At 34.4% G+C, this 144,179-nt stretch overlaps 1 pseudogene; it reads right to left on the bottom strand.

The window, feature by feature from the left end:
* Nucleotides 1-121,900: 121,900 nt before the first annotated feature.
* Nucleotides 121,901-122,923, bottom strand: LOC103224190 (large ribosomal subunit protein uL18 pseudogene; annotated as a pseudogene).
* Nucleotides 122,924-144,179: the final 21,256 nt, after the last annotated feature.

Raw genomic sequence — 144,179 nt, forward strand, 5'->3', positions numbered from 1 at the left:
CAGCAGGGTGAAAATGATCTAATACACTTCTTATACAGTTTAGAAAGAAAAAAACAGTTCTATTTGGTTATCATTGCTTTTTGAAGGAAAATCTTTCTGGAATAACCAAATTAATTTTTTTTTCTCATTGTCCTCAAATTGATCCCACCATCAAGCTTCATTTTATATTTGAACTAAACTACTAGAGTCTAGTGGTTCTCAACTGGGGTGATTTTGCACTTTAGGTATATTTTTGGTTGTCATATCAGGGGAGATGCTGCTGGCATCTGGTGAGTAGACGCTGTTGATAAATGCTGCTAAATATCCTGCAACACAGAACAGTTTCCAAGACAAAGAATCATCCAGTCCAAAATGTCAACAGTGCTGAAGTATAGAAACGTGCTAGACTGATTAAGGGCCAACAATTTAATTCCAAAAATAGAATCCCATTTTTCCTTTAGGTAAGTGGGCCTTGACACAGAGAACTCAATCTACATATAAAACAAAAGCCATATTTAATATTGAGTCCTGTCCTTAGAATACCCATAAAAGAAGTAAAATAAAGAAAAATAAGGGGAAAATATTGAACATTTTACTATTCCTGTTAGAATTTATAAAAAGTTAGCATCAGAGAAAAAGAATAGGATTTTCTAGAAGCCCCCTGGGTCTCCACAGAAACAAGAAACAAAGTTCTTCATTCTCTTCTCTGGGAGGAACTCCATTTTAGCAGTAACAAAAATAGCCACTGGAAACCAGTTTATTTTCTACTGCCACAGGTTGCCTTAGGAAGACAGTCAATAGGTCATTTTTATTTATGGGCCAACTGGGAGCTTTCAGTACCTTTTACTTCTCAAAAGATTTATGAAAGTAAATGGGGATGTCAGGGCAAGATGGCTGACTATATGCAGCCAGGTGGAACAGCTGCCATCACATGTTCTTATTTATAAGTGGGAGCTAAATGATGAGAACACATGGACACAGCAAGGGGAACAGCAGACACTGGGGTCTACAGAACAGCACAGGGTGGGAGGAGGGAGATCAGGAAAAATAACTAATGAGTACTAGGCTTACTACCTGGGTGACAAAAGAGTCTTTACAGCAAATCCCATGACATGAGTTTACCTGTACAACAATCCTGGCCATGTACCCCCGAACTTAAATTAATTTTTTAAAAAATGTATTGAAATGTATAAAGTGCACAGAATACTGCCTTACACATAGAAGCATGTAATAAAGTTTGCCAATTATTATTCCTTCTTGCCACCGCCTTCTTCTTCTTCTTCTTCTTCTTCTTCTTCTTCTTCTTCTTCTTCTTCTTCTTCTTCTTCTTCTTCTTCTTCTTCTTCTTCTTCTCCTTCTCCTTCTCCTTCTCTTTCTCCTTCTCCTTCTCCTTCTTCTTCTTCTTCTTCTTCTTACTATTATTATTATTCTTTCTTCTTCTTTGTAGAAGGGAATTCAGAAAGAGGCTAGGTTGTCTGTTCACAATACAGAGCTATGACATTCTTAAGTTTTTATTATGATATTAGCACTTAAATTTCCACTATTTTAGTCAAACTATGTTAGTCAACTTCCTGTTTAAGGCATATAGGTTTCAATTAATTAAGGGAGAATCAGGTGACTATTCAAAGACATCTTACTATATGTGTTGTTTGTTAGGAATTTCAAAACCAAGTTGCCCATTTTCAGATATATTACAGTATGTCTAATATGATCATATCATATCTATTAAGATTTCTCACTTAGGATTAAATGTGTTATTCTTTATATGTTTTTATTTGCATCAAAAATAATCCTAAAGGATGAATAATTATCTTATTTTCTGGAGTCTGGGAAACTGACTGAGGTTGTAATACAGATTCCAAATCAAACAACTAAACTATATATATTCTCTTGATTTCAAATCAAGAGTTCTTCCCACTATACAATAAAAACATTTTGTCAATTATCTACCAGCAACCTCAAAAAGAAAATTTTGCTGACCACTGTCTGAGACAGTGCATGAATACATCCACGTAATTTTGACCCAAAATCACAAAAATTACCTAAATTACACTAAAATATTAACTATTTTCAAATGTTAAAAATTATTTTAAGTATACATAAAATAATATGTCTATAAAAAAGACTTTCGTTGCCTAGCCATTATTCATTGTTCTCTTTATCCTTAATAACAAAATTTTTGATTTTTAACTCTGGTGGCAACATACCCCAATAATGTATTTTTTTTCAAAAAAGTTCCCTAGCTTCTTTAGAAACTATAGTTGCCTAATATGCCATAAGTCTAAATTGTTGGGTGAAGATTGAGAAGATTTTCTTAAAGAGGACTGGCTAAATTGAAAAGAAAACATTTTCATAATTATTCTGTTTCCATCATCCCTCCCCTTCTTGCCTAGAGTGTGGACATGCTAGCTGAAGCACCTGCAGCCTCTTTTGATTATGAGAGTCTTGAGTATGCAAGTAAAGCATTAAGGAATATAATTTAAAATGACTCGAATGAGCCTAAGTCCCTGATTAGCATGGAGCTGTCATATGACTTCTTCCTTTCTTGTCTCTAGACAAACTTTAACACGAGAGGCTTACATCTCTATCTTATTTAGCCTCTCTTCATTACCCTTAAATATAAACAGGGTAAGTGTCCTAATTAAAAAGCAGACTGACAAATAGGGAAAAGAATCAAGACCCGTCAGTGCGCTGTATTCAGGAGATCCATCTCATGAGCAAAGACACACATAGGTTCAAAATAAAGGGATGAATGAATATTTTCCAAGCAAACAGAAAGCAAAGAAAAGCTGGGATTGCAATCCTAGTCTCTGATAAAACAAACTTTAAACCAACCAAGATCAAAAAAGACAAAAAAGGGCATTACATAATGATAAAGGGATCAATGCAATAAGAAAAGCAAATTATCTTAAATATATACATACCAATACAGGAGCAACCAGATTCATAAAGCAAGTTCTTAGAGATCTATAAAGACACTTAGACTCCCACACAATAATAGTGGGAGACTTTAACACTCCACTGTCTATATTAGACAGATCAATGAGACAGCAAATTAACAATGATATTCAGGACTTGAACTCAGCTCTGGACCAAGCAGACCTAATAGACATCTACAGAACTCTCCACCCCAAATCAACAGAATATACATTCTTCTCAGCACCACATAGCACATACTCTAAAATTGACCACATAATTGGAAGTAAAACACTCCTCAGCAAATGCAAAGGAATGGAAATAATAACAAACAGCCTTTCAGACCACAGTGCATTCAAATTAGAACTCAAGATTAAGAAACACACTCAAGACTGCACAACTACATGGAAACTGAACAGCCTGCTCTTGAATGACTACTGGGTAAATAATGAAATTAAGGCATAAATAAATAAGTTTTTTTGAAACCAATGAGAACAAAGACACAACATAACAGAATCTCTAGGACACAGCTAAAGCAGTGTTTAGAGGGAAATTTATAGCACTAAATGCCCACAGGAGAAAGTGGGAAAGATCTAAAATCGACACCCTAATGTCATGATTAAAGAACTAGAGAAGTAAGAGCAAAAAAATTTAAAAGCTAGCAGAAGACAAGAAATAACTAGGATCAGAGTATAATTAAAAGAGATAGAGACATAAAAAAAAAAAAAAAACCCTTCAAAAATCAATGAAACCAGGAGCTTTTTTTTTTTGAAAAGATTAGCAGAATAGATAGACCACTAGCCAGAGTAATAAAGAAGAAAAGTGAGAAGAATCAGGTAGACACAATAAAAAATGATAAAGGGGATATCACCACTGATCCACAGAAGTACAAACTACCATCAGTGAATACTATAAACACCTCTACACAAATAAACTAGAAAATGTAGAAGAAATGGATAAATTCCTGGACACATATATCCTCCCAAGACTAAATCAGGAAGAAGCTGAATCCCTGAATAGACCAATAACAAGTTCTGAAATTGAGGAAGTAATTAACAGCCTACCGACCAAAGAGCCCAGGACCAGATGGATTCACAGCTTAATTCTACCAGATGTACAAGGAGAAGCTGGTACCATTCCTTCTGAAACTATTCCAAACAATAGAAAAAGAGGGACTCCTCCCTAACTCATTTTATGATGCCAACATCATCCTGACACCAAAACCTGGCAGAGACACACACATGAAAAGAAAATTTCAGGCCAGTATCCCTGGTGAACATTGATGTGAAATTCCTCAATAAAATACTAGCAAACCAAATCCAGCAGCATATCAAAAAGCTTATCCATCAGGATCAAGTCAGCTTCATCCCTGGGATGCAAGGCTGCTTCAACATATGCAAATCAATAAACATAATCCATCACATAAACAGAACCAATGACAAAAACCACACGATTATCTCAATAGATGCAGTGAAGGCCTTCAATAAAATTCAACACCCCTTTATGCTAAAAATCTCAATAAACTTGGTATTGATGGAATGTATCACAAAATAATAAGAGATATTTATGACAAACCCAAAGCCAATATCATTCTGAATGGGCAAAAACTAGAAGCATTCCCTTTGAAAACTGGCACAAGACACAGATGTCCTCTCTCACCACTCTATTCAACACACAGTATTGGAACTTCTGGCCAGGGCAATCAGTCAAGAGAAAGAATTAAAGTGTATTCAGATAGGAAGAGAGTAAATCAAATTGTCTCTGTTTTTAGATGACATGATTTTATATTTAGAAAACCCCATCATTTCAGCTCAAAAACTTCTCGAACTGATAAGCAAGTTCAGCAAAGTCTTAGGATACAAAATCAATGTGCAAAAATCACAAGCATTCCTATACACCAATAATAGACAAACAGAGAGGCAAATCATGAGAGAACTCCCATTCACTATTGCTGCAAAGAGAATAAAATACTTTGGAATACAATTTACAAGGACTGTGAAAGACTTCTTCAAGGAGAACTACAAACCACTGCTCAGAGAACTAAGGGAGGACACAAACAAATAGAAAAACCTTCCATGCTCATGGATAGGAAGAATCAATATCATAAAAATGGCCATACTGCCCAAAGTAATTATAGATTCAATGCTATTCCCATCAAGCTACCATTCACTTTCTTCACAGAATTAGAAAAAAAACTACTTTAAATTTCATATGGAACCAAAAAAGAGACCGTACAGCCAAGACAATCCAGAGCAAAAAGAACAAAGCTGGAGGCATCATGATACCTGACTTCAAACTATACTACAAAGTTACAATAACCAAAACAGCATGGTAGTCACACCAAAACAGATATATAGACCAATGGAACAGAACAGAGGCCTCAGAAATAACACCATATATCTACAACTATCTGATCTTTGACAAACCTAATGAAAACAAGCATGGGGAAAGGATTCCCTATTAATAAATGATGTTGGGAAAAACTGGCTATTCATATGCAAAAAACTGAAACTGGACCCCTTCCTTATACCTTATACAAAAATTAACTCAAGACCAATTAAAGACTTAAATGTAAGACCCAAAGCCATAAAAAACCTAGAAGAAAACCTAGGAAATACCATTCAGGACATAGTCATGGGCAAGTACTTCATGACAAAAATGATGAAAGCAATTGCAAAAAAAGTCCAAATTGACAAATGGGATCTAATTAAACTAAAGAGCTTCTGCACAGCAAAAGAAACTATCATCAGAGTGAACAGGCAACCTACAGAATAGGAGAAAATTTTTGCAATCTACCCACCTGACAAAGGGCTAATATCCAGATTCCACAAGGAACTTAAACAAATTTACAAGAAAAAATCAAACAACCCCATCAAAAAGTGGGCAAAGGCTATGAAGAGACACTTCTCAAAAGAAGACGTTTATGCAGCCAACAAACATATGAAAAGCTCATCATCACTAGTCATAAGATACATTCAAATCAAAACTACAATGAGATACCATCTCATGCCAGTTAGAACAGAGATCATTAAAAAGTCAGGAAACAACAGATGCTGGAGAAGATGTGGATGCTTTTACACTATTGGTGGGAGTCTAAATTCGTTCAACCATTATGGAAGACAGTGTGGCAATTTCTCAAGGATCTAGAATCAAAAATACCATTTGACTCAGCAATCCCATTACTGGGTATATACCCAAGGGATTGTAAATCATTCCACTGTAAAGACATATGCACACATATGTTTATTGCAGCACTATTCACAATACAAATTCACAATATCAAAGATTTGGAACCAACCCAAATGCCTATCGATGATAGACCGGATAAAGAAAATGTGGCATATATATGCCATGGAATACTATGCAGTCATAAAAAAGGATGAGTTCATGTCCTTTGCTTGGACATCGATGAAGCAGGAAACCATCATTCTCAGCAAACTAACACAGGAACAGAAAACCAAACACTGAATGTTCTCACTCATAAGTGAGAGCTGAATAATGAAAACATGTGGACACAGGTAGGGGAATGTCACACTCCAGGGCCTGTTGGGGGGTGGAGTGTAAGGGGAGGGATAGCATTAGGAGAAATACCTAATGTAGATGATGGCTTGATGGTGCAGCAAACCAACATGGCACATGTATACCTATGTAACAAACCTACATGTTCTTCACTTGTATCCCAGAACTTAAAGTATAATTTTAAAAAATGACTGAAATAAATAATTTTTAGACTACAAAAGACTTTTAATTTGAAAAAAAAGGAGGAAAGTGGGAATTTATATATTATTTGCAAAATGAAGAAAAAAGCTAGAAAGCTGCCAACATGTCTATAAAAATGATACATATGCATCTTCAATAGTACCCTATAATTCAATTTGTATTATTATCTCTATTTTACAAATAGGAAAATTATATCTTAGTGGAGTGTTAAGGCAGTCAATAAAGGGCAGAGCTAAGTTTTAACCATAGACAGTGGGACTCCAAAAAGATTTCCCTTAAGATGAAGTGACTTTAAGTCAGGGCCTTACAAACAAAGATATGTGATATGAGTAAATATTAAGACTAGCCAAAAGGGCAAGCAACTTTTAAAATGTTGCATACAATAAAATACACCTGCCATGATTGTTGGTTTCACAGATTTTATGTCCATGTGCATTCTATTTTAAAATTAAATAGGTAACTTTTATGAATTCACCCTTTAGTCTTTTAAGGATGAGTAGTGAAATGTGTACAGATTTTGTAGAATAAAACTAGCATTAGCTGAACTGCTTTCACTAGGTTCTTAGGCAGAATGAATTTGCTTAAATAATGATAAAGGTTACTGTGAATATATATCCAACACATTGAAATTTGGTGGTTTATTCAATCAGATTAATACAAATGGGCACAGGTGATGATATATTTGTAATGGTGTCTCTCTCTCTGAAAGAGAACAACAATTACGAATAAGGCTTTGCAGAAACAAGACATTTTCTGTCCTGAAGAAAAATATGTTGTCTTATACAAATATACCTTATTTCATGAGCTTTTATAAGGATGGGAAGAAATAACTTCCAGCCTACACAAGGCATGATTTATCTGGGAAAAAACCCTATTTATGTGAAGACAGGGCTTTCAGTGAATATCCACTTCAGGCTTACAGGGATTTTAAGAGGCTAAATTTGGCCCTGTCTCTAAATCCCAGGAAGGGGCAGATGGCCGATCCAGGTTTATGCCACCACGTAATCTACTCTCCCTAAGTGACTGTGAATGAAGTGGGAGTTGAAAACTCACTATATTAAATAGATCATTATAATGTATTCATTTGACCTAAGGTTTACTGGAGTTATAGAAGGTACTGTTTTTTCTTAGAAAACTATGCCTTTGTACTTCTCAGGAATAAGTGGCTTTCACAAGCTTAGTAATTTCTACATGCACAAGAGGACATTTATCCCTTCCACATAGTGTGAATGACAATTAAATATATGGTCCTTTTTAAGATAAGAAATTATTATTACTCCAATTGGAACTTCAAATAAAACTTAATAGTTTGCTATTTATATTTATATGTTTATATGTACACTAACCTCCATACAAGCTTAATATTTTGCATACACACACTTATTAAGCACACAGCTATCACTCAGGCACTTGACTTTACACATTCTTCCACACAAATGGACATAGTCTATGATATTTTGGCCCTATGCTTGCTATAATAGATGAGCTCAATTCATTTGTTGAATCCCTAACCCAAAATGTGATGATGATACATAAAGATGGAACCTTTAAGGAATTAATTAGTGTTAAGTGAGGTAATAAGGAGGGCCTAATTCAATATGATTGGTGTTCTTAGAAAGAGAAAAACATCAAAGATACTGTGCACAAAGGCCATGTAAAATCACAGTCAGAGGGGAGCTCTCTGTGAGTCAAAGAGCAAAGCCACAGGAAAGAAACCCACCCTGCTGGCATCTTGGTCTTGGACTTCAAGCCTTCAGAACTGTGGGAAAATAAACATCTATTGTTTGAGCCACCCAGTTGGTGGTATGTTGTTACGGTTGACTTAGTAGAATAATACAGTCATCTTTGGCTTTTGACTTGGGGATATGGTGAACACCACCAGACACTGAAAATGTAAAATGTATCATGAACAAGTTTTAGGAAACATGTCTCAAAACAGGGAACTTCCTGCCTAGTATTCTCCAAAAAGCTGTGATGCATCAAATGTGTTTATTATTTACAAAGATTCTTTGGTGGATAGTGCTATAGTCAATGACCCTGGCAAGGAAAAAGCAATCATCCCCTGTTAATGGTGACTTTCACTGAAGGAAGCAACGGAAACTCTTACTATCAATTGGCAGAATGATTTGCTAAATAGAGACTATGTTTGTGGGTAAAAACCAGTATGTAATATGGTTGAAAAATGCAATATTAGAAAATAAATCCCTAAGTGTTTAGGTATAATATATACTTTATATATTTTATTATACCTTCATTTACTAACCTTGTTATTTAAACATGGTAATAATATAAGTAATGCTTATTATTTATAATTCTTTTTATATCTATAGGGAAAAGAGTCACTGAATGTATTCTCCCATTAGGTATATTTAATTTAAAAAATATTTGAGTGCCCACTTTAATTATTTATGGCATACTTGGATTTTATCTTTGGAGGCTTAAAACTTAGTGGAGGTAACAACTTATGGGAAGGGGAAATTTTAATAACATTACAAGATTTAATAAAATCATAACAAAAATAATCACAAGACAGTGTATATCTATGACATGAATATAAAATTATCGTATATTACAAATTATGTCAACATTATGAAAACTTACAGAGTTTATTGTGGACTACACTGATAGGATCAGGTAGTGTTCTATGCAGGACCTAAAAAGGACATTTCCAACTTGTTAACCAAGTAAGAAACATATTAATTGTAACCGTAAATGAAAAAATAAAGAATAGAAGATACATTTCAGCAGTGTACGGTTAAAACTGGAGGACTGGGTTCTTATCATCAAAATGATAATAGAGCAAGGCATTTAGTAAACAAGAAGAAAAATAATAAATACTTGTCAAGCTAAAAAAAAAAAAGCTTACATCTAAATATCAGACTCTTTAAGGACTCTGAATTTCATAAGGTCAAAATAGAGTAATAATAGAAAAAAAAAAAACAGAAAATATTTTCCCACTAGCAATCACTTTCCAGAGAAAATCACAAAAATTTAGCAATATAGATCCTTTATCCAGAGAAGGAGTAGGGTTGAAAACAATAGAAATGGAAACCACTTCTTTAGCTAAACAGCAGTCTACAAGTCTCTAATATTTTTCTATTTAGAGAGTAAGGCTATAATTGCTGGAAATTTAGGAAATAAAATATTCAGAGAAATTTCAGTAGTACAGCCCATTTAAAATAATAGAAAAATATTTGTAGAATACTATTTAATGTTTGGCTACACTGGGGGAGAAGAAAAGTAAAGATATTCCTTGGAGATGAAAAACTTCAAATTAATGATGTATATAATTATAGGCACATACGCATATATAAACATACATGTATTTTCTAAGGAGAAACACAAGATCTCTGGAATAGACCTTTATGTAGTTGCAGGGCATCTTAGAAGTGCAAGTTCCTCACAAGCAAATTCCTCATGAGGTGACACAGTGAAGACCAAATACACTTTCATGTCCAGCCGGATTTGTCCCACAGGAGAGGAACTCAAAAATTATGAGACTGAGATTGAGACCCTATATTCGGTGACTGAAATATCTGTTCCACTTTCCATCTAGAGAGAGAGAGAGACCTTTATCTCCTAATGTAAATAAATACCCTTTACTATAGATCACTAACTGCTCCTTTCATCATCATCTTCTCTTTTGTAAATAAGAGCATTTATTGTGGTTAATAGCTTTCTGTTCATGATGATATTTTTGATATATAGGAGACATATAACTTGTTTTTATTTCGTAGTTCTCTATAACAAAAGAAGTCTTAGCTGGACTCAATGTCAGTCACAATATACTGAACCTTGAGTATTTTGTGACCATAAATGGATGAGAATTTTAGGAGCCTTTTTGTGTTACTAAGTGTATTTTGCATGCATGAAGGATATGAATATTAATGTATCCATGAACTATCATCAATAGTTCAGAATGAAGTCTGATAAATTTTATTGTTGTTTAGCAATTACTCTGTTTTTATGTCTCACATCTATTAAAACAGCATACTTCCTTTCCCTTTGATAGTAGGATTGGTGTACGACATGTTTTGGACATAGAATATTAGTAATTGAATTGTAAAATGAGACGTGAATGTGTTTGCACAATTGGCTTTGGCTCCTTGGACTTCTGCTAGTCCCATGAAGTAACATGTCCTAGTATCCCACTGGCTTGGAAGAATTAGACACTCAGAGCAGTCTGGAACTAATTCCATACTTGGTAGTCAAGCCAAGCTACATGCTGCCTAGAAACTCCAGATATTAGATGACTCACAGAGGCATAAGCAAAAAATACATGATTGTCAGTTTATTTTATTGGGTTTTGTTATTCAGCCTTATTTGGGTAAACTTGATTGATGGAACTACTGTCTATCATTATATAATATGCAGCAAGTTGACTATGATAGCATTCTCCAGAATATTACACTGTTCCACGATATTAATGACCTCATGTTAATGAGTCCTGGTGAACTGTTTATCAGAGGACAGAAGATAAATGTACATATATTCAGGAGCCAATTTCATTGATGAAGTCATTAAAGGGCCGGTTACTTGTAATAGGCTATGATATTCTTTCTAAAGTAAAGCAGAAGCAACTGTACTTTGGCATATCTACCACTAAAATATAGTAGTTTGTGTGTGTGTGTGTGTGTGTGTGTGTATGCCTTTTTGAATCTGGAAAAGAGAATATACAGCAGTTGATAATATTACTATAACCAATTTCTCAGTTTACTTTAATGGATTCTAGCTTTAAATGTGGTCCATAGCAAGCTAGATGTCTGTAACTAGACATGATAGATCAAAGAGAGCTAGAGGACAATTTGAAAAAATATGTTTTTTTTTTTAAGTTAACTTTGATATGTTTTTAATCACCATATAGATTTAAATATAATCCAATTAGTCACCAATATTTAAAATAAACAAGCAATTTTACATGAAAATGTAAATTATAGTTTGTCTCCCCAAATTTGGCATTCTGAGAATTGTTGCTATCTGATCCCATGTTTCATATGTCTAAAATAGGGTGGATCTATAGAATGACCAACCTTCTTTGACAAGACATTTACTATTTAGTTTCCTACAGTACATGTACAATGTGCTTAATCATCTAATACTGTCTTCATTAATTAAATCCTGAGACTAGTATTGATGCAAGTAGTATGCTGGGAAATGGTGGAATTAAAACACAGAAGAAAAGAGAAAAGATAAATAATAAACTCCAACTTGAAAACAGTTTACCATAGTGGATGACTAGAGAGCAATACTGTTGACGAGCTCTGGGAAGTCATGCATAAACACACTTCAGAAATACCCCATCTGTGGGATGAAAGATTTGGAGTAATTATACACCAAATGTGGTGGTTCATTGGTTGGGAAATTGTCTTAGCCCATTTTCCGTTGCTATAACAAAACGCCTAAGACTAGTTAATTTCTAATGAAGATAAATTTGTTTAGCTCATGGTACTAGGGACTAGGAAGTCCAAAAACATGCCACTAGCATCTGGTAAGGGTCATTATGTGGTGGAAAGAGCATGAGAATAAGAGAGAGGAAATCTAGCCCAATTCATCCTTTTTAACAGGAACCCAATCCTTTGCTAACAAATCTACTTTTACAATAATAGCATTAATCCATTCACGAAGAAAGAGCTCTCATAACACATCCACCTCTTAATACTGTTACAATGGAGATCAAGTTTTCAACACATGAAATTTGAGGACACACATTCCAACCACTGCAGAAATGTTCCTGGGGCCGGGCGCGGTGGCTCACGCCTGTAATCCCAGCACTTTGGGAGGCCGAGATTGGCGGGCGGATCACGAGGTCAGGAGATCGAGACCATCCTGTCGAACACGGTGAAACCCCGTCTCTACTAAAAATGGTGGTGGCGCCTGTAGTCCCAACTACTCGGAGGCTGAGGCAGGAGAATGGCATGAACCCAGGAGGAGGAACTTGCAGTGAGCCGAGATAGTGCCACTGCACTCCAGCCTGGGCGACAAAGCGAGACTCCGTCTCAAAAAAAAAAAAAAAAAAAAAAAAAAAGAAAAAGAAAAAGAAATGTTCCTGGGGATGGTTCATTGCCTGGCATGCTGGACTTGTCACATGTACATTTAGTGGGGCAGCATGGCTTTCCCTTAGTAAAGGAGGATAAAAAAAACCTCACGCACAGAGATGTGGGCGTTGACAGTTCAAAGTCAACTGGGTCATCAGGAAACATCTGAAAAATTAGGGTGTCATACTGACAGCCTTGTTTTTTTCCCTACTAAGTACCAATTGAAGCCTATTCCAGATCCACCTTGGAAATTTCTTTACTTAGATGTGTAAGCTTTACTCAAAGAAATATTCCGAAAAGAAGCATGAAACAGTATTTTTTCCCTCTGATGCTGTGGAAAGCATAATGATTTTTGCTTTGTTTTGTCTTGATTTTAGTAGTTAGAAAATGGTCTACAGAGATATGGTCCTCTCAGTTGAATATAGGAAAGGAAAAAGCATGCAAAATATCTTGAAGTGATGTGTCAAGGATCTTTTTATATAAATCATATGATTAATTATTTGGCTTATATTAATTAGACATATTTTTGATCTAAATATAACTCAATCTATCTCACATGACAATTTTATGAAAATGAAGAAAAATGGAACAGTGAGTCTGACATATATAATATAATCTTGAAAAGCTTGTTAGTAAAAAGTCAGAGTCACCCTTTGAGACATGTATACTTTGATGTATCATAAAGTCTTTCTCTAGATCAAACATATAGGCAGCAGAAAATAGAGGATGTAAGTCTATTTTACACAACACCTGTATTGGACCCTAAAGCATAATTCCACATAATGGCTGCCTGAGTTATATCTCTGGACATTTGGAACAAGACATTACCCTTCTCACATCCCATATCTTTCACAAGGTATGTTATGGAAAGATATTTGAGTCAAATGATCCTTAGAATTCATAGTCCATTTACTTTCACTGGCCAGTGTTGATTTTATTCTGATTACAATAAAAGAGTAGCAGGAATAATACTCTAATATTCATCCACATTATAATATTTTATTGCAGTCTGTTAATTCACAATAGCAAATTACTGTCTTTTTTCAAATATAAAATTATATGAAATTCTCTGTAATGGAGAAGACACAAACAAAACCATGGGACAAGAAAAACCATAATAGGCACTTTATAGACCTTCTAAAAATAATAAATAAGAGTGCAGATTTCTATTGAACCACATTAAGTATAAATATTATTAAAGATTTTCCACTAGTTGTTACCAGCACAGGAGCCCTAGCCAGTAGCTGTGACATTCGCAATGTCACCAGGGTTACATGGTGCCAAAAAGAGATAATTCTTAGAAAATTGTATAGCTTTATTGGTTTTGGCACACATACCAATTTCAAGGGAGTAAGAAGTATGCCTCAAATCTAATTATGAGGACTAATTTTCTACGAAATGTACTACCTGTAACTTTTAATATAGATCACAAAAATATTCTCTATTCTCTCCCAGTTTTGTTAATGTTGAATATCATAACAACACACATCCTATTGCACAAAAGTCATGAATGGTATCTAGAGAAGAATTAAGAGTGAATGATGATATTTATCATCAACGATCTCATCTGAAGATATTTTCCTCTTTTGGATGTTTGGTTGGCATAATAAGTAATAATTGTCAAATAGAAATTAAAAACCCTCCAGATGGATTAGGAAAATTATGGCATATTAGTACTAGAAATCCAGATAGCATTTAATTTTTTAGCATTGTTATGTTCAGCAATACTTATTAATGTCGAGATGCCTGAAATGATTAAATAGATGCAGGGTATAACAATGAATTTTAAAGATGTCTGATTATTATAGTAGATTAACAATCATATCATTAAAAGTGTAAAGCATTTTGGAAAGATTTGACTCACTTATTAAGCTATTGTTCAAAATGAGATATTCAGAACCTTCCAGTTTAACATTTTAAAAATACCTTCAAAATGACCATTAGTTATCTTTATTAAAAACATCTGACAGCATTTAAGAAATATAAGCCAATCATTCATTCTAAAACATGAAAGCTACCCAATTGGAAATAATTTTTGACACTCTTCTCTCCCTCTTCCTCTTATGACCCATAGTTATCTCTAATCACAACTCTTTCTCTTTGTTATAATAGGCAATAAAATACATTTGGAAACAGTGAGATCATGGTGAAATTAGAAGTATTGTTTGGGAAAAAGATTAAATAGCCTAACTCTGTGGACTTTAGGAACACACCTTAAAAAGTTTCAAAACTTTCAAGATTATCAGCTAATTTACATAGAGGGAAGGGTTGGGACACATGACACATTATTTCTGGACTAGCTTGTGATTGAACTGAGGATATCATAAAGACATAACATCAATATTAACTTTTGAAAGGAGAGCTATCTTGACATTTATTCACAATCATTGGTTGAATAAGGAAGATAAATTGTAGACATGCTTATTTCTTTCTCACTATGCCTGTGATTATCTTTGGACATCATAAGACATCCTTGATCTCACATTGATACAGAAAACGATATGAATTGGAAAATGTAACCTGAAGTATATATTCATGTATTATACATTTATCATGTTCTTGACTGGACAGGGTTTAACATCCTGTTTAGAATACCAAGATATATAGAAAGGAGAACCCAAACTTTATAGAAACCAAAATGCAGCAGATATTCTGCCATGATCATATGAACTAATGGTACACTCAAATTGAAATGACTCTGCTTAACTGTTGGAATCAGCAGGAAGTATCAAATAGGTGTAAAACTAAGTTATAGGATGTATAAAAAGGCTGTAGCAATTGTGAGACCCTGTGGCACAGTGACAAACATCTGCTGGTGACTGCACCAGAAACAGTGTCCTAAGCTTGCCATTCTCAGTGAGGGAATTGAACAAATCTTGTGTCATTTTCTCTTACTCTCAATAATTTCCCCTCCTTTCCTTTTTGATTCAATACATGAATTTGGTTTGAGTTTAACTGATAGTATTTATGATTCACAACAAAGAAACCTAGAAATTTTTGTACCAGAAGAGTTGAATACTAGCAACATTTCAGAGAAATAAATGAAACCTGAAATTGGCTACATGGCTTACTTGGAAGTAAAACAAATAGCTTACACTAAAGAAAGAAAAGCAAGTAAATCATGGAAATAAAAAAGAAATTATAAAGTAAACTACTGTCTCTGAAATTATAAAATAAAAAGCCTCTAAAAGTTAATAACTTAGGGGACAATAGTTTATGTTCTGTGCTAGTATGAACAACATGTGTAATTCCAAAACTGTGGGAAGTCTTATATAGCTTCTAATGTCACTGGAAAGACCAAATAAAGATAATGAAAAGATCAAATGTCTATGCTTTTGACTTGAGGCATAGACTGGAAACATTCTAGCATATAATCAAACGTTTCTATCTTTATGGCCTAATCACTTGAATTCAAATTTCAGATAGGTAGTTTGAGTCTGCAGTTTGCCAAATTACAAGCCTTCATCAGAAAGTTCTTATGTGAAGGTTTGGTCGCTGTCCTGGAATGAGTAGCAACTGGAGAATTTAAATGGGATTATATGAAGGCAGTCATATATGAGCACATCAAATACATAGCTTTCGTAAATTTTTCTTTGCCTGAAGAGCACCCCTCTAAAATTGCTTGTTGAAATGGTTTCTTGATTTGCCTGAAGACCCTATTACAGCCTCATTTGAGCATTACTTTGAAAGGCAAAATAAATTCCTTTCTTGCCTTTCCCCATCATGTTACATTGTCTCCAGCTCCACAGAGTCAGTATCCCCTGTGTTCCAATAAACAACTTCCAAGTAGAATTTGAAAAGGAAAAAAGATACTAAAAAATTAGAAAGACTCACATTTTCACATTTTATAAACATAATCGACTATATAATTTATTATATGAATGAATTTTGAACTCACTAGACAAAGGATAGAGAAGGATGCATCTAAATTAATTAATTTAATCTACAATAAAGTGAAATATGGGTAAGCTTTCAGAAATTCTGGATTCCATGTGATAATATTAATTCTGAGGATCTGAGATGCCTCAAAAGCTAATATGGTCCATTGGAGCTTGTGGCAGTATTAGGTGATAAATGACTCTAGTCTGTTTTATGATAGATTAAGTAAAAAACAGAATTTACCTTGTAGTTATTTACTGGTTATATAGTTGGAAAAATTATTCTTATCAACTGGAAAAATCTCTATTCAAGTTTGTGATAATATTAGCCGTTAAAATATTGACTAGAGTTAGTGAATGCAGCAGACAAAGCAACACAGAAGACTGGACTGATGTCAGTATTTTCAACAAAACTCCCCTATAGAAAGTGTAGGCTTCCAAGGGGATATTTGACCCTGACTACTCTAGGCCACTTTAGGGCAGCAACACCTTCACCTCTCCTCCACATTCCCATACAAAAATACCCAACCCTTTCTTGGTCTGCCTAATGGCTGCCAAAAGCCACCTGCATTCACTCTGGCTCTGCTTCTGGGCAACATTCATAAATATCATGTTTTCAAAAAGTAAAGAGTTTTCCTCACAAACTTTTATACTAATATTTTAATAACTATTATCATACAATTGTATACTGGCTAACAGACCTGGAAAATGATTACATGAATGAATTTGTTAAGATGGAGCCAAGAAAGAGGGTGTATTTTTGGCCTTGTGATTTGCTATTAAAAGACATCCCCTCTGAAGAGGTGGGTCTTTGCAAATAATTAGGTGTGCAGATTTTGACTTATTTTTTACATACAATTCACCTTTCTTATCCAGCTATCCCACTGTATTTATGAGAAATGTGGTCATGGTCACAGGAATGAAAATTATAACCTATCTCAATAGTAGGAGCATCCCATTTGCAAGTCTGGCCTGGCTACAACCCTGATATGTGCTCAGCAGGTGTTAGGAGCAATCAAAGAGCAAAACAACCTGAAATGATAGAGAAGGAAGGGAAAAATAAAGTTTAGAATGGAAATGAGTGAAACAGAAAACAGAAAAACTACAGAGAAAATCAATGCAATGAAAAGTTGGTTCTTTAAAAATAGCCACGAGTGTATAGATTTAAGAACAGCTACATTAACAAATAAAAATAGAAAACACATAATCATGAAACATACGCATGAAAGAAGAAACATTATCACTGATCCTCAGAAATCAAAAGAATTATAAAGGAATATTATGAATAACTTTATGATAACAAATGATTTAGCTTATATGAACTAGACAATTTCTTAGAAAGCCACCATTTAATAAAACTGACTCAATAATAAAATGAAAATCTGAATAGATTTAAGAGTGCAGAAATTGGATTAGTAATTTAAGATCTTTCAAGGAAAAAACCAAGGCCTAAATTTCTTTACTCTTGAATTTTATCAAACTTTAAAGAAGAAATAATACAAATTCTTCACACTCTTTCAGAAAGTAAAGGAGAATGAAACATCTGTAAATTTACTCTATAAGGCCAGTATCACCCTATACCAAAGCTAGATAAATATATCCTAAGAAAGAAAAACTACAGAACAACAGACCCTATTAATATGAATGCAAAAATCCTTGGCAAATATTAGCAAATAAAATCCAGTCACATATAAATGAGATTATACACCATCATTGCTAAATGAAATTTATCTGTTGAATACAAAGCCGGTTTGTCATCTGAAAGTCAGTTAATATAATGTTTGATATTAATAGAAAAAAGAAATAAAAAGTCATTTTAATAGACATAATAAAAGCACTTGACTATAATCATTCATGATAAAAACTCTTAACAAACTTGAAATAGAACTTTTTTAACCTGATGAAAGGCAACTATGAAAACTTATAGCTAATATACTTAATGGTGAAAGACTTAGGTAAAGATTTCTTAAATACAACATCAAAAGCATAGTACATAAAAGAAAATAATAATAAATTGGACATCATCAAAATTTGTACCTTTTACACGTCAAAAGACAATTGAGGGAAAAGAGCAACAGAGATAGTATTTGCAAAGCACCCAACAAAGGACTTTTGTTCAGATGGTATAAATAACTCTAAGAATTCAAGGATAAGAAACAAATAACCTAATTAAAAATGGACAGAAGATTTTGCCAAAGATGTACAAATGGCTAATAAACACAGGAGAAGACGTCCGAAATTGTTAGTCATTAAGGAAATGCAGACTAACACACAGTAAGATACGCACACCCATTAGAACGGCTTTAACAATCAGACAAATAGTAACAAATGTTGGCAAGGATGGGGAGAAAAGAATCTCTCGTTTATTGTCGGTGCAGCCATTTTGAAGGAACTTTGGCAGTTTCAATGAATGCGAAGGAATATTATTCAGCAATAAAAATTAGCGAACTACTGACACATGCTTATGTCATGGATGAACCTCCAAAGCCTTGTTATTAGTTTTCTATTGCTGCGTTAACATATTACCACAAAACAACACATATTTATTATATTAAATTATGTAGATATAATTCTGATGAAAGGTAGCTATGAAAAAAAACCTGTAGCTTTAGAGTTTTGATTCAGATCTCATTGAGTTAAAATCAAGGTGTAGGTAGGACTGATCAGTCCTGAAGGCTGTAATGGAAAATCTGTTTCCTTGCCTTTTCAACCTTCTAAAAGCAGCCAACATGTTAGTCCATGGCCTCCTTCTCCCTCTTCAAAGCCAGCCACACTGCATCTCTCTTACCATCCTTCAGAAGTCATATTCTCCCTCTTTTACAAAAGCATATAAACATTTTCCATTTTTAAGAGCCTAGATGTTTAGAATTTGTTCACCTGAACAATGCAGGATATTTCCCTTATTTAAAATGTCCATACTCTTAACCTTACCTGCAAATTTCCTTTTGCTATGTAAAATAACATGTTCACAGATTCCTGGGATGAAGGTGTGAGCATCTGTGAAACCATTATTCTGCCTACCAAAAACATTATGCTAAGTAAGAAAAGCCAGACACAAGAGACCACACTATTTTATTTATAAAGAATGTCTGAAAAAGACAAATATAGAGAGACTAAAAGTAGGTTAGTGGTTGCCTGAGGCTGGGGATAAGAATGGAGTTTTACTGAAGATAATTATGAGGGATCTTATTGGTGGAATGAAAATGCTCTAAAATTGATTCATGATGATGATTGCATCATTAGTAAAGTCACTAAAAATAACTCAACTGTAAATCTGAAATGATAAAATCTATTACAATAATATAAAAAGTGAAGAATTTCAGAAGGCTACATAGCCACTTAAGTGTGTTGACTGCATCTTTCATTAAAGAGATGTAAGCTGTATCTTCACCTTTAACGTTAAAATGTACCAATCTAGTTTCATAGTCAAGAGGTTTCTAGTTTGTTTGTTTGTTTACTTATTTGTTTTTCTAGTAGATTAAGTGCCTTAAGTCCAGGATACTGATATTTGAGTTGACTATTTTATGGAAAAGTGGGACATAATGCAACAAATTGAAAGTCAAAATGTTTCCATGATCTTAAATTCAGATAGAAATTTCAACAACAGCATGTCTAGTGTTTACTTGTATAATTTTTAAGTGGGTGATTTCATTAAACTTTGTGCTGAAAGACTGATGTAGTATTTAACTTCTTGAAATATTTTAAACGTATTTATATAATACATTTATAATATATATTTAATAATATGTAATATATTAAAATATATATTTAAATATGATGCATATATTTAAATAATACATCTGTATTTGTTACTCAAAACAATCTGATAAGGTGATATTATTTAGAAATTACTTTGTCTATATAAAGAAAACTCTCCAGGAAAAAGTAAAAATTTACTGTTTTAGGAGTAGAATTAATTCTCATGAACATTATGCATAATTTAAACCACAATCTACCATCATAAAAGAATAAATATTGTTCTCAAGAACAAACAGATACATGTGTACATATAATTTCAGGTTATTGTGATCCTTGGCAAAATGGTTTATTTTATTTTAAAATTCTGATATTTTAAAATACTAAAAATTTATAGGATAATATTTATACTGTCCTGTAATAGAAACTTTGTTTTTCCCTTTAGATAGTATCATGGATGAGATAGTGGTTTTTTTTTTTCATTTTCTATAATATAATTATTTTCATGTACATAGATTATTTCAAAAATAAAAATAATATTCAATAGTAAGATATGCAGAATTTAAATTGTAGAAATTCAAGAAAATGTATGAGTATATAAATACATATGTCAATAAGGGTTAGAAAAGACAAAAAGCAGTGATCGAGAGATATAGAAAGAGGGGAGAAATGTATATAATTGTAAGGAAGAGATAAAGAGACTGGAAGAGTTGAAAGTAAGAAGAAATTCATGTAACTCGCCACCCTCATTTAGAAAAAAATAAGACTTAGAGAAATGTAGGCAGCAAATGATATGAAGAACATATAGGTTTATGAGTTAGAAAAACTCTAGTTCAACTCATGCCTCTACCACTTACTTATGGTGTGATCTTGGAGAGTTAATGGATCTCAGTTTCTCACCTGTAACATTAGTATCACTTCTCTTTCATAAAACTACTATAAAATTCATAGCAGTTATAAAGCATCTTGTACATCATAAATGCATCATGAATAGTAGTTTCTTTAGCTGGGTCTCTTAGGTCACATAGCTGGTTGGTAGTAAACAAGGAAATTGGAGATTCTGGTGTCCAGTCTAGCAGTTGTTTCCTTTTATTTAAGCATCTAATGTTTTGAGTTCCTACAAACATTTAAGAAAATACTTACATCCCAAACTTATCCTTCCCTTGTATAGGTCTTTCAAAATAAATTTTATTTATTATAGAAAAAAATCACACTATGACAGTTTACTAGTCTTAGCAGTTATTTGCTTATTGGATCTATTGAAAAATAAATATGTAGAGGATATTATAACTAAAGTCTCTTTTTATTATTCTTATTCTCTTATAAAAGTTGCATCATCATATTTCCATTATAAACACATTACTGTAGGATCTTACACTTTTACCTTCAATATGCAATAAGACTAAGCTTTCTATAATTTCTAATTGAGAGATCAAATATTCATGTGCCTATTCTTGCTCTAAGACTGTTCCAAAAGTATGAAAACCCTGCTTAGTCTGGTCTATTTCTATTTCCTATTTAAATAGCACATTTGTGTCTTGCTCAAGGAAACAAACTTATTTGTAAATCATTTTTATAAAACCTAGCCAGAGCAATCTAAAAGCACACATAGAACTTCTATGTCTACCCAGACACCTGACAATAATTGGGATTGACATTGTTTTTATTCTTTCTATTTTTCTCTTTTTGGATTCTCATTTAAAAGGAAAGCACAGAGTTCTTGGTATATTTTCTTTCATATTGATGGAATAGGAGATTGACTGAATTTTTTATCTCTTGTTTCTTTCCTAGCGATTTTCTTATTATCCTAGTTTCTTCTTAAAAATGAAATTCGTGCTCTGTGGCTTCTAGGGAGTTCACACTGTCTTTCTGTGTAGAAACAGAATGTAATTTTGATATATTCAGGTTACAGTTGGCTTATATATCATGGGAACAGTTCACTGTAGGGCTTTTTGAAGTGAGTATTTGCATTTAAGGCTTCTACATACTTGTTATTTTTAACCTTCACTGACCTATAAAAAGAGACTGCAACTATACAATAGCAGGATTTGCAAGAAAATACAGATATTATTTTAGTTATTTTTTTGTTTGTTTTTCTCTGGAATAACCATGGGCAGTAGTCAAACAGCAGTAAGATAATGGCATCATGCTGTGCTTTCATTAAATAGCAAGATAAGAAAATTTTAATCTAGTTTTAAAGAACACCAGATTTACACACTGTCATTCACAACTGACCAGACTAATGAAGTTAAGGAGTGAGAATCTTAGCCCAGAGAAGCCAATGTTTTTGTTATTGTTTCTGTCGAAGATTTTTGTTTGGCCATGTGTTTTGTCTAGAGATAAAGTCAAATCTAGTAGGAGAAGAAACATCCCAGAAAATCCTGTTCTTTGAATTATTCAGGAAATAGTGTTGACATTTTAGGGATCCAAAAGGAATTATTTTTCTCAGAACAACTTTGGACAGCTGCACAGTTTGTGTACTTCACAATATCTGGGGGCAGCATACACACAGACCTGAAGTCAACACAATTTTTCTAAGGACCAGGATATGCGTGCGTATGTATATGTATATACATACATATGTGTGTGTGTGTATATATATATATGATTTTGCAGACTACATATTGTCTCTATCACATATTCTCTGTTTTTTTATTACAGCATTTAAAAATGAAAAAAAATTATTAGCTCTTAGGACACAGGCAAGTAGTCCACAGGCCAGATTTGGCATGTCAGCTCGTGTTCAGTGACTACTGTCATAGACTACACATTGCAGAACTGAGCATGGTAGACCTTATATTTTTAGGTCTGAATGGTTGTGCAGTGGAGAGTAGACAAGGAAAATTATTTATTTAACAATTATATATTGATTAGCATGTGTCAATGCCTATGTATCTATGCTACATATATTGTCCTAGGATCAGACCATAAACAAAATATTCATAGCTCTTTTCTTTATGAAACTTATGGTCCCGGACTATAAAAAGCATATAAAATGTGCTATGGCTTTAAGATCCTAGGATGCTAGGTGCTGCAAAATATTCCTCTTTAAGAAAATGAGACTGGTCTTGTTGGCTCATACCTGTAATCTGAGTACTTTGGGAGGCCAAAGCAACAGATCACTTTAAGCTCGTGAGTTCGAGACCAGCCTGGGCAACATTCTCTATAAAGAATACAAAAGTTTAGTTGGGAGCAGTCATATGTACCTGTAGTCTCAGATACTAAGGAGGTTGAGGTAGGAGGATGGCTTCAACCCAGGTGTTGGAGGCTGCAGTGAGCCATGATCATGCCACTGAACTCTAGCCTGGGCAACAGAGCAAGACCTTGTTTCCAAAAAGAAAAAAAAAAAAGTAAAGAAAAGAAAGAAAATAAAGTTTACATCGAAATTTGATGAACAAGACAGAGTTTGTTGGATGAAAGGGGAATCGGAAGAAAAGGCAATACATATCTGATATCAAAGTAAAAATATCCAGAAGATGGTAACTGTGAGTTTAGAGATCAAGGGAGTATTCTGAATTGGAAATATAGAAATAAAGATTTAGTTTTGTTGTTATTAAAATATATTTTTGTTTTTTGAAATCATGGGATTTGATAAGAGCACTGAGAGAGAGAGGGACAGAGAGAATTAGAGAGAGTATGTAGAAAGAAAAGAGGCCTTAGGGAATAGCATTGGGGTTATTTATTTAATGAGTTGAGGATGGTTAACTGCCCAGCAACTGAGAAAAAGTATCTAAAGAAGACAGAGGAAGAACAGTTAACTTGGGATGACAGAAGGTAAAGAAAATAATTGTTTAACAAAGAAAGAATGATGAGAACAGTTTAGTGTGGCAAAATGAGAGATGCAAATTTAGTAGACACAAAACCAGGATAATATGGAGTTATATAAACATGGTATGGATGAGGGATTATCTTCAAGACTTTGACAGGAACAAGAGTAGGACACTGAAGCAAGACACTTTCAAAAATTTTCCCTAGGGCTGTTTGTAATGGCTGCAATGACATCTACATTGAGGAGAGGAAGTGAGAAATTATAGCTGTTTCAAGGATGAGACCTGTGCTCTGATTTGGCATTGAATTTTGTTTGTTTCTTTCTGTTTATCTTCCCTTAGTTACCCTTCCTCTAACATTTGATTTTACAAATGCATAGTCATAGGTTAGGGTAAACCATTGGCATTAATCCTTTCTCACATTGCTATAAAGAAATACCTGACTGGGTTTAATTTATAAGAAAAAGAGGTTTAATTGGTTGATGATTCTGCAGATTTTACAGGAAGTTTAGCTGCCTCTGCTTCCAAGGAAGCTCAGGAAGCTTCCAATCGTAGTAGAAGGCAAAGTGAGAGCAGGCATCTTACGTGGCAGGAGAAGGAGCAAGAGAGAGGGTGGGAGATGCCACACACTTTTAAAGGACTAGATCTCACAAGAACTCACTATTCTGAGGACAGAACCAAGGGAATGGTACTAAGCTATTCATGAGAAACCATCCCCATAATCCAATTACCTCCCACCAGGCCCATCTCCAACATTAGGACCTATAAGTCAACATGACATTTGGGCAGGGAACAGATTCAAACTATGTCACCATGTATGAGGCTTTTTTCTGAGGAAGAATTATTTATATTAAGTCCCAAATAATGCTTCTCCACAGTCCATCAAAATCAAGCTGCTCAATTTCACTTTTAATGTTTCTTTCAACGTTCAATTTCCAACTTAACTTGGCCTTCTTGTATTCCATCTAATTTAACCTCAATATAAATACATGAATTCATTTTGGCTGCATGATAGACCTTTCCAATCTACGGTTCTCAGTATTCCCCATTCCTCATTTTGAAATGATTCAAGATCGTTCTCACAGATAAGTCATCATTATAAAATTTCAGCCCAACCATGCAGATGTGATGCCTGTTTTATATTCCCACATTTAATCAAATCAAGATTCAATCAGTTATAAGTTACACAACTATCTTGGCTTAGATGAATTTTTAAAATGCTCTATTTGGGTAGTCTACCAGGAGATAGACATATAAATATGAGACATCCTCAGAGTAAACATAACAAAGCATAAAGAAAGGCTCAGAAAACTTAAATGTCTTGAACTTGGAATTGTTTGTTGGACATAAAGTTAAAACAGATCTTTCCAAGATTAACATTAAAAGCATGATCTAAACTTTCTTAAGCAGAAATTTTAATTTAAAATTCACTCCCAGGTGGCCGGGCGTGGTTGCTCACACCTGTAATCCCAGCACTTTGGGAGGCCGAGGTGGGTGGATCATGAGGTCAAGAGATCAAGACCATTGTGGACAACTTGGTGAAATCCTGTCTCTACTAACAATACAAAAATTAGCTGGGCAGAGTGGCGTGCTCCTGTAGCCCCAGCTACTCAGGAGGCTGAGGCAGGAGAATCACTTGAACCTGGGAGGCAGAGGTTGCAGTGAGTCGAGATCACACCACTGCACTCCAGTCTGGTGACAGAGTGAGACTCCATCTTTTTTTTTTTTTTTTTTTTTAGACGGAGTCTCGCTCTGTCGCCCAGGCTGGAGTGCAGTGGCCGGATCTCAGCTCACTGCAAACTCCGCCTCCCGGGTTTATGCCATTCTCCTGCCTCAGCCTCCCGAGTAGCTGGGACTACGGGCGCCCGCCACCTCGCCTGGCTAGTTTTTTGTATTTTTTAGTGGAGACGGGGTTTCACCATGCTAGCCCATGTTGGGATGGTCTCGATCTCCTGACCTCGTGATCCGCCCGTCTCGGCCTCCCAAAGTGCTGGGATTACAGGCTTGAGCCACCGCGCCCGGCCGAGACTCCATCTTAACAAACAAACAACAACAAAAAATTACTCCCAGGTCACTCACAAAAACAAACAAACAAAAATCTTCCTGAAAGAAACTCTATTTCAGTTCAGGCCAACAGCAATTTTAGGCCTTCACGAATTTTATTGTGCATCCCAGTTTCTGAGATATTATCATGTAAAAAGCATACCTAGAAACTCAATGAAATATGATATATAACCTGGGAATAACACAGTTATATGACCTTGTTGTAAGAAACTGTTCCAAGAATCAGAGGATACAGATAAAATGACTACCTCAGAGCACTTTGTGAAACCATATAAGATAATTATATTGCCATTTCTTTATGCCATGGCTAGGAAAATGATGATGAAACCCAAATATTTAAATACTCTTTGTTCCTGTGAAAACTGGAAAAATCTCATCACCTTCTACTCAAATACCCTGGGAAGGACTCATAGAGAAGGGTATAGGAACTACATTCATCATATAATTCCTACTGAATGATGCCATATTTAATTTGCTAAAGATGTATTTTCCTTAAGCTCAATGCATTAAAATATGATATGCATATCATCTCAGTGATCATCGTTATAAATCTTCAAACCACTGTTTGGCTAGTTCATTTTGATTATGCAAAATATGACAAAATGGCATCTACTTGGAAGGAGTTGTTCAATATAGTTCAAGGAGGTCTAATAGTGTAATAATTCAAATCAACAATGGCCCTGATAATAACATACATTATAGAATTAATCTATGATATTTGGAAATGAAATTTCAATTAGATAAGAAATTTAGGCTTCTTATTAGTGCTGCAAATGAAGTAGAGTTATGTAATGTGCAGGATTAAACCTCTCCCTTCCCTCTCACTTCTGCCTACAAACCCTCTCAAAAGATAAAAACAAAAACAAGAGCCACATACAGTTTCAATGCTACTCTATTTTATTCTATTTGTCTAATGACAATCATTACCTGAGACTGGTGTTCAGTGCAGATCTGGGCTTTCCAACTTCTACATGGAAGGAAAGCAATCTTCTCTCAAATCACTCAGTGACTGAATTTGTTGCTCCTAGTTCCTGATAGAATAGGTAAAGAATGATAACCGATAATAGGAGAAAGCTATAGCATTCACTAAACTTTATGTAACTGATACTATTATAACAATATGTCTAAAACAAAAAAAAAGTGACAAAGTCCAGAAGATAATTATCTTGATTTTTATCTCTTTCCTATAAAATAGATATGAGGAATATTTTTTAAATGCATATGAAAATAAGATTTATAACTTTTCTCTAGGTTTCTGTTCTTACAGACATTTAAGTGAAAAATAACTAAATAAACTATATACATTTTCTTTCATGGGCACCTCAATCAAGAATAAGTGAAGGCCACAGACCCAAGCTCAAGCTTCAGCTACTATCGCTGTTTAAATTTTTTTCTTTATTTTATATTACAATATGGTTAATATTTCTGGCTATTCTATTTAGATACCATGCCAACTTCTAAATAATATAACTCACATACTTTCTTTTTTTCTGCTGGAATAAAATATAATTAAGTATCAAGACCTTATATTAAACATACAGTTGTTTGCAGTTTCTTTCACAGCACATACAAAATATTTAAATATTTTCTGCATATATTTGTCTAAAGTTAGTCTCACATAGTAAGTATTACATTGGTGAGGATACATAGATGTCAATATTTTTACTTTGCCATTATATCTCTACCGAGCATACCTCCTGAATATTGGTAGATAGAATAAATGATGGCTTATACCCCTTGATACCATTTAATTCTTAGTTTTTCTTTATTCTGCCATTATTATTATTATTAATGTTTTATTATACTTTTGTGATCTTAACACAATTTCTGTTACTTTCGGTATTTTCTGCTTTTTTTTCTTGTCTTTTTTACAGAGAAATATATTTGCATTGGTTTTGGTCATAATAATTTCTGTTTTCTAAAAAAATTAAACAGTTTTTTTTTTTGGTAGATGTTTTTGATTGTTCTTTAGTTTTCTTTCTGTTTTTGTGGGTGGCTATGCTGGTAATAGTAGTAATTAATATTTTCTTGATACTTCCTTTCATCAAGAAAGACAGCATAGCATAGTGTTTAAAAAATCAAATTGCATCACATTGTTGATTTCACCATATAATACAGGTACTACCATGGTCAAATTATTATCAGTTTTGCATTTGTTGCTTGACTTACAAAGAAGCAATGACAAAATAATGTATGTTGAAGATCAATTTAGTTTTTTTGATACATAATAGTTTTACATATTTACGGGATATGTGTAATATGTTGATACATGCTACAATGTATAATGGCCAAGTCGGGGTAATTGGGATATTTGTCACCTCAAACACTTACCATTTATTTGTGTTGGGAGTATCTCAAGTCTTTCCTTCCAGTCATTTTGAAATATACAATAATTTTTTTTCTTTATTTATTTTAAAAAATAAAATTAAAATGGGATACATATGCAGAATGTGCAGGTTTGTTACATAGGTATACGTGTGCCATGGTGGTTTTCTGCACCTATTGACCCGTCCTTTAAGTTCCCTTCCCTCACCTGCCACCCCCCAACAGGCCTTGGTGTGTGTTGTTCCCCTCTCTGTGTCCATGTGTTCTCAATGTTCAGATCCCACTTATGAGGGAGAGCATGTGACGTCTTGTTTTCTGTTCCTGTGTTAGATTGCTGAGAATGATTGCTTCCAGCTTCTTGCATGTCCCTTCAAAGGACATGACCTCATTCCTTTTTATGGCTGCATAGTATTCCATGGTGGATATATGTAACATTTTATCTATCCAGTCAATCACTGATGGGTATTTCGGTTGGTTCCATGTCTTTGCTATTGTAAATAGTGCTGCAGTAAACATACATGTGCATGCTTCTTTATAATAGAATGATTTATATTCCTTTGGGTATATACCCAGCAATGGAATTGCTGGGTCAAATGGTATGTTTGACTCTATGTCCTCGAGGAATCACCATACTGTCTTCCACAATGGTTGAACTAATTTACATTCCCACCAACATTGTAAAAGCATTTATATTTCTCCATAGCCTCACCAGCATCTATTGTTTCTTGACATTTCAATAATTGCCATTCTGACTGGTGTGAGATAGTATCTCATTGTGGTTTTGATTTGCATTTCTCTGATGATCAATTATGTTGAGCATGTTTGTTGGTCACGTAAATGTATTTTTTTCAGAAGTGTCTGTTCATATCCTTTGACCACTTTTTGATGGGGTTGTTTGATTTTTTCTTGTAAATTTGTTTTAGTTCTTTGTAGATTCTGGATATTAGTCCTTTGTCAGATGGGTAAATTGTAAAATTTTTCTCCCATTCTGTAGGTTGCCTGCTCACTCTGATGATAGTTTCTTTTGCTGTGCAGAAGCTCTTTATTTTAACCAGATTGTTTTTGTCAGTTTTGGCTTTTGTTGCAATTGCTTTTGCTGTTTTATTCATGAAGTTTTTGTACATGCCTATGTCCTGAATGGTATTGCCTAGGTTTTCTTCCACGGTTTTTATGATTTGGGGTTTTGCATTTAAGTCTGTAATCCATCTTGAGTTAATTTTTGTATAAGATATAAGGAAAGGGTCAATTTTCAGTTTTCTGCATATGGCTAGCCAGTGGGCAAAGTATATGAACAGACACTTCTGAAAAAAAAGACATTTACGTGGCCAAAAAACATGCTCAACGTAATTGATCATCAGAGAAATGCACCATTTATTGAATAGGAGATCCATTCCCCATTGCTTGTTTTCATCAGGTTTGTCAAAGATCAGATCGTTAGAAACGTGTGGTGTTATTTCTAAGGTCTCTGTTCTGCTACATTGGTCTATGTGTCTGTTTTGGTACCAGTACCATGCTGTTTTGGTTACTGTAGGCTTGTAGTATAGTTTGAAGTCAGGTAGTGTGATGCCTCTAGCTTTGTGCTTATGGCTTAGTATTGCCTTGGCTATACTGGTTCTTATTTGATTCCATGTAAAATTTAAAACAGTGTTTTTCTAATTCTGTGGAGAATTTCAATGGTAGTTTCATAGGAATAGCACTGAATCTATAAATTACTTTGGGAAGTATGGCCATTTTCACAATATTGATTCTTCCTATCCATGAGCATGAAATATCTTTACATTTGTTTGTTTCCTCTCTTATTTCCTTGAGCAGTGGTTTATAGTTCTCCTAGAAGAGGTCCTTCATGCCCCTTGTTAGCTGTATGGTATTTTATTCTCTTTGTAGCAATTGTGAATGGGAGTTCATGACTTGGCTTTCTGCTTGTGTATTATTGGTGCAAATGAATACTTGTGATTTTTGCACATTGATTTTTTTATCCTGAGACTTTGCTGAAGTTGTTTATTAGTTCGAGAAGATTTTGGGCTGAGATGATGGGGTTTTCTAAATATAAAATTATGTCATCTGCAAGTAGAGACAATTTGACTACCTCTCTTCCTATTTGAATACCGTTGATTTCTTTCTCTTGCCTGATTGCACTGGCCAGAACTTCCAGTACTATGCTGAATAGGAGTGGTGAGAAAGGGCATCCTTGTCTTGTGCCAGTTTTCAAAGGGGATGCTTCCAGCTTTTGCTTATTCAATATGATATTGGCTGTGAGTTTTTCACAAATAGCTCTTATTATTTTGGGATATGTTCTATCAATACCTAGTTTGTTGAGGGTTTTTAACATGAAAATATGTTGAAATTTATCAAAGGCATTTTCTGCATCTATTGACATATTTGTCAATAGGTGTTTTTTGTCTTTGTTTCTGTTTATGTGATGGATTACATTTATTGATTTGCATATGTTGAACCAGCCTCACATCCCAGGAGTGAAGTCAACTTGATTGCAGGGATAAGTTTTCTGATGTGCTGCTGGATGTGGTTTGCCAGTATTTTATTGAGGATTTTCGCATTGATATTCATCAGGGATATTGGCCTTAAGTTTTCTTTTTTTGTTGTGTCTCTTCCCGGTTTTGGTATCAGGATGATGCTGGCTTCATAAAATGAGTTGGGGGGATTCTCTCCTTTTCAATTGTTTGGAATAGTCTCAGAAGGAATGGTACCAGCTACTGTTTGTATTTCTGGTAGTATTCAGCTGTGAATTCATCTGGTCCAGGGCTTCTTTTGGTTGGTATGTTTTTAATTACTGCCTCAATTTCAGGGAGTGTTATTTGTGTATTCAGGTATTTGACTTCTTCCTGATTTAGTCTTGGTAGGGTGTATGCATCCAGGAATTTATCCTTTTTATTCCCTAGATTTTCTAGTTTATTTGCATAGAGGTGCTGATAGTATTCTGTGATGGTAGTTTCTGTATTTCTGTGGGGTCAGTGGTGATACCCTTTTATCATTTTTTATTGTGTCTGTTTGATTCTTCTCTCTCTTCTTCTTTATTAATCTAGCTAGCCGTATATCTATTTTGCTAATTTTTTCAAAAAACCAGCCCCTGGATTCATTGACTTTTTGGAGGGTTTTTCTTGTCTTTATTTCCTTCAATTCTTCTCTGATCTTAGTTCTTTCTTATCTTCTGCTAGCTTTTTTGTTAATTTGCTCTTGAATCTCTAGCTGTTTTAATTGTGATGTTAAGGTGTCAATTTGAGATCTTTCTAACTTTCTGATGTGGACATTTAGTACTATAAATTTCACTCTTAACACGGCTTTATCTTTTTCCCAGAGATTCTGGTACGTTGTCTGTTTTCATTGGTTTCAAAGAACTTCTTGAATTCTGCCTTAATTTCATTATTTACCCAGGAGTCATTCAGGAGCAGGTTGTTGAACTTCCACTAAATTGTGTGGTTTCAAGTGAGTTTCTTAATCCTGAGTTTTAAATTCATTGCACTGTGGTCTGAGAGACTGTTTTCAGTTATTTTTCATTTGCTAAGGAGTGTTTTACTTCCAATTATGTAGTTGATTTTAGAGTAACTGCCATGTGGCACTGAGAAGATTGTATATTCTGTTTATTTGGGTAGAGAGTTCTGTAGACATCTACGAGGTCCACTCTTGATCCAGAGCTGAGTTCAAGTCTTGAATATCCTTGCTAATTTTCTGTCTCGTTGATCTGTGTAATACTGACAATGGGGTGTTAAAGTCTCCACTTTTAACATGTGGGAGTCTAAGTCTCTTTGTAGGTGTCTAAAAAATTGTTTTATTAATCTGGGTGCTCCTGTATTGGATACATATATATTTAGAATAATTAGCTAGCTCTTCTTGTTGAATTGTTCCCTTTATCATCATGTAATGCCTTTCTTTGACTTTTTTGATATTTGTTGGTTTAAAGTCTGTTTTGCCAGAGACTAATATTGCAACCTCTGCTTTTTTTTTGCTTTCCATTGGCTGGCTAAATTTTCCTCCATCCCTTTATTTTGAGCCTGTGTGTGTCATTGCATATAAGATGGGTCTCCTGAATACAGCACACCAGTGTGTCTTGACTCCTTACCCAATCTGCCAGTCTGTGTCTTTTTATTAAGGGTATTTATCCCATTTACATTTAAGGTTAGTATTGTTATGTGTGAAATTGCTCCATAATCATGATGCTATTTGTTCATTTTGCACATTAGTTGATGCAGTTTCTTCATAATGTCATCAGTCTTTACATTTTGGTGTGTTTTTGCTGTGGCTGGTACCAGTTTTTCCTTTTCATATTTAGTGCTTCTTTCAGGAGCTCTCACAGGGCAGCCTTCGTGGTAATGAAATCACTCCGCATTTGCTTGTCTGGAAAGGATTTTATTTCTCCTTCACTTACGAAGCATAGTTTGGCTAGATATCAAATTCTGGATTGAAAATTCTTTTCTTTAAGAACATTGAATATTGGCTCCAAATCTCCTCTGGTTTGTTGAGTTTCTGCTGAGAGGTCCACTGTTACTCTGATGGACTTTCCTTTGTGGGTGACTTGGCTTTATTTATTTATTTATTTATTTATTTATTTATTGGCTTCCCTTAACCATTTTGCCTTCATTTTGACCTTGGAGAATCTGACTATTATGTGTCCTGGGGTTGATCTTCTCTTGGAGTATCTTAATGGTGTTTTCTGTATTTCCTGGATTTGCATGTTGGCCTATCTTTCTAGTTGGGGAAGGTCTCCTGGATAATATCCTGAAGTGGGTTTTCCAGTTTGTTTCCATTCTCCCCATCTGCTTCAGATACTCCAATCAATCATAGGTTTGGTCTTTTTATGAAGTCCTATATTTCTTGGATCATTTGTTCATTACTTTTTATTATTTTTTCTCTATTCTTATCTGCCTGTCTTATTTCTGTGAGATGGTCTTCAAACTCTGATGTCCTTTCTTCCACTTGGTGGATTAAGCTATTGATACTTGTGTATGATTCATAAAGTTTTTGTGCTGCATTTTTCACCTCCATCAGTTCATTTATGTTCCTTTCTAAAGTTGTTATTCTAGTAAGCAATTCCTCTAACCCTTTATCAAGGGTCTTAGCTGTTTTGCATTATCTTAGAACATGCTCCTTGAGCTCCGTGTAGTTTTTTATTACCCATCTTCTGAAGCCTATTTCTGTCAGTTCATCCATCTGATCCTCCATCCAGTTCTACACTCTTGATGGAGAGACATTGCAATGATTGGGATAAGAAGAGGCATTCTGGCCTTTTGGGTTTTCAGCATTTTTTCATTGATTCTTTCTCATCTTCATGAGTTTGTCTAGTTTTGGTCTTTGTGGCTGCTGATCCTTGGATGGGGTTTTTGTGGAGGCCCTTTTGTTGTTGTTGTTGATGCTGTTGTTGTTGCTTTCTGTTCTTTTTTTTTTTTTTTTTTTTTTTTTTTTTCCCCAATAGTCATGTCCCTCTTCTGCAGGGCTGCTGCAGCTTGCTGGGGGTTCACTTCAGGCCCTATTTATCTGAGGTCATCTAAGGAGGCTGGAGAACAGCAAAGATGGGTGCCATCTCCTTCTTCTGGGACCTCTGATCTCAAGAGGCACCAAACTGATGCCAGTAGGATCGCTCTCCTATAGGATGTCTGACAATGTATGTTGGAGGGTCTCTCCCAGTTGGGTGGCATGGGGAGCAGGACTCGTTTAATGAAGCACTTTGCCCCTTGGTGGGACAAAGTGCTTAGCTAAAGAGTCCTTAGCTGGGAAGAAACCCACTCATCTGGGCTGCCCAATTCCTCAGAACTACCAGGAGGAGAGGTTAAGTCTGCTTGTCTGCAGAGATCGCAGCCACTCCTCCCGCTAGGGGCTCAGGCCCAGGGCCAGATTCTTTCCCTGAGCCTCTGGCTGGAGTTATTGGAGATCCTGCATGGCAGCCCCACCCAGTGAGGAAGGATGGGTCTGGTTTGGCCTGAAGAGGCACTCTGACTGCCACAGCTGGGTTTTGGGCTGTGGGGACAAGTCTTGGGACCAGGCCGTCAAGCCTCCCTGGCTCCAACAGGGGAAAAATGCAGTCTGGAGCTATAGAAACTGGTGCCGCCCTTCCCTCACCCAGGGATCTTAGCGTGTTAGGAAGTTTTAAGTCTCAGTGCTATCTGCTGCCCCTCCCCCAAGGAGCTCAAATGACTTAGACAGAAGGCAGTCACAGCAGGTTCTGGTCACCCCTTTCCCCCGGGAGTTCAGTAGCCTTAAGTAGATTCCAGCTGAAGGGCTTTAAGAATCTGTGCATTTTGGTGTTGGGACACCAGGCCCCAGTGGCATGGGTTCATGAGTGGGATCTTTCGATCTGTGAGCTGCACAGTTCCATGGAAAAAGCACAGTTTCCCCTGTTGGATAGTACTCTCACTCATACCTCCATTGGCTGGGGAAGGGATTTCCCCTTCCCCATGTGGCTCTCAGGTGGGCCATTGCACCACATTGTTCTTCCTTCTCTCCGTGAGTCACTCCAGCCTTCTAGTCAATTTCGATATGACAAACCAAATACCCTGGTTACTGGTGAAAGATTCACATGGGTATTATGATTTTTTTGGGTGGGAAACTCTGAAAGCCACTGCTTCTTGTAGGGCATCTTGGTCCCATCCCATACAATACATTTTTGTTAGCTATAGTTGCCCTACTATATTATTGAACACTAGAACTTCCTTCTCCTATCTAACTGAATTTTTGTACGCATTAATCATTTTTTTTTTTTCCATTCCTGCTTCCTTCTTACCCTTCCCAGCCTCAGGTAACAACTATTCTACTCACCATGTCTATGAAAATCAATTGTTATGGTTCCCACATATGAGTGAGAACATACAATTTTTTTTTTTTTTTTTTGAGACGGAGTCTCACTCTGTCCCCCAGGCTGGAGTGCAGTGGCCGGATCTCAGCTCACTGCAAGCTCTGCCTCCCGGGTTCACGCCATTCTCCTGCCTCAGCCTCCTGAGTAGCTGGGACTACAGGCGCCCGCCACCTCGCCCGGCTAGTTTTTGTATTTTTTTAGTAGAGACGGGGTTTCACCGTGTTAGCCAGGATGGTCTCGATCTCCTGACCTCGTGATCCGCCTGTCTCGGCCTCCCAAAGTGCTGGGATTACAGGCTTGAGCCACCGTGCCCGGCCAATATTTTTCTTTCTGTGCCTGGTTTATTTCACTTATAAAGTTCACCAGTTCCATCCATGTTACTGCAAAATAGGATTTTCTTTTTTATGACTTAATAGTATTTCACTCTGTATATGTAACACATTTTCTTTATCCATTCATCTGTTGATGCACACAGGTGGATTGATTATCTTGGCTATTGTAAATATGCTGCAATAAACAAGAGAGTGCAGATCTCTTTGATGTACTGACTTCCTTTCTTTTGGATATATATATGCAGCAGTGGAGTTGCTGGATCATGTGGTAGTTCTATTTTTAGTTTTTTAAGAAAGCTTCACATTCTTTGTCTTAATGGCTGTACTAATTTACATTCCCACCAAAAACATTTAAGAGTTTATTTTTCTTTGCATCCTCACCAGCATGTTATTTTATTTATTTTTTTTATAATAGCCATTATAACTAGGGTGAGGTGACATCTCATTTAGGTTTTGATTTGCATTTACTTCATGACTGGTGATGTTCAGTAATTTTAAATATCTGTTGAGCATTAGTGTGACTTCTTTTAAGAAAAGTATATTAGACTGTTTGACTCATTTTAAATTGAATTATTTGAATTTTATTTTGCTATTGTGTTATTTGAATTTCAAATGTATTTTGTTTGTTTTTCCTATTTAGTTGTTTCAGTTCCTTATATATTCTGTTATTAATCCCTAGTCAGATAGATAGATTGTAAATATTTCTCCATTGTGTAAGTTGTCTCTTCACTTTGTTGGTGGTTTCTTTTGCTGTGCAACTTTTTAGCTTGATGTAACCCATTTATCAATTTTTGTTTTTGTTTGTTTCATACATTACATTTAAGTCTTTAATGCATGTTGATTTTATTTTTGTATATAATGAGTTATATGGGTTGGCTCTGTATCACCACCCAAATCTCATCTCAAATTGTATTCCCCACATGCCAGGGGAGGGGCCTAGTGGGAAGTGATTGAATCATGGGAGAATTCCCACTTCCTGTTCTTGTGATAGTGAGTGAACTCTTTTAAGATCTGGTTGTTTGAAAATGTGTGGCACTTTCCCCCTCTACTGTCTCTCTCTCTTGCTGCCATGTGAAGAAGATATTTTCTTCCCCTTTACCTTCCATCATGATTGTAAGTTTCCTGACACCTTCCAGTCATGCCTTCTCTTAAACCTGTGGAACTGTGAATAAATTAAACCTCTATTATTCATAAATTACCCAGTATCAGTTCTTTATACTTGTGTAAAAACAGACTAATACAGAAAATTAGTACCAGGAGAGTGGAACACTGCTTTAAAGATACCTGAAAATGAGAACTCAACTTTGGAACTGGGTAAGAGGTACAGAGTGGAACAGTTTGGAGGGCTCAGAAGAAAATAGGAAGATGCAGGAAAATTTGGAATCTTCTAGAGACTTGTTGAATGGTTTTAACCAAACTGCTAATACTAATATGGACAATAAAATCTGGACTGAGGAGGTATCACATGGAGATTAGGAACTTAATAGAAACTGGAATAAATGTCACTCCTGCTGTGATTTAGCAAAGATACTAGCAGTATTTTGTCCCTGCCTTAGAGATATGTGTAACTGTGAACTTGAGGGAAATGATTTAGTCTATCTGGCAGAAGAAATGTCTAAGCAGCAAAGCATTCAAGTTTTGGCCTGCTTGCTCCTAACAGCATATAGTCATATGTGTTCACAAAGATATGATCTGAAATTGGGACTTATGTTTAAAGGGAAGCAAAGTATAAAATTTTGGAAAATTTGCAGCCTGACCATGTGGTAGAAATGAAAACCCATTTTCTGGAGAGAAATTCAAGCCTGCTGCAGAAATTTGCATAAGTACAGAGAAGCCTAGTGTTAATAGCAAAGACAATAGAGTAAATGTCTCCAGGGCATTTCAGAGATCTTCACAGCACCCCTTCTCATCATAGGATTGAAGGCTTAAAAGGGAAAACGGTTTTTTGTGGCCAGGTCCAGAGTCTTGCTGCTCTGTGCAGCCTTGGGACATGGTACTCTGCATCACAACCACTTCAGCTCCAACTGTGGTTAGAAGGGGCAAAGTTACAGCTTAGGCCATGGCTTCAGAGGGTGCAAGTCAAAAGCCTTGGTGGCTTCCATGTGTTGTTGAACCTGTGAGTGCACACAAGGCAATAATTGAGGTTTGGGAACCTCCATCTAGATTTCAGAGGATGGATGGAAATACCTCATGTCCAGGCAGAAGTCTGCTATAGAGTCAGAGCCCTTATGGAGAACCTCTACTAGGGCAGTGCAGAGAGAAAATGTGGGTTTGGAGCCCCCACACAGAGTCCTCATTGGGGCACTGCCTAGTAGAACTGTGAGGAGAGTGCCACGGTCCTCTAAACTCTAGAATGGAGCTGCACCATGTGTCTGCAAAAGCTGTAGGCATTCAAAGCCAGCCCATGAAAGCAGCCACAGGGGCTGTATCCTGCAGAGTTACAGGAGGAGAGCTGCCCGAAGGCTTGGTAGCCCACCCCTTGCGTCAGCATGCCCAAGATGTAAGACATGGAGTCAAAGAAGATTATTTTGGAATTTGTTTTGGCCAATTTCTTCCTTTTGGAATGGGAACAATTACCCAATATTTGTACTTTCATTGGATCTTGGAAGTAACTAACTTGCTTTTTATTTTGCAGGCTCATAGGCAGAGGGGAATTATGTGTCTCAGATGAGATTTTGGACTGTGGAATTTTCAGTTAATGCTGAAATGAGTTAAGACTTTGAGGCACTGTTGGGAAGGCATGACTGTTTTTTAAAATCATACTGAATGGGCAAAAACTGGAAAAATTCCCTTTGAAAACTGGCACAAGACAGGGATGCCCTCTCTCACCACTCCTATTCAACATAGTGTTGGAAGTTCTGGCTAGGGCAATCAGGCAAGAGAAAGAAATCAAGGGGATTCAGTTAGGAAAATAAGAAGTCAAATTGTCCCTGTTTGCAGACGACATGATTGTATATTTAGAAAACCCCATTGTCTCAGCCCAAAATCTCCTTAAGCTGATAACAACTTCAGCAAAGTCTCAGGATACAAAATTAATGTGCAAAAATCACAAGCATTCTTATACACCAGTAACAGACAAACAGAGAGCCAAATCAGGAATGAACTTCCATTCACAATTGCTTCAAAGAGAATAAAATACCTAGGAATCCAACTTACAAGGGATGTCAAGGACCTCTTCAAGGAGAACTACAAACCACTGCTCAGTGAAATAAAAGAGGACACAAACAAATGGAAGAACATACCATGCTCATGGATAGGAAGAATCAACATCGTGAAAATGGCCATACTACCCAAGGTAATCTATAGATTCAATGCCATCCCCAACAAGCTACCAATGAGCTTCTTCACAGAATTGGAAAAAACTGCTTTAAAGTTCATATGGAACCAAAAAAGAGCCCACATCTCCAAGACAATCCTAAGTCAAAAGAACAAAGCTGGAGGCATCACGCTATCTGACTTCAAACTATACTACAAGGCTACAGTAACCAAAACAGCATGGTACTGGTACCAAAACAGAGATATAGACCAATGGAACAGAACAGAGTCCTCAGAAATAATACCACACATCTACAGCCATCTGATCTTTGACAAACCTGAGAGAAACAAGAAATGGGGAAAAGATTCCCTATTTAATAAATGGTGCTGGGAAAATTGGCTAGCCATAAGTAGAAAGCTGAAACTGGATCCTTTCCTTACTCCTTATATGAAAATTAATTCAAGATGGATTAGAGACTTAAATGTTAGACCTAATACCATAAAAATCCTAGAGGAAAACCTAGGTAGTACCATTCAGGACATAGGCATGGGCAAAGACTTCATGTCTAAAACACCAAAAGCAACAGCAGCAAAAGCCAAAATTGACAAATGGGATCTCATTAAACTAAAGAGCTTCTGCACAGCAAAAGAAACTACCATCAGAGTGAACAGGCAACCTACAGAATGGGAGAACATTTTTGCAATCTACTCATCTGACAAAGGGCTAATATCCAGAACCTACAAAGAACTCAAACAAATTTACAAGAAAAAAGCAAACAACCCCATCAAAAAGTGGGCAAAGGATATGAACAGACATTTCTCAAAAGAAGACATTCATACAGCCAACAGACACATGAAAAAATGCTCATCATCACTGGCCATCAGAGAAATGCAAATCAAAACCACAATGAGATACCATCTCACACCAGTTAGAATGGCAATCATTCAAAAGTCAGGAAACAACAGGTGCTGGAGAGGATGTGGAGAAATAGGAACACTTTTACACTGTTGGTGGGATTGTAAACTAGTTCAACCATTATGGAAAACAGTATGGCGATTCCTCAAGGATCTAGAACTAAAAGTACCATATGGCCCAGCCATCCCATTACTAGGTATATACCCAAAGGATTATAAATTATGCTGCTATAAAGACACATGCACACGTATGTTTATTGCAGCACTATTCACAATAGCAAAGACTTGGAATCAACCCAAATGTCCATCAGTGACAGATTGGATTAAGAAAATGTGGCACATATACACCATGGAATACTATGCAGCCATAAAAAAGGATGAGTTTGTGTCCTTTGTAGGGACATGGATGCAGCTGGAAACCATCATTCTCAGCAAACTATCACAAGAACAGAAAACCAAACACCGCATGTTCTCACTCATAGGCGGGAACTGAACAATGAGATCACTTGGACTCGGGAAGGGGAACATCACACACCGGGGCCTATCATGGGGAGTGGGGAGGGGGGAGGGGGGAGGGATTGCATTGGGAGTTATACCTGATGTAAATGACGAGTTGATGGGTGCAGCACACCAACATGGCACAAGTATACATATGTAGCAAACCTGCACGTTGTGCACATGTACCCTACAACTTGAAGTTTAATAATAATAAATAAATTTAAAAAAAAAAGATTTAATAATTGCCCTGCAGGGTTTCAGACTTGCATGGGGTCTGTAGCCCCTTTGTTTTGGCCAATTTCTTCCTTTTGGAATGGGAACAATTACCCAATATTTGTACTTTCATTGGATCTTGGAAGTAACTAACTTGCTTTTTATTTTGCAGGCTCATAGGCAGAGGGGAATTATGTGTCTCAGATGAGATTTTGGACTGTGGAATTTTCAGTTAATGCTGAAACAAGTTAAGACTTTGAGGCACTGTTGGGAAGGCATGACTGTTTTTTAAAATGTAAGAAAGATATAAGATTTGAGAGGGACCAGAGGTGGATTGATGTAGTTTGACTCTGTGTCCCCACCTAAATTTTATCCAAATTGTAACTCCCACATGTTGGGAAGGGGCCTATTGAGAGGTGATTGAATCATGGAAGCAGAATTCCCCCTTGCTGTTCTCATGAAAGTGAGTGAGTTTTCATGAGATCTGGTTGTTTGAAAGTGTGTGGCACTTCCTTTTCCTCTCTCTCTCTCTCTCTCTCTCTCCTGCCACCATGTGAAGAAAATATTCCTTCACCTTTACCTTCTGCCATGATTGTAAGTTTCCTGTGGACTCCCAGTCACATATCCTGTTAAGCCTGCAGAACTGTTAGTCAATTAAACATTTTTTCTTCATAAGTTACCCAGCTTCTGATAATTCCTTTTGGTAGTATGAAAACAGACTAATACAGTGAGAGATAGTAGTCCAGTTTCATTCTTCTGTACATGAATATTCAGTTTTCCCAGCACCATTTATTGGATAGATTTTCCTTTCCCCATAGTATGTTCTTGGTGCCTTTTGTAAGAATGAGTTGGCTGTAAATGAATGGATTCATTTCTGAGTTATCTATTCTGATTCATTGGTCATTATGCCTGTTTTTATACAAGTACCTGTTTTGATTAGTATAGCTTTGTAGTATATTTTGAAGTCTTATTAGTATAATACCTCCAGCTTTGTTATTTTTGCTCAGGATTGCTTTGACTTTTCAAGTATTTCATGGTTCTATACAAAACTTACGACTTTTTTCACTTCTAAGAAGAATGTTATTGCTATTCTGATAGGGATTACATTGAAAATGTAGATCATTTTGGATATTATGGACTTTTTAACAGTGTTAAATTTTTCCAGTCCATGAACATGGAACAGCTTTCTACTTTTTTGTGTCCTCTTCCATTTCTTCTATTGATGTTTTATAGTTTTTATTCAAAAGTCTTTTAATTCTTTGGCAACATTTATTCCTATGTATTTTTTGCAGTTATTGTAAATATAATTGCTTTCTTAACTTTTTTTCCAGATTGTTTGCTGTTGACTTACAAAATGCTACTGATTTGTACATGCTAATTTTGTATCTCATAACTTTGTTGAACTCATGTATCAATTCTAAGATTATTTAGGTGGAGTCTTTCACTTTCTCTAAACATAGTATCATAGTGTCTGTACACAGGGAACAATTGAATTCTATCTTTCTACTTTTGATGCCCTTTATTTCTTTCCCTTATCTAATCACTCTGCCTAGGACTTTCAGTACTGTACTGAATAAAAATGATAAAAGTAAGCTTCCTTGCCTTGTTCTCAATCTTAAAGAAAAAAACTCATTTTTTTTCTCACTCAGTATAATGTTAGCTACAGCCTTGTCATATATGACCTTTATTATTTTGAGATATGTTCCTTCTATACTCAGTTTTTTAAGCTTTTTTTTTTTAAATTATAAAAGGATGCTTAATTTTCTCAAATCCACTTTTAGCATCTATAGAGATTATTATTTGAATTTTGTTTTTGACTGTTAATTCAATGTATCACATTTTTTTTCATGTGTGTTGATCACTCATCTGTGGGATGTTTTACACTTTATCATGGTGAATGATCTTTTAAATGTGTTGTTGAATTTAGTGTGCAAGTATTTTGTGGAAGATTTTTTCATCTATGTTCATCAGTGATATTGATGTTTAGTTTTCTATTTTTGTTGTGATTTGGTTTTGGTATCAAGATAATGTTGGCTTCATAAAATGAGTTGAAAAGATTCCTTCTTTTTCAATTTTCTTGAAAAGTTAGAGTTGAATTTATATTAGTTCTTCTTTGAATGATTGTTAGAATTCAGCATTGTAGTCATCAGTCCTTGGGCTTTTCTTTAATATGAAGATTTTTAATACAATTTTATTCTGTTTGAGAAAGTTTTTTTAAAATACATCATTCATATTTAAAGGCTAGCTCTCCTACGTACATTGTTTTTGGTTTTTAGTTCTTTTTCTTCAGTAGTTTAAATATTTCATTCCCCTTTCTGACCCTTAGCATTTCCACTAAGAAGTCTGCTGCCAGTGTTTCTGAATTTCTTTGTACGTTATTTGCTTTTTTTCTCTTGCTTCTTTTAGTATCCTTTCTTTTTTATTGATCTTTGACAGTTGACCACCTTAGAGTTGTCTTATTTGCACTGAGTCTGTTTGGTGATCGTTGGTCTTCTTGCACCTGGATATTAGTATGTTTCACTAGGTTTGCAAAGTTCTCTGTTAATTTCTGAATAAACTTTCTACCCCTATCTTTTCTCTACTCTCTTTTAAGGTAATCACTCTTATATTTGCACTTTTGAGGGTATTTTCTAGACCTCATATGCATTCTCTATCTTTTTATCATTCTTTTTCTATTTCCTTTGACTTTGTATTTTAAATAGCCTATCTTTGAGCTTACCATTTTTTTCCGTTTGATCAATTCTGCGTTTGTGACACGTTTATTCAATTTTCAACTTGTCAATTGTATTTTTAACTACATTATTTCCATTTGACATTTTAAAATTATTTCAATCTTCTTGTTAAATTTTCATAATAAATTAACAAATTGTTTATGTGTGTGTATTTGTATGTTTTCCTGAAGTTCATTGAACTTTCTCAAAACAACGAATTTTAATTCCCTGTCAGAGAGGTTACATCTCTTTATCCATACAGGGCTGATTATGGTGTCTTATTCAGTTCATTTAGTGAGGTTATATTTTCCAGGATGTTATTAATGTTTGTGAATGTTTGTTACTGTCTGGATATTGAATAATTAGATATTAATCTAGTCTTCACATCTTACCTTGTTTGTATGTGTCCTTTTTCAAAGGGTCTTCCAAGAGTTCAAAGGGGACTAATTGTTGAGTTTCCTAAGCCTGTTGTTGCTGCAACTATTTCCACACAAGAGGGCATGCTAACTGCAGATTCGTACGTACTCAGCCCTGATAGACTTAGTGAAGATTAGGGAGAATTTCTTGGGATCCCAGGTAAAGTCCCTTGCTCACTTGTCTCTCTGTTCTCTAAGCAAATGGAGTCTCATGCTGTTCTGAGATGCCTGGAGTTGAGGGAGGAATGATATGGGCACTCCTGTGACCACCGCTGGCACTAAACCACAAACCCATGACCTCCTAGACCAATAAAGTCCCAGGGATAGTCCAAAGATGGTGACCACTATTTATTCAATTCCTGAGGCCACGGTAGTCAACTAGTGGTGAATCCACTCAGTAGTGCATTCCTTTCTGGCCCGGGATAGTTTCAAAAGCCCTCTTCTGGGGCAACAGCCTGAAATTAAGGGTTTTGGGGATCTTCCCAGGGCTGCCTTCCTATTGCGGTGCAGGTACTAGGTTCTAAGGTAAAGTCCCCTGTGGATGTCTCTCTTCTTCCCCCAAATGAAGGCTCTCTCTATGCTGCACTGCATGGAGATGGAGGAGGGGTGTTGCAGGTACTCCTGTGGCCAATGAACCTGGTGTTACACTGAGTTACACCCTGAGCTCACAACCTCCTAGACCAGAGCAATACTGAGATTTGATCAAGAACCATGGTCAGTCACTACAGGATATCTGCTGTTAAAATTTATTTGCACAAAAATCTCAGAAATTATCACTAAAGAACTTAACCATTTAACGAAATGCTATCTGTTCCCCAAAAACCTATTGAAATAAAAAAATAATAATAACAATTAAAAACTTATTTGGGTGTGGAAGCCACTTTATTCAGTTGGTAGTGAAGTGCACAGGTACAAAATTTCCTCCAGCAGAAGAGGGAGATTCTCCTCTAGCTTTGAGCAGATTTCAGTGTTTCCTTCATGGGCACCAGCCTGAAATCAAGGACCACAGAATTTTGCCCAGTGCTGTGTTCCATTACAATGGAGCCAGCATTGAGTTCCAGTGTAAAGTCCTACATTCACTTCCTTCTCCCTCCCACAAGCACACAGGTTTTCTCTCCCAATTCCCCTGCCAGGGGTTGGAGCAATGTGGTGTAGGCAGTGTGAAACTGCCCTTCCTACTCTCTTCAGTGTGTCTTTTCTTGTTATACTAAAACTGCCTACTACAATCTCTCATCTGATTTTTTAATTCTTGTGAAGGTGATTTCTCACATTGATAGTTGTTCAAGTTGGTGTTCCTGCAGGGGAATTAACTTGAGGATGCTGAACAGTTTTGTAAAAGTTAATTCTAAGTTCCATGAACATTTTTTGCTGATATGCTCTTTTTGATTCTTTAACATGATAATCTTAAAATTTGTATTATAATATTTGCCTCAGGTGTCATTTTTCATCTTTACTTTAGTCTTAAAAAGATTGATGTCTATCTTAAATTAGGATTTTCAACAGATGGACTGAATGAGTAGTCTTTGACTCACTCACTGTTTACCAATGACAGTGGGCTTCATCTTCTGTAGGTTTCCAACTGTAAAGCAAAGTGATTGACATTATTTCCGTCATGATCTCATTTCTACTGATATTTTTCTAGATTATCTTTGTTGTCTCAAGGTGGAAAATATTTCTACTTTAAAACAGAGCCAGCAACAAAAACAAATATGTATAGGGTTAGTGTTATTAAAGATGAGATATTCTACTCTACACTCTAAAGTTGTCTGTTGGAGTACAGTTGTGCTTCCTATTTCTGAATACTCTGAAATGAGACAGAAAGTAGTGGAAACATATGAATACCCAATGCACATTGCTGTCTTTATTTTCTTCTTTTTCCTGTAGTCTCTTCTAACTTTCACATATATACAATTATATGGTTTAATTTTAGGGAACACTGCTCTTGTTACCCTATGCAACTGCCTATGTACAGCAGAATTATAATGTCCAATTTCTGATTAATAAGAAACTTATTTATCTAAGAAAGTGGAAAAACTTTAGACAATTTTGCACATTTCTTTCTGAATTTTTAAAGGCACAATGTACAGTCATAAACTAAATCCTAGTAATGATTTAACTAACATATTATCTTAACCCAACTCCATAGTTCATAAACTAAAATACTTTTACCACATTATGTTTATTGGATATCTCTATTTTCTGTTCTATGTTATCTTGAAAATGTACCTTTTTTCACAATTGCAGATATTTGTGTGAGTGTGAAATTAGAAAAGACTAAAATTTGAGCACAAAATTGAATTCTTTTAAAAATGAGTCTCTACTGTTTTGCATCATATTTGTTGTTGTGTGTTTTCAAAGTGAACACAAACTAGCATCATACTTCTAAGCATTTTGCTCAAAAGCAACTTTTATTTGGTGATATGCAATCAAAATATTAAAACAGAGCCAGTAATAAAAAGAATACTTATGAGGTTTAGTGTTATTAAAGATGAGATATTCTACTCTAAACCCTAAAGCTGTCTGCCTGTGCACAGTTGTCCTATAACCAGATCTAGAGGAAAAGGCATAGTCAGCTTGATCTAGAAAACAACCTGGTTATCAGTTCAATGATGAGACAATTGACAAGAATTTCTAGAAATTAACATAACTCATATCAGTTTAAAATATTAAAATGAGAATTTTAGTAAAATGGAAAAAATTGAGAATAAATAAAAATTGATTATTAATTTTATATAATTGATTGCATATAAATATGGTGTTAAAAGTCTCAGATCTCATACCTATATTAAAAGGCAATAATTAGAACAAGAGGTATAGACTAGACAATGTAGTTCTCTTTCCAGAGGACGAAAACAACCACCACCACCACATGTACTTCTTAAATTATAAACAAGATTTTTAATAATTATTTTCATCATTCTGTATGTTTTTCAGCTTTCGATTTTTACCAACAATGGAACACATCATCCAAGAGCAACACACATTACCAAGCCTAGAATTTCTTTGATACAGCTTACTTAATGATTTCCTTTCTTATAATCCTCAATTCTATTGTCTACATGATCTCTCCTTCTTATCATTTGTATAACTACTTTTTTTCACAAGTTTTAGGAAAGAGCAACAAGCGTAATTGAACATTCAAATAAATGTTCATAAATTTAATGGTTCCTTTTATGAAATTACATCCTTTGGACTTAAACACTTAGATATCATTTTGTTAACAAATATAACAAATCTAGATTATAATACAAAAGGTATTTCGGAGTTGCCAATAAATAGTGAGCCACTGTGAAGTTTGTGTGTGTGTTCTCTGTAAACTTTGTCAACAACAATCACCAAAAATTAGGATAACTGAAGTTGACTATGCATTTAAATTAGATATAAAACAGACAATTTAAAAACACACATTTATACAATTATATCTCTCAGTTGGTTATATAAAAACTACCTTTTTTTTTTTTTTAAATTGAGATGGCTAGTCTGATTTCCTACAGGTTTTGGCAAGAGTTCAGTCACCAGGGTTAGCTAAACCCTTGTGTCATTTTCAGTCTCTTTGTTGTCCTTTTCCTGTATGTCCGAGTATATCACCCCTGATCGTGCTTGCTGAATTGGTGGCTCTCTTACCTTGTTCTTTTGTGCTTTGCTGTGGCTATGGACTCCCATTGCAAGTATCTCAGTGTCATGCTGTTAGCATCAGGCCTTGGCCAGCTTTAGGGTTTCTTTACTGTGTACGGACACAGATCGTTTTCTTTTTTCTTAGCCTCGTCCTGCCTTGTGTATTGAGTGTTTTCTCCTTATTTCTTTTATCGTTCTACCCCTTTTTTCCCTCCCTTCTTTTCTCATTTTGATTTTCCTTCGTTCTTCCCTGTCCATCCCATTTTAATATATATGATGCATGACCCTGCGTGTTTTTTTTTTTTTTTTTTTTTTTTTTTTTTTTTTTTTTTGGCGGAGGGGGAAGGGTGGCTTTTTTTTTTTTTTTTTGATGTATTTTAAATTATGCTTTTGCTCTGGTCATTTTGGGAAAATATTTGTTTATAACAAGGAAACCTTGTCACTTTGATGAGACGTGAAGATGTTTCCTGATATAACCATTAAAATAATATCACCCTCTGGAAATAAACTTTCCCTCTCTAGTATTTCCAATTCTCTAGTATAGTAAACATTATAATATAGTAAAAAGGTAGCAACATTAAAATAGTAGTGTTTAAGCTCTAAATGATTAGTAACAACTTAGAGGGAAATACATATGCTGCTGAGTGATTTCTAATCTTTTATTCTCCACCATATGTAAATCACATTAAGAGAGCTGTAATTTTTTTTTACAGAAGCATTTAAGTGAAAATATTTTAGTATTGATTTTACAATGAGATGTAAATCTTACATTTGAACTTGTACCAGGATTAATTTTATCAAAAGTATTTATTAATATTTTTCTGAATATATCCTAGAATTTTGCTGATTATGGTATCACATTACATGTCATAGGATTATAAGTGTAATATCTCTTTTGCCCAAATTTGGCCACTCATCTTTACTATATAATACAGTTTATTTTATTTAATCTCTTTTTCCTAAAATAGGTTATTGTAATTCAGTTTGACTAAGGAATTAGTATAAAATATTAACCTTTAGCAAGATGTCAACTTCATTCTTTCAACCACCACTTAAAACAGCATAGTGATTACATGTCATTTTGTTTTACATTCTTTGCATGCTACTACCTCAAATCTTTTTCTGGTATCAGCAACACATTTTGGCTGGTGGAAACTGCCTAATAACATTTGCATGAAAATGTGTTCAGTCAAGGTACCCTTTTCTCCTCTGGCCAAATATCAGCATTCAATCTAACACAAAACACTTGAATTCTCTCTGGCAGAAAATGGAATCCTAAGGGATACGACAAAAAAAAATAAAAGCTATTTTCTCCCTGATTAATCTGTTCATTAGCTTCTAATTTCTAGATCCCTGTAGCTACAAAATGCCTGCCCTTCAGAGACTTAGGCCAGCTTTGCCTATAAGCCTATGAGTTAGCATATGTCTTCACAATATCTTGGAGTGGCTGGAGGAAGAGTGATACATTAGCCAGACCTGGAGTCTGTTATTTGCAACCAAGATACCTAAATAATAGAATTAAAAAGTATAATATTGACCAAAATATAGATTTCTAGGGCAAATTTGTACATTCAGTGAGAGGAAAAACACAGTTACAATCTGTATAGTTTCAATGAAAGACTCATCCTCTTTGGTTTGATTTGGGGTGCCTTTATACTTAAGATTTCTCTATTCAATCTTCCATTTCTACTACCAAGTGCAATAAAATAGGTTAAGAATCTTTATTGGACTGGGAAGGAAGTGCCCACTCCTTGATCATCCCTTTGTGTAAACTAAGAAAAAACCAGGCCTTGACACAAAGAAAAGAAGGAATGAAGAAAGCTGTTTTATATTTATTTCTTAGTTAAATCATGAAACTCAAAACTAAAAAGAAAAAAAAAAATCTCTTGGACACACACTTGCTTAATACAAAATCAGAAAATGTACAGAACTCCAAACAAATGCTAGCAATCACTGAAATCGTCTTTTGAATTAAAACTATGTTTAGTCTTCATAAGCCTAACAGAGTTCATATTAAATTTCAAAGGTGATTCATAATTACACGTACGTAATCTTGCAAATCAATAGAGAAAGCCAGACAATCCCATAGATATGTGAGAAAATGAATTGGATAGGCCTTTTATAAAATATAATATCCAAATGACCAATGAACACATCAAATGTGATTATTTTATTAGTCATAAAAAATACATATTAAAACTATAATATCCTACAATACTCTTGGAAATCTAATGTACAACCAGGTTACTATAGTGAATAATACTGTCATGTATACTTGAAATTTGCAGGAATAAGTATTAAATGTTTCCATCTTCCCCCCAAAATTGATACCAATATAAGATGGTGTATATGTTAATTAGCCTGATTGTGGTAATCATTTAGCAATGCATACAAATACCAAAACATCATGTTGCATACCTTAAATAGATGTAATTTTTTTTTTTTTTTTTTTTTTTGAGACAGAGTCTTGCTCTGTTGCCAGGCTGGAGTGCAGTGGTGCAATCTCGGCTCAATGCAACCTCCTCCTCCTAGGTTCAAGTCATTCTTCTGCCTCAGCCTCCTGAGTAGCTGGGACTACAGGTATGCACTGCCATGCCCAGTTAATTTTTTGTATTTTTAGTAGTGACGGTGTTTTACCATGTTGGCCAGTATAAGATAAAATTTTTATTTGGAATTACACCTCAATAAAGTTGAGAGAGAGAAACCGATAATATTCTACTATTACACCGCTGTTAAATTACTAAAATGAAAATGAGGAAAATAAGTATTGGCAAGGATATGGAGCAACTTAAATTCTCATATGTGGCTGATAGAAATGTAAAACTGATAGGCAGAATATGTTAAAATGAGTGTATAAATATACGATAACTCAATAATTTTACTCCCAGTTATGTTTTCCTACAAATATGTACATACATTCACAAAATTTTATATACAGGGATATTCAAAGTGATACTACCTATACTTGTCCAAAAGGAAACCAACACAAATGTAATCAAAAATACATTGATATATAAATTGTATTATATTTATACAACAAAGTAATACTTTGCAACAATGAAAATGGATAAACTACAATTACATGCAACCATATGGATGACTCTCACCTGCATAATGTTAAATGAGACAAGTCAATTAAAAAAGTACGCATATATTGGATGATATCATTTGCATAATGATCAAAAACTAATTATGGGGCTACAAATCAGAATACTGGAAAGGCTTGGGGAGAGCAGTATCAAAAAGAGGGAAGGAGAGAGTGTGCATGCAGTTTCTGGAGAAGTTCTGTTTCTTGTTCCTCTTGTCAGTTACACCACTAAATTCATTTAGTGAAAAACTTATCAAACAACCTACTTTTTATTGGTATACTTTTCTAGGCACATGATGTACTTGGATAAAATATTTGCTATAAAAATAAGTGGCTGGAATAAAAATCAGTGTTAGAGATCTTGAATATTTCCTGTGAAGAGACAAAGCTTACATGACACTAATGAGCAAAAATTTGTTTACTTGCAATATTGTACCAATTATTAAAAACACTTCACATATCTCATCTACTGTCTGTCTTTCCTTGATAACCCTTAATTCAGTGAAATAAAATCTTAGTAATCAATTATTGTTGGCTGATGCAAAAAGGACAGAATTAGTTCTACTAAGAGTAATGAAGTGAAACAGGATATGAAAAAATGATAGAACATTAGGTACTAACAAACTACTATAGAATATTTTTTGGTTTAAAAATGTTCAGAAGTATGCATGAGAATAGAACTTTAAACATACTCGTTACCACATCCTCCCAACATAAGGTCTAGCTTGTATAGTCAATATATTTGCTGTGGAACTTTGGAAAAACAGTATTTTAAACAATGTTCTAAGAATAAATGATAAAAATAAATTAAATTTCACAAAATGTAATTTTTTTAATTAGAAAAAAATACACCCTGGCGATTTAGTGAGAAATAATTGTCTATTTTTCTTTTCAGTTATGTTAAACTTTTACCATACGAATAGTTAAGGACAATAGATTTTTAAAATTTAGTAGGCTATTTTTGTTTGATTTTCAAAGTGAAAAGAAACCAGAATATAACAATATTAGCTTACAGGATCGGAGTGGTACAAAACTTAAACAGTAGCAGTGTTTGAAGATGAGAATGCAACAGAAACATGTTTACAAAGAAATCAACCTCTCAACTCTGTTTCATTTAAAAGTATCATTACATTTATTTACTTCAACATTTAATAACACTCAGCTCCTTCCCCTCTTCTAGGCTTTCAAATCTATCATTAAATATTACTAGCTTATTATCATTGATAGGAGCATCTTGAAAGTGAGGACCAGGGTTTTCAGACTTTGTATACTCAGACTGACACATAGTTGTTGCTCATATCATTAAGTTACAGTGGAACTCTTGAATGCTCAAAAATTCAGTAGATGAAATAATATATTCCATAATTTGTATAAGCTGTTGAATGATTGTTTTAAAGAATTAGGTGTAATTTTTTAAAGCTGCAAACAGTTTGTGCTTATAAAATTTAAGAATGTTGAAGAGAAAGCTAATGATTTTAGAATCTGACATCAAAGTGTTTTCAATCATGTCAGATATTTGTGTGTGTGCGTGTGCATGTGTGTGTTTATGTCTTAAACATAATCATCCAGAATCCTGTCTCAATACACTTTTCTTTGAGTTAACGCCTTATACTCGGCATTATGGATAAAAGTAGAAGCCTTTATCAAATAACCTTTTATACAGGAAGAAGTCAGCAGGTGACAGTATATTTTTTCTTTTTCATAATGCTTTCTGCAAGTCTTGTTTACACACTCATGTACAGATGAGAATATCATATATTTGAGCATCCTTCCTCTATCATAAGAAACACCCTTCACTCTCTTTACATTAGTCAGTGTATATTGTGTTTATAAATAAACTAGCTACAGAGAATCACCCACGCTTTCAAGGAACATTAATATAAAATTATATGAAAGACTGTATAACCATATCTAATACTTAAAAAATTTTTGGTAACAAAAATTATTTTATTAACACTTATTTTTTATTTGTATTTTTATGTTAGGTTCAGGGAGTACGTATACAGAATTGTTACATGGGTAAATTGTGTGTCACTGAGGTTTGGTGCACAAATAATCTCATCACCCAGGTAGTGAGCATAGTATCCTATAGGTAGTTTTTCAACACACGTCCTCCTCCTGCTCTCCCACCTCAGGAAGTCCTCATTGTCAATAAATATTGTTTCTATCTTTGTGTCCCTATGTGCTTAAGGTTTAGTTCCTGCTTATAACCAAGAACATAATGGTATTTGTTTTGCTGTCCCTTCATTAATTTGCTTAGGATGATGGTCTCCAGCTGCATTCATGTTGCTGCAAAGAACATGATTTTGTTCTTTTCATGGCTGCATAGTATTATTTGGAGTAATGCTTATTTTTAATTTTTCCTTGTAGCAATTGGCAACATTAATACATGATCTGGTCAAGCACAGTCAGACTTGGTGTTTGCATGATTCAAGGTGGAAGAGGATATTAGAATTATTTTTTAAAAATAAAAACTGGGAAGCCCAATTCCAACTAACCAGAAAATGTATTGAGCCTCTCAGTTAAGGAAAAAAACTGCTATTAGGTACAACTGTACTTTTGTCTCATATTGCAGTGCTAGAAACTGACCATGTTTTGGTGCTACACATTCTTCCTTAGTTTTATTCTGACACATTTTTTTTGCATATGGAAAATAGAATCTTCTCTCTCGATGTCCCTGTGTAAATATCAAATACATTTTCTTATTATACGTGGGATACATATGTCATGCACGTGTCGCATGGGGTGGATGGGATGCGGGGTAATAAGATACACAGCTTCCAACTAAAGTGAAGAAGAGGAGAAGAGGTTTCACAAAATGTCTTGCCAGAAAATTACAAGGAAGAGTCTGGGTTGTGCTATATTTACAGCTGTGATAACTCACTGTGCAGTGAACTACAACTAGTGATGCATAACAAAAACAATAACTATTTACTTAAACAGTGTAAGAGTTTTTGTTACTGAAAGAATAACTCTCAGAACTCTTTCATGTCAATATTAGCAGTGCAATTTTGAGAAGTAGACAAAGATATTATAATTCTTTAAATTTAACGAATAAGGAAAATTATAATCTAGAGTTTATGTGACATTGCTGCAGATACATAGTAAGCCAAGATGCTATATCTGTTGTTTGCCATAAAAATCATGAAAAAAATACCGCTGGTACAAAGATTATTCATTTATTATACATGAAAACAATTTACTAATAAAAATTCCTCTTTTCCTATGAAATTGAAGTCTCATAGTATATTGCATATTAAGTATGTAAAGTATAAATAATTCATATGACCATTAAATGCAGCTTTTCTTTTTTTTGTATTTTTTTTCTTTTTTATTATACTTTAAGTTCTAGGGTACATGTGCACAATGTGCAGGTTTGTTACATATGTATATATTTCAATGCACATGTTGAATGTTTATTGTCTTACCTTAGTTTTCCATGAAAAAATAGGTGGATATGAACTTCTTTAATAAGATTTTATTGACAAGCGCTGTCATAAAACTACAAGGGTGAAGAAGGAAAGGGCCTCTAACCCTTATATCTGACTATCTCTCCCTCAGTGTCATCTTTCTGGTTGATAATTCTGATTTTCCCCAAAAACATTATTGTTTTACCTCTAAGACTTCAGGTATATCCTAATAAAATAAAATCTTCCAAGCCTAGTTTTCCAGCAATAAAAAGACAATACAGTAATTTTAGGAACAGAACGAAAATAAAGAAGAAATTTGTGGCACCCATCTCTCTCTGGATCTCTTCCCTTAAAGAGTAGGATCATTAAACATGCTTTTCAGGAAGTGATACATTTAGATAAACCTATTTCCTGTCTGTGGCTTTTAGAAGAACCTATTGCCTGTCTGTGGCTTTAATCTATTTGTTAAAATCTGCAGAGATATATGTGAGGAACTATTTAATTTATCTGGGCCTCACATTCTGAATCTCTAAAGTAGAGAAAATAATAGTACTCATAGGGTTGCTGTGAGGATTATTATTATTAATTATTATTATTATTGTTGAGACAGCATGGATGAGCTCACTGTAACCTCAAACCCCTGGACTCAAGAGATCCTCCTGCCTCAGCCTCCCAAAGCTGGGATACAGGTCTGTGCCACTATGCCCGACTAGTTCACTTTTTATCTTTTATAGAGGCATAGACTCGTTTTGTTGCCTGGGGTTTGTTTCAAACTCTGGGATCCAATGATCCTCCCACCTCAGCCTCTCAAAGTGCTGGGATTACAAGCACGAGCCACTGTGTCTGGCCTTGCTGTAAGAATTATAATTAACATATGAAAAGCATTTAGACCAATTTCTGGTCTATAAAGTAAAAGCAATAGTGACATGTACCTACACTCACCTCCTCTTGTATACTCATTACCTTGTGCAATTATTATCAAAATTTGGGCATTTTCTTTCAACTCTACACTTGCACGCTTTATTCCCTTCACCACAGTGTTCTAAAGCAAACCCCAAATGTCAGCTTTTTATCTATAAATGATTCGGATAAACATTGTAAATGTCTATCTCTAGTGGATCATATCTGTCTCTCTAACATTATCAAAACTAACAATATTAATAACAAGACCTTAATCACATGTAATATCACATCCACATTCCAACTTTCAGTAATTTTTCAAGACATGTTTTATTCTTCTATAACAAGATCCAAACAAGTTGCAAATGTTTGATTGACATAACTTTTTCAGTCTCCTTTAAAATAACAGTAGATTTAAAATTTGGCATCCTACCATGAAAAATTGGCTGAAAAGTGCTCAATATTTCAGAAAAATTCTTTAAAAATCCACAAAAACAAGTTTTCTGAATGTGCCTTGTGCATCAGTATAATTTTCCTTAGCAACAATGCTGAAATTGCAGAATGCACTGCAACTGTAAAGTAGCAATTGTCTGGAACTATCCCATGTTTAGCTGTGACCACATATGCTGCTGTTAGGCTGGTTTACATTCAGTGAAAGTGCTATAAGCACTTATGAAATCTAACTACAGACTCACTTTATTAAAAATACTATTTTTAGAACTAGAATAAATAAGAATAGAAATATAATATTTGATTAAACTAAATTAAATAGTTTAAGCATGAAGATAGAAGATCCATGTTTAATGCACTTATTACTTTTTTGAAACCTACTTTGTTTTTAAATATGGCTTTTTCCTTGCATTCACTGTAGTGAACTACAGCCTAGATTTTTAATTTTATCACACGAGTTCCTTGAACTGGTAAGTTGCTCTATAAATAGTTTATGAAATAATTTCTTTCATAAATATATATTTAAGTTTATGAAAGAAATTCTTTCATAAACTATTTCATGTTAATGCAAGATATTTCCTCCTAGACAGTTTTGCCACTGGTTTCTTAAGCTAAATATATTGTTTGATTATTTTCAGTATTACAGAAATAAAGTTATAACACCTACTTCCAGGTTCTTTGATGATTTCTCCATTATATAAAATAAAACAGAAAGTCTAAATACCCAAAGAACAAATAAATTCCCTAGATATTTTACAAATTAATACTTGAATTTCAAAAAAAGGATAAAAAGTCTCCAAAATATGTATTTAAAATCAGCATGAGATTACCAATTTATACTCCATAGTAATGTGTTTATCATCTAAAAACAATGACAGTGAAATGGAAAATTGGTATAGCTATCCTGATATTCATTCTATTTAAACAAAAATATGTGTTGGCATGAATTATCAAATAATTGCTTCAAATTTTCACGTTAATTTGTGTGTGTGTAACCAGAATCAAAGATGAATCTTATCAGCAAAGATGAAATAACCTTATTTTTATGGCATTGGATTCTTCCCAGATGGAGGAATATTTAGTAGAGTACTTAAAATTCATGTTTTTATTCTTTCATTTGCTGATATCTGAATCTGAAGCCTAAGTTGTTCCAAGTGCAGATGTTCTTATTGCTGAATTCATCAGTGCCAATAAGGTAAAAGATATGTATACAAATACAGATTTAATCTTTGATTCATCCTGTTCACTAGTACTATCATATACTTAAAGGTTTGCTTTATGTTGGTAATTCAAACACCCAATTTGTGTATTATAATGTTTTACCCTAATTACTTGATTTTAACTATGTCATATCTTTTATGAAGATAATATAATACAGTAATAGTCATATTTTTCTTATAAAACTTGAAAAATCCCACCACTACACTATTTCAAACAATATAAACCTATAAGATCAGTAAAAATATATTTTTGCTTTCATTCAACTAATCCCCTTACAGGTGTTTTTTATGTTGCCTGAACTCACACATGGTGAGCAATGACAGTAGGTCCTACCTGCCCTGTCTTGCCCTCTGCAGTCTACTCAGCACCACCCACTCTTTGTGCTGAATCCCTGACTGGTACAGTTTCTTCTTCCAAAACAGGAGTACCTATTTCTTTTCTGCTCTCTCTCTCTGGTCTTGAAAGTCCCTTTGTAATCTCACAGATCAAATACCTTTCACTGTTATAGTCCAGCCACATCAGGCTCTATAGTTCACCACTGGCTTGACGCAAGTTCACGATGCTATCTGATTCAAGCAGTCTTTATACATGTAGGATTTGGTAAGTTCAGTGATTGTATTACTAGATATTTGAATAAGAATTTGTTGCCACATTTAATGCTTTAATACTAAAAGTCATCTCTCTAAAACAAGTTATTTGACAAGTAAACTAATTTGTAGCTTAAGTATGACAAACATAATAATATATGGATGATTTTACAAGTTCAATTGATTTTATTATTTTATAGGCAAATCATATGTGTATCTTAAAATATTTTAATATTTTTTAAATACTTCCATAAAATAAGTTGAACGGTAAGTCTTTTTCTTTATCTAAATAAAATTTGTGGAATGCAGATTTAATAAAAAGAAACTTTTACCATTACACTCAGTAATAGAAATGATTGATTTATTATGCATCACTTAAGTTACAGTAGTCTTTCAGTGAGCTTAATTTTATATCACATTGCCTAAACAATTCTGAAGTTCTCTAAAGATGCCAACCTGATGTAGGATTAAATAAGATAACACTAAGGAACATGATTTTTATAAAGATCATAGTGATTCACTAATTTATAAGGAAAATTTATATTCATTTTATAAATAAATTTCTTAATTCTAGAAAAAAATCCTACATTAAAAAATTGAGAAAATTTGAATTTATCATAATAGATGATTAGGAAGAATGTAGGAAGAAAATTTCCTAGAAATGTGATCTAAATATTACTTTTAAAACACTATATGACTAAACAAACTAAATGCTCATGTATCAAGCACTCAGAATTGAAGAACATAATAATGACAATGATTATGTCCTTAAATGTTTATTCAAGACACAAAGGCAGATGAAAATTGAAGTCCCCAGTGTTTTCTTCTCTTTCTTCCACCCCAGAGGCAACTACTGTCATGAAATTAGTGTCTTTAGTTTTATACCTTAATACTAACTTATGTTCCATTCAAACATTAGTTTTGAAATTGTAAGTTCCATAACTGTTTTCTGTATGTGAGACTATCAAGCAAGCTGTATTTATTCAACAGTGTGATTTCAGGTTTAAGAATGACATTTCAGTTACCTGTCTTGTGCTGTAATGATAAACCTGTGATGAATAACTATGCATGTGTCTTTATGTGCTCATGTGCAAAAATTTTTTAATGAATTTCATTTTTAATTAACTTATAGTACATGAGTTACTCATGTTTTTGTCATCAGTGATCACTATTATTTGACTATTCAGGACATCCTCAAATTCAGAGGTGTAATTTTATCTGTCCTTCTAGGTTTTTGATGAAACATGATAGCGACAACATTTGGAAAGATGTTTAACGATAAAAATGGTGTCTGGGAGATAAAGAACTACCAAAAAAGCTGTGAAACCAGTTATGCAGATCAAAATGAACTATTAAAAAGATATTTTATTCCCTGAAAAGAATCCACTAAATAGCTATGATATTTATTGTAGGCAAAGTAATTAATAGTGCTCAAATGTGAGGTGCAGTTTATATCTCTGGGAAACAAGTATATAATCTAAAGATTATCATAATTTCCTAAATTATAATCTTAGTGCTACCTATCCAAAATACAATAATCATGGTGAAAATAAAATGTTTCAATATCCTCTCTTGGTATGTTATAAGGAATATGGCTTCACAAGCCTGGAAGATAATGTTTGCCTGGTTCTATGGAGCAAAACAACAAGAAAAAAAAGACCTACCATGAACATGCATATTTGGCAACTTGTGCCTAATCCAGTCATCACACTGGACAATCACTTAACCTCTAGAGCCTCAATTTCTCACTTTTAAAATTGCTATAACAGTGTCTACGTTGCCATTTTCACTGGATTGTTTTGCAGTAATTATCAAGCAAACTAATAGATATGAATAAGCTTTTAAAACTGACAATTTTATGTAAATGTATGCAGTGTTTATGCAATATTTCCTCATGCAGTCATAGAATAATGACACCAATGAACATATGGCTTTGGTGACAGGTAATACTGTCTTTGAGACTCTTAACACTAAATGTAGCACTGCTTACTGCTATGAAAACCATGTGTAAACACACACACAAACACAGGCACACACACACATACTCATGTCTTGCAATTAATTACCCTCAAGTAGTATATAGTTTTCTAAATGATACTTTGAAACAAATACCAGCAGAAGAGCATCCTTGATAATGTTAAGTCTAGATGGCAATTCAGTTGATTGTAACACTGTCCTGGCATTGAAGCTGTGTTAATCAACAGCCTGAGTAAATGAACCAAAAAAGTGTCTTATGATTGCTGTTAACCTCAGCAAAGACAGAGGCAACAACAGCAGTAGTAACAGCTTCATGGATGCCAAGGGAATTGGTGCACTGCCATTTCTTGCATAAACTGACAGCTGCTAAGTCATTTCTGATGTAATTGCTATTTGTTTTACTCCTTAATTTTGTACATTTGATGTTGACTGTGAAATATCAAAGTTAGCATAGAGATTATGCAAGACTGCATTCAGTTATAAAAAGCAATTGCTCAAATCAATCATTGTTCATTTTCCACAGCATTTTATAAGAAATGGTTACATATATGTACACAAACATATATATTACACATATATGTACATGTATGCTTATATATATGCACACAAACTGTGTGTATATATACACAACCTATACACACACACTCTCTCACATGCACACACTCACACACTCATTCCCAGATTTCACCACACTTTAATTCAGAGGTGGCTCAAACTGGGGATCTGTCCGATCTGAAGAAGAAGGTAATGCACAGTAATTTCTACATTGCTTATTTGTCTTAAGGACTTCTAGCAACCGACTAAACACTAAGTTTACAACTTTAGAATTTCCTTTAACTATTTGATTTCCCTGTTATTATAAATATACATTCTTATGTAAACTAATCCAAAATGCCATACTGTTAAATCTTATAAATCTAAAATTCTTATATTTTATATTATAGAATTTACATAATAGAATATATAGAGATAATATATAAATATTCTATATATCCCATATGTAGCCTATACATATTTTATGTATATTATATATTATATTCTATATCTATATTTTCTATACTAGAATAGAATATATGGAATATATATAATTTATATATTTATTCTATAATATAATATATAATATATGTAATAGAGTTATATATAAAATTCATATATAGACATGCACATAAAGAATACTGAATAAATATGAGAAAAAATGTAAATATTGTGAAAGTTGAAATGCTATTAGGTTTCTAAGGTCTTTGACAGATGTGAAATATATCTCTGCTACAGGTCACAGCATAGGTCAGAAAAAATTGTTGGAGGTTATAACCAACCAATCTTAAAGAAACATGTATTTTTTTAAACACAATAACTATATGGCATAATGAAAACTAATAATCATTTTTATGTGAAAAACAACAGAACAGAATAATCCCCTTCTGATGGATAGACAGATATCTGTTTTTAGAAATATGTATATATATTTACACATACATAGATATATACACATATGTTCACATATATAGGCTGTATTCAAAATTCTAAATATTTCTCAAAATATTTCAAAACTTCTCTTTGCATGTCTCAATGTGTTTGTGTTTATACACACATACACGTATGTAAGGATCTAAGATCATGAATGCTGAATCATATAGTAACCTATGTTTAGCTTTGTAGAAATTGCCAAATCATCGTCCAAAGTGGCTTCACTATTTTGCATTCTCACTAGCCATGCTTAACATTGCCTGTTGCTTTACATTCCTACCAGTAATTGAGCAATACTTGCAACTAAAATCTTAAATTATCCCTTACTTTGAATTCCCAGTTCTACTGTGGAATGAAACATTGTTATTTTTATGGCCTTGGGGTCTGAGGTAAAGGAAGATATGAAAATTCTTTGCAGTTATTACTTAGTCATTGGTGAGGATTTGGAGAAACAGAAACTTTTATTCGTGGTTGGTGAAAAATGCAAGATGGTAAAATCACTTTGTAAGACAATTTGGCAGTTTCTACAAAGCTAAACATAGTCTTCATATAAAACATAGCACTTGTAACCTTAGATTCTACCAAATTAATTTGAAAAACATGTGAACACACAAAACCTGCACATGGATACGTATAGAAGATTAAGTCATAATCAAAAACTTGGAGAGAAACAAAATATCTTTCAATAGATTAAAGGATAAATGAACTATGGTGCATTCATACACTGGATAACTACTTAACAATAAAAAGAGGTTGTGTTATCAAATTAGGTAACCATCTGGAACAATCATGTATATATATATTGCTAAATGAAAGAGGCCAAGGTATGTGCAGTGACTCATGCCTATAATCCCAGCACTTTGGGAGGTAGAGGCAGATGGACCCAGGAGTTCAAGACAACCCTGGGCAACATAGCAAGACCTCATCTCTCCAAAAATATTACAAAAGTTAGCCAGGTATAGTGGTGCAGGCCTTTATAGTCCCAGAGGAGAGGATAGCTTGAGCCGAGAAGGTAAAGGCTGCAGTGAATGGTGATTGCACAGCTACACTCCACTCCAGCCTGGGTGACAGGGTGAAACACTGTCTCAAAAACATAATAATAATTTTAAAAAAGTAAATAAAGAAGCCAAATTGGAAAACCTAATACCATATGATTTCATTTAGAGAATATTCTGGGAAAGCCAGAAGTTTAGAATTCATAAAAGGATCAATGATTGCCAGAGGTATGTGGGGGGTGGTAATATACGGACTAGGTGAAGTCCCTAGGATTTTGGGGGTGCTGCAGGGGTGTTGAATTTATTCTGTATGCTACTGTAATGGTGGATACGTAACACTACGAACTTCTTAAAACCCATAGAACTTTATAGCACAGAGTGAACATTAGAGTCTGCAGTCTCAAAAAGTAGATATTTAGAGGTGGAGGAATTCCATGACAGAATGCGGACTATGAAAAAATAATTGCCTTAAAATGTGTATCAAATAAGATCATGAAATGTTCTTAGGGTGAGGTGTAGGGGTTGAAAATTCTGACCCGAGTAACTTTGGAAGAGATTGAAGTCTGTAAGACCTAAGACAAAAGAAATTGTATGTAAGCCCTATATTTGGTGGAATTTCCTCCCCTCCACCATGGGAATACAGACGAATAATTCAGAAAACATTTTTTATATATGCACTAAAATGAAACACATAAATGGGTGGCAGAGGTTGAAGCAGGATTTCTCACTCTCAGACTGGGATAAATCATGGAAAGAAAGCTAAATAGTTTTATGTAGTAATGGATTACAGCTAAAGGCACCAGTATAACCTCATATTTAATAATATGTGGACAAATGGACACATATAAAAATGTTTACAGATATGTATATATGTATGCAGGTTACTATGTGCACATATATTTTCCTCTTCTTTCAGCGGAGAAGGTTTAGCAAAAATGACACCAGAGAAGCAATGAGCATAGCTAACACCCACATCTTGGTTTCTAATACCATTCTTCTAAAAAGGGAATGAGAATGCTGAGAAATAGTTGATACTACAACTGGGCAGAGAATATACAAGATAATGTTGGAGCATTCTATGATGTCAGAATGTAAGGGAGTAATGAAAAAAAAAAGAAGAAGAAGAAGATGGGGTTTGATGAAGAAACACATGAACCAAATGAAAGAGCCTCTAATGGTCAAACGTAGATTGTTGTGCAATTCCAGATTTGCACAACCAAATAATAGAACCAAACTGCAACCCAAAATATAAAATAACTACCCATGTATCCATACTAATATATAAATAAGTGATCAAATGAACAAATAGGGCAATCGGACAACTTTTTTTTGTTCAAGGGAATTCTAAATAACTTATATAGATATTCTTCCATTTAAAAAGTGCCAAATAACTCTCCACTTCTTAAGTAAGCACTGCAAAAAGTGACTTTTTTTCACAGAACATAGTTAGTAGAGGGGAAAAAAAATCGAACTGTATTTCTTTACATGCTGTATAGAACTATAAATTGATTTTATATTACCTACTATGATTAATAACAACAATTCAAATTGTTTTCTTTATTTGGCTTCTTTGATTATATTTTATTATCAACAGATTTAATAGTTATGTTCTAACAGAAAATAAAAACCATAATCAAGATATGATGTATTTTCAAAAGCAGAGAGGTTTAAAGTTAGTTTTATTATGAAGCCATCAGCAAAATTTTGTTCCCTTCACATATCATCTCAACTCTTCAAAATTCTCAATACAGTAAAAATTTCAGGAGCTTTTGCCTCAAATTCAGACTTTTTTTCATTCAGAGTCTGAGCCCATATAGCCATCATATTTTCACACCACAGACACAAAAGAAAGGAATACAGCGTGCATTCGAAAGTATCTTTTAAATAATATAATACTGGAGGGAACGATGGCCCGACTGATTCAATAATATTTGCAGATTCCTACAGACTGATCCCCTTTGAGACATTATGTATGACTGTAATCAAGGGAACACTGTTTATAAACAAAGATACAAACACTATTGAAAGCTTCTGAAGGAATACTGATCATTGAAAACTAAATTTACATGTTCACATACTGTGTGTGGCTGTCCTAGGGGAGAGCATTGTTCCAGTGCTAGAAGTACTTAGTAGAATCCACTCATTCTACTCATCTACTCATCTACTTATTCTAGAATGAGTAGTATCTCATTCTGTGTGAAGTGGCATAATAGTAACTGGGATAAGGTAAACATGTGTGATGTAACTGTTACACTAAACAGTAAAAAGTTACAAAGAATTACAGCTTAAAAGCAAATAGGAAGGATAAAATTGAATAAGATACAATGGAAGGAGATATTTAAAAAGAAATTACAGAAAGCAATTAGGAAAAGGAAGTATTTTTACAAAATCATATTTACATAAATATAAATGGACTCTATTCTCCAAAAAAATTAAAAAATTGTCAAAATAAATTTGTAAAGATCAAATAACATTTTACTTATAAAAGATGAACTTTAAATATAAAAAAATAGAGCAAATGGTGGGCATTCCAGGATGGTCAAATAGGAACAGCTCCGGTCTGTAGCTACCAGCATGATCGATACAGAAGACGCGTGATTTCTGCATTTTCAACTGAGGTACCTGGTTCATCTCACTGGGAATGGTTGAACAGTGGGTGCAGACCACGGAAGGTGAGCTGAAGCAGGTCAGGGCATCGCCTCACCTGGGAAGCACAAGGGGTCAGGGGATTTCCCTTTCCCAGCCAAGGGAAGCCATGACAGACTACCTGGAAAAACAGGACACTCCCACCCAAATACTGTGCTTTTACCAAGATCTTAGCAACTGGCAACTTAGCAACTGCTGAGCCAGGCACAGGGTCAGCAGGCCTGCCCCCCATAGATCCTTGCTCACTGCTACTGCAGCAGTCTGAGATCAATCTGTGAGGCAGCAGCCTGACTGGGGGAGGGGGGGTCCACCATTGCTGAGGCTTGAGTAGGTAAACAAAGTGTCTGGGAAGCGAGAACTGGATGGAGCCCACTGCAGCTCAACAAGGCCTACTGCCTCTAGACTCCACCTCTGTGGGTAGGGCATAGCTGAGCAAAAGGCAGCAGACAACTTCTGCAGACTTAAATGTCCCTGTCTGACAGCTCTGAAGAGAGTAATGGTTCTCCAAGCACAATGTTTGAGCTCTGAGAATCGTCAGACTGCCTCATCAAGTGGGTCCCTGACCCCTGTATAGCCTAACTGGGAGACACCTCCCAGTAGAGGCCAACAGACACCTCATATAGGCGGCTGCCGCTCTGGGACAAAGCTTCCAGAGAAAGGAACAGGCAGCAGTACTTGCTATTCTGCAATATTTGCTGTTCTGCAGCCTCCTCTGGTGATACCCAGGCAAAGACGGTCTGGAGTGGAACTCCAGTAAACTCCAACAGACCTGCAGCTGAGGGATCTCACTGTTAGAAGGAAAATAAACAGAAAGAAATAGCAACAACATCAATAAAAAGGCCATCTACACCAAAACCCCATCTGTAGGTCACCAACATCAAAGATCAAAGGTAGATAAAGCCTCAAACATAGGTAGAAACCAGAGCAGAAAAGCTGAAAATTCTAAAAATCAGAGCACCTCTTCTCCTCCAAAGGATCACAGCTCCTCATGAGAAATGGAACAATGCTGGATGGAGAATGACTCGGACGAGTTGACAGAAGTAGGCTTCAGAAGGTTGGTAATAACAAACTTCTCCGGGCTAAAAGAGGATGTTCAAACCCATCATGCGCAAGCTAAAAACCTTGAAAAAAAGATTAGACAAATGGCTAACTAGAATAAACAGTGTAGAGAAGACCTTAAATGATCTGATGGAGCTGAAAACCATGACACAAGAACTTCCTAACACGTGCACAAGCTTCAATAGCCAATTCAAACAAGTGGAAGAAAAGGTATCAGTGATTGAAGATCAAATTAATGAAATAAAGTGAGAAGACAAGATTAGAGAAAAAAGAGTGAAAAGAAACGAACAAAGCCTCCAAGAAATAATAAACTATGTGAAAAGACCACGTTTTATTGGTGTACCTAAAAGAGATGGGGTGAATGGAACCAAGTTGGAAAACACTCTTCAGGATATTATCCAAGAGAACTTCCCCAACCTAGCAAGGCAGGCCAACATTAAAATTCAGGAAATACACAGACTACCACAAAGATACTCCTTGAGAAGAGAAACCCCAAGACACATAATCGTCAGATTCACTAAGGTTGAAATCTTGGGAAAAAATGTTAAGGGCAGACAGAGAGAAAGGTCGAGTTGCCCACAAAGGGAAGCCCATCAGACAAATAGCAGATCTCTAGGCAAAAACTCTACAAGCCAGAAGAGAGTAAGGGCCAATATTCAACATTCTTAAAGAAAAGAATTTTCAACCCAGAATCTCATATCCAGCCAAACTAAGCTTCATAAGTGAAGGAGAACTAAAATCCTTTACAGAAAAGCAAATGCTGAGAGATTTTGTCACCGTCAGGCCTGCCTTACAAGAACGCCTGTAGGAAGCACTAAACATGGAAAGAAACAACTGGTACCAGCCACTGCAAAAACATGCCATATTGTAAACACCATCGATGCGATGAAGAAACTGCACCAACTAATTGGCAAAATAACAAGCTAATATCATAATGAAAGGATCAAATTCACATATAACAATATCAACCTTAAATGTAAATGGGCTAAATGCCCCAGTTAAAAGACACAGACTGGCAAATTGGATAAAGAGTCAAGACTCATCAGTGTGCTGTATTCCAAAGACCCGTCTCATGGTCTCATGTGTAAAGATGCATATAGGCTAAAAATAAAGAGATGAAGGAAAAACTACCAAGCAAATGGAAAGCAAAAAAAAAAAAAAAAAAAGCAGGGATTGCAATCCTAGTCTCTGATAAAACAGACTTTAAATCAACAAAGATCAAAAGAGACAAAGAAGGCCATTACATGATGGCAAAGGGATCAATTCAACAGGAAGAGCTAACTATCCTAAATATATATGCACCCAATACAGGAGCACCCAGATTCATAAAGCAAGTCCTTAGAGTCCTACAAAGAGACTTAGACTCCCCTACAATAATAATGGGAGATTTTAACACCCCACTATCAATATTAGACAGATCAATGAGACTGAAGGTTAACAAGGATATCCAGGACCTGAACTCAGCTCTGCAACAAACAGACCTAATAGACATCTACAGAACTCTCCACCCCAAATCAAGAGAATATACATTCTTCTCAGCACCACATCACACTTATTTTAAAACTGATCACATAATTGGAAGTAAAGCACTCCTCAGCTAATGTAAAAGAACAGAAATCACAACAAACTGTCTCTTCGACCACAGTGCAATCAAATTAGAGCTCAGGAATAAGAAACTCACTCAAAACCTCACAACTACATGGAAACGGAACAACTTCCTCCTGAACAACTAATGGGTAAATAACAAAATGAAGGCAGAAGTAAAGATGTTGTTTGAAACCAATGAGAACAAAGACACAATGCACCATAATCTCTGGGGCATATTTAAAGCAGTGTGTAGAGGGAAGTTTATAGCACTAAATGCCCACAAGAGAAAGTAGGAAAGATCTAAAATCAACACCCTAACATCACAATTAACAGAACTAGAGAAGCAAGAGCAAATAAATTCAAAAGCTAGCAGAAGGCAAGAAATAACTAAGATCAGAGCAGAACTAAAGGAGATAGAGACACAAAAAACCCTTCAAGAAATCAAAGAATCCAGGAGCTGGTGTTTTGAAAAGATCAACAAAATTGATAGACTGCTAGCAAGACTAATAAAGAAGAAAAGAGAGAAGAATCAAAGAGATGCATTAAAAAAATGATAAAGGGGACATTACCACTCATCCCAAAGAAATACCCACAGAAATACAAACTACCATCGGAGAATACTATAAACACCTCTATGCAAATAAAGTAGAAAATCTAGAAGAAATGGATAAATTCCTGGACATATACACCCTCCCAAGACTAAACCAGGAAGAAGTTGAATCTCTAAGTAGACCAATAACAGGCTCTGAAATTGAGGCAGTAATTAATAGCCTACCAACCAAAAACAGTCCAGGAACAAATGGATTCACAGCTGAATTCCACAGAGGTACAGAGGAGCTAGTACCATTCCTTCTGAAACTATTCCAATCAATAGAAAAAGAATGAATCCTCCCTAACTCATTTTAGAGGCCAGCACCATCCAGATACCAAAGCCTGGCAGAGACACAACAAAAAAAGAGAATTGTAGACCAATATCCCTGATGAACATTGACGCAAATATCCTCAATAAAATACTGGCAAACCAAATCAAGCAGCACATCAAAATGCTTACACCACAATCAAGTCAACATTATCCTTGGGATGCAAGGCTGGTTCAACATACGCAAATCAATAAATGCAGTACACATAAACAGAACCAACGACAAAAAACACATGATTATCTCAATAGATGCAGAAAAGGCCTTTGACAAGATTCAACAGCCCTTCATGCTAAAAACTCTCAATAAACTAGGTATTGATGGAATGTATCTCAAAATGATAAGAGCTATTTATGACAAACTCACAGCCAATATATTCTAAATGGGCAAATACTGGAAGCATTCCCTTTGAAAACTGGCACAAGACCAGGATGCCCTCTCTCACCACTCCTATTCAACATAGTACTAGAAGTTCTGGCCAGGGCAATCACACAAGAGGAAAAATTAAAGTACATTCAAATATGAAGAGAGTAAGTCAAATTGTCCCTGTTTTTAGATGACATGATTTTATATTTAGAAAACCCCATCATTTCAGCTCAAAAACTTCTCAAACTGATAAGCAAGTTCAGCAAAGTCTCACGATACAAAATCAATGTGCAAAACTCACAAGTATTCCTATATACCAATAACAGACAAACAGAAAGCCAAATCATGAGTGAAATCCCATTCACATTTGCTACAAAGAGAATAAAATACCTAGGAATCCAACTTACAAGGGATGTGAAGGACTTCTTCAAGGAGAACTACAAACCACTGCTCAACGAAATAAAAGAGGACACAAACAAATTAAGAATATTCCATGCTCATGGATAGGAAGAATCAATATCATGAAAATGGCCATAATGCACAAAGTAATTTATAGATTCAATGCCATCCCCATCAAGCTACCAATTACTTTTTTCACAGAATTGGAAAAAACTACTTTAAAGTTCATATGGAACCATAAAAGAGCCCACATTGCCAAGACAATCCTAAACAGAAAGAACAAAGCTGGAGGCATCATGCTACCTGACTTCAAACTACACTACAAGGCTACAGTAACCAAAACAGCATGGCACTGGTACCAACACAGAGATGTAGACCAACAGAACAGAACAGAGGCCTCAGAAATAACACCACACATCTACAACCATCTGATCTTTGACAAACCTGACAAAAACAAGAAATGGGGAAAGGATTCCCAAGTTAATAAATGGTTCTGGGAAAGCTGGCTAGCCATATATAGAAAACTGAAACTGGATCCCTACCTTACACCTTATATAAAAATTAATCCAAGATGGATTAAAGACTTAAATGTTAGACCTAAAACCATAAAAGCCCTAGAAGAAAACCTAGGCAATACCATTCAGGACATAGGCATGGGCAAATACTTCATGACTAAAACACCAAAAGTAATGGCAACAAAAGCCAAAATAGACAAATGGGATCTAATTAAACTAAAGATCTTCTGCACAGCAGAAGAAATTACCATCAGAGTGAACAGGCAACCTACAGAATGGCCAAAAAATTTTGCAATCTACCCATCTAACAAAGCACTAATATCCAGAATCTACAAAGAACTCAAACAAATTTACAAGAAAAAAACAAACAACAAAAAAAGTGGGCAAAGGATATGAACAGACACTTCTCAAAAGAAGACATCTATACAGCCAACAGACATATGAAAAAATGCTCATCATCACTGGTCATCACAATGAGATACCATCTCATGCCAGGTAGAATGGCAATCGTTAAAAAGTCAGGAAAAAACAGATGCTGGAGAGGATGTGAAGAAATATAAATGCTTTTACACTGTTGGTGGGAGTGTAAATTAGTTCAACCATTGTGGAAGACAGTGTGGTGATTTCTGAAGTATCTAGAACTAGAATCACCATTTGACCCAGCAATCCCATTACTGGGTATATACCTAAGGGATTATAAAGCATGCTACCAGAAAGACACATGCACGCGTATGTTTATTGCAGCACTATTCACAATAGTAAAGACTTGAAACCAACCCAAATGCTCATGAATGATAGAGTGGTTTAAGAAAATGTGGCACATATACACCATGGAATACTATGAAGCCATAAAAAAGGATGAGTTTATGTCCTTTGCAGGCACATGGATGAAGCTGGAAACCATCATTCTCAGCAAACTATCACAAGGACAGAAAACCAAACACCGCATGTTCTCACTCATAGATAGGCATTGAACAATGAGATCACTTGGACACAGGGAGGGGAACATCACACATCGGGGCCTGTTGGGGGTTGGGGGGCTGGAGGAGGGATAACATTAGGAGAAATACCTAATGTAAATGATGAGTTGATGGGTGCAGCAAACCAACATGGCACATGTATACCTATGTATCAAACCTGTATGTTGTGCACATGTACCCTAGAACTTAAAGTATAAAAAGAAAAAAAAATAGATCAAATGTAAAATGATGGAAAATTAATATTATAGAAACAATAATATGAAAATCAGAGTAACTATGTAGATATCATGGAGAAACAAATAGTATTAACAGAAATAGAGATTTTACAAAGAGAAACAATTCATGAAGAAGACATAAAAATTCTATATGTATACACAGGTATTAAATGTATCCAAAAGTGGCTTAAAACTATATGAAACAAAATCTACCAGGACTAAAAAGGAAACATGTTCATCACTGCAGTTACAAATTTGAACGCTCATTTCTTAGACATTTTCAAAACAGACAATATCCAATATGGCTATAGAAAATTTGAATACTATTATCAATCAAACTAACTTTTTTTTATGTGTATAATACTGAACCCAACAACAGACAAATACATGTTCCTTTCAAGTGCACCTGGAAAATGTGCCAACATAACATGTATGTTGGCCTGTAAGGCAAATTTCAGTTTATTTTGAATAATTGAAATAATGCAAATGTTCCCTCTTACAGCATAGATTAAATTATGAATAAAACCATAAAAATATGTTTTAAAATGTCCAAATATTTGAATTAAATGGGACACACCTATAACCTATGTTTCAACCAAGAATATGAAGCGTTTCAGAATTTACCCTAGTTTCAATCTAACTCATTAATCTGCCTTAAGTTTACGGATGCTGGTATATATTTAAAACTTCTGAGTCAAAGATAAAATAGAGTCTTTATATTTTTTGTACTTTCCTGAGCACTAATTCCTCCAGAGTAATACAGTTATAGACCTATAAGCTCCTGAAACTCTAAAACTCTTACAGTTAAACACAGGATTGGATCTTTGTGGTCTTGGAGAGGACACCAGGCATGTTAAGTGAAGAAAATAACATTTGGTAAGTTTTACTGCTTCAACTGTAAAAACCTCCTTCTCATGAGAAAAATCTTTGAAAACCAACACGAATATTGAACTCTGTATAATAATATACATGCATAAGTATTTAGGGACAATCATACTTACTACTGGAATTTACTTTGAAATGTGTCAAAACTAAGGTAGACTAAGTGGATTGATAGAGGAAGCACACAGTTACATATTAAAGGTCTGATCTAGGGTGTGAATATTCAGACGGTATTTATAAAATTATTTAAATTTTGCTGTGTGTTTAAAATTTTTATAATAAAATATTGTGGAAAACAATGTTTAAAAATTAAAAGGCAACCTAATAAAATGGAGAAAAATATTGTAGAATATATGTTTAACAAAAGACTCATATCCAGAATATATAAGTGGCTCACATATTTAAACTGTAAAAGCTGATCTACCTGGTTAAAAAATAGGGGGAAAAAACCCCTTAAACTGATACTTCATAAAGGAAAGTATTCAAATGGCCAATAAAAAAGTGAAAACATTTTTCAACATTATCAATCATTAAGTATATGGTATTTACACCATAGTAAGATAGCAATATATACTCATCTAAAATTTTAAAGTAAATACCAACAACCCCATCGGAACATTAAATGACTGGTACTCATATGTAATCAAGAAATAGCCATTTGACTTTTAAGTATTTACCCAAGAGAAACAAAAGCATATGTACACAGAAACATTTAGATGAAAATGTTCATAGAAATGTCATTAATAACAGAAACTGGAAAAAAAACAAAACAAAAATGCCTGTAGTTCTTGTAGGACCTAAGATTGTGTCATGTAAATAAGTTCTATGTACATATGTTTTTGTTTCTCTCGGGTACATAACTATTATGTACATAGTACATAATAGTTCTATGTACTTATGTTTTTGTTTCTCTTGGGTAAATACTTAAAAGTCAAATAGCTATTTCTTGATTACATTTGAGACCAGTCACGTAATATTTGCTTGTGGTATGCGTGTGTGTGTGTGTGTGTGCATGTGTGTGCATGTGTATAAAATATTTTATATACGCATGTGTGTGTGTGTGTGTGTGTATATATATAAAATTTTAAAATGGCTCACATGATTATGGAGACAAGTCCAAAATCTATAGAGTTAATGTCTTGGTTTTTCTCAATTTCTTTAATTATATCAAATGCAGTAACCAAAATATTCATTGCTTTCACAGTTTATAAGAAGTTATGAGCTTTATGGGATCAGACTATCCTTGGCATTTTCTGAAAAGATGAACTATATAATTATTTCAAATAACTTTTCTGAGTTTCAAACGGAAGTCATCCCCTGTGTTTATCATTCTTCTTTGGGTTCACTATTTGAGATCTGTGTAGAAAGAATGAAAATAACATTTATGGCCATTAATTTTATGTGTCAACTTGCTTGGACCATGGAGTTCCCAGATATTTGACCAAACACTATTCTGAATGTTTCTGTGACAGAGTGTTTTCAGATGATATTAATATTTATAACAAACAATAAACTAAATAAAGTTTATTGCCCTCCATGAGGTGGGTAGGCCTCATCTAATTGGCTGAAGTCCTGATTAAACAAAAGACTGACCCTGCCCCAAGTAAGAGAGAATTCTGCCTGAGAGCCTGAAAACTGTAACAGAGCTCTTTCTGGTTCTATAGCAGCTTGCCACCCTTCAGACTCAAACTGAGACATGAGCTATGTAGATTTTGTACTTGTCAGCATCCATAATCGTGTGAGCCAATTTTTTTATTATATATGTATAGAGAAAATATTTTACACACACACACACACACACACCCCAAGGGAATATTAAGTAGTTGGTTCTCATATGTAACCAAGAAATAGACATTTGACTTTCAAGTATTTACCCAAGAGAAACAAAAACATATGTACATAGAACCATTTAGATGAAAATGTTAATACAAATGTCATTCATAACAAAAATATATATATAACAAAAATAACTATATGCTTATCCTAATTTATTTGATCCTGAATATTTGCAAGTTTACACAAGTCGGGTAATACATAGCATAATTATTAGTTGTTTCTGATCATATTTTATTTTATTAAATTATATGCATTCTTAGGTTTTTATATCAATTCACATTTAAAATGATAGAATAATGATTCAACCCTTCAATAAAGTTAGTGAGTATGTGGCAAGCTCTGAATTCAATAGCCCCAAAATTGAAGATGGAATTCACAAATTCATTTTCGAATTGTTTACAGCCTACTTGAGTGATAGTTGCATTTTTAAACTCTGTTATAGCTCAGGTATAAAAACGTAAGTTTCTTTGTGGAACGTAATTTTGACAACTTATGTTCTTTGTAGTTACGTTTGGAAAAAATAAAAGTGTACTTGTATTTTTTATACAAGAAAATCTTTCCCCAATAATTATAAAATCTTACCATAATCATTATAATCTTTGTTTTACCTAAAGCTGTAGAATTCTTGGGTCTAGCTATCCTTCATAACTGTATATTCTTTGTATATTCATATGGTATCTACACAGTGATATTTGAGTTATTTTAACCTGAATGCTATTGTATATAATGTATTGCTCCTAAATTTTACCGAAATTATAAAAACCAATTTCTTATACTTGAAAATTCATAAGGAATGATAAGAAAACATTTGATTCTTCAAAAGATAAGTCTCAGTATACTATTATTGGTACCTAAATACATTACAATAAGACTCGAAATGGTTCTAGGTTGTATAATATTGTCTCACAAATAAATATTGCAAAATAAGACATATTCATATGTTCCAATGTGTGCTCTCAATTAATTTGAAGGCCAAAAACTTTTGAATAGATATCATAAACTCTTAACGGATAAAGAATTATATGTCCTAATATCCCAATGATAGGTGCCAGGTGTTGTTTTTATTAACGGGCTAACTGCATGGGAAGAATAGCAGGTGGGTACTGAGATGTGCTCTGAATCAGAACATTTTTAGTGTAGTTAAATGGATGGTTAAATGCTTGTGAATTAAATGTTAGATTATTTATTCTCCTCTTATTTCCTATTTATTTCTTTTTTATGAAGTTTGCACTTGTGAAATACATACTACTCAGCAGTGTAATAGTTATTCCCCTGAGTTAAGTCTTGCAATTGTTCAACAATTTCTATTGACCTTTCTCAAATCTCTCACTGTCTGTCAATATTGATTCGGAAGAATAGCTTTAACTCAGACATTTTAGCATTATTACCATATTTAAATAGTCAGAATAAGCTTGTTTCTATCCTAGCAAATGTAAACTTAATGTTGAAATTGACTCAATTCCAATTTTCATCTTCAGGGTCATGAGGAAAAAAAATATATGAAAACCTATTCAAGGTTTTGGCTGAGTATTTTTTAAAAGTAATCATTTTTAACATCTTATCCATTCAAGTCAAGAAATGCTCATTTGAGTTTCTAAATTTCTAAATTCTTATTTGACTGTACAAAATGTACAAATCATCTGTGCCACTTAGCTGTTTTATAGGTGATACTTTTCTTGCCACTGTATACCAAAGCACTTCCTAAAATAAGTAAACAGAATTAGGGGCATCCTTTCAATCTATCCACAATCTCTCTTCTATATGCTTCCTTTAAAAACTGAGATTCTTAAAATTAACCTTCTTTATGAAAAAGCCTTATCTAAAATGAGTAATGCCAAACTATGTTTGCATTAGTCTGTACTCACACTGCTAGAAATAACTCCTAAGATTAAACCTGGGGCCTTGGATCTGACCCACAAAACCATTTCTTCCTCATAGGCCTCCAATTCTGTGATGGAAGGTCTCTGAAATGCCCTGGATGCATTTTCACTATTGTCTAGTGATTAATATTTGGCTCTTCTTTACTTGTGCAAATTTCTGTAGCTTTGAGTTTCTCCCCAGAAAATGAGTTTGTTTGTTTGTTTGTTTTTTCTACCACCTAGTCAGGCTGCAAATTTCCCGAACTTTAATGCACTGCTTCCCTTTTAAGTTTAAGTTACAGTTTCCATCGTTTATTTGTTTATGCAAATGCACATAGACTTTTAGAAGCAACCGGACCACATCTTGAACTCTTCGCTGCTTAGACATTTCTTCCACCAGAAAACCTAAGTCATCTCTCTGAAGTTCAAAGTTTCACAGATCTCTAGAGCAGGGGCACGATACCACCAGTCTCTTTGCTAAAGCACAGCAAGAGTGACCTTTACTCCAGTTCCCAATAAGTTCCCATCTTCATCTGAGATCATCTCAGCCTGGACTTCACTGTTCACAAAACTATCAGCATTTTGATTACAACCCTTCAACAAGTCTCTAGGATGTTCCAAACGTTCCCCACATATTCCTGTCTTATGTTAATTCCTTGAAGCAGTGCCAATCTGCCTATTACCCAGTTCCAAAGTCATTTCCACATTTTCAGACATGTTTATAGCAATACCCCTCTTCCACTTCTCTGGTACCAAATTCTGTATCAGTCCATTCTCACACTGCTATAAAGAACTACATGAGACTGAGTAATTTATGAAGAAGTGTTTTAAGTGACTCACGGTTCCACAGGCTGTATAAGAAATACTGTATGGGAGGCCTCAGGAAACTTACAATAGTGGCAGAAGGTGAAGGGGAAGCAGGCACAAACTTCACATGGTGGAGCAAGAGAGACAGAGAGCAAAAGGAGAAGTGCTAAGCACTTTTAAACAACCAAATCTCATGAGAACTCACTCACTATTATGAGAACAGAAAGGGGAAAACTACTCCCATAATCCAATCACCTCCCACCAGGGCCCTCCCGCAATATTGAGGATTACAATTCAACATGATATTTGGGTGGAGACATAGAGCCAAACCGTATCAATGTGCTAACACAGCAGGACCTATAAACATCTCAGGAGACAATATTATATTTCATCAAGTAGCAGCTATCAGGATCCGAGGGAATTTTGATACTAGACAGGCAATTTTATAGGACAAGGTGATCTTATTGACTAATGTGAAGAGACGGTCTACATAATCTGATAGTACTCGGTTGTGTTGTGAAAAAAGGAATGGGAGGGAAAATGAGGAGATAAGGCAGTTGGGCAGATTAAAAGAGCTATTAAAAACAAAAAGTTTCTTTTCTTTCAATTTTGCTCTACTCATGGATGCATAACTATATCTGCAATGTCTGTAGGATTATATTTAAAGTATTTTTTAAACTTTCATATTAAAATAAAGCTGGAGCACTACTAGGAAAAGTAAATTTGATACAAATGCGTACTCTTAAGATTTTCCAATTTCAATCATAAATTGCCTTTGAAATCACCGTTATTTTGAATGATTCATAACAAAGGTGAAAACAGACTGCATGAGAAGGCATATCATAAATTTTGTGAATGTCCTCCTTTTCAAATGACATCAGTTTGGATGCTTTTTAGGGCTGAACCAATTACTTTGTAACATCAGCTTAATAAAACTTATGCACTTCATATAAGCTCACTTAGTTTAATGTGTTGCTTATGTTGTCTATAAAGTTCCAAGAAAACCCAAAAAATTGAAAAAGACAATAATTATTTTGATAGTTACAATTATATGCCACTTAAATATTGAATTGTCACTTTTTTGTTATTTTCTGATGATTTTTAAAAGCATAGTCCACAAACAAATTGCGTATTTTGACTATTAGAGAAGCGATTTTGTGAATCTTAGCATGCTTAGAGAAATTCTGCTCACATTTTGGTAAGTTATGGCTCCTCAAACCGTGGCTGTCAGATGGCAACTAACTAATCTAATACAAAAGGTAGGAGAAATTAATCACAATAATTTAACATAGAAAGTAGAATAATATACAAATGGGCAGAAGTAATTGATTTGGATTATTTTTATCTACAGCCATCTTAGTGTGGTTATTGATCACAGATAATTCATAAAATTAATTAGCATAAAAATAATTTACCTGAGTGCTTTCATTTTTTTTTTTTTTCCATCTCCTGCCTATCTTTGTTTCTACTCATTTTTTCTTTGTTGGTTGGCTTCTGTGTATGTTGAATTTAAGCTTTCTTTTCTTTATGTCCACCTTTTTGAAAGTTCATATAAAATCCTTAATAACAACACAACAAAACAATAACAAGAACAACAAGATGTAGGGTCATGGACTAAACAGAAGTTGAACTCTAGATAATGTAGACTATAATCAAAAGTATTTGTCTATAAAATCATCTTCAACATTTTAGTTGAAATTTACAGGTCATTGACTTCTTTATTTTTTATCATTCCCTAAGAAAAGTAGTTTCAAGTAAAAAGTCACCTACTAGCCAAGCTGCAATATGTGAGAACTGCACTAGTTCACCTATGACTGCAGGGTTTGAATACAAATTTAATAAACATTTGCATTCTACCTTGAGGTTTCTCAACAGAATGACTTCTAATTGGGAAAGAAATGAAAAGTGGAAAAAATAAAGGAAATGAAAGTTTAAACATCTTTTAACAGAATGTTTTGCTGATATAAAGTATTCTGGCACTTAAGACCATTAATAATTTTTTAAAATGGTGTAACCAGTGAGGTCATTTGTGGCACGTACCAAATCCCTCAGCTGGGATTATCAGCCATATTGTGAGGTACAACAATAATAACAAAATGATTATGGACTTTATATCTAATTTAGGGGTGAGAGAATAGGGGCAGGTTTGGGTTGACAACAAACTTCCTATATTTATTAGCTTTTGCAGTGTTCTACAAAATAGTAATGAACTATATATATTTATACTATTATATAATATATAGTGTGTATATAATATTAAATTTTATAAAATAAAATTTTCATGTATTTTAAATTTTTACATAATAAAATACATGCAAATATGTTTAAAGCATTAAAATGCATATTGTGAATAAAATTGATTAGTATTTTAAGGACAGATAACTAGTTTTGCTAATTTCACAATAATGGTACTTACAAAATCTTTAGCACTAAATTAAAGTGAAATTTTACCAAACCAAGTTATGTATAAAACACTAGGAGTTTTATATATTGCTTTATTTAATCTTCAAGTGTGTCAAGTAGTATAAATCCAGTCTACCAATGAGGAAGCTAATTTTAATTTTTCTTCTGTCAGCAAGCTTGTAAGGGCCCATATAGTTTTCACTTTGCACAGGAGAAAAATATACTTCTCATCTCTTCCATATAGTTTATAAAATTTTTTATATTAATAAAAATTTCATACTTTTAAAATACAGCTCACTTAAATAATTCAAATATTATTTTTTGGTATGAGTTTCAGGTTTCTTTTTTCTTCCTACTTACCTTTCTTTCTCTGACCACTTGAGCATTTCAGAATGCATTAACCTCCCAGGGAGTTGCTAGGAGAAACAAATAACCAAATCAAAGAACGTACCATTTTGCCACTTACTAGAAATAAAAGTGACAAAGACGCTTGAGTTGCTTATGGATCTATTTATTGAAAAACTTCAGTCTTTAAAAGTATTTTTAGAAGAGCTTTATAGCCATTAGAAGTATACAAAGGAATAGATCATTAACCACATCAGTTTCTCCTAAAACACATATATGTTTCTGTCAGAATTCATCCACTTTTAGGAAAATTTCTCCACCCTTTCACTCCCACATATAAAAATGTTATATTGCTATATAAATTGATTTCACATGCCACATTCATTTTTCTTTCAAAAGGTGGTCTTTGGTTCAATTACTTCAACACAGACTTATTAAGCATTTGTTATACTATTTGCTATATATATTGTAAAATAAGCAATAAATACATGTACTAAAAAGAACTGAAATACAGTAATATAATAACTTTTGTTAAAAATGCTTATGAATAAGAGGCTAAATCCAAGAATGTAAAAATTTCTCAAGAGATAATTTATACAAGAAACAGGAAAACATTTTAGCTTACACCTGGAGAAAGAGTCAATATTTGCATACATAAAAATTATGAAAAGGGACCATGTACAGTGGCTCATGCCTGTAATCCCAGCACTTACTTTGGGAGGCCAAGGTGAGTGGATCACCTGAGGTCAGGAGTTCCAGAGCACCCTGGTCAACATGGTGAAACCCCACCTTTACTAAAAATACAAAAATTAGCCTGGCATGGTGGTGCATGACTGTAGTCCCAGCTACTTGGGAGGCCGAGGCAGGAGAATCACTTGAACCTGGGAGGTGGAGGTTACAGTGAGCTGAGTTCACACCACTTGCATTCCAGTCTGGGCAACAGAGTGAGACTCAGTCTCAAAAGAAATGAAAAGAAAAGAAAAAAGGGCGAAAAAAAGAAGAAAATTATGAAAAGGGCAAGAGAAATAAATGGGAAAAGTTTGTGGCTTGAGCAACTGGGTGGATGACTATGTCGGGGACTGCCATGAACATTTAAGGAAAGAGAATGACCGAAAATGTAAGTATGATGAACTGGACTTCAAAAATAAATATTAAACAACTAAAGAATATGTAGCACTTACAATGTACTAAGCACTATTTTAATCACTTTATATTAGTGTAGTTAACGCTTAAGAAGCCCTATTTTTACAGATAATTATTGTTATCTTCATTTTATGGTTGAAAAATTTGAAGCACAGATAAGTTCAGTAACTTTCCAATGATTATATAGCAAATAAATGGCAAGGTACAATTCAATTCATGGAGGTCCAGCTTCAGCATATAAATTCATAGCCACTGCACCATAATTCCTACAACATGTTGAGTTTGAGGTGCTCATTTATCCATTCCCAAATTCAATATATTTAAGTGCCTTCTACATGCCAGACATTGTGATATGCACTGTAATGGAGCACCTCTAAAAGGAAGTGTCCAAAATTCTGTTTCATGCAGTCAACATAAGCCAAACAGATGTCCCCGTAAATGCATGATAAAACTCTGGTTCTGCTATGCAATGAATGAGCCCCCTCTCCAAAGTCATATAGGGAAGTCCTGATCCCTCAATGTGATATTATTTGAAGATGAGGCCTTTGGGTGATAATTAGGTTTAGATGTGGTCGTCTTAATAAGAAGAGAAAAGAGAGAGCTTGTTCTTCTCCTCTTTGTGCCCCCATGAAAGGAAACAACAAGAAGGCAGCTATCTACAAACCAAGGAAGAGAGCCTTGATCAGAAATTGAGCAAGCTGGTATCTAGATACTAGACCTACAGCCTCCAGAGACTTAAGAAAATAATTCCTATTGTTTAAGCCATCTAGTCCATGGTAATTTATTATGGCAGCCCAAGCTGACTAAAGAAGTCCATTAACTGATCTTGCCTTAGATGTTATATAAATGGGAAATGTCTACAAAACTCACTGACTTCTATACCCCTTTCATACAAATTATAAGACACTTTTCTAAAATATTGCTTACAGAAGGCTTTTTTTTGTGTATACTTTGGGTGAGTATTTTATGAAAAATATGGTAAGAGCACAAAAAGGTAGAGATCTGGTACTTCCTTACACATGCTGAACAAGTTGTAGAAAGAGTTTTAGACCTGCTTACATCATGGAATTTGCTTTGTCAGTTTGCAGCATGGTTGCAAATCAGTTGGTTAAGTAATTACTTTAGTACTTTGAATTTCGATCACATATAAACTATTTCTGAGACTTTGGAGCACAGTTTAAAACTAAATCAGAATGGAAATGTTCTGGTTACGCTCCTAATAGTATTATTCAACATATTTCAGTGAAGAACATTTTAGTAAAAGGAAGTCCATTCTTTCTGATTCCAGCGAGACAAGACTGCTGAGGATTGGCAATCATAAATTGTTAAATTACAAAAACTAAATCATTGCTCCAGGCTAAAGTTAGTGAACTGTCTTAAAAGATAAGTATATAGAAAAAGTCAGATAAATTAGAAAGGATGATTGCCCCATGATCCAGCCAAACCACTCCAACTGTGTGTCCCTCGCTTATCAGAATTAATAAACTCTACCATTGCAAACTATGATCCACTGGGATATAGTATGAGAGCAGAGGGAAGAGTCACTCCGTCTCACCAGGCATCTCAGTGTAACCCTGCTCAAAGACAGAAGCTGGTGGATAGAGCTACAAAACAGAAAATCTTTAAAAGAAAAGATCAAGATCTGCCTAAATCACAAGCGGTCAAAAGAGCCAAGTTTGGTTACTGTTGTTTTTAATTGTATACCTGCTATCTTGATTGCATAAAATAATAAAATTTTCTTTCACACAATCTATTTAAAATTGGATTTCTTTCACTTGCAAAATTGTTTCTAGGTAATGTACATTCTTAATGATTCTTCAACATTACTTCTTAATATACATCATAGATAATTGCCAATAAAGGTTAAATGATTAAAAACGCATAATGCAACTACTTTTCTCTTAAAGATTTAAAGATTATTATAACCCCAATTATGTAAATGTGGACAACTAACTTAAGCTCTCTTCCTTATTGCATATAATGTCATCTGTCATATAAATTTTTTGAGAATAAGTTGAATATATTTGTGTTTAGCCTAGAACAATGTCCTTGTAATACAGTAGATGCTCAATACATATTATTATTATAAATATTTCAAAGGAATCTACACCAAAGTCACTTATATGCAATAATTAGATGTGAATAACAGCATTCTGAACACTGTGCATCTGTGACTTCAAACATTTTTTATTGCAACGCATAATAGACAACACATTTTATATGCTGAAATAGTAAGAATACACAAAAACCCATTTAATAAGTTTCATTTAGAAAAATCTGATTATGTGATATATTTAATGTCTGTATTGTGTTTTAGTCTTTAAATTCATTTCATTCAGAGCCCTCAATTTTATAAACAGGTTCAAGGTTTTGTTAACTATACAATTATTTGTATACACTGCCATAGCTCTCTGGCAATTAAGTAATCACTTTTCATAAAATCAGATTTCTTATCCAGTGCTTGTAACAGTCTCATACAGCTATTGAATTCAAAACACAGAGGCAGCAAAGTGCCTAGCCTTTAAAAATAAACCCACAATTTCTGACTTCCTACTGGGTTATATTTATACTACTTCTTCAAATGGGTGTAAGTTTCTCATAACATTTTTAGTTCATTGTTTTGAATATGTTAGTATCACCTTTGACTATGGAGCACAAATGATGAAAAGAGAATATTTCAAGTAGATATGTTCTTGCCATTGTTACAATAAGCCTGTTCCATAATGTATTTTAATGTGCAGTGCCAGTACCTTTACAATCTTTGTCTTTATAATGTAATTCAATTGTAGCAGGGAAAAAATATTGATGTCAAACATGAAATATTTTCAAAGGTCAGCTTGTTTAAACCTCAACTCTCTTGTTGTAAATGGGATATAACTGATAAAAGACTGAGGGAATTAAATTGCAACTGCATCTAGCTGACAGGTTCATGAGGCTCTTCATCAGTTTCACATTAGGTTGTGACACTGTAGATGACAGCATGTGACATACACATTCTGCCACAGATTTCATCACATTAATAATAGTATCCCCAGTGTGTTCAAGTAGTCAATAAAACCACCCAAAGGGGCTTTTTGAATTTACACATGAACAAAGATTTATCAAAAATTTATATAAAGAAATGGCAACAAAAATAAGAAAATTCAGTGATGCATAAATGCTGATACATTCATCTTGGATGCATGTTCTATATTGACATATTTATCATTAATTTGATTCTGAACACATTGAAAAAGTGGGCTGAACTCTCTTTTTACTCCTCTATGAGGACAATTGTAAAAATAAAATTTTATGTTTCTTAAATTATTCATGAGTCTTAGTGAAAGCGTGATATTCTTAGATTAAAAATAAAAGGGTCAGAGTAAAATAATCTCTTTTAGCTTATTCATCAGGTTTACACTTCTCAACTATGCCTCAAAGCTGGGCTGTTCTTTTCTTACCTATATGCCCCGCTTTATATTGACATAAGAATTTCTTATAGTTTTGCTTTAAGTTTTCTTCTGTCCTTTATTATGCCCTATTATGCTGTTGGAAGATCATTGAGATTCTAGTAAAATACAGAAAAATAGCAGCACCATCTTGATGTGCCCATTATCAATTGAGTTATGCCACAATGTATTAAAAGCCCAGCTGTACAGAGGGGAGAATAATAAGAGATTTGGACAGTCTGGCCAATTCAGTTACATTATTTTTTTCCTTCTTCCTCACTCTTACTACACATTTGAGCACATATGGACAAAAATACTAATATGAAAGTGATCACATACTGACTGGACAGGTAAGAGAAACTATACTTACAAAAATGTTAGAATAAATTTTCCTAACATTAGTGACTGAAAAACTAAGAGATTATTGGAGGGTATATTAATTTTCTATTGCTGCTGTAACCACTTACAAGCTTAGTAAGATGAAACAACATATATGTATTACCTTATAGTTCTGGAGTTCAGATATCTGACACAAGTTTTCATGAGCTAAAATCAAGGTGTTGGTAGGGTTTGCAGTTCTTAGGTTCTTACGGCAATCCATTTTCTTACTTTTCTAGACTCTATCCTCATTGCTTGGCTTGTGGTCTACTTGTTTCATCTAAAAGGTCAGTAATGGCACATTAAGTTATTTGCACACCAAGCACCCTGTCCTACTCTTCTGCCTCCTTCTTCCACTTTTAAGGACCCTCAAATCTATCTTGCTCCTGCCCATATGATTCAGAATAATTTTTCCATCTCTGTGACCTGATTAGTAAAACTTTATTACATCTACAACCTTATTTATCTTTGACCATGTAAAACAAATTTATTGGTTCCAAGAATTAGGGTGAAGACATATTTGAGGGGCCATTATTCTGCTTACCACAGAAGGAAAGAGCAGCATACATATAATTAAAAAATCATGTTTACATCATACTTTTTAGAAACACGCAAGAGAAAGAATATTGCATAATACATTTAACATTTTGAAGGAAAATAATATTAAACTAGGATTTTACACCCAGCTGAACTATTATTTAATGTGAACACACAATAAGTATAATCATAGGCATAGAGGTTTTCAGAATGTAAAAAAAATTAGACAATTTTTAGAAAATAAATAATTGCAAAAAGGCTTTGTAGACTGTGGAAAATAATAATTAGTATTCATTTTTAGAAATAGTATATATTTGCCTGGGGTTACATTTTTGATAATATCTATGTAGCAAGAGGTGGAAGAAGAAGAGTAAAAGCTATCAAAAAATAAATAAATAAAGGATCAGAACATGCTAAGGTGTGCATATTTGGGACAAAGTAGAACATGATATTTAAGTTTTAATTGTAATTTCTCAGTTTAGCTTAAAATGAAATCTGGGCATTGGCAAACTACAGATTGTGGCCCACTGTCTTAATCCAGTTTGTGCTGCTGCAACAATATATCACAGACTGAGTAATTCATAAAGAACAGAAATTTATTACTCACAGTTCTAGAGGCTAAACAGTACAAGACCAAACTGTTATCATTTGGTTAGGGCTGCTCTCTGCTTCCTAAATGGAGCCTTGAATGCTGTCTTCTGGAAAAGAAGTGCTCTCTGTGCTCAAATGGCAAGAGGCAGAAGGGCAAAAAAGGGGAAAATTCCCTCCGTCAAGCCACTTTATAATGATATTAGTCCATTCACGAAGGGGAAGCCCTCATGACCTAAACACTTCCCAGAAAGCCCCACCTCTCAACACTGTTGCATTCAAGTCCTCCCGGCTCTAGTGTGTTTGGATCTCTCAAAAAGTGATTTCACCCAGCATCTGAAACATTCAGAATTGTGAGTTACTCTGTGTTGACACAAAGAAGAGGCAGGCAGTGCATCTGGAATGTTGATAATCTCAGTGGGGTTTCATAATTAGGCTCCCTCTGATAAATCCTCTGAATGTAAGAAAGGATCGGGCCTTTGAAAAGTTAGAGAGAGGTGCTAAAGAAAAAGATGTATGAGAAAGGTGGGGAGGCAATTTCAAATTCTTTATAGCCTCTGTGCAGTATTTACATATTGTCTTTTTCCAGACTCTTATCTTATAAATGTATAGACTTGTGTTTTTCTTCTGACTTATGGCATTCTGGCATTGCATAATGTGTTGGAGCTAAAGACTTTAACAAGAAGTACACGATCTTTGTCAAGTGCTTAAGAAACTCTGTTATTAAGATAATTAAAAGTCTACTTAAATTTTTATTAGTTTTATTAAAAAAGATTAAACTTTTCAAATAAGTTTTAGCTTTAAATGATTTACACTGATTGTCAATTTTCACATGTGATCTCCATTTATACTACTACTGAGCAAATTCCCAATATTAAATTTTAGACTATTATATTTAAAATTTGTCATGCTATCAAAAATGAATAATTATATTATTATACATGGGTTGTACGTGTGTGTGTGTGTGTGTGTGTGTGTATGTGTGTGTATTAGTGGAAATCAATTTAAAACCTACATTTTCTTCTCTTTCATATATATGTATTGATTTTTCAATACTTTGTTTAAATGAAACTTAAGTAAATTTTAAATGTTATGCTAAATTTTCTTGTTTAATAATAGTACATAAAATGTTTCAGTAAAGATAAAAATATGTGAATGTTTCAACATATATCAAAGCATATTCTAGCTACAAAATTTGTTTTTGTAGCTATTATTCTATTAATCATATTTACTCTCAGTTGCTTACGCTAAAAGTAAAAGTTTTTTAGGTTGTTAGTGAAATGTTTTAAAGATAAATTATACTAGTCCTTTAAAAATGTATTCTACCTTAAATCAGTTCTCACTATCAAAGAAAGTATGCCTTCCTGTGTTCCTACAACTAGTTTAGTTGTTATATGGATGAGAAAGAATACAGTCAACTCATCATTTGACTGAAAGACTTTTTTCTCATGTCGGTTGCAAAATTTTGTCAAGCATATAAACATTTCTTAACTCACGTGGAGACAAGAGTACATGACATATTTCCAACATTTTTTGGCATTTACTTTTTTCACATGTTTTCTTCATAAGTAAAGAGACTGTCTATTAGGTAAAGATAGTCACAAATAAATTCTCTGGAAACTAGTAGAACAGATGTATGTTAGTGACATAGCCAATTGGATTTGCAATGTATCTTATCCACAGTGACATGTAGTGATGTGATGCTACTCAGTAGTATTCACACTACACTAGAATATTGACTGCCATATTATAGCAGTTTATAGGCCAGTATATTGTAAAAGGCAAACAATTTCTTTAGATTACAAATAATCAAGTCATTTCAAATATAGTTATTGCCGTGATTATCATTTCATTGTGTTGGCTTTCAACTCTCAGTTATTAATGCTAGTATCTTCACTTCTAAGTGTTGGCACAAGCTCCAAATAATTTTTTTATTGACCTCTTAAAATTTTTAATCACTTAAAAATTGATATAAATCTCCAAATTTATAGAAATGCCAAATTATTTACATAGATATCAGCCTACTCTCTTTTCTGAGTATTTAGTAAAGAAATGTACATAGAAATGGCACATTCTAAAGACTAAACTCTAAAACTAGTTGGAGTGTAGCCCACAGTTTTAAAAAATATATATAAATAGAAAATAAAGATTCATATTGACAATTTCATTCTATCCAGAGAAAGAAATATGATTTTTTACAAATGGATCTCTATTTATACTGACAAATATGATTTATTATTCCATTGTTGATCTGCACACTCTGTAAATTCTTGAATTTCTATAAAAATATTATATAAACTCCGACTCTTATATTTAAACAACTTATATATCAGATCCCACAGTGCTATAAAGAAATACCTGAGACTGGGTAATTTACACAGAAAAGAAGTTTAATTGGCTTATGGTTCTGCAGGCTGTACAGGAAGAATACTGGCTTCTGCCCCACTTCTTGGGAGGCCTCAGGAAACTCACAATCATGGCAGTAAGCAAAACTGGCACATCGCATGGCTAGAGCAGGAGGAAGAGGATGGGGTAAGGTGCCATAATGTGTTAAACAATGAGACCTTCTGGAAACTCTTATCATGAGAACAACGCTAAACCATCCATTAGAAACTGTCCCTATAATCCATATGAGTTAATTAAATCAAACTAATTAACTATTAATCATTTCAAATACTTATTGTTCTGTTGTGAGAACCTTTAAAATTTAGTCTCTTACAGATTTCAAGATGTACATTATTTAAATCTAGGACCTGAAACCATAAAAATTCTAGAAGATAACATCAGTAAACTAGTAAACTCTTCTAGACGTTGGCTTAGTCAAAGAGTTCACGATCAAGGATGCAAAAGCAAGTGCAACAAAACAAAAATAAATAGATGAGATCTAATTAAACTAAAAAGCTTATGTGCAGTAAAACAATCATAAGAGCAGACAGAAAACCCACAGAATGGGAAAGAATATTCATAAACTATGCCTCTGAGCAAAAACTTATATCCAGAATCTGCTAGGAATTCAAATAAGTCAGAAAAAAACACAATAATCCCATCAAAAAGTCAGCTAAGTATAGACAATTCTCAAAAGAAGATATACAAGTGGCTAACAGACATACAAAAACAGGCTCAACATCATTCATTAACAGGAAAATGCTAACTAAAGCCACAATGAGATACCACCTTACTCCTGCAAGAATGAACATAATTAAAAAATCAAAAAATAATAGATATTGTCATGGACATGGTGAAAAGAGAACCTTTCACACTGCTGTTGGTAATGTGAACTAGTACAATCATTATAGAAATCAGTATGGAGATTCCTAACAGAACTAAAAGTAAAACTTTTTATCCAGCAATCCCATTACTAAATATCTACTCAGAGAAAAATAAGTCATTGTATGAAAAAGATACATGCAGACACATATGTATAGCAGCACAATTCATAATTGCAAAAAATATGGAACCAGCCTAAATGCTAATCAACTAACAAGTGGATAAAAAAAAGTCTGATATATACATGAAGGAATACTGCTGAGTCATAAAATGTAACAAAATAATGGCATTCGCAGCAACTTGGATGGAGTTGGAGACCACTATTCTAAGTAAAGTAACTGAGATATAAAAACCCAAATACCATATTTTCTCACTTATAAGTGGGAGCTAAGCTAATAGGACACAAAGGCTCATTGCAGTTTTGATTTGCGATTCCCTAATTATTGATAATGTTGAGCATTTCTTTATATATCTGTTGACCATTTGTATGACTTCTTTTCATACATTTCTATTCAGGTTCCTTGCCCATTTTTTAATTGATTAGTTTTTTCTTTCTTAGAGTTGTTTGAGTTTCTTATATAGTTTGGATATTAACAGATGTATGACATGCAGATATTTTATGCCAATTCTTTTTGATGTTTGGAAGCTTTTTATACTGATATAATCTCATTGTCAATTTTTTTATTTTGCTTCCTGTATGTCAGGAGTCAAATTTTTTAAAAAACCATTTCCCAGACTGGTGTCTTATAGTTTCTCCTCTTCTATTTTCTTCCAGCAGTTTTACAGATTCAGATCCTGTGTTTAAGCATTTAATTAGTTTTTAGTTTATTTTTATAAATATTGTGAGGTAGGGCCCAATTTCATTACTCTGTTGATGGGTAACTAGTTTTCCCAGTACCATTTGTTAAAGAAACTGTCCTTTGCCCAATGTGTGTACTTAACATCTTTGTGGAAAATCAGTTATTCTCTTTATTTTTTTTAGTCAGTCTAGCAAAAGGTTCGTCAATTTTGTTTATGTTTTCAGGAAACAATTCTTGCTTTCTTTAATATTTTGTATTATATATAGTCTCTATTTCATTCATCAGTGCCCTTATTTCTATTATCTTGTTTCTTCTGCTGTTATCAGGCTTAGATGTTTACTGCTCTAAAATTTCCTCTTAGAAATTTTGTGCCATCCCACAGGTTTCGGTTTGTTGTGTTGTTGTGTTTCTACTTTTGTTTGTTGAAAGATATATTTTTGCTTTCTTTATCTTTTAATTTATTCATTAACCTTTAGATGTTGACAAGCATGCTTAATTTCCATATACCTTTGAATTTTTCAAAATTTCTCTTGTCATTGATTCTCAGGTTCATACCATTGTGGTCAGAAAAAAAAAAAAAAACTTGATATAATGTCAGTTTTCTTACATTTTATAAGACTTCTTTACAGCCTAACAGTGTTCTGTTCTGGAGAATTTTCTGGATGTGCTTGAGATGAATTTGTGTTCGTTTGCCATTGAATGAAATAGTTTGTGTTTTGATCTAAGGTGTTTTTCAAATCTAATATTTCTTTATTAATTTTCAGTCTAGATAATCTGTCCATTGCTAAAAGTGAGGTGCTAAAGTTCCTAACTATCCTTGTATTGCATCATTCTTTTCAGATTAATGTTTATTTTATGTATTTAGGTGCTCCAATTGTGGATCCATATGTATTTACAATTATTATATTCACTTCATAAATTTACCCTTTTATCATTATATAATGTCCTTCTTTGTCTCTTTTTACACTTTTACAGTTTTTGACCTAAAATCTATTTAGTCTGATATACATATAGTTACCTCTGCTTTTCTCCATTTCTATTTGCATGAAGCATCTTTTTCTATCTCTTCATTTATATGTGCTTTTAAAGGTGAGATGAGGCTCTTGTAGGCAGCATACAGTTGAGTACACTTTTTGTAATCCATGCATTCACTCTGTCTTTTCTATGGATAATTTCATCCATTTTCATTTACAGTAATTATTGATAGATTAGGACCTACTACTGTCATTTTAGTTTTTGTTTTCTGGGTTTTGTTTGTTTGTTTTGCTTTGGCTTTTAGATTATTGTTATTTTTATTTTTTCCTTTCTATCTTGCTGCCTTCCTTCATGGTGTGATGGTTTTCTGTAGTGGTATGCTTTGAAATCTTTCGATTTTTCTTAACTGTGTCTATTATAGATTTTTCCTTTGTGATTATAATAAGACTTATATATAAGTCTTATACTGACTAGTCTATTTCAGGTGATAACAACTTAATTTTGTATACAATTCTAGACTTTTATTCTACCCTCCACATCATTGTTTGATGTCAGAATTTACATTATTTTGTAATATGTGTCTCTTGATAATTTATTTTAGCTATAGTTATCTTCTAATTCTCAAAGTAGGGATGGAATTCCTTTACACAAACAGCCCTAACTTATTTATACCTCTGTACTACCTATAAGTTTAAATGTTATGCTTTTGTAATTTTTATGTTGTTAATTAGCTGTCTTTTGTTTTAGCTTAATGAACTCCCTTTAGTAGTTGCTGTAAGGCAGACCTAGTAATGATGAACTCACGTATCTTCTGTTTTTTGGGGAAAGTTTTTCCTTTTTCTCATTTCAGAAGACAACTTCACAGTTAAAATATTTAGCAGGTTGTTTTTTTTTTTTATTTTTTTCTCTTCAGCATTTTAAACATATCATTCTGCTTTCTTCTAAACAGCAATATTTCTGCTAAAAAAGTGCTGATAGTCATATTGAAACCTCTTATTATGTTATATGTTTCTTAACTTTATCTGCTTTATAAATATTTTCTTGGTCTTAGATTTTTTGATAGTTCAATTATTATGTGGCTTGGAGAATTCCTCTCTGGATTGATTTTGACTGGACACTTTACATTTCCTTTACTTAGATATTGGCATATTCTCTCAAATTAGGAAAGGTTTCAGTCACTATTTCTTTAAATATGCTATCTGGCTACTTTCATTTTATTCTTTCTCAAATTCCTATTATACATAGGTTACATTTATCAATAGTGTTCCATAACTTCCTTAGGCTTTTTCATTCTTCTTTCTTTCTGTCCTCAGATTAAATAATTCCAAATATTTTGCCTTTAGGTTTATTGCTTCTTTCTTCAGCTTAATTGAGCTTGCTATTGAAGCTTTCTAATATATTTTTAAGTTCCATCATTTTATTCTTTATCTCTAGGATTTCTATTTGGTTTTTAAAGTTGTATATATTTCTTTGTCAAACCTCTCATTTTGTTCATGTTATATCTTCCAAACTTTTATCTTTTTTAATATATTTTTTTGGAGTTCACTGAACTCCTTTAAGAGGATTATTCTGAATTCTTTGTGAGTTTGTAGATATTCTATAGTTAGAGCCCATTCTTAAGCTTTGATAGTTTCTTTGTGAGGTCTCATTATTTTCTGCAGTTGATGTCAAATTTTTGTCAACAATGTTTTCTGCATCATTTGATATGCTCATATAATTTGTCCCATCTAGCCTGTTGATATGGTAGATGGCATTCATTAGTTTTTCAAATGGTGAATTAGATTTAAATTCATAACTAAAACACTGAAAGCAAAGGCAACCAAAGCCAAATTTGACAAATGGGACCTAAGTAAACTAAAGAGCTTTTGCACAGCAAAATAAATTATCATCAGAGTGAAAAAGCAACCTACAGAATGGGAGAACATTTTTGCAATCTATCTATCTGACAAAGGGCTAATCTCCAGATTCCAGAAGGAACTTAAGCAAATATTCCAGAAAAAAATCAAAAAGTGGGTGAAGGATATGAACAGACATTTCTCAAAAGAAGACATTTATGTGGCCAAGAAACATGAAAAAAGCTCATCATCACTAGTCGTTAGAGAAATGCAAATCAAAACCACAATGAGATAGCGTCTCATGCCAGTTAGAATGGTAATCACTAAAAAATCAGGAAACAACAGATGCTGGAGAGGATGTGGAGAAATAGGAATACTTTTACACTGTTGGTGGGAGTGTAAAATAGTTCAACTGTTATGGAAGACAGTGTGGCAATTTCTTAAGGATCTAGAATCAGAAATACCATTTGACCCAGCAATCTCATTACTGGGTATATACCCAAAGAATTATAAGTCATTCTCTTATAAAGACACACACACACATGTTTATTGCAGCACTATTCACAAGAGCAGACTTGGAGCCAACCCAAATGCCCATCAGTGATAGACTAGATAAAGAAAATGTGACACATATACACCATGGACTACTATGCAGACATAAAGAAGAATGAGTTCATGTCCTTTTATCCTTTGCAGGGACATGGATGAAGCTGTAAACCATCATTCTCAGCAAACTAACACAAGAACAGAAAACCCAACACTGTGTGTTCTCACTAATATGTGGGCATTCAACAATGAGAACACATGGACACAGGGAGGGGAACACCACACACCAGGACCGTTGGGGGATGGGGGGGTAGGGGAGAGAGAGCATCACGATAAATACCTAATGTGGATGATGGGTTAATGGATGCAGCAAACCACCATGGCATGGGAATACCTGTGTAACAAACCTGCACGTTCTGCACATGTATCCCAGAACTTAAAGTATAATGAAAAATAAATTCCTGTAAAAATTTTAATTTGGTAACAGTGTATAATTCTTTTTATACATAGTATTACTAGGTTTATTAATTTTTAGAAAATGTTGCATCTAAATTTATGAGAGATATTAAATTGTCATTTTCTTTTCTGTTCTGTATTAGTTTTTTTGTTTTTTTGGTATCAGGGTAACATGGATTTTGTAAAATTAAGTAAGAAGTGTTTCTTCTTTTTCTATTTTTCTGGAAGAGATTATACAAAATTGATATTAATTATTTTTTAAATGTTTGGTAGAATTCTCTGTAACTTATTCTGGGCTTAGAAATCTTTTTCTCAACTTGTCAATTCTATTTTGTTATCGATATAAGACTATTCAGGTTGCCTATTTTATCTTGATTTTGTTTGGTAGTTTGTAATTATCTAAGAATCTGTTAGATATTTTCCAAAAATAGTAAATTCTGAGTTGCCAAATTAATAAAAAAGTTTTTCATAATATTAATTTGTTTCCTTTTTGATAGCTTCAGGATTTATAGCATTATCATCTATTTCAATCTTGATATTGGTGATCGGTATTTATCAGGGGAACCAGCCCCCAGTATTTCAACGTAGGTTCTTTTCTATTTTCCCTGTGTCAGCCAGTCTGAGAATTAAAGGGAGAGTACAAAAGAGAGAAATTTTAAAGCTGGGTGTCCGGGGGAGACATCACATGTAAGCAGGTTCCATCATGCCCCCTGAGCGACAAAACCAGCAAGTTTTTATTATGGATTTCAAAAGGGGAGGGGTATATGAATAGGGTGTGGGTCACAGAGATGATATGCTTCAAGGGCAATAATATATCACAAGCAAATGGGCAGGGCAAGGTCACAAGTCCAGGGCAAAATTAGAATTACTGATGAGGTTCCCTGTCCTGATGTACACACATTGCCATTGATAAAAATCTTAACGGGAAACAGGGTTTAAAAGCAAAGAACCGGTCTGACTAGAATTTCACCAGGCTGGAATTTCCCAATCCTAACAAGCCTGTTTCATTTATATTTGTTTAGAAATTTTTGTTGTTGTACTTCCGTTATTGATTTCTAGCTTTATTCCATTATGGTCAGAGAAAACACTGTACTATTTCAATTTTTTAAACTTCTTAAGGTTTTCTTTATGGCCCAAGATATGGTCCTAGTAAATGTTCCATAGGGAAGGCGTACATTCTACTGTTGTGGAGTGAAGTATTTTTAAAATATGAATTATATTCAGTTAGTTGATGTTCAGTTTTTCCATAAACATGCTGATATTTTCTTTAGTAGTTCTACCAGTTGATGTAAAACTCCACATCTATGATTGTGGATATGTCCTGTTCTTTCAGTTGTATCAGTTTGCACTTCATGTAATCTGAGACTCTGCTATTTGGTACATAGACATTTAGGATTATTATGATTTTGTAGGCTTTCTTTTTGTTAACATTATGTAGTATCTCTTTCAGTCTGTAGCAATTTTCTATGCTCTGAAACCTATTTTATCTAATATTATTGTAACCATTTCTGCTTTTTGAAATTAATATTTGCATAATATATCTTTTTTATCCTATTATTTGTAATCTACTCTTTTCACTAAATTTTAAATTAGTTTATTTTTAGCACTATGTATTTGGTTGAGCTTTTTATCCACTATTTCATCCTCTACCTTCTGATTTGGGTATTTATGGAATTTATATTTAATGTAATTATTGATATGATAGTGCTTAACCCTGTTACTTTGCTTTTCAATTGTTTTACTGGTTGTCATTTACGTGTTTCTTTTTTCTTGCAGGTTTCTTGAATATGTTTTAGAATTCCATCTTTATTTTTATATATTGTCTTTGTATATATATACACATTTGTATATAATAGATATAAATTATATATTATATATGCATATATTATATATACATTTACATTATATTAAGTTAGACCATATACTAGTTAATAAAAATAATAATTATATATAATATATGTATAATTATATATTATGCATAAATTTATATAAAAATAGTATATGTATATTACATACATGTATTATATATTATATAGAATTACATTTATATATATTCATATATATATATAAGGTTGGTGCAAAAGTAATTGTGGTTTTTGTCATTACTTTCAAAGGCAAAAACTGCAATTACTTTTTCACCAATCATAATTATATATTATTTATATATTATAATAATTTATATATAAATATATAAACTTGTATATTAAAATATATATCATAATACATATATAATATGTATTATATATAAATATATGACTCTCTCTCTCTCTCTCTATATATATATATATATAGGGGTCAGATGTCACTTCCCTCTCACCTCCATTGTCATAGATGAGAAATTCACTATAATTTGAAGAGGAGTTTCCTCATATTTAATGAATGATTTCTCTCTGGCTGGTTTCAAAATATTCTTTTCTTTACTTTTCTTGTCAATATTGTAAAATTTATTAGTGTGAATTTCTTTAGGTTTGAGACTCTCTCTCAGCTTCTTGGATGAGTATGCTTGTATATTTTACCAAAGTTGGAGAGTTTTAAGCATGTTTTATCTCCTCTTTCATTCTTACTTTTTTTCTCCTCTCATTCTTAGATTCTGATAATATGAATGTTGGAACTTTTGTTATTGTCCCTCAGATCTGAGTTTTTTTTCCTTTTTAGTCTATTTTTTCTCTTTTTCTCAGATTGAGTGAACTTTATTGTTTACTACTGAAGTTCACCGATTTTGTTTTTTGTTATTTCAGTTATACTATCTACATTTACTGCACTCATTGAGTTTTTTATTTCTATTTTTTTATGTTTTTTCAGTTGTATAATTATTTGGTTCTTTATTATAACTTCTGTTTCTCTGCTGAAATATTATATTTTTGAAAATTGTTTCAAGAGTATTTATAATCACTTCCTGACTTAATTTTATAAAAGTTGCATTGACATTCTTCTCAGATAATTTTAATTTCTGACTCATTTCAGTATTGGAATCAGTTCTTGATATGCTGGATGATTTACCATTATATCCTAGATATTTAATTTATTGTGCTAGCAAATTCTTTTCCTGTTTATATCATTTAACATGGTAGATAATCACCCTGCTTATATTTAGCACTGGATCTTGGCCTATTTTTTTTTTTTTTTTTTTTTTTGGTTATTTAATTTCTGGTCTTCTCAGTGTTGTTTTGTTATTTGGTTTTAAACTTCAGCTCAATGAAATTTAAAGGAGTTTAATTGAGCAATGATCTATTCACTAATTAGATGGTCTCCAGAATCACAGCAGATTCAGAGAGACTCCAGCGCAGCCACATGGTGGTAGAAGATTTATAGACAAAAAAGGGAAATGATGTACAGAAATCAGAAGTGAGGTACAGAACAGCTGCATTGGTTACAGGTTGGCATTTGCTTTATTTGAATAGAGTTTGAACACTTAGAAGTGTAAGAATGGTTGAAGAACGGCCACTGGGATTGACCAAGACTCAGCTATTGTTACAGGCACATACTGCAAAGTTAGATTTTCAATTTTGTCTGCCTATTAAGTTAGGTTGCAGTTTGTCCACAAGGACTCAAATATAGAAGTATGTAACTATATTTAGTTTGCTTTACCAATTCCCCCTTTTTGATCATTTTCTCACTTTTTAAGAGAGATTTAACAAAACTTTAGTCATTGATGTCACTATGTCACTATCACCATAGTAACTGCACTTATTTGGTCGTGAGACCCAGTTGGAAGCAGTAGAACAATGAGTTTTGCAAAGGTAGGAACAAGCACTGAGTAGAGGGAACTTCCCCTTATGCTAGAATGTCCTGTTTACAGGAGAAAAGCAAAACCTGGTCTGTTCTGGTCTAAGATCTATGTGTTTCCTTAAAGTCTCAGTTTGACTATGTCACTTTTAGCACAAGTGACTCCAGTTTTGTATTGTTTGGTCTGTTGAGGTGTAGTGAATGAGCTGAGTACAAAACAGTGGTCTCCCATAATTTTGTTTTAAAAAGTTCCCCTTTTTGGTCAGGTGCTCACTTAGGTAAGAGTGTGACCAAAACTTAAAGCCTTAGTGCCATTCTCTGTTACCATAATTTTGTGTATGCTCTCAGCACATCATTTATAGGTTACTGTATCCTCATGGTCCCACATTTCTTTTAGCTCTTGTCTTTCCAGTTGAAAAGAGACCATTTGATGTTATAGAAATGCCTGCATGCAAACATTTAAAACCTTTGAGAGAATATAGCACACCAGGGAGACTATTATTATGACTATTGTAGGATAATACCAAGAGTTTAGAATATGTTCCTTACCCAGGATCCCCATAAACCAAACCATATAAACTCAAATAGATCAAAGAATGAGCTAGATAAGGAGTTTATTCTCTTGACTAAGTGATCTTTTTGTTAATCCCCTTCAATTGAATGTCTATAATATCCAAAGTTTTTTCCATAAGATATAAGTGCCAGCAGCTGCACAGATAATTCTCTGTCTAGCCACTTTTACTATTCAGCATAACATTTAAAAGATAATTTAAAATCTGTTGTGTAACCATAGCCTTTACAGTAGAATCTGCTATATAGCCATTATGAGGGATACATTTTGAATCATTGCCTCTTTTATTCCAAACTGTGGAAAAAGAACCTAACAAATCATGCCTTCCAGAAGAGTGAAGGACTCTAGCAATGTTCTCTTTAGCCCATGATGTGGGTTGAGAGGAGTGTATCTATGTTCTGTTTCTGACTGATTAGGAGGCAACATATGTACCATTAAAGTTTCTCACTTACTTTGGGCCTTCATCTTTTGTATATCAAAGTATAAGATTATCCATGTACAAGTATGGCTGCAAAATCCTTCACAAACAAGTATACTCTATAAGTGCATACAACAGACTCCTTTTCCACTTCTATTTTTTATAGAACCGTAAGCAATATAAAAATACTCAAAGATAAGGGTCTCGTAATAGTAGAGAAACCTTGATCCATGATTTTGGGAAAAGCTGTTCACATCAAGAATGCCATCTTCTTCTGGGGAGAAACTTTCCTAATTACCTTTACCTTAAGTGTTCCAGTGGGTGTACAGTTCCAAGATGTAAAGGGACTCTTATCAGTTGTCAGATTATTAACCCAAAATTTAAGGTTCTATAGTTTTGTTGCAGTGTGTATGGCAAGGGCAGTTTCTCTCTGATGTTTTCAGAAGAGCCAGCCTTCACGTTTTAGATTGTGAAGGGGATAATTGTCCTCAGTGAGCCATAAAAAACTTTCTTTACCTCAGTGAGCCATAAAAAACACACAGTGGCACAATAACTTAGTGATATAACATCAGCCCACTTTCATGGGAAAGCTTTTATACAACCAAAAAACATAGATTGAAAATGAAATTGAATGAAATCCCTTTATAAATGTTTAAATTACCTAACAGGTAGCCAAATGTACCTGAAGCTTTGATTTTATTCCCCATAATATGGAACCAAATATTGGTTATATTTTCACAATTTTTAAGTCACACTACATCAATATATTTAATCAGGATCATTTGATCTTTTATATGATGAGTCATGGAATGCAGACCTTTTAATAATAAAAGCTTTAAGGATTCAGGAAGGACAAGGTGGCTGTCCTGGTCATCCATGAGTCTACGCTTAACACTGGATTTATGTCCTCCTAAATACCAGTTTTTTCTACAAATTAGGTGCATAGCACTATTAACTGATGGGTTATCATAGGTAATTTGACTTAGACTATGGATTTCATTCAAACTGTATATCTAAACAATTTCAGTGTTGGCTGATTTAGCATGAAAATCTGGCAAAGTGTTTCCTTGGTATTCAATTAATTTTGTAGCAGTTTTATAACCCAGTCATTCTTTTCATTAAAGTTCTAGGAATTTTTACCCAAGTCAAGAGACAAAATTTTAAAGTTATTAGAAACTTGTATTCAAGAGTGCCTTTCAGGGTCCTTTCCATCCTTTCATGAACCTCCTAAATGATACCACCATGCTTTTAAAGTTTTCAGAAACTGCAATTAACTGTGGAAATGACTTTAAATAGTTATAGTTAAAAATACCATTAACAAGGAAATTTGCTTAGTAATGTGGTCTACAATAACTTAATATGATAGCCATAATTATGATTGATAGCATATACTCGGACCTATTAGAATTTTAGAAATTCCATACAATTTAGGAACATATATTATTATAATTTATTAAAATATAACTTGAAAATTAAACATTATTTTTATTTTGACAATTCTTCCCATGTAACTTAACATGTCAAAGAATCCTGTTTACTCCTCTTTTGGATGCTTCGGGGCCCTCTGTGGCATCTCAAAGTTAGAGGTCAGAAAGGACAATTTTGAAGCTGAAATTTGATTTTGACAATCCTATAAAATATCTTGAAGGTCTAAAACAGTTAACATTATAAAATAGAATTCCAGATTACTATAAGTCATTTATTTAGCCAACATGATGACTCAAAAATATTAAAAAAAAAAAAAAAAAAGGCAAAAAACTTTACTCATCGGCAGAGGGAAGACTTAGCCTTCCAAACAGTGTGCCTCTTGTTTTTCCCATCTTTTTCAGTAGTTCATTCAAAAGGAAAACAAAAAGTTCCATTACCTTTTAATATTAACTAAAAATATTTTTCAAGAGAGAAAGCCAAATTCATCCTTGCATTAGTCTACTATTTACATCAACTCCAATTTTTAATAAACTTTATAGACAAATCTATTCAATCTTAATCAGTTAGACTTTAAAGTGAAATTCTCATAAACCTTTTATAATTCTTCACAATTTTTGTAAAAGAGCAGATTAGTGCTTTAAGAAAACCCTGTTGTGCTTTTATACCAATGTTCAATTTATGGAAAAACAGAATAACTCCTCTTTAAATTTAGCCAATGTGTTCACACACTGAATTTCTTTTACAAGATTAAATTTTGTAACCATTCCACAACTAGTTTAAATACTTAACTTTATCTTATCTAATTTAAAACAATTCTTTAACCCTTTAAACTAGACAAAAAATTTACAGTTCTGTGCTCTCTTATAATCTTTTACCAAAAACACAATTTCACTCTCCTCGCATACCTTGCATGTAAACCTACTTTTTTCAGCAATCTCAGTTACATGTTATAGTGGTAATTCTTAGCAACTTTCACTTTTGGTGCATAAATGTCCTTTCATAACTTACATAGATCATCTACAACATGCTTGAACTTTCTGAATTGTCCTAAACATCCCTCTTTTTAAACAAGTCATTGTACTTTAGGACAAGAATTTACCATATAAGATCTTTTCTTATATAAAATCATTTTCTTTATAATGTTCTTTGCATAGCTAGTGGTCATAGCTAATTCTACATGTCTCCAGACCTTAAAAGTCAACTCAGTTTATGACCTTAAAGCATTTAGCAAACCAAATATCTGACCTGCATAATTTAGACCAAATGTCTTCATTTTTGCAATAATCTTTAAAATGTTTTATTTCCCAAAGATTACTAAAATCATGTGAACTAAAAGTCATTAGTTATTTTTTTCTTTTAAAATATTTTATTTAAATGCTTATTTTATTTTAAGCCAATTAATTAGAGCTCTTTTATATAAACATTACACACACAACACATATATAACTGCGCAGACAGATAGAAAGAAGACTATTACAGTAGTTGTAAGTGTTCATTTACCGATTTCTAAGTTTTTTAAGTAAATGACTGGCTTTAGTGTGGAGTCCTTGGAAGAACAGGGCCAAGAAAGTGTCTCTGGTGAAGGAGTCCCAAGCTGTTAGAACTTAAATATCTGTTTTTAATTAAGCTGACTTTTAACCATATCACTCTTTAATAAAAGTTATTTTAGATTACTTATTACCTAATTTTAGCCAGGCCAAACAGCTGATACTTTTGTGTTTATGAAAGGAAAATTCAAGATGGCTCATGGAGGGGAAGGGAATTTTAAAATGACAAAGGTAACACAAATATCAATTAGAAAGTACTCATTTCCTATGCTGGGAATTGAACCATGAACCCAGCAGCCATTGTGATGGTGGAGACTGAGAAATATTGCCATGTGGTTACAAGGTCAAGCTCCCAAGGACATACAATACAAGATGGAGAACTCAATAATTTTTTTATTGACCAGCTTGCTGGGCCATCTTGAACAGTGAGTTCACAGGGTTTTAGGCATGCATTTTATCCTAAGGTACCCCTCTTTATAACAAAACAGTACAGAAAGACACACAAAGAAAACCAGATTTACTATAGCTTAAGACCAGCCTCAGAATTTTTTTTTTTCATGTTAATTAGAACTTTACAGAGGAGATAAACAGTGATTTTTACCATTCATTTAACAAGTTTGCACAGAGAAAAAGAGGCCAGAAATCTGATTGGTAAGAAATTCTTATCCTTTTGCCAGCATGTCAGGTTTCTGGGTTCCCTTTCATTGAGCAGCTCTAGTGACCTGGCTGGCTGCACCACATCCCTGGGACCAAGCCACAACACAAAGAAAATTTACCTGTTTCCATTCTGGCCAGAACAAACAAAACATAGACATTAGCCCTCTGCTTAGCTCCCAATATCAAACTGGCAAGGCCCAAATGTGCTCCCAAATAGGTGCCGTAATCTCTAATTTTTAAAAGAAGCTTTTGCATATTAATAGGCATCCCTAGATTAGACTAATTTGGGAACCTTCATTTTTAAATGCATTTCTGCATGTTGTTGTTCATTTGGAATGTACCACTGTAAGTTATTTTTAGTAAGATTTTGCCATTTCTGTAAGAATTCATTGCCTCCCGGGCCTAATGTACAAGCCAGAAGGAACTCAGTTTTTCAGAAATTAAGGCTCCCATTTTTACCTAAAATATTGGCTTTACTCTCAGGTTCCTTTGATTAACTCAACCAATGAAATTTTTTCTACCTAAATGTGCAAGAAAATTAAACAAAGGGGTGGAATACAAAAATCCCAATGAATTTTCAAAAGCCAAATTTTATAACACCTACAATATTACCATTTGCTACCAGTTTCTTTCTGACTCAGTCAGATGTAAGAGGCCTCTAACTGGATCCAAGTCAGTTAATTCCCAGATCAAATGTATTCCTGGATCCATTCCAGTTTCTGTCACGACTTCCAAACCCAGTTTGGATCAGAAACTTGCTCAAAGAAACTCAGATAACTCAAAACAAATCTGTGGAGCTCTGAAATCCAAGAGAGAAGTTACCATGATCCCCACCTGCTCTGAGAGATCAAGGGACACAAGTGGGTCCTGCAGGTACCTTGCTTGTTCACTCAGTGCTCCTGGGGATCATTAGAAGCTCTACTTTGAATCCTGCTTCTGACACCATTTGATAAAAGAAAAATTTCAGCTGAATTAAACTTAAAAGAGTTTAAACACTGTTATACGTGAGTTTTTAAAGATTTTTTATCTTAATTGGATCGTATTATAAATGTGTGTGTGTGTCTGTGTGGGTCTATAGTTTGGTAAATTCTTTTGTACATATCAAAGCATCTTCAGATGCCAGTAGGTACCAATCAACGCTATTATTTTAAGGGCTACATATCAGTCCAATGTATAGAAAAACAGAGTTTTTTAATTGAAATACAAATTGACATTAAATTATTATTATAAATAATACATCAGGAAACACTCATACATGCATTTTTCACCACCTATTTCAAAATTTCCTAGTGAAAAATATGAATCAATAGAATTATTGGGCCAAGTAAATTCTTTTGTCTGTTAATACATATTGCCTACTTGACCACAAAAAAAGACAGCAGTTCTTAATACAATCAGAAGTACATGAGAACTCTCACTTCCTTCATTTTCATCCTAATGCTGGGTACTATCAATATTTGAACTGTCCCCATTAGATGAGCAAAATGTTCTTTTTAAATGTTAGTAAATGCTGCATTGAGTTTATTTAACACATACAGACACACATTCATGCAGACATTTTGTTCAAAAACTTTTAAGTAAACCTATACTTCTGGTTAGTATATTTTGTTTAACTTTTTAATAGTTTCCTTTAATATAAATTTATTTTTCTTTATGTCTTGATGTAAAACTGAATTTAGTTTGTTCAGGTTGTTAATTATGTGCTCTAGTGCTATTTATTTTAAAACTATTTGTTCTCAACTAATGTGAAATGGCATTATTTTCATATTATAACACTCCCATAAGTGATTAGCCTACACTTCTTAAATCTATACTCAGTTACAGTGACTTCTCTATTTCTATAATTAAGACATGTAAAAATTTTAATAACCCAGGGAATTAATTGGTTTAACTTTTCTCTCATTTTACTTTATAGACAATGTCCTTTATGCAAATCAAATGCATATTGCATTTATTCATATAAATAAGTGTAGGGCTTTAAAATAATTTAATCTTTCACAGTGAATATAATTTCTAATTTTATAATATCTGGGAAAATAGCTTTAGCTCAGATAACTTTTTCAATTTAATTTTTAAAACATAAATTCCTAGACTAGAATGCACTGAAGTATTGGTACTAGCAATGATAGCAGAAATGATCATTGGAAATAGTGTATAAAAGTTAATGAAATTAAATTAGGCAAAATTATTTAAAAACTATTATAATATATAAAAGTATACAAATTACATAATAATTGTGAACTAAGATAGTAACCTAAAAAGAACAGAATTAATATACTGTAAGAAAAGTCTCGCCTGTAATCCCAGCACTTTGGGAGGCCGAGACGGGCGGATCACGAGGTCAGGAGATCGATACCATCCTGGCTAACACGGTGAAACCCCGTCTCTACTAAAAATACAAAAAAAACCTAGCCGGGCGAGGTGGCGGGCGCCTGTAGTCCCAGCTACTCCGGAGGCTGAGGCAGGAGAATGGCGTAAACCCGGGAGGCGGAGCTTGCAGTGAGCTGAGATCCGGCCACTGCAGTCCAGCCCGGGCTACAGAGCAAGACTCCGTCTCAAAAAAAAAAAAAAAAAAAAAAAGAAAAGTCTCACTTAAATTTTGACAATGCCTAGGATATAGAGAAAAATAGTATGATGTGGGTTATGAGTCCTTAGAAGCACACTATTTCTCTCTTGACTAATATTATCATGACTAATAGTATCATTAGTAATTATTATGACTGTAGTCAATGTAGTGATTAAGCAAAGTCTGGCATCAAGGCGAGAGAGCCTTCCCTGGGTGTAGAAAACTTTGATGTGACATTGACTAGCATTATAGAGAAGAGCCTCTCACTAGATCCAATCTGTAAAGACCTGGTAGGATCTGCAGGAAGTGGGAAGCTTTTTTCCTCTCAGCTTTTTATGTTCGTGAAATAGAAGAACATAAAATATATACAAGTTGTGAATACACAGAGTCCACTAAGAAATGTATCCTGGAGTGTGCGTGAAAAGTATAATACACAGATTAACATGCCTCTGGCATCTTTATAAATGAATGGACAAAAATCTCCCTATGACTTAAATTTTCACCAGCCCTTTATGTTGACTTGTCATTACTCAATAAGTAATGCATTTCTTAAAGTTCTAAGAAATGGAATACTATTTCTGCATATTTGTTTCTAAAACATGATTAAATCTAGTGGTATGCTAGACAGCTGACATGGACTAATGAGAGCAGACTATTAAATATTCAGGAATTCTGCAAATCGGTGGTTAAACCGTTGGTTGTTGAAAATCAGCCATTGTAGAAGTATTTATGCCAGAGATATCAGCAGATACTACAAACAAGCACCTCATTTCCAGTAGCTAATTTACCAGAACACAACTAACAATTATGTTCTATTGGCCTACGATATGCTTTCTTTTAAAGTCATCTTATTTTTAGGCTTTAATTCAATACATAAGAGGGCAGACTAATTTGCCTGTGTAGAGAATACATTGTGTGGAATTGATGCTATGTTCTAGTTCAGTGTCTTCCAAATGTGTATCTGCTGGTCTGAGCCTGTCTGTGAATAAGACAATGAGATAAAGAAGTTGAAATAAGAAAACTGAACACAGAGGAAGTTGGACATTCTCCAGGAAAATTATGGCTAATAGAGCTGTACATGTTTCAAATATAACCTCTTGCCTATTCTGCACAGTGATCAACTATATTAGGAGTACAATTCTGGTCTTGTACTTAATTTTCGTAAAGTCTTTTTAAAGCTAGGTACTAAACATTTATTAAATGTCAAGAGAATAACTAAATATGAATCTGCATCAAAGTTCTAGAAGATATTGGAGATATTACAGATTCAGAAGTAAAAATGCTGTTAAAAGTGGAAGAAGAAGGCTGGGTGTGGTGGCTCAAACCTGTAATTCCAGCACTTTGGGAGGTCGAAGCGGGCGGATCATGAGGTCAGAAGATTGAGATCATCCTGGCCATACAAAAATTACCTGGGTGTGGTGGTGTGTACCCGTAATCTCAGCTACGCAGGAGGCTGAGGCAGGAGAATCACTTGAACCAGGGAGTCGTAGGGTGTAGTGAGCCGACATCGCGCCACTGCATTCCAGCTTGGTGACAGAGGGAGACTCTGTCTCAAAAATAATAATAATAATTAATAAAATAAAACAAAATAAAGTGGAAAAAGAACAAGGGCATCCTTAGTGGTTTGCTTAATTCTTAAGACAGCTGTTATTTAGCATGCATGAAAATCACCAGGGTGCCTCGTTAAGAAAGAATTTCTGCTTCAGTAGGTCAGCAATGGAGCCTGGGTTGTTTGCATTTCTAACAACTTTATACATTATGCTGGTGCTGCTCATTAAGATATAATACTTTGAGAACCACTGTTATAAGGAGAGAAGCTGTTTCTTTCTAATCTTGTATTCTTATCTATCCTAGCTAATTAATAAATATTTGTTGAATTGGGTTTCTCATCTAAGCTAGGGAATAGAGAAGCTAATGTTCTCTACTGAATAAGAAAAAAAACAGGAAAAAAGAAGATATGTTTAGTTTTTATTGTACAAATGATAAATTACATGTTAACATATCAATTATACCAGAACACATTAATATGGGTATTTTTCATATCCCATAAATGTATGACATAAATATCTTCATATGAAATATAGAATGTGTGGTTTTTGCATTTTTGGCTATCAATTGATGAAATATTTAGAATCCAAATAATGATTCTAATGTATAAGCAGAAAAGGAGACAGATATTTCTACTCAGGACGCTGAGGCAGGAGAATCACTTGAACTCAGGAGGTGGAGGTTGCAGTGACATGACATCATGCCACTGCACTCCAGTCTGGATGACAGAGTGATACTCATCTCAAAAAAAAAAAAAAAAAAAAAAAAAAAAAAAAAAAAAAAAATCGTTTTTACAAAATGATAAATTAAATATTTAAGAAAATAAATACTTGTAAAGTTGTATAATAAATGAAGGTAATATTAACATGAAAATTCTTTAAAAGGAATGATGTAAGAATGCTGACATAACTTATTACTGATCAACATCAAAAATAAGAAAAGATGAAAGAGAAAAGAGGCCAAGAAAAGCGAGATTAATATTTTACAGTAAGTTATACCTATATCTGGTGCAATTTGTTTTTTTTTTTTAATTTTTGAAGTAATTTTGGGTTAACAGAAGAGTTGCGAGAATAATCCATTGTTATATGTTTCACTAGCTTCCCCTAATGTTAATATTTTACACAACCATAGTACAATTATCAAAACTAAGCAATTAGTATAGATACAATATTATTAACTAAGCGACAGATTTACTCAAATATCATCATTTTTTTGGTTAATGGCCTTTTTTGTTGTTGTTCTAAAATCCAATCCAAGTTTTCAACATTGTCATACTTCATTAATTTTCTTCAGTTTGTGACAATTTCTCTGTGTTTTCTGTTTCATTACCTTGATACCTTAGAAGCATACTAGTAAATCCTTTTTAGAATGCCCTTCATTATGGACTTGTTTGATATTTTCTTAGATTATATTGAGGTTATATATCTTAGGGAAGAATAACTCAGAAGAGATGGTGTGTTTCTTAGTGCATTATTTTGGGGATTCATAATCTCAATATGTGTTATTACTGCTGATTGTAACATTGATCAGTTGATTAAAGTGAAGACTGCCAAGTTTCTTCACTAGAAAGCTTTTATTCTTCCCTTAGCATTTTTTAAATTATTGCAAGAGTTATTTTTAGATTATGTAATATCCAATTTTCTTACCTTTTGACCATTAATTTTAAAACTATCTGTGAATGTTACCTTTAGCAAATATTACTATAGTCTTCTAATGATGATTTCCTATTTCTCTCACTTCTGTCATTCTTATGAATTTGAAATCTTTCTGTTGGAAAGAATTATGCCCTCATATTTACTTATTCAGTCATTAACTTATATAAGTATGGACTCAGAAGTATTGTTTTATTTGGGGGGGTTATAATTCAACACTGCAAGTATGTATTTTGTTGTTCAAATTGTTCCAGTTTTGGCTCTTAGGAGTTCTTCTGAGTGAGCTCAGACATTCTTTCTTCATGCTCCTATTTGTTTTTGTTTGTTTGTTTGTTTTTAATTTACAACTTCTTCAGTGATGGCATTATAAGAAACTCTAGGCATGTTTTGTTTTGTCCTTGATCCAGCTCTGGATCAACCACTTCTCTAAGGGTTTCTGGATCCTTTTATTAAAAAACTAAGGTCTTTAGAAGCTAACATCTGGGTCCTAGATGTGCTCATTGCTTCTGGCATGACACAACTAACAGAGCTAGGAAATATACACATATATATATACTCGTACATGTATAAACAGATAATCTATATTAATTTTTGCATCTCTCTGTATGTATCTATAAATAAGTTCATAATGAAACCTGCAACATCAGTCCAAAAGCACAAGGTTCATTCTAGACTTATCCCTTTGCTCACTTATAATTTCTTTCTCCAGAAACTTAGCTCTCATTATCTATTACATATTTTGTTATTCTTCAATCCTAACATATATACATATATCAACTAGTTATAGAACTGTTAGCCCATATTGCTGTGGAAAAATTTATTCATTGCTAAATAACAAATGGGATAAAGAAACATAAAGAAATGTTTTTTAAAATTGAAGTGATTAAAATGTAACATACAACATAAAATTTGTGGGATGTGTTAAAGGGATGTTTAAAGGAAAAAAATTAGCACTAACTGTTTATGCTAGAAAAGAATAAAGATATAAAATCAATAATTTGGCCAGGTGCGGTGGCTCACACCTGTAAACCCAGCACTTTGGGAGGCCGAGGCAGGCAGATCATGAGATCGGGAGTTCGAGACCAGCCTGACCAACATGGAGAAACCCTGTCTCTAATAAAAATACAAAATTAGCTGAGTGTGATGACATATGCCTGTAATCCCACCAACTCAGGAGACTGAGGCAGGAAAATCACTTGAACCTGGGAGACGGAGGTTGTGGTGAACCAAGATCAGGCCATTGCAGTCAGTCCAACCTGGGCAACAAGAGCAAAATTCCGTCTCAAAAAAAAAAAAAAGGAAAAATAAGTAATTTAAGCTTAAGAAACTAGTGAAAGGGAAGAAAATGAAAAGCAAAGCAATCAGTAAAAATAGATACATAAACCAATTCAATTTGAGTGATTTTATTTTATTTTATTTTTTTTGACAGAGAGTCTTGCTATGTCACCCAAGCTGGAGTGCAGTGGCCTGATCTCGGCTTACTACAAGCTCCGCCTCCCGGGTTCATGCCATTCTGCTGCCTCAGCCTCCCCAGCAGCTGGGACTACAGGTGCCCCCCGCCATGCCGGGCTAATTTTTTTTTTTTTTTTGTATTTTTAGTAGAAAGGAGGTTTCACCACGTTAACCAGGATGGTCTCGATCTCCTGACCTCATGATCCGCCCTCCTCGGCCTCCCAAAGTGTTGGGATTACAGGTGTGAGCCACAGCACCTGGCCAATTTGAGTGATTTTTATCTAACCATCTTCAAGATCACTGATACTTTCCTTGTATGCATCTCATCTATTGATGATCCGTCTGTATTACAGTTCTCCAAAACAAAACAAAATCAAAAAAACAAAACCCAGAATCAATAGGATATGCATATTGATATTATAGAAAGGTATTTCCTATAAGGGATTGGCTGAAGTGATTATGGATGCTGAGAAGTCCCACAATCTTCAGTCTGCAAGCTGGAAGTCCAGGAAAGTTGTTGGGTAGTTTTAGTCCAAATCTAAGGACTAGATGAGCCAATTGTGTAAGTCCCTGTCAAAGTCCAAAAGCCAGAGAATCAAGAGCAGCAAGGTCCACAATCAGAACTAGATGCATGTCTCAGCTCAAGCACACAACAAATTTCTCCTTCTTCTCTCTCTCTCTCTCTTTTTTTTTTTTTTTCTTTTTTTCAGTTCAGATCCTCGATGGTTTGAATGATGCCTACTGACATTAGTAAGGTTAAGCTTCTTCACTCAGTCTACCAATTCAAATACTAATCTCTTAGATGTACCTTTAGAGACACACCCAGAAATAATGTTTTACCAGCTATCCGGTATCCTTTAGTTCAATCAAGTTCAATCAATTCAGTTCAATCACGAATTATATGTGTCAGGTTGACACATATAATTAACCATAATGAAATTCAAGACATTCTTCATTTCTACAACTATGTTTTTCCTTTGTAGCATTTCCACTAGATTATTTTTTATAGATGAAAACTATAACTTTGCTGAAATTAGTCATCTGGTCTTGCATGCTGTCTGCCTTTTCTAGTTGAGTGTTTTAAATATTTGGTATGCTTTAAAAACAAAACAAAAACCTGTCATATATTTCTGTCATGCCTAAGCTTATTTCTCATGGTTGTTTTTTCTTGAGGGGCTGATTTATCTTTCCTTTTCATATACTTAATAATGTTTTGGTTGAAAACCAGACATGTACGCAAGACTGAAGAGACTGAGATAAATAGCTTGCATGTGAACACATTTTTTTTTTCTAATGTTCTTTAGTGAGAGGTTCTGAGTTATTACAATTAGGAGCTGGGTTAGTATTGAGGTTTTGTTTATTTGTCTGTATGTTATTGTTACCCTTAGCACATCACATGTTTCAAATTCTATTAGCAAAATCTTGTATTTATAGTGGAAGCTGGTTTGCCAGAGTTGTTTTGTTTGTTTTTAAACACTTCAGAGTTTGACACCCTGTCACTTTAGTGCTCTTTTTGCACTATGTCACAGAGATGCTTTATCTCTTGCAATTAACTGTCTACACCACTCTTATTAACCTTGGTTTTTAATTGGTTTTTAATTGGTTTTAATTGGTCTGTTGATAGGAATGGGAGTAGGAGGTATTCTCTTTTATTTTATTAAGCCTTAGTATCTGGCAGGCATAGCATCTGTGGATCTAAGAAGTGTGGCCTTTTCAGTGTTCTAGTCCCTCCCAAGGTGGTAGTCTGAGTCCAGGAAAATTCTCTCTTTCTCTTGTTTTTTTTTTTTTTTTTTTTTTTTTAATTTTACTCTAAGTTCTGGGATACATGTGCAGAATGTTTAGGTTTGTTACATACATATACATGTGCCATGATGGTTTGCTGCACCCATCAACCCATCATCTGCGTTAGATATTTCTCCTAATGTTATCCCTACCCTAGCCCCATAAGCCCCATCAGGCCCTAGTGTGTGATGTATCCCCTTCCTGTGTCAATGTGTTCTCCTTGTTCAACTTCTATTTATCAGTGAGAAAATGCTGTTTTTGATTTTCTGTTTTTGTGTTAGTTTGCTGAGAATGATGGTTTCCTACTTCATCTATGTCCCTGCAAAGGACATGAACTCATCCCTTTTTATGGCTGCATAGTATTCCATGGTGTATATGTGCCACATTTCCTTTATCCAGTCTATGATTGATGGGCATTTGGGTTGGTTCCAAGTTTTTGCTATTGTGAACAGTGCTGCAATAAACATATGTGTGCATGTGTCTTTACAGTAGAATGATTTATAATCCTTTGGGTATATACCCTGTGATGGGATTGCTGGGTCAAATGGTATTTTTGGTTCTAGATTCTTGAGGAATCACCACATTATCTTCCACAATGGTTGAATTAATTTACACTCTAACCAACAGTGTAAAAGTGTTCCTTTTTCTCCACATCCTTTCGAGCATCTGTGGCTTCCTGACTTTCAAAAGTTCGCCATTCTATCTGGCGTGAGATGGTCTCTCATTGTGGTTTTGCTTTGCATTTCTGTAATGACCAGTGATGATGAGCTTTCTTTCATGTTTGTTGACTGCATAAATGTCTTATTTTGGGAAGTGTAGGTTCATATCCTTTGCCCAATTATTGACGGGGTAGTTTGTTTTTTTCTTGTTAATTTCTTTAAGTTCTTTGCAAATTCTGGGTATTAGCTCTTTGTCTGTTGGACAGATTATAAAAGTTTTGTTCCATTCTGTATGTTGCCTGTTCACTCTGATGATAGTTTCTTTTGATGTGCAGAAAGAAGCTCGTTAGTTTAATTAGATCCCATTTGTCAATTTTGGCTTTTGTTGCCATTGCTTTTTGTATTTTAGTCATGAAGTCTTTGCCCATACCTATGTCCTGAATGATATTGCCTAGGTTTGCTTCTGGGGTTTTTATGGTTTTATGTCTTTTGCATTCTTATTTCTCCCTCAAAGTTAGACTTTCTTTTGTTTATATGATCCCAAAATAGATACTTATTAGTGCACTAAGTATGACAGTGTTTATTGCCTTTCTTTCCACAGATTAGAGCTTTTCTTTATTAAGAAAATAATCAGTTTGTCAAAATCTAAGTAAGAGCTTATGAGATAGTAATTGGAATTACATTGACTCTGTAGATCAACTTAGAAAGAACTGACATGTAAAAAATCTTGAATCTTCCAATTCTTGAATGTTAAATGTCTATTCATTTATTTACATGTTTGATTTATTTCATCAGAGTTTTGTGGTTTTCTGCATATAGATTCTAAATACATTTTGATAGGCTTAGACTTAATTTTTTTTTGGTACTTATATAAATCCTGTTTTTTAAATTTAAAATTTCAATTGTTCATTATCGGTATATAGGAATGCATTTGACATTTGGATATCACATTAACACTTTATCTTGGGATGTTGCTATACTCATTTATTAGTTCCCAACTCCTTTTTTTGTAAATTCTTTAGGATTTTCTACATAGATAATAATGTCATCTGTAAAGAAGAACATTTGTTTCTTATTCTCTAATTTGTACACTTTTTTATTAGTCTTTCTTGTCTTATTGCACTAGATATGACTTCTAGTGTGGTGATCAATAGAAAATAGTGTCAGAAAACATTCTTTCCTTGCTTTCTAAAGGGAGAAAGTATCTATTTTCTCACCATTAAATGTGATGTTAGACGAAGGGTTTTTTCCTAGATATTCTTTTTTCTGTTTTAAATGTTTATACCTAAATTCCATGGAAGGTTTGTTATAAATGAGTGTTGGATTTTGTCAAATGCCTTTGACATCATTTGGCATGATCATAATTTTTTTTTTCCTTAGCCTACTGTGTGATAGATTACATTGCTTTATTTTTAAATGTTGAACTAGGCTTGTTATCTAAAATTAATCCTGCTTGACCATCATGTTTACTTCATTTTAGACACTGTCAGATTTTATTTACTAACATTTTGTTGAAGAATTTTGCATCTGTGTTGATGAGTAATATTCATCTCTGGTTTTCCCTTCTTGCAATATCTTTATGAATTTTGGTATTAGGAGAATTCTGGTTTCACAAATGGAATTAGACATTCTTTACTCTGCTTCTATTTTCTGAAAAATATTATGGAAAAGATATTTTTCTTCCTTAAATGTTTGGTAAAAGTCACGAGTCAATGCATCCAGGCCAGGTGCTTTTTTTTTTTTTTTTTTTTTTTTTTTTTTTTTTTTTTTTTTAAAGTTATTGATAATTGATTTAGTATCTTTAGTAGATATAAGCCTATTGAAGCTATCTATTTCTCCTCACGTATAATTTGTCAGATTGTGTCTTGCAACAAATAGATCCATTTTATCTAAGTTTTCAAATGAGTGGGAAGGAATTTCTTGTAGTATACTTTGTGATCTTATATTGTCAATAACAGTAGTAGTTATCATCTCTGTATCATACAAGATTTTGTTGTCTTCTCCTTTATGTTTTTTTGTTGCTCAGCCTGGCTAGATATTAATCAATTGTGATGATTTTTTAAAGAACCAACTTTTAGTTTTGCTGACTTATAAATGTTTTTTTATTTTTATTTTTCTTGACTTTTGCTACAAGTTTTCATATTCTTCTTTTTACTTTATGTTTATATCACTCTTCTTTCCCTAGTTTCCTAAGGTGAAATCTTAAGATTGTTGTTTTAGATCTTTCTGGTTATTCATAATTGTTTTTAATGTTCTACATTTTCCTTTGAGCACTACTTTTACTATCTCTCAAATTTTGATATTTTATTTTGATATTTATTTAGTTCAAAATATTTTAAAAATTACCTTGAGAATTTATCTTTGTGTGTTAATTGGGGATGTGTTGTTTAATCTTCAAATATTTGAGTATTTTCTATTTTTCTGTTATTGATTTAAAGTTTAGTTCCATTGTGTTTTGAAAATATACTTTATGAAGCATTCCCTTTGAAAACTGACACAAGACAGGGATGCCCTCTCTCACCACTCCTATTCAACATGGTGTTGGAAGTTCTGGCTAGGGCAATCAGGCAAGAGAAAGAAATACAGGGTATTTAGTTAGGAAAAAGAAGAAGTCAAATTGTCCCTGTTTGCAGATGACATGATTGTATATTTAGAAAACCCCATCATCTCAGCCCAAAATCTCCTTAAGTTGATAAGCAACTTCAGCAAAGTCTCAGGATACAAAATCAATGTGCAAAAATCACAAGCATTCTTATACGCCAGTAACAAACAAACAGAGAGCCAAATCATGAATGAACTTCCACTCACAATTGCTTCGAAGAGAATAAAATACCTAGGAATCCAACTTACAAGGGATGTAAAGGACCTCTTCAAGGAGAACTACAAACCACTGCTCAGTGAAATAAAAGAGGACACAAACAAATGGAAGAATATACCATGTTGATGGATAGGAAGAATCAATATCGTGAAAATGGCCATACTGCCCAAGGTAATCTATAGATTCAATGCCATCCCCATTAAGCTACCAATGACTTTCTTCACAGAATTGGAAAAAACTGCTTTAAAGTTCATATGGAACCAAAAAAGACCCACATTGCCAAGACAATCCTAAACAGAAAGAACAAAGCTGGAGGCATCATGCTACCTGACTTCAAACTGTACTACAAGGCTACAGTAACCAAAACAGCATGGTACTGGTACCAAAACAGAGATATAGACCAATGGAACAGAACAGAGGCCTCAGAAATAATACCACACGTCTACAGCCATGTGATCTTTGACAAACCTGAGAAAAACAAGAAATGGGGAAAGGATTCCTTATTTAATAAATGGTGCTGGGAAAATTGGCTAACCATAAGTAGAAAGCTGAAACTGGATCCTTTCCTTACTCCTTATACAAAAATTAATTCAAGATGGATTAGAGACTTAAATGTTAGACCTAATACCATAAAAACCCCAAAGAAAACCTAGGCAATACCATTCAGGACATAGGCAAGGGCAAGGACTTCATGTCTAAAACACCAAAAGCAATGGCAACAAAAGTCATAATTGACAAATGGGATCTAATTAAACTAAAGAGCTTCTGCACAGCAAAAGAAACTACCATCAGAATGAACAGGTAACCTACAGAATGGGAGAAAATTTATGCAATCTATTCATCTGACAAAGGGCTAATATCCAGAACCTACAAAGAACTCAAACAAATTTACGAGGGAAAAACAAACAACCCCATCAAAAAGTGGGCAAAGGATATGAACAGACATTTCTCAAAAGAAGACATTCATACAGCCAACAGACACATGAAAAAATGCTCGTCATCACTGGCCATCAGAGAAATGCAAATCAAAACCACAATGATACCATCTCACACCAGTTAGAATGGCAATCATTAAAAAGTTGGGAAACAACAGGTGCTGGAGAAGATGTGGAGAAATAGGAACACTTTTACACTGTTGGTGGGACTATAAACTAGTTCAACCATTGTGGAAAACAGTATGGCGATTCCTCAAGGATCTAGAACTGGAAATACCATATGACCCAGCCATCCCATTACTGGGTATATACCCAAAGGATTATAAATCATGCTGCTATAAAGACACATGCACATGTATGTTTATTGTGGCACTATTCACAATAGCAAAGACTTGGAATTAACCCAAATGTCCATCAGTGACAGACTGGATTAAGAAAATGTGGCACATATACACCATGGAATACTATGCAGCCATAAAAAAGGATGAGTTTGTGTCCTTTGTAGGGACATGGATGCAGCTGGAAACCATCATTCTCAGCAAACTATCGCAAGAACAGAAAACCAAACACCACATGTTCTCACTGTTAGGTGGGAATTGAACAATGAGATCACTTGGACTCTGGAAGGGGAACATCACACATCGGGGCCTATTATGGGGAGGCGGGAGGGGAGAGGGATTGCATTGGGAGTTATACCTGATGTAAAGGACGAGTTGATGGGTGCTGACGAGTTGATGGGTGCAGCACACCAACATGGCACAAGTATACATATGTAACAAACCTGCACGTTATGCACATGTACCCTAGAACTTAAAATATAATAAAAAAAAAAGAAAAAGAAAATATACTTTGTGTAATCTATATTACTTTGAATTTAAGATATATTTTATTGTCTATACTTTTTTTTTTTTTTTTTTTTTTTTTTTTTTTGAGACGGAGTCTCGCTCTGTCGCCCAGGCTGGAGTGCAGTGGCCGTATCTCAGCTCACAGCAATCTCCGCCTCCCGGGTTCACGCCATTCTCCTGCCTCAGCCTCCTGAGCAGGTGGGACTACAGGCGCCCGCCACCTCGCCCGGCTAGTTTTTTTTTTTTTTTTTTTTTTTTTGTATTTTTTAGTAGAGATGGGGTTTCACTGTATTAGCAAGGATGGTTTCGATCTCCTGACCTCGTGATCCGCCCGACTCGTCCTCCCAAAGTGCTGGGATTACAGGCTTGAGCCACCGCGCCTGGCCTATTGTCTATACTATTACCTCTGTTGGTAAATGTTCTAAGTGAGCTTGAGAAAAATGTGTATTATGCCATTTTTACATGAAGTATCCAATAAATGTCAATTAAATTATGTTTATTCATAGTGTTGCTCAGATCAACTTTATCCTTACTTATTTTCTGCCTCTTTAATCTATCAATTACTGAAAGAAGGATGCGAAAGTCTCCAACTATAATAGTTTATGTCTATTTTTCTTGATGCTGTATTAGGGTTTTTTTTTTGTTATTGTTTATATATTTTGTCTATTTTGTTGCTGTTTTACATGTTTTGATGATCCACTTTTAGCAGTATAACCAGTAAATGATAGTCTGAAGATTGACCACTTAATGACTATATAAGGCTTCCCTTTATCCTTCATAACTTTACTTTTCTGAAGCCTGCTTTTTATGAATTTAATATAGCCACTACATGTTTATTTTAATTAGTGTAGTATGATATATCATTATCTCTTCATTTTTAAAACAGCTTTATTGAGGTAGGACTCAATATCACTTTACTTCTAACCTGTCTTAACTTAAAAAAAAAAAACAAACTTTTATTTTAGATTCAGTGGTAAACATGCAGGTTTGTTATATAGGTAAACTCGTGGCACAGGGATTTGTTGTACAGGTTATTTCATCACCCAGGTACTAAGCCTAGTACCTAATAGTTATTTTTTAATTTTTTCTGCTCCATACCACCTTCCTACCCTCTAATTTCAGGTAGGCCCCAGCGTCAGTTGTTCCCCTCATTGTGTCCATGTATTCATAATTTAGCTCCCAGTTATAAATGAGAACATGTGGTTTTTGTTTTTTTGTCCTCGTGTTAGTTTGCTAAGGATAATAGTTTCCAGCTCCATCCATGTTTTGCAAAGCACACGATCTGATTCTGTTTTATGGCCGCATAGTATTCCATGGTATATATATATACCACATTTTATGTTTTCAGTCTATGTCTCTGTCTTTATATTTAAAATGAGTGTCTTATAGACAATATATTATTTATCTTTCTAAAAATGCTTTCTGACAATCTATATTCTTAAATTGGTCTATTTCAAAATTCTTGTTTAAAATAAGCATTGATATAGTTGAGTTAGTATTACCATATTTGTAACTATTTTCTTTTTCTTCTTTTTTTTTTTTTTAAGACGGAGTCTTGCTCTGTCACCAGGCTGGAGTGCAGTGGCGCCATCTAGACTCACTGCAACCTCTGCCTCACAGCTTCAAGTGATTATCCTGCCTCAGCGTCCTGAGCAGCTGGGACTACAGGCATACGCCACCACGCCCAGCTAATTTTTGTATTTTTAGTGGAGATGGAGTTTCACCATGCTGGCCAGAATGGTCTCGATCTCTTGATCTCGTGATCCCCATGCCTCGGCTTCCCAAAGTGGTGGGATTACAGGCGTGAGCCACTGCACTCAGCCTTCTTTTTTTTTTCACATCACTTGTTTTTACTTTTTCTACTGTCTTTGAATTGGGCATTTTCTTCTATTCCAGTTTACCTTCTCTTTTATCACATCAATTGCATTTAAATTTTTAATTTTGGAGAATTCCCTAGAGATCATAATATGCTGTTTACCTAATCCATACAAACCTTCATATAATACTATGACACTTCATGTGTAGTAAAGGTGGCTGATATTGGTGCATTGTCAATTTTTTTTTCCATTTCTTTTGTCATTGCTTTCATTTATTTTATCTACTCAACTTTACAGTCACCAAATATATTACTAGTATTATTACTTTAAATACAGTTATTTTTAGATCAATTAAAAATTTAAAAATAATATTTTAGTTTCTATTTGTGTTATTCTCAATGATCTTCCTTGAAAGGTGGATATGCTGTCAACACACTCCTATTTTTTTTTGGTCTCAGAAATTATTTCCCTGTACTTGATAAAGATAATTTCATTGGATATAAAATTCTAGGTTGGGAATTTTTCTTTCAATACTTTAAATATTTCCTTCTATTCTCTCATGATGATATGCTTTTTAATGAAAAGTTCAGTGTAATTCTTAACTTTAATTCTTAACTTTATTTCATTTCCTCCGAGTTCTTTAAGATCTTCTCTTTATCTTTGGTTTATTGACATTTGAATATGGTATGCCTAGGTTTAGTTTTCTGTTTGTTTGTTTGTTTTTATTTTTTTATTTTTATTTTTTGCATTCATCCTGCTTTGTATTATCTGAACTTCTTGGACTGTGGTTTGGTATTTTTTATTACATTTGGAAAGTTTTCAGTTATTACTGCTCAAATGGTTCTGCTTAATTCCTTCCTTCTGCTCCTTCCAATATTCCAATAAGGCAAATGTTATACTTTTTGAAATTATCCCACAGATCTGGATATTCTGTTTGATTTTGTTGCTGCAGTTTTTGTTTCCATTATTATTCCTTCTTCACTTTGCATTTTAGTTTGAGAAGTTTGCACTGAAATATCTTCAAAGCTCAATGATTCTTTTCAAATCCATTTGCTGTCTACCTATTTAAGGCATTCTTCATTTCTGTTACAATGTTTCTGATTTCCTACATTTATTTTGATTGCTTCTTGAAGTTTTTATCTATTTACTTCATTACCCATCTGTTCTTGCATCTATTTTTCCATTAGACTCCTTAATATATCAATCATAGTTATTATAAATCCCTCTCTGATATTTTCAAAACCTGTGCCATAACTCATGTTCTGATAGTTAGCTTGTTGTTTTGACTCCTGATAATATTTGTTTTCTTGGTTTTCTTCTTCTTTTTTTTTATTGAAAAAGGTAATGCATCTAGTAATAGAAATTGAGCTCAATATGCCTTTGCTGTGAGGTTTTATGTTAATATGTATGGTAAGGGGTCTGACTCAAATTTTGATGTTTGACTACTGGAAGCTTTTCTGCCTCGTTCTTCCCTGTTCCCCGGTGCCATCCATCTGGTCAAGCTGGTAAGAAATCTTGGGTTCTGCTTCTTTTGTCACTGGTGAGGAGCCCATGATTGTGCCTAGGAAGCCTCACCGTGTCCACCCAGGAGCCATAATAAAAACCCTGAACCAGTTTCGTTTTCTTGCTTTCTTAAGTCATTTCAGACCTCTTTTAGAATGAAGTAAATCAAAATATTTCAACCCCCAAAATGACTCCCTGTTATAGTGGGTATTTTGAATTAAAGGCCCTTAAACATCAGTAGACACGGAAAAAAAAAATTTTCCTTCATTTATGTAGAGACTAGATGGACCGCCCCAGGAAAACAATTGTTTTTCCTTATCATCTCTGTTAGCTGATTATCTGTTGCAGAGCAGAAGACCGAAGAATGTAGCAACACCTGAACTGACCCTTTCATGAGACAGTGCTTGTCTCTCAGGCTCATTCATTTTCTAAGGAGAACCATTTACAAGTTAATCTCTGTTCCCTACTTTATTAATTTTCCCTAATAATCATTTATTGCCCCTCAACAGAATTACAAATATTCTCCACCTCCCTTCTCCCTCTGAAACAAGAAATATACAAACTTCTATACCCCACTGAGGATTTGGTGATAATAACTTCTTGGTTCTCCCCCAAGCACATGACTAAACTGTATGTCATTTCTTCTATAAATCTTCCTTTTGTCCATCGATTTTGTATCAAAGCTTCAGAAGGTGAAGGGAAAGTTTTCCTTTGACCCTTAAAAGAAGCCTACTCTGTTCTCTCCAGAAAACCTCCACCATACAAGTAATAAATATTTCATATCCTCTTGATGTCTTAATGCTGTCACCAGTTGCCATGTCTGAAACCATTACACCTATGCGGAAAATCTGAAATAATCATCCTAGGAATAGGACTGCATTTAATGTTTTCTGTATTTGTAGGTCATGGAGGCTTAAAATTTTCCCAGTGTCTTGTTTTGTCTTCCCTGTTGTTTTTAAGCTTCAATAAGAACTTTTATAAAATAAAAACTATATCTTGCAGATCTTATATCTGTAATCCACTATTATTATCCTGGAGTACTATTGATATGGAAAAGTGTGGAGGATGGAATGTAATTGTCCAGTGGGTTCTTCTTGTCCTCTACACAGATACAGCTGATTTACTAACACAGCCGTATAGCAATAGAGAGAGAATATAGTAAACACAGAGCCAGTCAACAGACAGGAGTTCATTACACCTTTCAAATTTGGAGGCTAAGTTTTTTAAGAATAATAGGACAGGCAGGGGGCTAAAGGATAGGGAATATTCACTGGGTTGGTGATGGAATTATAGGGCGTCAAAGTTGTCCCCTTGCACTGAGTTTCTGGATGGGATTACAAGAGAAATTGAACCAGTTTAACAGTCTAGTTGGCACCAGCTGGTACATCAGAATGCAGGTTCTCTCTTTTTTTTTTTTTTTTTTGCTGAGACAGAGTCTCTTTCTGTGTCACCCAGGCTGGAGGAGTGCTGTGACGTGATCTCGGTTCACTGCAAGCTCCGCCTCTCGGTTTCATGCCATTCACCTGACTTAGCCTCCTGAGTAGCTGGGACTACAGGCACCCACCACCACGGCTGGCTGATTTCATTTTTCTTTTTTTGTTGTTGTTGTATTTTTAGTAGAGACGGGGTTTTACCACGTTAGCCAGGATGGTCTCGGTCTCTCGACCTCGTGATCTGCCTGGCTCTGCCTCCCAAAGTGCTGAGATTACAGGCGTGAGTCACCGTGCCTGGCCTTAATTTGTTAGTTTTACAAAGGTAGTTTTTGTTACCAAGCATGGAGAGAGTACGTTTAGGAAGGGCTGTTATCATACTTGCTTTAAAGTTAAACTATAAACAAAATTGCTCCCAAAGTTAGTTATGCCAAAGAATAAGCAAGGATAGTTTAGAAGATAGAAGCAAGATGGAGTCAGCTATGTCAGATTTCTCATACTGTCATAATTCTGCAAAGGTTGTGTCAGGGAAGCGTTCTATAATCTGATGTTTAAATATTAGCCTTTTAGTATAGCTGTGTCCCTGGGCTGTCACCTTCACAAGTGCTCCCCACCAGCCCCCATCTTTATTTGATACAGATAGGCTAAAGAAAGTTGAATTCAGACAATACTCTAAGACTTTTCCCTAGGTAGAACATGGTTTTATGAATTATTTCCCCTGGGTAGTGGGCCTTTGTTTTGGAGGAAACTCTTGGCAATTTTTTTGTTACCTTTCCCCTCCACAGTCAGAGCCACTAGAGAATCTACCTTGGCTCTTCACCATGAGAACTTGATTGTGTTTCTGAAGGCCATATCCACTGAAAGTGTAGGGGTACTGCTAAAATTTGGAATTTCTGACTCTCCTGCTAATCCACACTCAGTTACCAGCACTCAGTCTCCCAAAATTCATCAAAATTACCATTTAAGTGTTCCTACCAGTTTATGGCTCCAACAACTTCTGCTCTAGATAGTATATCTCAAATTGCAACTCTCTGGAGTTATCTGTCTCTCTCAATTTGAAGGTGGCAGTTTTCCCTGTTAACACAATGCCCTTATGGGACCAAGAAAACGCACTGGTTTTCAGTTTGATTAGCTTTTCTCTTGTCAGGATGGAAATAACAACTTCCAAGGGCACCTATACCTATTCTACATCATCTAGTTCTCTGTCTCTTTCATATTGGCTCTTACTAAATATTTTTGACTCTTGACTGGTAAGTAATATTCATCATACTGAAAATCATTAAAAATGCCAAATGTGAACTAATACAAAAGTCTAATGTTCTCTATTTTCTTGATATATACTTAACTTTCTAAAAGTCAATGTGTCTCAATCCATGACCTCATTAATAAGTGCTTTACAGTTTGTACTTTTAAAGATCCACATAATTTTCCACCTTCCTTTATTTTATTCACTTTTATTATAAAGTTGTCCTATCACAGAACAATTCTTCTTTCCCTGAGTCTGTTACAGAACTTCCTACATTTGAAATTTTGCACAGTGCTACTCCTGATTTCAGAAATGTTATTTCCCCTCTACCTTGGAAATTTATTCATTCATCTGGGCACAGCTCAAATTTCAAACTTTCTGAAAAGTATATCCCAATGTACTCAAGTAATTGGTAATTGGTTAATTTCTGTGAATTTCTGTTAGTTGTTTATTCTCCTTTTGTATTTTTTGTATAATCTTTCTATACTTCATATTTATTGTTTTCCAATTTTTCTCCCTTACTAGACTTTAGTCAAGAAACTGTTCATTTTTGTATTATTAGAGCTTTGCTTACACTGAATTCAATAAGCGTTTGTTGAATTTATTAACGTCTTAAGTTTAAACCAGTCTTTTTCTCTCTTCTTATAATGTATAATCTTATAATGTGAATCTTAATAAATCAAACCAAATATTTTCTTAAATTTTCTTTATATGTTTGCACATTGTTTCCTAATATCTTTTCCTGCATTGCTAAAAAACTTTGAAGAGCTCAGGCTATACAATCTAGATCAAATATAAACAATACTAAAGTAAAACAGGAATTTTTGTTGCTTCTAAGATGGAAGTCTAAACCCAATTTATTAACAGTAAAGAAATAGTGGTTTGGTCCCCATTGTAACTGCTACAGATCTGATGAGTGGAGGAACACCAGGGTTCTTGGTCCTGGCGCTGGTTTTGATAAAATGACATAGATGCACATGAAGTGGTTTTAAGGAGTGAAAGGTTTAATAGGCAAGAAAGAAGGAAGGAAGAAAGAAGAAAACAGTTCCCCTATGTGGAGACAGAGGGAGGGGGCATTGGAGCAAAGAGAAAACCCCAAGTGTGGCTGACATCAGCCAGTTAATATGAAGAGGCTGGAGGAGGTGATGTCTGGTTTGCATAGGGTTCAGGGGATTGGTTTGACCAGGCATGTCATTCACATAGTCAGTGAAAAACTGGCCCTCCCATCTAGCCTTTCAATATGCAAATACAGGGTGCCATGATGTTCCACACACGGAGATATATGGGGGTAGCCCTGTTGCCAGGCACATGTGAGGCAAGGACAAGAAGAAGGTGGCAGGAACTGCCATGTTTGGGTGGACCCAGTTTCTTTTTTTATTTTTTTCTGTCCATAAGTTTATTGTCTTTATCTGAAAAATCCTCATGGAAAATTGTTTGGTTTAGCTCTCAGCAGCCCACTTCTGAGCTCTGAGGAAGCTTGCCTTCTTTTGAGCTACCCCATCTTTCTTCTGAGCAAGGGACATTTTGGTATGGTTCCAACTTTTCTTTTTAATTTATTTCTTGGGCTTCTTTTCATAGGCTAGATTCTCTCATATAGCTGCATAAGCTTTCTTATACATCTCCTCCATCATGTCTGGAGTTACGCTGTTTATTTAATGTTTTGAGAGAACTGTTTCTTGTAAGCATCTTCCATTAAGTAGTATATATCCTCTAAAACATTCTGGCCCATGATGTGCTTCTGATGTACTTCTGCATTAAATTCCTTGCTTTCAGAATCATAACCAGGGAATTGTTTGGTACTATGAGGGACAGACAAGCCTCCATCGAAAACTCCCTTCAGGGCACCAAAAACTTTATTGCCAGTGGTATTTCTGGCAAGGCCTACATCCAAATAGCAGATAAAGGCACCTGGCTGACCATCAATGCTTTCTACATTGTATTCATTGCCAGTCACCTCCACTTGGCTTTCATAGATTTTGTCCTTGCCAAATCTATTGAGAAGCCAGTGGGCCAGCAGCAGGTCAATCCAATACACTAAAGCATAATTTGTCAGGCCAACCTTCACATCATATTTTGACAGTTAGTATACATATGATGCGCACACTATCGTATCCCCTTCTATACGAGCATAAGCAATCTAATAAATGATATCTTTGTTACACGAACTATCATTCTGTATTCGGGTGTGTTGTATTTATTTTTATCCTGTATCTCCAAGCATTTCCGAGCACAGAAATCAGTTTTGCCTTCTTGTCGTCTTCTAAATTTCACCTGGTATCTTTCAAAGTAGGCCTGATTCTTAACAGCTTTAGCAAACCCCATCCTGCTGAACAGAGACCTGCATCCACGGCCTGACAGAGACCAACAGGCCGAGCAGCACTAGGGAGTGCAAAGGGCCATGGCCCTTGCTCAGATGCAGTGAGTGGAACCCAGGTTTTAATGGCTTGCAATTGCATATCAAAGGTTGCCTGGTCAAACCAATCCCCTGAGCCTCTGAGAGCCAGGGCTTCCCTGCTAGACAATAAATGTTTCTGGAGCTGCTTGAAAAGAAACAAAAATTTTCCAAGGACCCTTTTTCCTCTGTATCTGCTTAAAATAATTTCTTAATAACTCCTATAACATAACCTCATATTGAGCATTTTTGAATTTATAGAGAGAAAGGGCTGAGGAAAGCAAAAATACAGAAGATGAAGCAGACTGGTCACTTCAGAGTTACTTTCCTTGTAAAGGTTAAAGCAAAGATGACTTTGTTATTATGCTGGCTAAAAATGTCCTATATAGGGATTTGGCTATTCTTTCCTTCTCCTGATTTCTTGGAAGGTCAGATAAACACTTAGTTTTGGTTTCATCATGTGGAATGTCAGCATGAGCAACTCCGTTTGGGTTTAGTTGTTGGGTCTGGAATAGAAAGTTCAAACCAATGGTCTCTTACACATTTTATTTAACAATTTCCCCTTTTTAGTTAGGATCTCAAGTAGAACCAAAACCTATAGCACTAATGCTACTCTCAGTCACCATCATTTTGGGATTTGGGTTTTGACACATCGTTCATAATTTACAGTGTTTTTATTGTCATATGTTACTTGAAGGTTTTATTATTCCATCCATAAAGGCCACTTAGTATTCAGCGGATGGCTGCATGTGGACATTTAAGACTTTTTGAGAGGGTGTATTACACCAGGAAGACTACTATTAGGACCATCAAGAGGATAATGCCAAGAGTTTGGAGTATGTACCTTAGCTAGGGTCACCATAAACCAAACCAACCAAAATTGAATAGACAAAGAATGAGTCAGACAAGAAATCTCACCTAATTTAACCAAGCAATCTGTTTACTATTTTTTTGCAACAGAATTTGTATAACACCTGATGTATTTATCCATATGTAATAAGTGCCATCAAACTTACAGATTCATTTCTGTTCAGGTAGTAGAAAATCTAGCATCCCATGACAGGTTAAACTAAAGCAGGGAGTAAGAATAAATGGGTATATACATTTTATTCTATAAAAGGGACCTGTGGTATAATTTGAACAACAGTTGCACGGTGGATACTGATCAAGTTATTCACTAGTGGATTAAAGAATTCCTTAGGTGAGGTAAATATTTGGATTTGACATGACAGATCCAACATTTCATCAAGTTATTCACAGAAGCTGCTGACTGTGAATTTGTATGTATAGTATTATTCCACCAAGCAAAAAGGGTAGGCATGAACAAGGAAAAAGTAAGGGTGAGAGTCCTACTATGATAGAAACTCCTGCTCTGATGTCTCAGGGAAAAACCACTCACAGAAGAAAATCATTAATATATCCTCCTTGTTTGCACTTTGAATGTCTCTGATTATGGCATGAAGGATTTTGGTAAATTTTCTGTGTGGCCCACATACCGGGCATGAGACAAGGGTGTGAAAATTGCAAGTGTGAATTTTACATCATGTTTTCCAGCTTCAGGTTGTAGGGCTTCAGGAATAGAGCAATTGTTGTTCTCAGTTGGAGAGCTGTAGCCAGATGTTGGAGGAAATTCGAAGAATTCAGGATCCAATCCTGTATAAAGGTAAATCATAAAAACTTGAAAACAATAAAAAGGACTACAATCTAATAACAAGTATACCTATAGTTTTTCTTCAGAAACATAATTTTTGTTCTCTCTACAGTTACCCTCATTTCTAACAAAGATAAATGGAATGAAATCAATTTCTCTGCAAAACCAGTACAGTTTCATTAACCTTGGTCGGATTATTTACGTAAGTATAGAAAGAATAGACATTGACCACATAGGCTCTTTGGAAGTTGACTTTACTGGAACTTTTGACAGAGAATCTTAGACTGGACTTTAAAAATCTCTCAAGGCTAAAAAGTCAAATCAAAGCAGACTTCAGACTTCACCTGCAATACCTATAGATTCATTCTACGTGAATCCTCAAATATGACATCCCTGTTAAAGCTTTGGTAATATAACCGGTATTTCTAATGGTATCTTGTTATAAAGAGAGTTTATTATAATTTAGCTTATCAAAATAATTATGTTTCCTTAAAATAACAATATTCCTGAATAGTTTCTAAATTCTGGATGGATAAGATAGGGAGAAAAAGTAAATGTTTCCATTTTTGTTCTCAAGAATAGACTTTACTAAATTTCTATCAACCATACATAGCTCAAAAGAAAAAAAAAAATCCTTAAATCTGAAAAACAAAGCATTTTTTAAAAGCAATAGTTCAAATTAATAAGATGCATAAATTTATAATTTTTGTATTAGTTCATTCTGTCTCATGTAATTAATTCTTGTTTTGCTTGTTCTTGATGAGCAGTTTCACAAATCCAATAGAGTTCTAGAAATTCCTACCTGGTCCAATGTTATAATCTTAATGTTATCAGAAATCTGTATTTGTCAGAGTACTTTCCTTCTTTTCCATGAATCTCCCTGAAGAGATAACACTTTAGGATTATAGTTGCTTATAAAAAGCTTTCAGAAAAACATTAGAATAAAGAAATTAATGGTGTATAAGAAGATTTAAAATGGCTATGCTTAAAGAGCTGATGAGTGTTTACTATAATGATGACATAATTGAGTCCAGGAAGGGTAGCTCACACCTGTAATCCCAGTGCTTTGGGAGGCCGAGACGGGCGGATCACGCGGATCACGAGGTCACAAGATCAAGACCATCCTGGCTAACATGGTGAAACCTCGTCTCTACTAAAAAATACAAAAAACTAGCTGGGCGGGGTGGCGGGCGCCTGTAGTCCCAGCTACTCGGGAGGCTGAGGCAGGAGAATAGCGTGAACCCGGGAGGCGGAGCTTGCAGTGAGCTGAGATCCGGCCACTGCACTCCAGCCTGGGCGACAGAGCCAGACTCCATCTCAAAAAAAAAAAAAAAAAAAGGTAAAAGAAAAAAAAAAAAATCCTAGCAATACAAGGATGCCCACTCTCACCACTCCTATTTAACATAGTATTGAAAGACCTAGCCAGAGCAATCCAGCAAGAGAAAGAAATAAAAGGCATCCAAGGGCCAGGCACAGTGGCTCACACCTGTAATCCCAGCATTTTAGGAGACTGAAGTAGGTGTATCACCCGAGGTCAGGAGTTCAAGATGAGCCTGGCCAACAGGGTGAAACTCCATCTCTATTAAAAATATAAAAATTAGCTAGCTGTGGTGGCAGATGCCTGTAATCCCAGATAGTTGGGAGGCTGAGGCAGGAGAATCGTTTGAACCCTGGAGATGGAGGTTGAAGTGAGCCAAGATCATACTATTGCACTCCAGCTTGAGAAACAAGAGCAAAATTCCATCTCCAAAAAAAAAAAAAAAAAAAAAAAGAAAGAAAGAAAAAAGAGCATCCAAATAGGATACGAAGAGGGGAAGTCTAACTATCTCTTTTTGCAGATGACGTGATTCTATACCCAGAAAAAGAAATTATAAGTAAGATGCCTAGTTAAGACAAAATAGTCAAAAGTGGGGCTTGTTTAGACCAATGTTCTGTATTATTGTAAGAATTTCTAGTGGTTTTCCTTTATAGGTGTAAATTTTTTTTTACAGAGTTTCAAAAGAGACAGATAAATGCCAGGAAAGGATATTTGGAAAATTGATTTGGTTCAATTTTTCAATTTAGCTTGTGTCTTTACTGCATTACCGACCTTAAGATGCAGCTCATTAACTAATGGGGCAAAAGAAGCATTTTTAATACTGAAACTCAGTGTGGATATTTCTAAAAAAGAAGACACAAACTTGATTTACCTGAGGGCCAAACCTTTATAGATAGTTCATGTAGTTTTCCTTTCACCTTTGGAGTGGAATAGTAACTAAGTGAAAAGGTTAGTAGATTACATTTTTCTTCTCAATTAGTTGCTTAAGCTTTTCATCTGTTTCTTGTAAAGAGTCTTTTTTTAAAGAGAAAAATAACAGTTTCTTAAAAATTTTTTAGAAGTTTCTACACATGCGTAGGCATCCCTGTATGGGCCTGATCTGGGAGCCCTCATTTTTAGATGCTTTTTTTAAAATGTTGAGTTGTTTATCCGGAATTTCCACATAATGACCAACTTAATTTTAAATTGTCTTTAGTGATATTTCATCATTTTTGTAATTGTTTTCTGTTTCCCAAACCTAATACTTATACATGTAAAAGGCAAGCATAGCTGGAAAATAGATTACTTAATTCTAGAGAAATCAAGGATTTTATTTTTACATTGAATTTTCGGTGTCTTCCAGCCAAGATAAAACCCCAAGAGGGAAACACCACAGGGTTGGGTCATGTAATGCTTTTACAGCAAACCTCATTGCAGGAACATTTTCTTCAGGCTGCTGGGTGCTATCAAGCTCTGTGTCTAGTTTATCCTCCCACAGCAATCTTATTTTTTGGTGTTATGTGCTCTAATAGCTTTTAAGTGCCCGAATCTTGCCCACCAGTCAAGTTATGGCTTGTGCCTGAGCTCCGCTTGACTAACTTGGCCAATAATTTCCCCCTACCTTAACATGCAAAAAAAAAAAAAAGAAACAAAAAAGATATAACACAAATTGCTGTGAATTTCAAAAGTCATAGTTCACAGACCCTACAACTTACCACAGTCAGAGCAAATTACCTTTAAAACTAAAGCTCTTGCCAGTGACTCATCACCACTACAAATCCCAAAAGGTCACATGCTTTCTCACAAAACAAGCTAACCCTCAGTATACAACCGAAGGTCATGCAATCTCACAACACAAGCTAACCCCCAGGACACACCCCAAGGTCATGTGCTCTCTCACAGCAAAAACTAACACTCAGTATGGTATATACATCAAGATCATGCATTCTTTCACAGCACAAACTAACCCTGGATTCGAAAATCAAAATTACTGGGGAGCTTACTCTTGAAAGAGAAGAGTTTGACTTCAGAGGAACTTAAAATTTTGAAATTAAATAAAATCCTAAAGCCCACAATCGACTGAATGGACTTTCTTTTGGCCAAGAAGTCCCTAGAGAAACTTTAAAAACTGAATTCCCAGACATGACTCAGTATGCCCCTTCCTTATTAACTTTGAATTAGAATTACTATTTTCTAAGGAGTAAGCAAAAGCTATTTCTAGAAAACAAGAAACTGATGACTCATTCCTTTATATCCTTTAGCAAGTCATCTGAGGCTGTGAGTGGTCACCCCCTCCCTCTTTGCAGTTATGATATGACAGTTTACTTGTTTCACAATCCATCTCTTTGTAAAAACTGACCACCAACTCTGGACTGGTTTTCGCTGACTGGCAGAGAATGCACAATGAGGGATTCTTGTCCTCTGCTCACCCACCCTTGGATCATGCTAATGGCATCATTTTTTGGACATGTGACCCATGATGAGGCATGAAGCTCAATTGCACATACATATTTCTTCTTTCGTAAATATTCATGACTCCTCCTATAGGTTATTGACTAAGCATACCTAGCCAAGGCATTTAGCTTAAATTATTGTCTTATCTTTCCCTCTCTCAAAGCGCTTGCACTCAGCTTCTGACAGGAGGCTACTCTTCCCAGCCTTCCAGGGAGTAGGCTACAGGATGTCCAGCCTGCAGGCTGCAACCCTTTATGAGAAATAAGGCTGTTCTTTCCAAATGTAGGCACTTCATAATGTTTCAGCTGACACAACCCTCAGGACTCCATGAGGAAGACAGGGGATCTCAGAAAGGGGTCAGAGACACCTCTCCTCCATTCCTCAAGGAGTCTTTGGGGTTGTCAGAAGTGTCCTTTAGGTTTCTCTGTCAGTCTCCAAAACTGCCAAAAGACAAAATTGCAACAAATTTAGTTTACAGAACTTAATGGAGTTCTATTTGCAATTCTAGAATTGGGAAATACCTTATTCTATAAAACAGAATGAGTGCCCTAATGAGTGATGCAAATCAATTTGGCTTTATAGGCAGAAAGGGATAGGGAAAGCAGAAACATATAACAAAAAACAAATGGGTTGCTCTCCTTATAAAAGTTAAGGTACAATGAACTCTCTTATATGCCAATAAAAACCGGTCTTTCTGGGGATTTGGTTATTTTTCTCTCCTGATTTCTTAGAAGGTCAGAGAAACAGTTTTGTCTTGGTGGTGTGGAATGTCAGAATGAGCAACTCTATTTTGGTTTGCTGTCTTGGACCTAGCACAAAAAGCTCAGTCCAAATCATTGTTCTCCTATAAATTGTATTTAACAGAATGCAAAAGTGTCTCTTAAATTAGCATTGGTTCTTTGGGGCATTCCCTTTGGTGTTAGTAATGTTGCTATATTATTGAGTCTTTTGTCCATTATTAGCCACTTTATATTTTAATTGCATTATATGAAATGGTAATAAGAAGTGATTCAGAAGAAATTGTGACCTTTTGATAAATTCTTGACCGTTTAAAACATTAACTGTGGTTCTCAGAGCAAATGTGTACAAAAGATTATTCATCAGCGATGATACACAAATGAGGGAAGTGATGAATTGTGATTTCAAATGATGCTCTAGGATTACTAAATGTGTATTTACCAGAAGTGGAGATAATCACTTACCTTTAATTCTTCAATATTTAAATTCATATTTCCCATATTCTTCCATATTTTTCTTATTTTGTTGGCTGCCTTTATATAGATGCTGGCAACTGTTTTCTTATTCATCCATTCACTCATTCCTTCATTTATTTTGGCTCATAAGGATGTGCCCTAAACACCAGAAAAAAAGAGCAGTTTAATAGAGAAAAACCACCCACTTTATCGCTTCTCGGCCTCTTGGCTAAGATCAAGTGTGAGAAGAGCCACCCATTTTATAGAAAACGGTAGGTGACTGCAGGTACTAATAGTATTCATCAGCATTTTAGCTCAGTTAACTGAGTGATGACTGTTTGAAAATGGCCTTTTTTATCCTCTCTACCCACCTCCCTCTAATATTTCTATATCATAGAGAAGTAAAGAATGAAAAAGGACATGTTCTATATAAAACACATGAACATGTCCTTCCTCATCCTTTTTCAGTTTTTCTACTAAAAGAATATAGAAACACAATGCCTTTCTTTCTTAATGAAGTATCATTTCCATCATGAAGTTTTAACGGGGCCGGGGGAGAATAAGTTTTTCTCACACACACATACACACACAATCTAAGGAGTATTCTCTATGTCCTGGGGACTATCAGCTACATACTCTCCTTGACTCTCCTGGACATCAGTTTTAATGAAGTTGCCACTCTTAGAATGCTACAAAGATCATTGTAGGGATATGACCTTTATCTAAGTAAAGGTTTCAGTCTGTGGCCCTTTTGTGATCTGCAGTCATTCTTGGTCATCCTGACATTTTCCAAAAGGCCAAGAATCTCAGTTGCTGATTTTTACACCTGAGGATCATTTGTCTTTTGCTGTCATTTTCTAGCTACTGATGTCAATGTTAACACTGCTACAAATAGACATTGCCTCAAGAAAACACACAAATCATTTCTGGTTAAAAGGAGACTATATGTTTGCTAAAACTACCTCTGAATCACTTGTCTATGAGAATTGCTGACAGGATTATTTTTTCTTTGTACCCTTGGGAAAATAACTCTTCTACATCCTGAATGTCCTTTGAAGTCAGTAGTAAACATAAATAGCATGCCAAAAGAAAACATTGTAATCTTTTATAATGCACTTAATAGTATATTCTGATACAGCTCTGTAAAAAAATTGTGTAGAACAGTGAATGGCACAGGAAGCATGCTGAAAGACTGAGTGAGAAGTAGATTAACCATCTCTCAGACTGCCTCTTTTAAAAACATATAAAGTAACATTTTTGTAGTAGGTTGCACCATAATTAAGAATTTTTTAAAATATGATTTTCATTGGATTTATGTCTCCTTATAAATGAGTCAGAGACTTTTTAATTCAGTGTTTTAACAGAGTATTTCCATCTCTAAACACAACATAACTTCTTTTTTAAACTAAAAAACCTTTAAAAGTTATACCTCCTCCTTCTTATTCCATTATTTCTAATCTCAATATATTGGGAAAGGAGCTTATTGTAAAGGAAACATTTCTGGTCCACTATGTCTATGATTAGTGAGTATATTTGTAGATCTAGGAAAAAATAATAGAAAAAGAGAAATTTAAAATAAAGTTAAAAGAAAGACAAGTGATAAAGGAAGACTCACATCAAATTGGGAGAACACTCAACTGTGGACATGGCCAGAAAGGTCAGTCTTACTAAGTAGAAATACTTGATATTGAGTGACAATATAAATAAAAGGATCAAGAGAGAATGGAAAAGACCATAAGCAAAGAAATAAAATAAAAAACATAGCCAAGAAAGTAAATATGATTTTTCTTTAATTTTTCAATAAATTAGAAATGAAATCTACTGCAGCTGAGGTAGTCTGTGGTGTTAAGTCTGAGAATTTGAGATTATTAATTTTTATGAAATTCTGTAATGAAATTTGTGTGAATAAAATTATAACTGAAAAAGGGGTACCTTACAATTTATTCAATTGTGAAGTTTTACTGGAGACAGAAAAGAGGGCTGTATACTTTGCACCAAAGCTCATGCAACTTTGCAAATAGGAATGAAGAAATAAGACATTGATAGTTACCCAGAGTAAGGACCAATGAGGGGGGTGGAAGAGACTTCAATGACTATGTGAAGCAATTATTAATTTTAATAATTAGCATATTATAAATATTGTATGTTTTTACTAATTTAAATACCCAAGATATTTCCAAGAGAAGTCTGCATAAAATTTAATACATTTATATGCCTGGTCTATTTTCTAGAATCACATTCAATGATGGTTTGTGAGCATGATTATTGTGTTTATAATCAAGTAATAAAATAAATGATTCTTTTAATGATGTTTTGTATTTTTATCTCAAATTTGTTTACTACCACTACAAAATTGTATATATGCCAATACTTATCACGTTATTAAATACCATTTTCCTCAAATTACATATACTTCAATGATGGAAATATTTGTATATGAATTAAAAAGTCTCATTTTATCTGCTTGAAGGGATTATCTTTTTTAAAATAATTACATTCCGGATATAATCAATTTTAATGCATTGCTGTACTCAGAAAAAGTAAAAAATATATATCCACCACATGTACAATGGCCCATCAAAAGAAAAAGAATGAAAAGGAGAAGAGGATGCAGACACTAGAAGTATCTTATGATCCTCGGTGACACCAGTGTTGCTATTAACGAGACAGTTAAACCCAGGCCATTTGCAAATTGGAGGAAATGAATAAGAGATTCCATTATTAAGCCAAGGATTTTGAAGGTGGCATAGGCTGTCCTAGGTAGTTAGTATATTCTGGGCACCAGAAAACAACAACAACAACAACAAAAAACATATATAGCACCCATTCAGAAAATGAATTGAAACTCAAGAATACATTTCTAAATATCTCAAAAATAACATTTTTTAATAATATTAATAAATAAATTGTAATGCAAATTTAAAAGACACAGAAAAGTAAAACGTAATTTAAACACTATTGAATTTTGTAAAATATGGTGAATTTGGGTAGATAAAAGTAAATTTATAACTTCTAATGCATAAATTGGAAAAGAATTACCTAGGAAAATAAAAGAGCTTAAAATTAATGAGTGTCTAACTCAGAAGTTGAAAACAAGAAAACAACAGAAGTAAACTTAGAAGATAATTTTAAATTAAATGAACAAGCACAATGGCCAACAAACCCAACACAAAATTGAGAATCAACAAGTCTGCACTTGAAATGGATAATAAAATATCAAACCTTCAGTGAGATTAAAGAGAGAGAGAGAACCTGGAGAGGGAGATGGACACAGAAAGACGGAGATGCAGAGAGAGAACACAGATAAACTGAATTGAGAGTAAAAACATACGGTACAGCAGAGATTGTAGAGAAATTACCTTGACTGATTTTTTATACTAGTGCATGTTAAACTATATATGTGGAAAATTACTAGGAAATATTACTTTCAGAATCTATCCCTAAAAGCAAGAGAAAACTGCACTGTTAAACTATTAAAGAAATTTAAACAATGGTTTAGTGGGAGTACCAACTAATCTCTTTTTAAGAACAGATCATTTCAGACATAAAAAATACATCTTTTGGTGAATAGATAATTGAAAAAAATGCATACTCCCACTTTTTCTATGAGGACACTCTAACTTTTACATCAGAATTCTCAAGGACAGTGTAATCAGGGCAATATTACTAGAAAATGTAGATGAAGCTATGACAATTCATATGGGAATAAGATAAACAAAGATAATACACCTGGACCAAAGTATATTTATCCTAACAAGTAAGGTGTGTCTATTATTAGAAAATGTGTAACTGCTATTCCCCACAGTAAGAGATTGTGTGTGTGTGTGTGTGTGTGTATGTGTGTGTGTGTGTATTTCACTTGACGGTAAAAAAGAAATGACAAAGTTCAAAGCATAATTTTGGGGAAAATGTTAACCTAGGAATAGATTGAAAGGAATTTGGTAATAGGTTCTACAATAAATCTACAATGAAATATGGTAATAGGATGGTAAACTAAACTTGGTAATAGGTTCTATGAGAAATCTACAGTGAAATATGTTGTCAATGAAGAAAAATTATTAACATTCCCTTTAAAATTATAAGCATGTTAAATATCACCACTTTCATTTCATTGTCTTGACCCATGTATAATGAAGAAATAAAGGAGGAAAAAGGCAAGTAAAGGCAAAAAGATTGAAAGAAAAAATAAATGTCTTTACTTTAAAGTGACTTAAATTCCCATGTAGAAAATTCTTAGAAAGTCCTCATATACATTGTTAGAAATACTCAAAATTTAGGAACTTGTCTGTATACAAGGTCAATGGACAAAAATCTATTTTCTCTCTGTATAACGTCAAAAGCAGAAAATATAAGTTAAAAATAAGTCAATTTTGTATAGCCATAATGACCATTAGGTACTAGAAAGAAATGTGAAAAAATATAGTCAGAATGGTTACAAAAAACTATAAATTTTCTTGAAAAATTAGCAGCAAGATATCTCAGCTATATTTGTACAAAATACAATATTATAAGATATACATTCTGCCAAATAAATTAATGTATAAATCTAATACAATTTAAAATAAAATAAAAGAGCATTTTATCTAGTATTTCATAAGATGACATTAAAATTTATACTGAAAAGTAATTAAACCACCAAGAGTAGGAAAATCCGTTTGAAAAAGAAGTGTAACTTCTTCTACAATATGATTAATACTTAATCACAAGTGTGCCAAGGTTGGTGTGGGGAATGGTTTTCCTTGGTTGAAGGCAATAAAGTATGCATTATCTGTAAAGGATTTAAAGTAACAGTTAAACCAAGCAAATGTACTTTTGTTCTTATATTACCAACATGATTGGCAATTCTAAACTGTATCAGAGATAAAATTCTCCTCCATGTTGAGGTCAATCTCTCCCAAAACCTCTTCCTTGGTATTTTACCGCTTAATCATAAAGTCAGAATATGTAGGTCAGTACAGTATTGGGGTAGACAAAAAGATTAAATTGATTGGTAAAATAGAGCTCTCAGATACAGATAGAGCCATTCTTACACTGATACATGAAAGTGGTAGCATTACAGGGCGGTGCATGGATCCGCTTGTGTCGGAAGAAAATAAATGAACCATCACAATTTTAATTGAGAAGAGTTTAACGAAAGGAATATTTCCAGAGTTGCTGGCAGGGCCAAGGAAACCAAAAATTGATTATAAAGCTTTTAAAGACCAGCACCAGACCTGAAAGACAAGAACAGGAGAATGTTACCCGAGCCTCTTGTAGCCACCGTGGAAGATAGGCTTTCAGGAGCTGTAGCCATTAAGAGAGAGAGAGGAGAGGAAGAAAAAACAAAAACAAAAACAAAAACCCTCAACCAAAATGACAGAGAAAAAGGCAAGGGAGAGAGATCAACACCTCTGTTTCTCTCTCTTCTCACTTTGATGCCCAGCCTGCAGTTACCATTCTTCAAATTAAACCAGAAGCCAGAGGGCAAATTTGCTTAGGCAGTGCACTTCGTAGAGGTGAGCATTCCAGGACATAGCGCAGAGAAGCACTGAGGAATGATTTGATAAAAGGAAAACCAGCACACAAACGTTTTTATCACTCAAGCTTTGGTGTTATGATTTGCTTAGATTAGTTGTCTGCAGATATTTTCTATAAAACAGTCAATATTTTTGATGAGCATAAAAGTCTGTGTTATAACTACACAATTCTATAGTTGAACAAAAGCAACAATTCATTCATATTCACACTTAAAGCCTCAGTTGCAACATTATCTAACACTACTGCTCACTGTAAAAGGTAGAAAGGATAAGGAGTAAACAGAGGGAAAAAAATTATTATTTAAAAATAATAGTCATGAAGCCTAATTAGTAATTGTAGTTTTATGCCACTCAATGGCAGCATTTCTTATTATTGTCTTCAGCCTAAGGACAAATAACATGACAAAGATTTTTAATACATTTCAAGTATGCTGTCCTTCTTCTCATTAGTGTATTGCATAATGCTTTAATACAGGGGTGTCCAGGAACACTTCTACACGGTATTATTTAGAAGATACCTGACAGGTATAGAGCACCTACACCAACATTCATCATTCCTGACTATTAGGATTCCTTCCTCTACAAGATGATAGTCACTGACATAAAGATACTGTATCTCCAATTTTAATATACCACAACAACTATCTTGGATATTCATTACTGGCTAGGAAAGCAGTAAAAGTGTATTTAATATTAATTACCTAAAAACAAGACAAACATGAGCTGGAAGACAGACTAATTCGGTAGCTTAGGGTGAAACCTTAAATTCCACGTTGCTAAAGCCCCCAAATAATGTTCCCAGTTGATTCTCTGACCACACTTGGAGTCAAAAAGCTGTAGACTACTATTAAGTTCAGGCTCGAATTAGCCAGTCTGGCAGACTCTTAACACCATTCCCAGTACATTGCATCCCTCATCTCTACGGGAGTGAACCCATATCATTAGATTTGTCTGATCCAAACTTATACATATTCACTTATTCAGTGTTTAATTATTTTCTGTCCTGCCACTTAAGGGCATTTCTTTAAGGTTCTACAAAACCTTCTTGATTCTTTCCTTGAGTCTGTATTTAGAAATACATTTAGAAATACATTTGCAAAGCTTGTTTACTGTATTTCTCCAGGTATTTACTTAAAGGCAGCCAGAAGCAGACAGCAAGTCTGCCCCAAAGTCTTTGTAGTCATCAATTGTGACCAATTATCCTCAAAGTTACTAAGCGCCATAACCATCTAATCCATCTAATCTTTCCAAGGTTTTCTTTCTGTCTGTATACCACCCATACAACAAACCATATAATGTGAATTTGATTTCACTGTATACTATATTTCACCAACATCACATATGTTGCCAAAAAGGAGGTTAACCTAGAACTCATCAAATATCCAAACTACCAACTCTCAAAATTTCATGTTCTACTTGGGAAAATTTCTCTTAATACTATGCTTCATGGCTACCTCAGAGTTGGACTGTAACGTAACCTCAGTTCACATGTATTGAGCCAAACCATTTGAATTCACTGTTAACCCAGGTGTTATAAAATTAACCACCATATGGTACCGGTCATCTGCTGAATATAAAAAACCTATATTATTTTAATAATTACTATAATTTGGGCAATCTCTCCTAAATACAGAAAATATATACAAGATACAAAAATTGCTTGTCATAAAAATGTCAAAGATTTATATCAAGCAAAAATAGATACTAAACATGATGTTTAAAACTATGCAATAAATTATCATTTTAAACCTACCAGATTAACCTTAAAATGCTGGATAAGAAATTTACATATTATTACACATGACCTACAAGAATGAATAAATCATTTGCATATATTAATATGCAAATAACACACATAAAATTAACTTTGGATTTTGGAAATATGGATGCAATTTTATTTTCTTTCCTATTGTTCATTATTAGTCTGAAGAGAGAATAATCTACTAGTCGCTTTGAGTATCCTGGTTAAATTTAATTGGTTCCCTTTTGATTAACCTTTGCCTAAAATTTCTTCTTTTCTCAGAGTTTCTAAGGTACAGAATTGCCAATGAGTTCTTTCTAATCTTGCAAAAGTCTTAAATCAGGAAGCGCTGTTTCCTAAGTCTATACAAGCTCCAATTCATCTTAATAATCCATGAAGCTGCAAATGCAGCAGATAAATATGTTTCTCTCAAGATAACAAAGCCCATAGGTCATTCTGTTTAGGTAGAAATTGAAACAACTGTACTGCAGTATTGGAAGCCAAAACAATTAGTGGAATAATTCTGCACCATCTGCATTATTTCTTGTCTTCCAACTCATGTTTGTCTTGTTTTTGGATAATTAATATTAAAATAAATACACTTTTACTGCTTTCCTAGCCAGTAATGAATTTTTACTATGATAGGCTAAGCAGGGCATTTTGGAGAAATTCAAGCATTGTTGCATTTACAATTACCTTCCTTGATAGAATCAAGCAGTGCAAAGCTTGATGAACAGTTAATACAATTATCTTGTTGCTAAAGTTGACACTTCCAAATAGCAATAAAATCATCTGACGTTGGAGGCATGCTCTAGATTTTGTTCCAAGGACAAATCAGTGCAGGCAATGAGGGTAAAAAGAAGAACTTTATTCCATGAAATTACAAAAACAATGAATGCTGAATCTATCAGAAGTGAGAAATTAGGGAAAATGTAACTGATGTCTTCTGATGAATGGCAATTCACTTTTGCTATGCTTTGTTATTAGCACCATATGGTTGAAAACAAAATAATTTTACTTTTAAAGATGTGTTAATATCTTCCAACAAGAAAAATAGGTTTAGAGTGAAATATTGACTCACACATATTTCTTAGCATTTAATTAGAATAGATTTTTTCCTCGTGTCTATATTAATGAAGAAAAAATTAATTAATGTGAGCATAAAAACTAAAGTTTTTAAATTCTCAATAAGCTAGATACCCAGGGTTACCTCACAGCAAATAATGAGCTTCAAAACCCTGAGCTTTCTTCCTCTCTCCACCCCCAGCCTCAACTTCCCATCTGAAGAGACTAGTAACTTGAGCTTCTGAGGGGGAAAATTATCCCTTTTCTCCCTGATTTTACTAGATTTAAGCCAGTAGTCATCCGTATTTTGACCTCATCAGTAGTAAATAATATCCAAACTCTTACTTAAATTCATTTAATATTGTGAAGACTGACTGCCCTGACTACCAGGTTAGAATGAATTGTACTTTATCTATGTTTTCATAGACCAAAGTGCTGAAGCAGCAGCGTTAGATTGTAATTAAATGGAATCTTTGTGGTTTACACTCTCAAGAATGTGCCTATTTGGAAATCTGAAACATATAATACAGCAAAGGCTGGAGTTGAATAAATAGACAGCACAAAATCCTCAAATAGATCACTGGGAATGAGAAGTGGAGTGACTGCGGCTTCAGACTTTGAATCCTGGATTAATATATTCCATTCTGTTTGGGACACAGCATCATATGAATGTCTTTGCTTTAGTTTGTATACTGAAACCTGTAGAACATCAATCCATCTTTGCAGAATATTGTTTCAGTTCTCAGTGCTTCAGTTGTAGCTGGAGAAGGCAATCTCAGTACTCTATCAAGCCAGCTATTTCTGTTTAATGCAAAACGTAATGTGAGCAATGTATCCTATGGTTATGTGATACGGCTAATGGATCCTATTATTATGGGCCCTCTCCCTCACTTCCTTCACAGCCCAGTAGATCGTTGTTTGGATTCTATGGTGTGTGGAATTCCATGCATGAAAATCAGGCATTCAGTAAACCTTCAGATAATATTTCTGGTTGAGGCTTTGTGGGCAAGAAGGACAAACTCATATCTGGGATAAATGTTCATTTCTGTGCAAAAACTATCTACACTTTCAGGACCTAGTGAGCACAGTCAGTGATACAGTCAGTCATCTTGCCATGAAATGCCCAGTTGCTTTCCATAAGTAATAATGTCATACAGATATCTTAGAATTGGTATCTATTGCAGACTAGTTTACACTTATGTGTGTCACTAGATTGCTCTTAATAACTATTTCATCAAGCTGTTAAGTCTGATTATAACCTCCATCTCTGCCATCATGAAAATGTAATGAATGTGTCCAAAATGTCATTAGTGTTACACCTGAACAAAGATCAAGGATTTTTTTTCCTATTATCTAGTGGTTATTTTATGGTGTATGCTTTCTGGTGAGTGTTAACATGATGAAAAGAATGTCAAACTTTGTGCCCACTGCCATGTGTTCATTCACATGCTTTCTACCCCAAATTGTCTAATTTAAGCTTGACCAGATGTATAGCTTCTAATTTACCATGGAATGGTGTCAGGCACAATCTGATTTATGTCTTGATGAGTCCAACAAGATGCCATTAATAGTGGACAAAGTCCTGTTCACTTGATGCTTCATGGTCAGATATTCAACTGAAACAGAGCCCAGTAGCATACCAAGAGTTTTTCTCATCGAGTTTCTAAGGAGTAGATGGTAAGGAATGACTCCTGAAATCCAGGGGCCTATAGTATGATTCTCCTATTAAGACTTGCTGTGAACTCCACTTGGCATCAGTTTCTACCTTGACACCACCATCAAAATAAACCTTCTGGTTCTTATGGCCCATTTAGCAAGACTTGGGATATTGATCCTGGTATAGCATCCTTTTCTTCTTCAGACCTCACTCAATAGGGGAAGATTTTGTGTTACCCAATATATTTATAAGAGCAGTATTTATATTAGTATTATGCATTGCCTCTAGTATCTGAAGAGACCCAAAGGCTGTTATGCTTTCTTACTTGTAGAAGAGAATGCAAAAGTATGCAAGTTATCTTTTAGTTTGAAGGAGATGTCCTGGGTTCCCCTACCATTGGACCATTAAAACCTTTACTGAAATGGATAATCCTTGAATCTTTGTAGGGTTTGTTTTCAACTCTCTGGAATATATTCGTCATATCAAGGGTTCCAACATATAAGACACCTCTTATACTTAATGAGCATGCTGTCATTGATGCAATAAATCAGTTTGATATTATTTTGTAAGTGCAGATGGCCCAGAAATCTTTGGACTATGTCAACAAAGAGTTTGCTAACTTAACAGCCCTGAGGTCAAACTGCAAATGTGTATTTTTGTCCATTTTATATAAATGTAAACCTTTTTGGATCCATTTTTCTGATTGTAATAGAAAAGTACATATTAACTAAAACAATGACTGTATATACTATGTTCTGGAATATGCATTAGTCTTCTCTAGCAACAGTCATAACTCGCATGAAAGATATTCTCAGGGCAACTGTTTGGTTGCGATTGTGGTAGTCTACAACTGTTCTCTCATTTATCTGTTTTCTACAGGTATATAATGGTATATTCAAAAGAGATATGACAGGGGCCACCACCATTACACCCTTTAGATCTTTAAAGGTGGCACTAACCTCTCCCATCCACACATGATGTGATATTATTTTTTTTATCTTGTCTTTGTGGAGCAGCAGTCATAGAGACTCCCACTTGCTTTTCTTCACTATGACAGCTTTAGTCTTACATATAGGTGGTGACCCAACATCAGAGTTTCTCCAAATGCCTAGTATATCAGTCTGAATTACACATTCAAGGGCTGAGGAAATTACACCAGTGTAATAACAGGTAGCTGGACTTTGACCAAGATTCTACTTTTTCCTTGGCCTCCATTCTAACAGGGAAACCATAATGATGGTTTTGTTCTCAATGTATTAATATGAACTCAGACTCTATTTCCAATAGTCCTCAAAATATCTGAGTATTCTTCTTTTGACCAATATATAGTCAGCTATAGAAAAAGAAAGGGGGCTTGTTGCTGTATATATTTATTATGACATCATAGGTTTCCTCTTCCTGTAGACTCAGTTATCTTTTCAGTCAATGGACAGAACAATGGCTCAGATCTGGGAAAAGTGTAAGTGATGATGACTTTTTACTGAGAAAATGGCTTCAATTTTATGCTCATCCATTTTGGGTTTTTTTTGCTGCATATTTATTTTGCTGTTGAAGATGCAAGGTTTTATTAATCATCTTCACAACTCCTTGTATTGTTCTCCAGCCTTACTGGCCATTTTGATAACTGTGATCCTTTAGCTTTTGAAGTTTAAGCATTGCCACTGATGTCAATTGATTCAAAGCCCACCATTTCTGTTGGTATCAACCAGCAAAGCTCTAAAACTGCCTCTTCTCCCAGCATCCCTGGTTTGCAGCAAAAAGCTGCCACTGAGCATCTTTGTGATGCCAGTGTCCCTCTTATTCACACATTTCTAATAGCTTGGTGACTGGTGAGTACTCTGGGCCTTCCTATGAAACAAATATTCCAGTGTGTTGAGGCACTTATCATGTAATACATCCACTTCAACATCATTGCTTTCCTGATTATTTTAATTGTTACCTGCACCTGAAATTTCAGGAATTTCAACTTTGCTCAGTAGGGGTCATTGCTTTCCCTAAGCCTCTAGAAGCCAATATAGGACTAACTTTTTATCATCTCCTAGTGTCTTTGCCAGGGTGCCATATCCTGTAAAATGAGAGAATGCCCCAAATTTAATAAACTCCTCCTTAGTATTATATTCTTACCCCTTGATCAGGCACTGTCAAAATTCAGTAGCAAGAATATTCTCTTGGCTACTACTGGTACATGCTGGATAATTTTCGTAGCTCCTTTGCTATCTGACCCTTTTCTTCCCTTATAAGGCTTACAATGTACCATGCTGGGATTTTCTATAAATAAACCCTAGTTATTGACATGAAATCCAGAAAAAGAGGGGCAGATCTTGATGAGAACCCCTTTTACCTTATCAGAAAGAGATGTCTGCATTCTTTCAGTGGGGAGGCAATATACTCTTTATATAAACAGTAAGGTATATATTTAAGTAAATTTTATATACTTTCTTCTGAAATAACTTCTGCATTAGTAGCAACAAAACTTTTCCACAGCATTACATTTAGATAAACCCATATTTACACACTGTCAATAACTTTAGAGTAATTATTCTGTTTTTGGCTAAAGCTAAATCATTGTATTTTCTTTCCTTGTGTTGTTTTTAATCTGAATCTATGTAATACTATTTTTAGTAAGCTTATATAGGCAATAGTTTTGTTTAGTTTGTTCATTTGAACATTCAAATTAATGTCATAAATACTTGCCTAATAATCATAACTAAATTCCCAGAAGTGTGAACACCACGATACAAAAGATTTCTGTTTAATAACACAAACTTAATGCTCTTACGGGTGGCCCATAGTTGACATTCTTTTTTTTTTTATAATGCTGCTTTCTTTATTTTATTTATTTTTTCCAGCTTTCGTAAGATATAATTGACAAATAAAACTTGAACATATTTACCCAGTATAATGTAATGTTTTGACATAGGTACATGTTGTGAAATGATTACCGCACAGCAGCTGATTAACCTGTCAATCACCTCACATAATCATCTTTTTATTGCGGTGAGAATATTAAAGACACACCTCCTAGACAAATTTCAAGTACAGCAGATGCTCAAATAGCATTGATTTGCTCAACATTGTTTCATTATAATGTCAATGAGAAAAAAAAAAAAAAATACTGTGGCCAGGTCTCCTGCCTGTGTGAAGTTTGCACTTTCTCCCCATGTCTGTGATGTCTGTGTAGGTTTTCTCCAGGTACTCTGGTTTCCTTCCATGTTCCCAAACTGATCTCATTAGGTTCATTGGTGTGTCTACATGGCCCCCATCTGAGTGAGTGAGTGAGTGTGTGTGTGTGTGTGTGTGTGCTTTGTAATGGAATGGCCTCCTGTTAAGGGCTAGTTCCCGCCTTGTATCCTGAGCTGCTGCAGTAAGCTCCAGCCACCTGTGACCCTGAACTGGAATAACTGGCTAAATAATTATCTTACTTGTTTTTATCGATCTTTCTATATTAAATAAATGATATCTCACATTTATTTCAATTCTTGATACTTACATGTTATGGTCATTATTTAGAAGTTTGGAGATGTTTTTGTGACCAGAAATACTCCATAGGAACTTTACTTGTTTCAATTAATTACCCTATGGTAAAACTGGCTTTGTTATATGTTCTTTCACTTAAAGTTACTGTTTCCAAGAATATGTGAACAATATTAAGTGAGGACTGACTATATTCAATGCAGTATTGTTAACTATAGTCACTACGCTGTATATTATATCCCCCAAACTTACTCATCTTATAAATGAAAATTATTCCCTACAACCAACATGTCCCTATTTCCTCCTCCACTCAGCGCTTGGCAACCATTGTTCTAATTTACTGTTTCTATGAGTTCAACTTTTTTAGATTTCACACATAAGTGATACCATACCATATTTGTCTTTCTCTGAATTATTTATGGCACTTGACAAAATGCTCTCAAGTTTCATCCATGTTGTTGCAAATGTCAGAAATTTACATGGCTGCAAAAGATTCCATTGTACATATACACACTGCGATTATATTGATCTATTTACAATTAATCATTTGTAGTGAATAACCTCATAATACAAATAATTGAGCTAATATCTGTCCAGGTAAGATTCACTAATACAACGTTCAGGCAAATGCATCTTATTCTACATAAATTTCCCTTTCAATTCCACTCAACACTACCCAACTCAAATAATTTTAAAATGCACTTTATAAAAACCCACTGTAAAACACATAATACACTGACATAAATGAAATTCAACAGCAAAAATATGACTTAGAAAAGGTAGAAAGTTAAATATTACAGAAAAATTTGTCTTTTTTTCCTAGCATGATTCAGAGTTCTCAAGTACGTTTATTGACAAGAATGATAATTGGATACTTGGCTGTAGCCTATAGAAACTTGGTGTGAAGTGGCCGGGCACAGTGGCTCACACCTGTAATCCTAGCACGTTGGGAGGCCAAGGAGGGTGGATCACCTGAGGTCAGGAGTTCAGGACCAGCCTGACCAATATGATGAAACCCCGTCTCTACTAAAAATACAAAAAAATTAGCTGGGTGTGGTGTTGTGCACCTACTTGGGTCAGCTACTTGGGAGGTTGAGACAGGAGAATTACTTGAACCCAGGAGGCAAAAGTTGCAGTG

Source organism: Chlorocebus sabaeus, chromosome 4 (genome assembly GCF_047675955.1).
Source record: "Chlorocebus sabaeus isolate Y175 chromosome 4, mChlSab1.0.hap1, whole genome shotgun sequence".
Taxonomy (NCBI): Eukaryota; Metazoa; Chordata; class Mammalia; order Primates; family Cercopithecidae; genus Chlorocebus; species Chlorocebus sabaeus.